This window comes from Camelus dromedarius, chromosome 3 (genome assembly GCF_036321535.1).
Source record: "Camelus dromedarius isolate mCamDro1 chromosome 3, mCamDro1.pat, whole genome shotgun sequence".
Taxonomy (NCBI): Eukaryota; Metazoa; Chordata; class Mammalia; order Artiodactyla; family Camelidae; genus Camelus; species Camelus dromedarius.
This window is the reverse complement of record NC_087438.1, coordinates 4,522,474-4,666,652: the sequence shown is the minus strand read 5'-3', so window position 1 is coordinate 4,666,652 and position 144,179 is coordinate 4,522,474. Positions and strand designations below refer to the sequence as shown.

Below are 144,179 nucleotides of genomic sequence, written 5' to 3'. Positions count from 1 at the left end.
TGATTGCTGTGGACCTCAGGTTTGTGTCCCCAGAACTCACATGTTGAGGCCTAACCCCCAGGGGATGGGGTTTGAAGGTGGGGCCTTTGGGGGGTGATTAGGTCACAAGGGTGGAGCCCCCATGAGTGGGATTAGTGCCCTTCTAAGAACACACAGAGATGACCTCTTCTCTCCCTCGCTCCCTGCCAGGGTAAGGCACAAGGAGAAGTCAGCCGTCTGCACACCTGCAAGGACCCCTCACTAGACACCAGCCCTGTCAGAGCCTGGATCTTAGACTTTGCAGCCTCCAGAATCATTAAGAAACAAATGTGTGCTATTTAAGCCCCCAGCCTGTGGCATCGTCACAGCAGCCCCAACGGACAAAGACAGAAACGGTCAGTCCCAGGGAGCGGGGGACACAGGCAACACGCTGTTAGACGTGCAGACGAGCCCAGACAGTGCCTGAGGACATTGTTGGACGTTAAAGGCTTTAGTCCTACCTGCTGCCTTGGTCTGGAGCAAGGAAGACAGGATGCCATTTCCGAGAGGAGACACCTTGTCACGGGCACCCCCATCGGCGGTTGGCTGGTTGTTGCAAAACGCCAGCAGCTGAAGTGGGATGGACAGACGGACCGTTAGTGGTGGCCCTGTGATACAGCTTCACAGACGGCCCCAGGAGCAGTGACACTGGGAAACCAAGGCCAAGGCCTCGCAGTGTCACAGCCCCACGCCCTCCCCACGCCTTCGCTGCCTTTGTTGTCGCCACGCCCTGCGCTAACTGCAGCTGTGACAACTAGGGGACAGTTTGTACGGGGCGTTTCCACCGCAGAGCACAGAATCCTCTCAACCTAGTCTATTAGCTCCTTGAAGCTGCCATATGTATCACCAGCAAGGGGTTTAAAGCAACAGAAATTTATTCTCTCACAGTTTCAGGGACCGGAAGTCCAGAATCACGGTACCCACAGGACCGCACTCCTTCCAGACTCTAGAGGGAGATCCTCTCTGCCTCTTACAGCTTCCGGTTGCCCTGGCTTCCTTGGCTTGTGGCTGCATGGCCCCATCTCTGCCTTCGCCTTCACACGGCCTCCTCCCCTGTGCCTGTCTCCTCTTCTTCTTATGAGGACGTTCTCATCGGATTAAGAGTCCACCCAGACAACCCAGGATGACCTCATCTCAAAGTCCTCGACTTCGTTAGGTCTGGACCTCTGTTCCCAATAGTCACACTGGCGGTTTTCCATGGACAGATTTTTTCAGAGGGGGGAGGGGGTACCCACTATGCTTCTTGGGCAAAAAGGGAATTTTTATGTTATTAAATGCTCGCAGAATTCCTAGGGAAAGTAGCAAATCAGATTTCAGGATGACCTTCCAGGAAAAATTCCCGAAGGCACAGGGAACCTGGTGACCAGATGGGCTCAGCCCTGCCGAGACGAGGACGCTGCAAGCGGGGAATTGGCCTGCTTATTCCAGAAGCTTCCACGGCACCTGCACCACCTGTGCCAGCGAAGTGGAGGCCCCACCCTGACGCTCCCCGACACGATAGATTCCGAGCTCAAAGGCCGACGCGCCAGGACCTAAGTCACACGCAGATCCCAGACGCGAGGGGCTGAGGCAACAAGGGGAGCCTTCCCGCCGCAGCGCCCGGGAAGGGCCGGGGAGCAGGGGAGGGCAGCACCCCAGGACCGCGGCACGTCCGTCTGCACCTGACTCCCGTGCCAGAGAGGCAGAGCACGGGGCGACCGGGAGAGCGCCGGTGACGAGCAGCACCCGGGGAGGGGCTGCGACACTCGAAAGCCCGCCAACCCCCCACCCCCACCCCGCGCTGGCGCGCTGCGCGTGGGAGCGACGGTCTGGCAGGCGAAGGGGCGCGGCCGCGGAACCGGGGGGGGGGGGAGAGTCCCCAAAGCCCCAGGGACTCCCGCCTGTGGCCTCCCCACTCCTCCCTCCACCCCAGCTCCCTGCGCCCCTGAACGACGCCCTCCCCCTGTCACTGCCGTGCGGGGAGAGGGCGACCAGCACAGGGACGCGGGGCAGCTGCGCCCGAGGACGCAGGACGCCCGCCAGCCCCGCCCGGCCCTGCGGAAGGAGACACCCCGCTCCGTCCTGCCGGGCTGCGCGGCGTTCAAGGCGGCCAGCAGCAGGAGGGGCGCGTCGCCGCCCCCGCTGCAGGGTTTCAGCGCCTGATTAAGACGGCGACAAACGAGCAGCAGCCCCCTCTGTCACTCACGTTCTTGACTTTAAAATATTTTTAAAGTACACGTTACATATATACTATTTACATATTTTAAATATAGTATATATTTATATGTTTTGCATATTATTATTTTTATGTATTTTAATGTTATATATTATTTTATATATTATATATTTACATATTTAAAATATAGTGTATATTTTATATTTTATTTTTATATATTTAATATTTTGTATATATTTTACGTTATATATATTTTATATATTATATATTTAAAATATAGTATATATTTTATATCATGTATTTAATGCATTATTTTTATATATTTAATTTTTTGTATATTTTACATTATATATTATTTTGATATATTATATATTATTTATATATTTAAAATATAGTATATATTTTATATATTATTTTATATATTTAATATTATTTTTTATGTATTTTATATATTATGTATTTAAATTTTAGTATATATTTTATATATTATTATTTTTATATATTTTAATATTTTGTATATATTTACATTATATATTTTTATATATTTATGTATTGTTTATATTTAAATTTTAGTATATATTTTATATAATTATATAATTTCTGTACTTTTTATATTTTAATGTAATTTTTATATTATATATTATTTATATAACTCAAAATGTATTTTAACATACACATTTTATTTCCAAGCCAGGCCCCAGCTGCTAAGAAGTATGTGTGGATGAGACAAAAGTATGCTCTTAAATTCTCAATGCACCACTGAAGTCCCTCAGAATAGAAGAGACAGTCCCTTCTCGATGGCTCTGCTGTCCCTCTGAGGCCTTGGGGCCACAGACCTCAGCAGAGGGATCTCTTGTTGGGGGGACCCCGACCTTCTTCTCACCTTGTCTTCACCGGAGGCAGGGAGAGTAAGGAGGAGGGAAAGAGAGTGTGAGGGCCTGGGAACTCGCACTTGACCCTGGCAGGCCCTCTGAAGGCGGGGACATCCAGGCTGAGAGAGAAGAGTTACATAAGATATGCACAGCCCAGAGAAAGAACTATTTTTAGGCCCCAAATGGACATTATGACACTCAATGGAAATAAAGGATATTTCCCTTCTTAAGTGAACTAATTTATTCCAAAATATGTAAATATAGGGCTCGTGGACTATTTTAAACCAGCAGTGAGATTCTTTGTAACAAACATTCAGAGATCTGTTTCGCAGCGTCTGGATTTTAATTTCTGAAGCACGTGCGATTGTAAAAACGGAAGTATCCGTGTGTTCACGTGCTGCGCCAGGAAATCCCAAATAAGTGGGCTTATTATTAAAAGATAATCTTGCCTCTCATTTTCCCATCAATAAAAATTCAAATCTTCTTTATTCATCACTTGGATTTCCTAGAATTGTCATTTCCATTAAAGCACTGGGGGAAAATTGAGTAAGATTGTTGGGTATGTTACTCCTGAAATAGCTTGGCATTTTCGCTCCGAGAATGAGTCTCCTTGCTGGCTCCACTCTTCCTGTGTGAATTGGCGCCCTGGGGCTGCTGTGACAGCGCGCCCCGCACCGCGGCGTTTGTCACGGAACCTGATACTCCCACAGTCTGGAGGCCAGGGGTCTGAGATGAAGGTGCCGGCAGGGCCGGTTCCTCCTGAGACTTGAGGCTGAAGCTGTTCCAGGCCTCTCCCCGCCTCCTGGCAGCGTCAGGATCTTCATCTGCTCGGGCGGCCGTGGGAAAATATCGCAGGCCGGGCACGTTAAGCTAGCGACGCTCCTTCTCGCACAGCTGCGGAGGCTAGAAGCCCACGATCAAGGCGTCAGCGAGCGCGGCTTCTGGGGAGGGCTCCCTTCTGGCTCTCAGACCCCCACCGTCTCTCTGTGTCTTAACGGGGCTCTGGGGTCCCTTCCTGTTCTCATAAGGACAGCAGCCCCACACCCTAGGACCTCCTGATTGACCCCACCTCCAAATGCTGTCACATTGGCGGGGCAGGGCTTCAACACGTGCGTCTGAGGGAGACACAACTCGGTGGGAAACAAACGGCAATCTTTGGCCTCCTTTGCCTTGTGTAAGTGCGCCCTGCTCTCTGGCCCCACGTCCCGGCGGCGTTCTCCCTCCATGTCTGTGCCCAAACCTCCCTCCTTTTGTAAGGACACCAGCCACAGTGGCCAAAGGCCCATCCTAGTGACCTCATTGTAACACGATCATCTGCAAAGACCTAATTTCCATATAAGGTCACATTTCAAGGTACTGGGGATGAGGACTTCAGCACACGAATGTGGGGACACAATTCAACCCATGACACCACGACCTTGAGGCTGGCCCTGAGTCCCTCTCCCGTCCTCACACCCTTAGGCCTCCTGTTGCCTAACTGCTTAAAATTCCACTTTGCACATGTGATTCTTAATCAGAAACCTTGAGTGGTTCTTAGAACGCTGAGAATGAGCCAACCCCCTCAGCCCTGGCATCCGAAGTTCCCTCCCGGGCCCCTTGCTGCTGCTCCAGGAGGACTGGGTTTTGAGGGACACCACAGGCTTGGCTGTCCCACCATCCTGGCTTCTTCTCAGCATGTGCAGCTCAGCTTGGGTGCAGAGCACCTTCTCCAGCTGCCAGGGGTTCACGGAGGAGGTGGTGTTGGGGCTCACACTGGGAAAACGGACAGCAAGGTGGTCCTGGGGTCAGGGGATAGATGTTCACGCACGGCGCCACTGACTTCTGGTTGTGACCTCAGCATGGTGGTGGCGCCTCTCTAAGCCTCAGTCTCCTGATCTGTAAACCATCCCTGCTCCCACCTTAGGGGGTTGTGCATAAATGCACAGGGAGCTCTTAAGACAGTGCTGGGTGCACAGTGAACCGCTCTTGCCTCCCAGACACGCCGCATGCACTCCTGTCCCCACAACCGTCACCCCTGGAGAACTCCTGGCTGCCTGACCCCTTCTCACCATCAGGGTCTACGCCTCAGAGAGTCCGTCTTGGTCGACCCAGCTGACTACCCGCCTCCCCCATCACTCCTTACCCCCCTACACTGTTCTATTTTCTTAGCATCTGAAATCACATTGTTTACTCTTGACGTGTTTATGGTCTGTCTCCCCAGTAAAGCTTCAAGTTTCATGAGATTTGGCTCTTTTCCTGTGCCCCTCACCGCTGCACTCAGCACCCAGCAGAGCTCATGGCAGAATAAGTGAAAGAATGTCCCCAGGAGAACACCTGCTCCAAGACCCTCGTGGCCTTGACTCTTCCATGACACAGCTCTGCTATGACCCCACACCAGCTACCCCTCCTTCCTCTGAAGCTCTGGGACATTCAAGCCTGACGCTTTGCATGTGGCTCTCTTTCCAACCAGACTGCAGGTCACGAGTTGACCAGGCGTTCTGTCTCTCTGAGTCGCTACTGCTCAGCTCAGTGCCTCCAGCCCCGTGAAGTCAGGTGAGAGCTGCTGGGGAAGGATGCTGGCACCCCGCATCTCTGTTCCCGGGATCCCCGAGCTGTGCCCGCCCTGACTGTAGAGATGAGTGGACATGGTGCACACTGCTCTCGGAGTCCCCCACCCTCACTGGAGGGGCGCCTGTCCAGAAGGCTGAGCGTGGAAACTGCAGTGGGGACCCCAGGACCCCATGATCGCTCTTGGCAATGAAAAGAGAGGGAGACCCCGACCCCACCCACAGTCATGTCAGCTCTGCCTGCCGCCCCTCCCCCAGGGCCCACTGCCTCCCTCACCTATTGCTCTACGCTGTCCTCACCATCACCATCCTTGACACCTGGTGGCCCCCAGTCACCCCCATGCTGCCATCCTCATGGGCCTCTTCCCTCGAAGTCTGACTTCAGACCCATCTTCTACAAGAATCTGACACACACACTGCCTTTCTGTGACGGGGGAGGGGGACAGCCAGCTGGGTCATCCAAGACAGCCCCTCTGAGGAACAGACCCTGATGTGAGAAGGGGTCAGGCACCCGATAGAGTTCTCCAGGGACGGCAGGGCCTCAGCATCCTCATCCCCACCACGGACCGATGACCTACTGACTAATGTCTGCATGTTTCCTCTCCCAGCAGGGCTGCAAACCCCTGAGACCTGTGCCCTCCTCCCCAGGCTACGAGGACACACCAAGGATGCCAAGCACGCAGCCAGCTGGCTTCCTGCTCCGTGCATGGGTTTCCTGGGTAATTGCATTGCTTGCCTGAGAGGTGAAGATCACGCACGTCCTCCCATCACTTTGGTCTGCCGAGTAATTCTCCCCAGCCGTGAGTCACTTCCCAGCGAGCCGCAGCTCCAGCGCCGTGATGAATATGGAAAAGGCTCAGCCTCAGGCCTAATGAGCAGTGAGACAGAGAGCCTCTCAGGGGCACCTTTGAGAAGTGAATTAGCACTTAAAGGCGAGTGACCAGCCCTCCACTAATGCATCCGCCGTTCTGCTCTGACCCCGCAGTTACGTCAGGGGGTCTATAATTTATGTTCCGCGGCCACCTGCAGACCTTGTCCTGACCTTCACGTAAATCAGAGAACCACAAAACTCCCTTCAGAGAATAAAGGGAAATGCAATTGAAACCTTTTGCAGGAAGTCCTGAAAAATGGGAAGCTCCTGAAATAACCTTAATGGAGATATGGTTCAGCCCTCCATCCCCCACGCACACGGGAACCAAATCTCTCCCCCAGAAAAACCAAGATGCTGGTATGATTTGAGGAAAACCACTTCCTAATTGGCTTTGACCAAAAATAGAGAGAGAGGACCCTGCAAGCACACTTGTGTTTCTTTGACTTCAAGACAGTGTCACCTTGGAAGCCGCCCACACCACACCTGGATGGATTTGCCTGGATCCAGCCACCTTCTCACTGCGAGTATCTCATGTAACAGAGGCCTTTTCTCTTTTCTTGATGATTCAAGATCATGGGGCAAGATATGGCTCAGTGGTAGAGTGCGTACCTAGCATACGTGAGGGCCTGGGTTCAATCCCCAGTACCTCCATTAATAAAATAAGTAAATAAATAAATCAAATTACCCCCCCAAGAAAAACAACAAAAAAGAAAACCAAAAACATAATTGTTTGTTCCTTTCTTCTCTTTTTCTCTGTCTTCCTCCTCTGCCAAGTTCTAGAAAATACATTATCTTCTGTCTTAAGCATTCAGTCTCTCTCACCTCCACTACCATCTGCCCCTGTTCCCCCGTCCTCCTTCCTGCGTATCATTTCCTCTGTATCCCTTCCCACCACTCCTGTAGCCAGGACCAGCCACATGATTTTTAGATCCCAGAGCAAAATGGAATTGTGCAGCCCCTTATTCAAAATGTATGAAGTTCAGCAGCAGCAGCAGAGAATCCCCCGAGCGTGGGGCCGTCTGTGCACGGAGCCCTGTGCGACTGCACTGGCCACAGGCCCTGGGGTCCAGCCCCACTGTAGCTCCTCCATCCGTCATCCGTGTCTCCATCACAAGACTTCTGCTCCTTCACTCACGCTCCCTGCTGCTGCCCAAGTCCTGGCAGGATTAGAAAAACAAATGTAGCTCACCAGCAGGCCACGAGTCCCCTCTCCCTCCTAGACAGGTCTTCGAGGGCCCAGGAGCAGCATCGTTGCTTCTCAGAGGAGAAAACGTTTTTCCCCACGACACCTTCTTAAGGACAAAAAGAGTTCACGTCCGTATTACTGTGTCTGCGGCTCATTGTGCTTTTAAACCTACGTCAGCTTTTCAACATCCAAATCAATCATATCTCAATAAAAACGAACCATTTGCTGAACAGCAAGTGAGAAGTAGGTCCCATGAGTCTAGATATTTTTGCCAAAACCTGCGCTTGGAGCTGTGCCCATGCCTCTGTTTCTCGTGCTCCGTCTTAGGGCGGGTTGAGTCTCACGTCCCCGACGAGCCCCCATGCCAGCCAATCCTGAGATCCAAAAGCCATGTTTTAAAGAAGACTTTCTCTGTCCAGGGCCTTTTAAAGTTCACTGCTAACACTGCCTTGAAGATAAATGTCTTTAGACTCTGTTCTTGGCAAATTGAACTTTAAAATTCCCGAGATTGGTATTTCCCTTAAAATCATTTCATGTCACTATTGCCAGAGATAGAAAGAACCCAAGCCCCAGGTGAGGCCGCCCTCCCCCACCCTCAGCTGGGCAGCTCTGGCCTCTCTGCCATCAGTCAGGCTCTCGGGGAGCAGGACTTAAGGAAGGGTGCAAGACAGAGAGGACCGCAGAGGGACAGGGGTGGGACAGGAACCGTTCAAAGCGAGAGGGTGGCCCCATTTGAACATTCAGGCAGTGCTGACTCAGAAAGAGAATAAAGGAAGCCCTGAATCTAAAGTCAGAAGCTCCCCTTTCTGATCCTACATCAGAGGGGACAACAAACACAGGAACTCAGGGAGGGACTGCAAATCCTCAAGGTGGCCGCCCCTTGGGGCTTATACCCCTTCAAAATGAAAGATCTGGTCATTTCCTCTGTATCAAAATTATCCAGCACCGTATGCCATCTCCCCAGTGGAGCCGGGTTTAATTGCCTCTTTTATAGAATCGTATTAAATGTGTGCCCTCTCCCCCTCTCCTCACTAGCTTCCCAGTAACAAAACCTCCCTGCAAAGCCTAAGACAATGCAGCTGAATTGCCACCAGCATGCTGGGTGGTCTATTTGCACGAGAACAACAGATAGTGCTATTCTCCTTGAATAAGCAGTGAAGAAGCAAATGTCTTTCTCTATCATAAACATTTGCTGAAAACAGCCCCTGGGTGATTGCACCAAGGATGCAGAACAGCTATTTTTAACTAACAAATGAGAACAGCAGCATCTAATTTTGGACCACTGCTCAGCCTCGGTGATGGGAGCTGACTCTCTGTGAATGGAAGGAAAATGCAGACAGGAGTTTCTTTCCGGCTTGGCCCCACCAGTGACTGGCACACACAGCTAGTTTTGAGGCATGGAGCCGTGGTCACTTTTCCCCTTGTTCCACGATGAGGCCACCAGGGGAGGTGGCAGTCCTATTGAAGGACCCTCCCCTGCATTCATCCCCAGGTGACCTGGAAAAGGGAGGGACACCGTGTAGAGACACCCAGGGCATCAACAGAAGGGACCCTGAGGGGACAAGGGGAAGGGCTTGGAAATAAGATTTCCTGAAAGGAAACTGACAACAAACCCAATATGATAAGAAATGAGGGCTTTAAAATGCTTTAAAATCATGATCTGACATTACTTTCAAAATATAAATAGATGGCATTGCAAGTGCTGAAAATAATGAAACCCGTTAGCCCCCAGGGCCACCCCCAGGTCAGCGGCTGTCCAGAAATCACCATTAATCTGCACTTCATAGCGCCAGACAAATGCCTGGCTTCCTCCTTCTGGCTGAGTGAAGCCTCTCTCCAGTGTGGGGGGAGCTTCGAGGCTTGACCATGTAGCATCTTCACTGCAGCAAGACGGACAAGATGGAGAACAGGAGGAACTAAGATCCAGGGGGAAAAGAAACATTTTCCAGCCTGCCCTTGCTAAGTCATTCTCTTAAAATATTTAGAGCCGTTGAATGGCAGACGCCGGGTGATCTGCTAACTGGAGAGGTGAAGACTGTTCTCTGAGCAGTATGCTTCTGGAATGTGGCAGGACGGCTCTCCACGGGCCTCTGGCATTTCTGCAAGTGCTGACCACCTTTCTGGGTCAGCTGTCTGTTCCAGAGAGGAATGGCCTTGGAGCATAGAGCATCTCCCACCAGAGAAAGGGGAAGGCATGCTTACTTCCCACTGTTAAAAGATTCGGGTTCCGGAAGCGCAGGGCCGCTCCCCCATAACACAATCAGCTGTGTGTGCAGGGGTCACCTGGTCCTCTTTGCATCGCCTTGTGGGAATTGGGACTTAGGCGGGTGCAAAAGTGTTGATACTTGGACCATTGCTACCACCATGAGGAATAAATCCTTTTTTTCTGCTCCAGGAGTTTTATGTCTTCTATCAGCATCCATGATGTTGTTACCAACATTTTAGCTTGCAAGTGGGGCAAAATCTTGGCCCACACATAGTTCTTGCCCCTGAATTTAGATAATTGTGGCTGACAGTTTTCAAGACTTGCTCTCAGGTATGTAAAGGTTACTGTGAGGTACACGGTACTTCAGACAGAAGCTACTGGTGGCCCTTTGTAAAATCTATCTTCTTGTTTCTATAGAAATAGAAACAGACATGTAGCTTTCCAGAATAAAAGCTACATTTTCCAGCTCCCTTGTAGTTAGGTATAAGCATGTGATGAATTTCTGTTCACTAGGACGGAAGCCAAGGACTGAGAGACGCACCTGAGGAGAGCTGGCACCACATCGCACTTTCTCCATCCTTCCGCCTAGAATACGGGGATGCTGTAGCTGACGCGACATCCTGGCCCGTGAGGATGAGGGTCGTGCTTGGTGGCACAAAAAGACAGGTGTCCAGGTCCCTGATATGATGGAGAATCATACCTGGCCTGGACTTATGGAATAGAAATAAATCTCGGTCCAGCCACAGTCACTTTGAGTTTGTGGTTATTAGCAGCTGAACAGACCATAAGTGATGCAGCCCAGTGTGGAGTGCTCCAAGGGAAGGACCCCAAACGTGGCTCCAAATGGGGCCAAACAGAGAGACACATGTGTCTCCAGGAGTCATGACAGTGGTATCATCTTCCGCCCGGTCCTCGTCTGCCCTCACCTCCTTCCACACCGACCACCGCCTGTGCTCCCATGCTGCCCTTTGCAGGGTTTGCCCACCTCTGCCACTGCCAGCCCTGCTCCAGGCTCACTACACTTTCAGGTCTTTCTCTGCAGAGACAGCCTCATCCCCATCACTTTGGAAAAGAGCAGCTCCCAGGCTCCCACTGCTGCTTTGGAAGGACCTAAAACTAAACCAATCTAGAAGCACAGTAGCATAGGTGTTTGGGTTGCGTCGTGCCCCTACACGGGGGGCATCAGGGAGCAGTCATCCTTGGGGGGGGAGAAATGAGGTAGAGTAGAAGCCCCTCCCCCTAGTGCTCTCAGAACCACCCCGGGGGCATCTGAAAGGCGGCCCCTGGCCAACGCCAGCCATGCCGGCCAAGGCCTGATTGGCCACCTCCCGCCAGCACAGCAACCCTCCCCATGGGAAGTCAGGGAAGGAAAATGTGGATGAATAGCCCAAAGGGAAACTACGGGGCCTAGGAGTGAGCTGTATTCAGGTGACAATAGCGGTGACATCACAGTGGTGCTCACTTGCCCTCATCACACACTGAACACAATGCCATGTTTATTCACTTGTTCACTTAACACACTCTTACTGAGCGCCTACGCTATGCTGGGCCCTGCTACCCATGGGGGATGGAAAGATGTATTTTGCAGGATGTGGGGAGCCTCGCGCTCTCCCAGGGCAGAAACTCTAACGGGACCATTTGAAGATAGTCATTTAGATGGAACAAGAGGAGAAGGAGATGAGAGGACACCCATGTGAATTCAGGGGAGAGGTTTCTAACAGTTCCCGTCTGGAAAACTTCTGTTCTAGGGTGTACATATCACACATCCTCTGTTCTGTGACAACCATCGAAACAAGTCCATTTCTGTGCTCTGCTGGTCAGACAGGAACTCCCATCAAATACTTTAAAAAAGTAAACGTTCCAAGTGTCTGTCTCCTGACAAGCCAACCAGAATGTCAAAAATGGTGTCTCTGTATGTCTATATATTCACAGTTTCAGAATGAATCAGTTATGAACACTTAGGCTGCAAATTAGAGAGAAATTCAATCAGCCATGATGTTTAAAAATAGAAACTTACGGTTAAATCCGAATTAGGCTGTAGTCGAGCTCACACCGCTCGGCCAGGGTCAGTTTCCCGACCTTGACCGTGTGCTGTGGGTATGTAAGACCACGCAGATGAGGGTGGGGGTTCCTGTGCTGTCTTTGCCGCTTCCTGTGAGTCTTAAACTATTTCAAAATAAAGAGTACTTTTTTTAAAAAACCCAGAAGTGTATTCGTAATCACAGTTAGAATCCAGAGGTTGCCAGTCACTGATTTGGGCTTAGGTGCTCCAGGATGCCTTGGATGACCCGAGCTTTTTCCAGCTCCTTCTTCCCCACCCTCTCCTTATTGGCCATTTATCCTCTTCCCTGAGGTCTCACGGATGCTGCAGAGTGGCTGCGGCTCCAGGCTTCATGTCAGCTCTGTAGCCAAGGAGGAGGCTGGAGGAGAAAAGCCAAACCCATATGCTACCTCTGTCAGGAAAGCAAAGCCTTGAAATTTTGCACATAAATTATCTGACACTCTCCCTTCAAAACGTGGAGCCTCATTCCCCTCCCTGAATGTGGGCCAGACTTAGTGGCTGACTTTACGTGAATAGAGTCTGGCATCGCAGAAGGGACGGTGGAGACAGACTCCACGATCGCCCCTCCTGACAGCCGCACCTGCATGCAGTCCTCTCCCCCAACTGGCTTCCAACCAGCAGAAAGGGCAGAGGCGGTGGGCTGTCACTTCTATGGCTGTGCTATGTAGGGCTTTAACTTCCGTCTCGCTGGGAGGCTCTCACTGACACTCTCCTGGCATGGCTTTGATAAGGTGACCTCATTAAAGAGGACCACAGGGTAAGGAACGGGGCGCAGCCTCCCGCCAACAGGCAGCAAGGAGCTGAATCATGTTGACAACCATGTGAACTTGGAAGACAATCTTTCCCCATCGAGACTGAGATGGAATCCAGCCCTGGCCGACACCTTGACTGCAGCCTCCTGAGAAACCCTGAATCAGAGGAATCAGCTAAGACGCCGGACCCAAAGGCGCTGTGAGATGATAAATGTGTGTTTTCTTAAGCTGCTAAGTGAGGGTAATTTGTTACAGAGCAGTATGTAACTAGTGCAGGGATGCTGTCGGACCACAAAGTAAGGTCATAAAATGGATAACTTCTCCTTGCCGCTCTCGGCCCCCCTCTCAGTTTTCTTGCTCTGGGGGAAGCCAGCTGTCACACCCTAAACACACTGCAGAAAGTCGCAGTGGGAAGGACCTGGAGCCTCCAGCCAGCAGCCAGCACCAGCTCGCCAGCCGTGAGAATTAGCTACCTGGGAAGTGAGCCCAGCATCTCCAGTCAGGTCTTCAGAGGACACGGCCCTGGCCGACATCTTGACTGAAACCTCAGACGAGCTTCCCAGGCCAGAATCACCCGACTGAGCCACTCTCAGACCCTCACACGTAGACGCTGCAAGAACAACAGACACGCACATCCCTCAAGCCGCCATGCTTTAGAGTGATTTATTATGCCACGTTAGTTAACTAAAGTGAGCCCATGGGCCAGAATTAGGTCACACGCCCACTGGCCAAGAGGAATGGGGTTGCCTTGGCTGGCCTAGGCTGACCGTGGTCCTTCTCCTTGGGATCAGCTTCCTCTGCGATCAGAATCTTCGCATGTTACAGATTGGGGTTTTACTGGAAAAGAAGTAGCAGAGGAGACGGAGGAATGGCTTTTGACAGGAAAAAAACTGCATCCAACACACACAGATGCTTACTTGAGGTTAAAGATACAGGTTTAGCTACAATTTCACCCAATAAGCATCAAAAAAAAAAAAAAACCAGAAAAGCAAATAAATTCAGGAGGAAGATAAACTTAAAAAAAAAAACAAATCTGTGAGCTTCTGAACTAGGATTTTAAGTAGAACCGCACTCTCTTCCCTAGCTGTCACCCAACCCAGTGCACCATGAAAATACATTCTCTTAAATAAAGTTAACGACATAATTCTGGAATCTTATCCAGCTTACGAAAACTCGATCCCATCCTAACAAAATGTCTTGGTTGTTAGAGGCAAAGATACCTGTGTTTTCACCGTGACTGATGTTGGGAACCCAAACAAAACAGAGTGAAAGAAAAGTGAATCTCTGCAGAGCGGCACCACGGCGCTGGGCGTAGCTGGTCTCGCCCACTCTGCTGAAGCCATTATGTGGGATGCATAAAGCAAACACAAGTACCATCATTTACAAGGATTCCTTGAGAAATCATAGCACCTGGATTTCAACGAAAACACACCAGGAACTGGCAAAACAGATTCTGATAGCACAATCTTGGTGAGCAAGGCTATAAATAGTGTGGAAAGAGGATGGGGGAGAGTTTGTCTTTCTGAAGCCTGGGTGATGGGGTACAAGAGTGATGGGAAGGAGCGGAAGTGAGACCCAAACTTTTAGCGCAATCACACTAGAAGGATGCATCCTTGGGAACCATCCAGACAGAAGTGTCAGTGCATCAGTGATCAAGAGCCCAAGGTCAGAGCCAGTGTCAGTGAAGAACGCACTTCCAGGCACATGTATTCAAGTGCATCGCCGCCTCTACTCACTCGCTGCCTTCACCCACGTCCCCGTGGATATGACAATGCTCTGAAGTCCTTTGCCAGCCACCAGCTCCGCCGATCTTCCCCGGCTTTAAGAACACACACCAAACGCAGGCTATACGAATGCTTACTTGAGGGTTGAAGACTTAGTGACAAATTCATCCAATAAGCGTAGCTTGGATTCATAAGCATGTTTATCAAAATTTCTCTATGAAAAAAAAGTCTAATTTCAAAAACCCCATCAGGCAAGTTATTTGATAATGAAAATTATTTTTCAGAAGCTGATAGTACGGTGTGATGTTTTGTTTAAAAGGCATTTATTTAAAGGAGAGGAAAATAAAAATCAGCCAGCAGAAAAAAGATGTAACAGTGAAAGTATCTGAGAATTGTGGGCCTGTGTTCACTGTTAATCCTGACCCTGTATTCCCGTGAGAGATGAACATTTGGAGATAAATTTTCAGAAAAGCCTCTCTGAATAGCAGTTTTGCAGGCATGTTTGTGTTCGTTTTAAGCCAGTGACAGTCATTCAACGACCACCCCCCTAGGAGACCTTTCAGGGTGAAAGTGTGGCTCACTGGGGGGCCAGCAAGCCTGCCCTTAATCATTCCATTTGCAGCCACGCTAAACCTATTAAGACTAGTAGTTTTGGGGCACAAATGTCAGGCTGTGAAAATCTCCAGCTCCCAGAACACGGGGATTAAATATTTCTTTAATGCTTTTATCAGCTTTAATTAATAGCAGTTCTTGGCTTCAGTGATTTAGAGTCTTCATACGCGATGAACCTTCCTTAGGCAAGAGAGTCAAATGCTTCTCTCTCAACCCACCCGCCGCCCCAGCCTGACTCTCCACCAAGCTGAATGGAGCCATAACCAGAGGGAGACTCAGCCTCCTGCGGAGAGGCCCCTGCCCCGCGGGAGCATGTTTCACCCCCTGGCCGCCAGCGCCAGTGACCGCCTGCACTCCTAGGGCTGAGCCAATGCTGATGGTCCTTCCGGTGGGTCCCAGAGGCCCTCCCGCGAAGAAAATCTCCTAACGCAGGAGGGACCGAATCATCACCAGACGACCGAAACAAGGTGAGTAAAATCACTGGGTCTCCTGGGAGGCCAGAGGAGGCAGGTACTCGAGACCCTATGTTTGAGTTGAAGGCACTTGGAAGACTCACGTGTGCACGCTCGCACGTCTGCCTGCACACAGTCATGGACACAGCCATCACATGCACACACTCACACGCACGTGCACATATGCTCTCCCTGCCTGCTGCCTATCAGACCTCAGCTCTCCTGTGTTCACTACACACCAGTCACACTGCCTTATTTTCCATCAACCATCAAAACTCCAGGTGTGTGCCCACCTCAGGGCCTTTGCACACACGTCTCCCCACCTCTGTCCAATGTTTGTTTCACTGAGTCTGTCCCTGATCCCATGGGGATCTACGTGGAAACTCCCTGCACACACACTCCCAACCCCTCCTCTGCCTGTATTTCTCTCTGTGTTCCACTGTTTTGTCGTGTTGACACTCTGTCTCCTTTGCTGAGAATGCAAGTCCCCTTGAGGGCCAGGCTTTTGGTCTCTTTTACTCTGTGCTGTCTCCAGCACCCAGACCAGCTGTGGCATTGGTTAATACACAGCCGGATCATCCCTAATCCACCCTTCCATGCCTGCTTGTGATACAGATCTGGACCCTGTAAACATTCCTCCTCCACCAGCAGATACCGCGTTAAGCTTGTCACACTGACAAGACGGTGGGAAGGACCCCAGTCCCGCCACCTCACAGTACTCCTCAGCTGAGCCCATCACAGAGCCCTGCTGTGGGCCACGTTGTCCCCGACTTACTCTAGACACAGTACACATCATACCTGCCCGCTCCTCCCGTGAATCACTTTCCTTTCCCTCTCCATTGTCTGTTCCCTGCAACTCCCGCCTGGGAAGCACTGAGACCTCCAACATGTGGCTTCCCTTCTCCAGGTGTTCATTTTGTCATCTGGGAATAGGCAACGGTTCTAAAACTCGTCCCCAAAACCATTTCCAGCTCGAAGACTGCTACGATTCCATGTGGAGCTAAGGAGTTAATGGTTCAAGTATCCAGACGTCTCCCTCGTAGGCAGTCAGGGCAAAGGGCCACCCAGCGAACAGGGTGGAACGTACCTGTGATGCCAAAAAGGCTTTCAGTTATTTAGAGACAAGACACAGGGTGCAGTCAAGAGCAACAGGGGTACCATGGACACTGTCAAGTGGTCATGGCCAGATTACAAACAGATGTAACCATACAAAGTGCTTGGAAAGCTAGGGGGCACCTAACCACAGCGTTTTAAAATTCTTCAGTAACAGCGTGCTGGACAGTAGCCCTTCGCAGACGGGGTAACTCGGGGCTTTTGCTTTGTCCACATGACGTCGTGCTCGGCCAATCCTCTTCAATCCATCATACAAGAATTGCTCACGGCCAGAAGCGTCTTAGGCCTCACCTAATGGCACCTGTGTCATCACGCTCCTGCGCCTGAGGACCAGGAAATTGAATTTTAGACCTAGTGTACATTCCAAGTAAAATGTTAGCTCCAGATGGGAGTGCTTGGAGAAAACAGTGCCTCTGGGGCTTTAGCAATTCGTAAACAAGATTTTGCAACATCCCTTTGAAGCGAATTTTCTAGCACGGGAACAGCCCAGGGACCAGTTACGGAGAAAAGTGCCAGGTGAGAAGTTCAGAGCGTTCCAGGAGCTCCAGGTACACGCGCAAGGCCACAGCCCGCAGCAGCCTACACACACGGCGATGTGCAGGCACCAGCGTTGTCTCAAGGGATCTTGAAATAGATTAGAATCAGCCAGTCAGAAGAAAGCCTCAGAAGGCCATCTTTTGTACAAATTTGGGAAATCAGATATAAACAGAAATAACCTGCTATAAGTGACTTACGTCAGGCCTTTGATTACAAAGACCCAAAGGCAAGCGAATATCACCTGCACTCAGTGCCCAACAGATGCAACCAGTGCAAAAACCAAGACGTACTGATTAAACACGCCCCACCCCCCCAATAAAACGAAGGAAGTCAAGTGACATTGACAAACAAACTTGACTCATTGAAACAGAGGAGCAGCCAATCAGGAAAACAACTAACAGGTCACTTTTTCTCTCCTCAATGCTTGAAGCTACTTTTGTTTAGAATTGGCTTCCTCTCGTCCTGGCCCTTGGCTCCCCACCTTGACCACAGTCAACGGTAGGAAGAGTCACAAAGTCCATGAATATCAGCAAGTGGCAAGTGACAGAAGCCCCACATCAACTTGCCAGAGCCACAGAGGGGCGTATCCGCTCACCTAAGTAGGAAACCTATGGTGCGTTTCCAATGAGGCTAAATCTAGAGAATTGAACAATGTTGTCAGGACACCCTCTCCATCCTTTCTGCCTCACAGCTCTGTTGCCTCTGTTCAGCTCTGTGTGTTAATCTCATTGACTTTCACTGAAATCAAACCGTGTCCCTGTGGGTGGGAAGATTGCTTCTGACAGCCCCGCCTACGTGCTTGTAGGTCAATTTCTAGACTATGAGCTACCCCTGCCCATCCAATTCCAGAGAGAAGTTTAAAAACAAAAATCTTTGATACAAAATGCTTCCCTTCTTGGCCCTCTTCCCACACCCTATTTCTCTATTTCCATTGAAAATAAATTGTGGGTCCCAAGTGAACCCCTTAAAATGGGGACATGAGTTTATTTGCCACATGCACCAACATGGCTCTGAGAAAGGAAAGGTTCCTACTCTGCTCTCTTGGCCGGGATCATCATCATCAAAAACCAAACCAAAACTCACCCTGGTCTTACATGGTAAATGAAACAGCCAAGACTCTTCTCAAATCCGGGAGATTCTAGATGATAAGGAGCAAACACTGTCTAGACGCAGCATTCCTTACCTCAGCCAGGTGTAACGGCCCGGCCGCATCCAAAGGCGATGAACCTTGACACCAACCCTCGAGGTAGCTTTGATCCCCATCCTGGCCCCTCCTGCCTCAGTCTCCCCATCTACGTCATAAAAACAAGAAGACAAACGTTTCCTCCAATTTCTTGCGAGGATCAGTGTCAGCAGTGACCAAGCCCTCAGTACACAGGAAGTGTCTTATGTCACAGCGTACAAAGTCGGTGAACGAAAGCCGTCTCACAGAGAAGGAGCACCGTAGCTGAGACGGACCTTCCTGCTTTCGGCCGCTCTTCAGATCAAGGAGCCTGGTGTTTTGCAGAGGCTGCCTGTTGCTTCTGCTATTACAGCCGAGTGCCTTTGGAAGTCCTTCTGCACCACTGAAAATAAAACCCATGCAGGACCCAGAAGGACCACTGCCAAATCACTGGAGCCAAGCTCAGGGTTTTTTAAAAGAATGACTGTACAATCATCTATAAGTAGAAAGGCTTTCCTGTTATGTTTAATGACTGCATTTTCATGAAAACGCGCTCCACTCACAAGGACTGGGGGAGCCTGCAGGGCTCCCGGCCCTAAAGCCGCAGAAGAGCACAGGGCCCACCCTTCCGAAGGGAAGGCTGGCTCCAGCCGCAGGGGTCCTGGGGGAGGTGAGGGGCGTCCCGGGAGCGGGGAGGTCTCAGGGTGGGCACTTTCGCAGTTTCTCATTCTAAGTCAGTGATTCCAAAGCCACCTTTGGAGACTTTCCAGGGCATTTCAAATCCTTTAAAGCACGTGCGTATTTCTAGAAAACCAGTGAGGACTTAATTTGCTCGTATTTAAGGTGGGCGTGGACCCCAAAGCTTCTCTGAGCTGGAGGAGGGAACACTGCTGACGGCCACGATGGGTGTCACAGCTCCAGGGTCTGTTGGCAGACGGGCTTCTGAGAGGAGGTGAGCAGAACCGGCCCTGGAAGCTGGGGTGGGGAGTCTCGTCCTCCACCCCGCAGAGGGCTCTCCCCTGGCGCTGGCCCTGTGAGGGCAGGGCTCACCCCCTGAGGACTGTGACGGTGGCCCCCACCTCCACCCACACCTGGGTGGGATGCTGAGGCCAGGGCTAGTCCTGCCTGCTGGCCTCACGTGCTGAGGGAAATCAGCCCCACCTTGGATGGGAGGCGGAGTCCGCCCTGCTCTTTGTATTTAAGACCTCAGCACCCAAGTCCACGCCCCAGTGACTCCAGCTCCTAATGAGGGGCAGGGGATGCTCAGAGCCACGTCCAGCCAAGCCGAGTGGCTGCAGATGCACAGAGCTCCATCCGTGGCCCCCATGTCCTGTCTGGACACCCTGAGACACCAGGCAGTGCTCGTCCAGCAGCAGAAGGATGTTGCTCTGCCGGCTCAGCTGGAGGCGCTGAGCTGTGTCCTTCAATCCCGCTGCCCTCAGTCTCCTTGTCTATAAGATGAGGATGGAACCACACTTACTCAACGGCTTCCGTGAGGACTGAGTCATTTATGTAAGGAGCCTAGAATAGATCCAGGCACCTCAGTAAGCCCTGTATAAGCACTTAGCTCAGACGGTCATTCAGCATAGAAATTAAAATAACGGTGAACGTCATGGATCCATAGGATTGACTGACCTAAATCAACATTATGGTTCTGCTCTAATCAGTAATGTGTACCTTCGTGTTCGTTGCATCATTAATTACAACAGCTAAGATACAGAAGCAATGTAAGTGTCCATTGATGGATGGGCGGATACAGAAGATGTAGTTTGTATACACAATGGCTATTATTCAGCTGTAAAAAGAAGGAAATCTTGCCATTGGTGACATGGATGGACCAGAAGGCATTATGCTAAGTGAAATAACTCAGAATGAGAAAGACAAATACTGTATGATCTCCGTTACATATGGAAGCCAAAAAAAACAAATTAACAAACCAAAAAACTGGACCTCACAGATGCAGAGCACAGATTGGTGATTGCCACGGGTAGGGGTGGGAGTTGGGGGAAGTGGATGAAGACAGTTAAAAGATACTAATTTCTGGCTACAAGATAAGTAAGTCCTGAGAACCCAGAGCACACCATGGTGAGTGTAGTTAGTAATGCCGCACTGCGTACTTGAGCACTGCTGAGGGAATCGATCTTAAAAGCTCTCACCACAAGGGAAACATAAACTGTAACTGTGTGTGGTGACAGAGGTTAACTAGTGTTATTGTGGTGGTGACTTCACAATATATACATATATATGTATATATCAAATCATTATGTGATACACCTGAAACTAACATGTTGTATGTAGCACAATTATAAATAAGTAAATAAATAAACAAATAAACAAGCAGACAACCAAACAAAGTCCCGTCTGAGAAGAGAGGCGAGGACAGAGCCTCCACTAACTGTGAAGGTGCAGATTTGTGCGTTCTCGCTCAGGCCGTAAAAGGCAAATAACCTCCAAGCATCGTGACCCACTTCACTTGTTCCCGGGATGCGATGTTGACCATCTCCAGCCTCTGTCTCACAAGAAGCAGACAGCGGAGGGGCTCATTGGTACGTGTCACAAAACGTACTTATCAGAGCAAGACGTAGCGATGAACCATGAATGTTTCTGCTCTCATGCTTTGGGCCACGTGGCTTAATGGAGAGAACTCACCCTGGTTCTCTCCCATATGGGGCTACCCTGACCATGGGCACCTCAGCTCAAAATGGGGATTTTGACTGGATTAACTCTACATCCCCACAGTGACTTCCAAAGTTTATATTGTGGAGAAAACACTGATGGAAGGAAGGAAGGAAGGGAGGGAGGGAGGGAGGGAGGGAGGGAGGAAGGAAGGGAGGGAGGGAGGGAGGGAGGGAGGAAGGAAGGGAGGGAGGGAGGGAGGGAGGAAGGAAGGGAGGGAGGGAGGGAGGGAGGAAGGGAGGAAGGAAGGAAGGGAAAAGAGAGAAAAAGAGTCACCAGTCCATGACATCTATGTCCAGGGGACACAAAAATGGAATTCTGAGGAAAAAAGACCTATCTGATTAGCAAGTAAAATTTCTTAAACATCATGGACTGGCTGCTCCTCCAAGCTTTGTTTGTTGTGTGCTTAGAAAAGAAGGAAAACACTATCCAGTTCCATTTGGAGTGTTGGCCAATCATTTTATAAAATGCAAAATTCTACCCCAGATCAATCGTGGGTTACTGCTTGGTGGAGCAGCTGCATACCAGTGCCCTCCTTGGATTTTCATCTCATTATGCTCCTTTGCCAGCTTTTGAAGGTGAGTGTCCTCCTCTGTAAAGTGGGGGGGTGGGCACAGCCTGGGGCCAGCCCCCCTGAGCAGGCGGCAGGTGCCACCACTTGGCCTGAGTGGCCCTGAGCAGGTCAGTGAGTCTCTCATCTCCACACTGACAATGTTGGGGCCTTTTTCATGGGTTTGTTGTGACTGGACTGATGCCGGAAAGTACTCCAGATGGTCCTGGGAACACAGTGCGTTCTGCTTCACCATTACCTGCTCTCATCATGGTCACCGCCAAAACATGCCGTCTGACCCTCGGGTACACGGTCCTTGCTTGCCTGGCTGCCTGGTCTGAGCCAAGAGCCTGGGTTGTCTCGATGAAGTCCTTGGCATCTTTAGCTGAGACAGAGGTCAGTGATTGAAAGTAAGTGTTCAATAAAACAGGTGAACTTACTTCCCGTTTTTGAGTATTTGCGTGTGTTTGCTAGAACGTTAAAGGTAAACTGGGACAAGGGTATGACCTCTTACCACTTCTGTGATTAGGTTATAACAGACCTGACTTGCTTTCTCAATAGACTCCTCTATCCCTTCTCAGCCTGTACACCTTAATGAAGCAGGCTGCCTTAGAAAGGAGGCCCACATAGCAAGGAACTGACAACAGGCTCCAGCCAACAGCTGGCAAGGAGCTGAGGCCCTCAGTCCAACACCACATGAGGATCTGAAGGCCGCAGCCACCTCTGAGTGAGCATGGGAGCCAGTCGCTCTCCAGCTCAGCCTTCAGGTGAGATCACGACCCTGGGTTGGTGCTGTGCAAGACAGCAGGAAGCAGAGCACCCAACCACACTCTGCCCTGATGCCTGAGCCACACACACTGTGAGGTAACGGAGGTGCCACATTTGGGGTGATTTGTTACACAGCAGGAGATGACTAAGACACTAGTTCAGCTATTGGATTTCAAGAATAAAGCATGAAATCTTCAGGAAAAAGTGAATCGACATTAAGGTTTTTTTAAAAAAAATCAGACTAACTGTATTCTCTGTAGCAATATTTGATACTAAAAAACAATGGAGTAAGTGTTTGCAAAGTAATGAGGAAAGTGAAGTGCAAACCAAGAACACTATACCCAGTTAGATGTTGTTCCAGTAAAGAGCTGAAAAATAAATAAACAAATGTGTTTGTTGACACTTTAAAGGTAAGCTAGGTCAAGGGTATGATTTTGTAGAGAAGGCGGCAATGACCCGCAGTCCTGACTGAGCCCATCACCTGTTTTAATGCGGCTCATAAGCTGAGCATAGTTCTTACATTTTAAAGTGATTTTTTAAATCAAACAGTGATTAATATTTTCTGATGTGAAAATTATGTGAAATTGAAACTTCGGTACCCATAAATAAAAGTTTTACTGGAACACAGCCACATCTATTCATTCACCTCTTGTCTTTGGTGGTTTTTTAAAACTTTTTAATTGACAAGTAAAATTGTAAGATATTTAAAGTGCACAAATGATGGTTTCATATATGGATGCTCTGTGAAAAATTTACCCCCACCACCTAAAGTGACAACAGCAAAGTTTAGCAGCAAAAAAGGCTGTCTGCTCACAGAACAGAATTACTTCCTGGCCCTTGACATAAAAGTTTGCTGACCCCTGATTTGTTCCTTTTTCACTTAATTCTTATTTTTCCTTTATTCGTCTTTGCCAACAGACACAATTTCACAGGCTAAGGAAATGAGCGGTAAACTCAAGAGACCCTGGTTTGAGGCAGTGACACTGCAAAGAGCTAGCTTCCAAAAAAGACATTCAGGCAAACGCATGGTTCTCACTCGTTTAATTTCTAAAGGAAACTGATTTCCGGTGGAAACCAGAAAGGGAAATGTTAAACTATTTCTAAAAAAATAAAAAACAAAAACATGGAAAGAAAGTGCCTTCTTTCCTACATCCTCATCTATTCTACAAGTATTTCAGGTTTTTAATCTCTGTCATCTATGTATATATTCAGGAAACCTCTGGAAGAAATGTGATCCATTGTCAAATTTCAAAAACACATAAAAATGTTCCTTGGATTTGTTACCTTTTTTTCAAGCTCAATATCTAGAGGGTTGTTTTAATTTTTCTTTTCAATTTTATGTGTAGACATCATGCATCCCCCCAAAAACCTGATCTTTTGCTTTTCTTATTTCAAAACATCCCCTGGAAGAACCACATTTAATCAAAACACGCTCTGTATCCTCTGCTGATTTCTATAGAAATATACAACACGCATGTGCTTTTACACACTATTTTCTACGGAGTGTGTTGTTTTTATCACTGGAAACTTCCAGTGCTCTGAAAAGATGAAAAAGGAACAATTCCTACGATAATCTTCCAAGAGTTAGCACTCACTTCGCTTTATCCTGCCAGTGAGGGAGCAGGGACTGGATGCACCATGGGTGCAAGTAGAGAAAAGCTCCCACATGCACAGAAGTGAAAGCTGACTCAGCAGATCCAGTCTCACATTTCCCGCTGACACCAGGAAAATCAGACGGAGTCAGAACTTCAGGAGTGATAATGTTGTGATATGTCCTCCTGTGGAGGAGAATTTGAGGTAGCCCCACAAATACTCTATTAAATGCAATTACGTCTGATTGTTTTAAGGCTTTGGTATGACATAGACCCAACTGTGGACAATTCTTTCACCAAAAGTACCTGCAAAAGGGGTGTATGTACAGCCAGCAATTCATCATCCTCCTAATGGCCTTTTGCAATGAAACTCAAAAACAGCCAAGCCTCCTCTTTGGTGTGTCCTGGGGCCCCGCCTCCTCCCAGACCACCCATTCTCTTTGGGTGCTGTCCCTTCTCAATGGCCTGCCCGCTTCAACGGTTTCTGGTTATTTTCAGAGCCTATCACTGAAATCCCTCACAAGGGAGTCACTGGAAGAGGTAACCTTCTGTTACATGCAGAATTCAATTAAGCCAACTCTCTCACTGCATGAAAGAGGCTTCGCCGTGTGCCCAGATTCCATCAGTGCCAATGTATGACTTTGTATCATTCATCTGAGAAAAACCGATTTGAGCCGAAGTGTTCGTGGGAGGGAACAGCTTCACCCGTCTCTCTCCTTCTCCGTGAATTTCTCCCGTTTAACTAAAGTTCAGCATCCTAACGATTACCAGCCCAGAGGGGACAGAGGCACAGAAGCCCACACCTTGTTCAAGGCCGGTGGGGAAGCTGAACCCAAGGAGCAGCTGACCCCAGGGGGCCAGTCAGGCCCTCTAAAGAGACGCCTTCCCCTGAGGGAAGGCAGGAACCACAACCAGTGTGCCCTCGCCGGCCACGCTGAGCCCGTTCCCCAAGGACAGGGGCAGCGCCCGCGTGAGTCGGGGCTGGGGGAACGGGTGCGGCAGGAGCCGGGCACACGCCGGGGGGGGTCAGGACCGCATCCACCCGGGAGGCAGGGCCATGGCCAAGCCCCCAGGGGAAAAAGCCGGCAAACGCTAAGTGGGCCGGGGTCGGTCTCAAGCGCTCTCTCACCGCGGAACTGGGTTGGGAAGCAAAGGAAATGAGAACGAACTAGTTCTTGCAGCCGGAGCAACACCACTCGTGAGGGGCTGGCACAGGAGCAGGAACAGAACGCTTACACCTCCAGTCTCCCTGGGTGGCCCAGTCAAGCCGGGTCACCAGGCGCCAAGGGCGCGGCGTCCGGGCGATTATTCCAGGCTCACAGCTGGTGAGCAGGTGGCACTGCTGACGTGCTTCCTGTCTGATAAGTGACGTCCGAGGACTCAAAAGCTCGTGGGGCCAGAGGCACACAGCTTTTTTCTGAGCATCACACTTCAAACATGGTAAAAACCAGTTCACAAGGAAGTACCAGATGGCAGGTGACAGGCTGACAAGGTACCAACTCTCTCCCCTTGCCCTTGGATCAAATTCCTAGAAATGACAAAGGAAAAACACATTTAAGAATAGAACAAATCTATCAGTCCTATGACAGGAGAAAGAAACACATCTTCAACCACAAAGCCACTCAGCTTTTTAGACTGTTTGTAACATTGGCTCACTTTGCCTTAAGACAAAACTGGGTAACTTAAAAGTGGAATCATTATATTTAAAAAATAAAAATGAAGCCTAAAACATACAGCACTATTTTAGTAGTTGGATGGCAAGACGCAAGAAAACTGATATTTAAGACTGGAAAAACAGATCAACATTATCCTGCGCAAGATATTTGGTAAACCTCTTAGCTTTTACTCTTTGGGAGGCGGGTCACACGCCTGTGGATCTCGTAGTTCTGGAGAAGATGAACAGAGAATGTTGATGGACTGTACTGTCTGTAGCTTCACTTGGAAAGCAACTACCGGGAAGAGATGAGTTCAGAGAAGGAGGAGCTACTGGACACGCAGTAATCAGAGGGAAGAGAGTCCAGAAGTTCCCAGCCCTGCGCGATTGGAATGGAAGGACTTGGCATGCTAGCTAAATCACTGCTGAGACGCAGGAGACCCACCTTGCATCAAATTGTTCATTAGCAAGAATAAAACTTCCTGGGGTTAAATCACTGAGATGTTGCAGTGTTTATTATAGCAGCTGGCGTGAATCGCCCTAAGGTGATTTTCTATGTACTTGTCACAAGCAATTAGAAAGTGTAACAACAATAGGAAAAAAACTCTAAATATGCAAGTAGCAAGAAATGTGCAAGAACTGTATGGAGATACCTGTAAAAGTTGCAGAACAGCTAAAAAAATACCTGTAAAATATTTTTACAGAATATTTTAAAAACTGAGTAAATTGACGTAACACTCACCTGGATAGACACTGAGATAATGTCAGTTCTCCCAAAGCTGGCCTACCCAATGCAGTCTTGATTAAAATTGCAACAGCATGGTTTTTTAGAACCTGACATGCTGATTCTCACTTTCATTTGGCAGAGTAAATGAATGTTCCAGAATAACTAATAAAATCTAATTTAAAACATACAAAAATGGGGAAGAGTCAGGCCAGAAATCAAAACATACTGTCTTGTTATAGGAATTAAAATAATATATTTGTGGAGGAATGGAAAGTAAATCATTGGAGCCAAACAGAAAATCTAGAAACATCATTAATGTGCCCTTTCAGATCAGTGCTCTCTTCAACAGAATTAAACTGATTGGCCCTCATTTTGGAGGAAAATAAAATTAGATACTTATACCATGACCAAAAAAATAATTCTGAAATGATTTTGAAAGGATAGAAAGAAAATATCAGGATATTATTATCTCTGGATGGAGAAGGATTTTCTATGATAATCACAAAATTCAGAAGTCACAAAGGAAACGCTGACAGATTGACTCCAGGAAACGTTAAAACACACAAGTGACCAAAACCAAAACCAAAACAAAAAGCAAACCAAAATAAATACCCGAAACAAGGAAAAATTGGACAAATGAGAGAAAATATCTGAAACATATACAACAGGCTGGAGATGAATGTCCAGATTTTATGCTGAAAATTCACTCGCCACTCAAGATGGACAAAGGAGCAAAGCAATGAACCAGTGGGAAAGACCGAATTCTAGAAATACGTTCTGATGCGAAAAGGGGCCAAAGATATACTCTCAGAAAAAATAATCAAGGGCCCCAGAGTGACGGGGAAAGCCCTGTGTACGTGTTCTGATGAGATGTGTGCTTGCATATGTCTGCGAAGGCATAGAAGGGATCTAGAAATATGCAGATGGAATTTTTTTGGCTTTTATGCTTTTTTAATTTTTTAAATTGAAGTCGTCAGTTTACAATATTGCGTTAGTTTCTGGTGTACAGCACAGTGATTCAGTTATACATATACATATTCCTCTTAATGTTTCTTTTTCATTATAGGCTGTTACAAGATACTGAATGTAGTTCCCTGTGCTCTACAGTAGGGCCTTGTTGTTTTTCTACCTTATGGGTAGTAGTTTAGTATCTGCGAATCCTGAACTCCCACTTTATCTCTCCCCCTTCCCCCCCAGTGACCATAAGTTTGTTTTCTATGTCTGTGAATCTGTTTCTGATTTGTAAATAAGTTCATTTGTGTCATTCTTTTTCTACATTCCACACATAAGTGGTATCATATGGTATTTTTCTTTCTCTTTCTGGCTTATTTCATTTAGTATGACAACCTCCAAATCCATCCCTGTTGCTGCAAATGGCATTATTTTATTCTTTTTCACGAGTTACAATAGACAAGACATGGAGGCAATCAAAATGTCCATCAATAGATGACTGGATAAAGAAGTTGTGGTGTACGATAAATGCCGGAGAGGCTGTGGAGGAAAGAGAACCCTCCTACACCGTTGGTGGGAATGCAGGTCGGTGGAGCCACTGTGGAAAACAGTATGGAGAGTCCTCAAAAGACTAAAAATAGACTTACCCTATGACCCAAGAATCCCACTCCTGGGCATATATCCAGAAGGAATCCTACTTCAAAGTGATACCTGCACCCCAATGTTCATAGCAGCACTATTTACAGTAGCTAAGACATGGAAACAACCTAAGTGTCCATCGATAGATAACTGGATAAAGAAGAGGTGGTATATTTATACAATGGAATACTACTCAGCCATAAAAAATAATAAAATAATGCCATTTGCAGCAACATGGATGGATCTGGAGAATGTCATTCTAAGTCAAGTAAGCCAGAAATAAAAAGAAAAATACCATATGATATCACTCATATGTGGAATCTTAGGGAAAAAAAGACAAATGGACTTATTTACCAAACAGAAACAGACTCACAGACATAGAAGACAAACTTACGATTACCAGGTGGGAAGGCGGTGGGAAGAGGTAAATTGGGAGTTCAAGATTTGGAGATACTGACTGATAAATATAAAACAGATAAACAAGTTTACACTGTATAGCACAGGGAAATATATTTGATATCTTATAGTAGCTTATGGTAAAAAATAATATGAAAATGAATATATGTATATTCATATATGACTGAAGCACTGTGCTGTACACCAGAAATTGACACAAAATTGTAAACTGATCATACTTCAACTAAAAAAATTAAAACCAAAAAAAAAAAAAAAAAAGTTGTGGTGTATATGTATAATGGGATACTACTCAGACATAAAAAAATTTAAAATAATGCCATTTGCAGACAGGAATGTTAATAATGACTCCTAGGGGAAAAAACTCTCAAGTGTTATTTAAAGGAGAAAACAGCAGTATCTCTGCTGTGTGTAAAGCCTCTGTGTTAACTCTTAATTATACAGAGAATTGTTATATTTACACATTTTAATAGGCTTCATATTTTAAGACAGCAAGACGAGTGGAGAGTGTACTAAGTGTCTAAATCCCCTCGCGCCCACACATGCGCAGTCCCCCCCACTCCCAACATCCCCACCAGGTGGTCCATTCGTTCCAGTTGATGGAACATTGACACGTCATCACCCACGATCCATAGTTTATTTTAGGGTTCTCTCTTGGTGTTGTACATTCTATAGGATTAGACACATTACAGTGTCATACAGAGCAGTGTCACTGCCCTAAAAATCCTCCGGGCTCTGCCTGCTCACCCCTCCCTCCCCAGCCCCTGGCCACCACTGACATGTTCGCTGTCTCTATCACTTTACATTTTCCAGAATGTCCTATGGGATAGCATCACAGACTACATATCCCATGTGCATATTTTAAAGTCTTCAAAAACACAGAAATACCCCTGGAATTGTCTGAGCTCAGAAGCATGCTGTTTGAAGGGCAGTGGAAACAGCTGAGGTTGGAGAATCTCGGGTGAACTCCATGAAATAAGAGATGAAAAGGGAGCTGATGAGACCAGAGAACAAGAAGAAAAGGAATCTGTCCACACTGGGAAGAAGTTACAGAGCCAAGGACAGCCACACAAATGTGAACCCGCATCACACACAAGGTATGAAAAATATACATGAATAATCAGGTAAAGTGTAGTTAACACTGGGGAGGAAACAGAATTGATGCCTTCTATGACAAGTTTCGTGAAACCACTCAGAATGTAGGGAGGATGTCCTACAAGATGAAAGAAAGGTTAGGTTTAGAAGACGGAATAAATGAAGGATGTCCAATAAATGGAAACTTTATTGTTCCTGCAAAAAGAAAGCAGAATAAATGCAGATTAAATGTATTTGGCCAACACCAACTTATATCCAGGTTTATTTCTTAAACTTTAATGATAAAACCCATAGTTTTTATCCTGTACTGGATAGAGGGGTTCGTAACCTAGAGGCAGCCTTCAGATCATAAACCCAGGTGTAAAAATGAATTAATTTTAAAAGAACATAATTAAGCACTAAGGAATGTCAGAGGAACATTTTGATTATGTGAAGCAAACTGTCAGATCATTTGTAACAAGACAGAGGAAGAGGATTGTCTAGCACTCAGGCTGCACTGCTCACTCGCAGGGACAGGGATGCTCAGGACTGGATTCCTCAGAGGGATGAAAGCCACTGGGAGGTTTATGTGTCAGGATCGCATACCTCTGTGAGACAGAGGAGTATTAGTGGGGAGTAAATGGGGGGAAGAAAATGAAAGAGTTCATGGGGGCAACTGTGTGTGTGAAGATCCAGGCAGCACAGTTTCTTAATAACAAGAAAGAAAGGGAACTCAACATGGGGCATTGGCTACGCACCATGGAGATGCTGAGACGCCACTCAGGGCTGTGAAACAACCCAGAGATAAGCCACAAAAGAGAGCCACCGTCATCCCTGGCTAGAGAGACAGACGCAAGAGGTCCATGGGGTAGCCCCATAGGACGGAAAACTGGAACCACAGCAGGTGCATCTGATGGAGGCGAAGGTCACAGAGGTGGTGCAGCTGGAGACGCTGCCCGCGCAGAGGCGGGGAGAGACGCCGGGCTTTTCCTTCCCGTCTCTCCTCTGCACGCCCTGTTGGTCTAGCCCAGCAGGAGCCAGCTGGCCGGGAGCCTTGGACCTGGAGCAGGGGCAGCACAGGCAAAGGGCCTGCCCCCCAGAGACAGCGGGGCAGCGGAAGGATGTACTGATTGCGGAGACTCAGTGGGCTCCCATGGACCTCTGAGAAACCCAAACAAAGATCCAGATAAGTTTGGTTTGATCGGATTTCCTAAGGAGGGCAGCCACGGTTTCATGGTTGGGGGTGGGGTGGAGGAAAAAGAAACTAGTTTGCAGGTACATCTTCAGTGGTGACTGAGAAAGTCACCCGCCCAGGGAACGACCCACCCAGGGAGCGGGCCTGGGGACTGAGCTACTTTGACCTAAAATCCCAAGGACACTGATGCCCCAAGCCAAGAACACCTGCGTTATGTATGGTCTAGAAAGGGATCCTCTAAAAACATGGGTCAAGGCTATTATTGAGCAATTACAAAAGGAAAAGTGTCTGAAATACTGTAGTTGCATTTTCATCTTACTTGGTAAATACTGACAGCTTTTTCTTTCCCAGACGCCAAGCTAGGGTGATGAGTCCTATAAGGAGGGTGGATTGTCCAACCTCAGTTATTTTTCAAACTTTTTCTAGTCACAAGCCCTCTGAAATATTAGCACCCTTTGGTACCACACCTGCAAGTGTTAAGGCACTTTTCTCATCACCACACCACGCACTGGGTCCTCTTTTGCTCTGTGCTGCCAGCTGAGGCACCTGTTTAGGGTCTGGACTCCACGTTTTCATACCACCAAGAGGCCAAGTCAGCACAGGTTTCAGTGAGTGCAGGTCCTTCTTCTATGCTGAGCAGGCATTTTTTCAGACCCCTTACCTCTTCACGTGTCAGGCTGACTCCATCGCCCAGGCCCTTAGTTCAGGTCCCAAGAAAAAGACATATTCGTGACGGTCGCATCCTTCTCTGTAGCATCATCTGTGTGGCAATGCAGCCAATCCCAAGACCTCTCTCCAGAGAGCCTCCGGAGGCTGGCCTCGTGGCAATTTCACACCCAGCAGGGCCGTCTGTGTTCCCTGCAGAAGCAAGCCCAGAGGTGCAGTCAACGTACAGGCTTGACATGGAGGCAGAGGGGGAGGATCTAGCTCACATTCCATCTCCAAACCCCTTTATGCCTGATGTGATTTAAATCTTTCCAACACATCCTGCTCCGTGTTTTCCTCAGGGCACAAAGCAGTCCAAATCCTAACAAGATGCCCTAAGGAAATGAAAACAGGCAGCTGAGTGATAATCTGGTACCTCAAGAGACCAGGTGAATAACATAAACGCTTCATCTCTGTAGACCTCAGGCTACAAAAACCTTCCTAACGGAGTATCCTTGCCCCAGAAGCATAGTTTTAGTGTTTCCTGCTGTTTGAAAGATGCAAGCTGGCTTTGAAATGAACACACATGCACACATACGTCATGCCTACGTGTGGGTAAACTATTTAATCTCACGACTTTTTTTGAAGGAAATTTTGAAAAACAAAAAATTTTGCAGCTTATGAATGTTCAGCAACCTTTACCTGGAAAGTATTCAACACCTACTATGCTTTCATAATGAGCAAGAAATTTTTCCAAAGTTGCACTGAAACACAATGTGCCTCTGGGAAGGCACTCAAGGATTAGTTTGTGTTATATTATGACTCTGGATAGTCACGGAGTTCAGGAAATTCAATTTCAAGGTAAATCAGATTTGTGCTATGATCATACACTTTACCTTATTAAATAAATCTGCTTCTAAAATGTTGATATGAAGGAATTATTATAACTTTATTAAATGAAGTAGGAAGGTTACCACTTAAAGAAATTCTTATGTGAATTATTTTACAAATTACACAGTCACTCTCTGATTTGTGTTTTGTTTCATATGTTCTTTTGCAAACATCTTGGGTTTTATTAGGAAAATAAATATTTAAATGTAGAGGAGAATTTCAGTTGCATTCTGTAACTTTAATTTTTCAAACTGCTACATGGAAAAGTTATTTCCAGAATGTAAAAACAGCAACCTAAGATTCTTAAATTCTTTCTACTCAAACAACCACTCCTGCACCCAAGCTCACCCAACAACCAAGCTGTACTAGGATGGTGGCGCCCTCTAGAGGCTAGTCAAGGGAACTGTCTAACTTCAAGTGCCTTCAGTATCTCCAGGCTCTTAGAAGAATCATGATTAGAATAATGAATAGACAGTGATTTTCCTTTCTTTTCTGTTACTGCTCACACCCAAGGTATTTCCACCTAAGGCAATCATTTTCTCACACTTTCATGGAAAATGCCTCCCTTTTCCTATTTTGCTATTTTTGTCTAAGGAGAATAAATTTTCCTTTCATCTCTATCTATGAATAAAAATATTTAAATGGCTCTAATTATGCTTGGGACCTCTGTCAAGGTAACAAAAATGGAAACATTGGAAATGAAATCAAGCAACATCACTAACCTTATTCTCCCTAAAAAGGCCCTTCCCAGAAATGTCACAAATTCTCTTTCCTAAGCATCGGGTTTCAACTGTGTAAACGGCTATTCATCACCGAGTACCTTTTTGTTTACACACTAGTTCACTTATTAGTTGCTGCAGACGTCGTATTTTCCAGCATTTGAATGCCTCATGTATTAGCCAGAATAGGGTAGATTATCTTGCAGAAATAAACTAATCTGGAAATCTCAGGGGCTTTATCTGTAAAGTTCATTTGTCTCCCTCGCAAAGTCTTCTGTGATTTCAACCACTTTCTAGGAACACTTACTTCTGAACAGTGACTCAAAGACCCAGGCAAATTGCTTCCCACAGCTACACCATCTGGGTCCCATGGTTTCCAGCCCGGTGCGTCAGTGGAAGAGAGAACTGCAGGGGCATGCATGCTCTCTTAAGCATTCTAAAAGTCCAGGACTGACGCTTAGGATTCTGGCCCACCGTGCAGAACTTGTCACACGGCCCTGTCTAGCCCCAGGGGGCTGGCAAATGTAGGCATTATATGGATATTCACTGAGCAGTAAATGTCTCTACCACACAACATATTTCAAAATATTTTTTGAGGGATAAGAGGATCTAATCCAGAATTTCAACCCACTTACACCACTCTCCATGAGACAATGTAACTTAATCAGTTGTGAACTGCTGTATTACTTTAATAAACGTAAAAAGGGAAAGGAAAAAGCAGCATCCTTCAAGATAAAGTCCTAGAGGAATAACACTAGCCAGGTACCACTTCTCAGATAAAGAGTTGGCTTGGACATCTGAAGCAAGGTGTAACTAAGAAGAAAGTAACAGTAATAATCTACTGGGCAAGAGTTGCAACGATTCCTCATGAGCTAGAAACAATGTAACACACTTGTGAACAAAGAGGAATAAAAGCCAAGAGTCTGCCTGCTCAGCCACTTTTAGCCTCAGTGGAGGAATAGCACCTCCCAGTGATGCTTCCTTATATAACTCGCAGTTCCCTCACAGACCCAGGGGTTCTAACCTTGGTTTATTGCAATGCTTGAATGCTAATATATTTCTGGATGTTTTAAATTGCTTCCAGAAGAACTGGTGAACCGTGGTCTTACGTAACTGTCCATCACAAATGACCTTCCAAGTAACTATCGGAGATAATCAGCGCCACTAAAAAAAAAGATGTGGTGAAACCACAGAATAGTCCAGGCTGTCAAGATATGCCACACGGGAGCCCATAAAGTAGGGCAGAAGAGGGAAGGTAGGTGATGAGCGAATAAAGAAAACAAAATTTGTGAGGATGGCTCAGAAGAAAATTGTTTGTGTCCAGAGCTGACTGGCATAAAACAGTGATCAAATGTAAGTGTACTGGAGTGTGATAGGAAGTTTTGGTAGTTTACATGAGACTTGAAAAGAGTTCTAATTTCATTCCTTCTTGCAGCTTCTGTAGACATGCATGTACACACACACACATACACACATCTCAAGAGGATGGGCATGTATTTGGAAATAAACACGAATTCCCACTTCTTGTCTGGTGGTTCCGAGTGCAGGATGAACAAATGCATCCAGCCAGGGCAGGGAAGGACGGCCAGGAGGAGAGAAGAGGCAGCAGGAGGGGACAGATAGAAAACATGAGTGAGGCTAAATTTAGCTCAACAAGAAACCTGTCTCCAGCACATCATGAGGAGTGCACATCAGAGAGCTAGAAAAAAATGAGTCAGGTTTCTAAGGCCCCCTCCCCGACAGAGGCGGCAAAATGAGATATCACCTATCAGGTCCTATCACCATCGGCTGCTTTCTGCTGGACAGGCTGCTGTGTCCCCTCAGGCTCACTCAAGCCAGGGAGCTGTGGGGAACCACCTGGTTTCCCAACAAAGAGGACCAGCCCTGGTGCTGCTGGAGCCAAAAAAGCAACAAAGACAAAGCCAGTGCCGGTGCCATGTGAGGTCAGGATGAGCAGGAGTCAGCTAGGAGCCCCACAGTGACCACAGCCCCATCTGTTCATCGATGATGCTCAGACTCTCCCTTGAGTTGACCCCACTCTCATCCTGTCCCTATGGCAACAGACACATTCAAGCTTTGTGGATGTAAAAGAGAGAGGGGACAGGAATCCTTCCATGGAGGACGTCACTGGGAGAGGGAACTTTGAGGAGCAACTGGATTTAACCCAAAGTGTGCCCAGAAAAGGATGATCACCATGACTAGACTACCTGGAACTCAGTAACAACAAATAGCTACAAATGCAACAGAGAAATAAAAATGGCACACTAAACGTGTTTGCTTAGCACAAAAGAAGGCAGCAAAGGATGCTTAGAGGAGGAAAAATGAGATGAGACAGAAAAAAAAAATAGCAAAATGCTAAACATAATTGCAACTAATTCAATGGATTAAACCCTCCAACCAAAGAGATTATCAGAATGGCGAGCTGGAACCATCCCTATACTGTCCACAAGAGATACAAGGTAGGTTTAAAGATGCAAAACAAAAGTAAAAGGATAAACAAATACACACCATGAAAACAGCAGTCCTCAGACAGCTGGAGCGGCTGGAGCGATGGCAACCTGATGGGAGAAGAAGAATCTACGAAGTGTGCAGTTAACACGGTACCTGGTGATTCAAGGCTGAGCGCTTCCCCCTTCCACCCCAGAACGAGGCAAGGGTGCCCCCACCACTTGCCACCAATTGTGTGCAGATCCTGGCCCATCTAGCGAGGCAAGAAAAGGAAATTAAACACGGACATTTGTGAAGAGTCCTTGTGTGGACGGGTGTTTCCATGTCTTGGGTAGATACGTAATGTAGAATGTCTGGGCTGTGTGACAGGCGTAAGTTTAACTTTTAAAGAAACTGCCAAACTGCTTTCCAAAGTAGCGTTTTACGTTCTCCTGGGCAAGGGATGAGGGTTCCAAGTCCTCCACACCCTTGTCTACATGAGGAAGCTTTAGTCCTTTTGAATCACTGTTCACAGCAGCAACATCTGTAACAGCCCCAAACTGGAAACCATCAAAATGCCTGTCTGTCAGCAAATCAGCAAAACGTGGTGTGTCTGTGCGATGGAGTTCTTCTCGGCAGCTGGTGGAAACAGTGCTGATCCGTGCAGGGCGTCATGGCAAGTGAAAGAAGACAAACCACAAAGAGTACTGTTTGCATGATTCCATTTATGTGAAAATGTCTAGAAATGTCAAAAAAAAAAAAAAAAAACCTAGAAAGAAAGATCAGTAGTTGCCTGTGGCAGAAGTGGAAGCAGGATTCACTTTAAATGGGCAGGAGGGAACTTTTGGATGTGATGGGAAGTTTCTGAAACTGGATTGCTTTGATGTTTGCACAACTGTACATTACAAAAGAATGACTGAACTGTACAATTTCAGCGGGTGAAATTGTGTGTGGTCAATGATAATTCAGTAAAATGGTAACAGAAGGTAAAACTCTGCAAACAATAGTTATGCAGTCAAGGCTGCGCTGTAAAAATGCTTTTAAAACTCGTCAGAAGGTTCTTTCTTAAACAGACTAACTGTCGCTTGCATTACTACCCTCTGGTGTCATAGGAAAGCAGACGTGCCCATGTCCCTGCAGGTGAATTCATTCCTAGAAGTGCCCGCGTCCTCGATGCGAGCCCCTGGAGGAGGCATCCGTCTCACTTCTCAGCCAGCATGGGCAGGCACCAGCAGCTCGACCCCAGAATGAGACGGGGAGCTACATTTTGCAGCTCCTGTGATGTTCAAAGGAGCATCTGGGGTGATCAGTGAGCCTTGTTTGCAAAGCCCTTTTCCTCTCAGGTACTAAAGAATAATTGCTTTGACATTGTCATTCAGGCACTAAAAAGGAGCTGGGGAACACAGATAAGGCGTATTTATGTGTTCCAAACCTCTCAGGGCTGGCGTGATGGTTCTGGGGCTGCGGACAGAGAACCGCCTATGACAGCATCCTCTCTGACCCTCAGACAAGGGCTCCTGCGTGTTAGAATGGCGCCTTCCCCTGAGGTGCTCCCAATGGCCCTTCATGATCACGACTACTTTCCTCAAAGATGCTTCGAGGTTTTATAGATGTAGGTTATAACCTCCATGCTGAAATTGGGTTCTTCCAAATACTGGATGCTGGAAGCAGTGGCGTGCTGGTACATGTTTAACAGTGGGCTCTCCTGGAGGGAAAAGGGAGCTGATCTGTAGCATTTGCTGATTGCCATGGTGTAAATACTGCTACTGTGGCCGATTTCAAGCTACTGACTTGATATCACTGAACATAGAGCTGGGGCTCTGGTGACCCAGTGGGAGATGGCCCCAGCACACCTGTGCCTGGGGGCAGGGACACACAAATGATATTTTTTTTTAATTGTTATTGAAGCGTAGTTGATTTACAATGTTGGTTTCAGGTGTACAGAAAAGTGATTCAATTATACATGTGCATACAAATATTCTTTTTCTTTCAGATTCTTTTCTATAATATGTTATTACAAGGAATTTAATATAGTTCCCTGCACTATAGAGTAGGTCCTTGTTATTTATCTATTTTATATATAGTAGTGTGTATCTGTTAATCCTCAACCCCTAATTTATCCCTCCCCCACCTTCCCATTTGGTTAACTATAGTTTGTTTTCTATGTCCATGAGTCTGTTTTTGGTTTGTAAATGGAATTTGTATTGTTTTTCTTAGATTCTACACATAAGTGATATCATATGTTTGGTCTTTCTTTGTCTGACTTGCTTCACTCAGTATGATAATCTCTAGGTCCATCCATGTTGCTGAAAATTGCATTATTTCATTCATCTTTATATTCGAATAATATTCCATTTCCTATATATACACCAAATTACAACTTTTGATCAAGACTTTAATCGAGACCTAGAATTTCAGAGTAAAACCATATAACATTTTTTTAACTTAAACAGTTGAAATAAAGTTAAAAGCAGTTCAGATTTAATAAATTGCTAGTTAGTATTTATAGTTTCTCTGTATTTGAGTGTTCTATCTGCAAATTTTAAACAGTCATTTACGTAGACATGAATGATATATACATACACACACACAGATCACATATATACGTATGTAGTGTGTACCTGTATCCACACCTGTACACCTGAATGAGCCCAGTGCTTGTCTCAAATTCCTGAGGCCTAACCAAAGGTTCTTGCAGGTCCTGGTTCCTGTCAGTCCAAGGTTCTTCAGTTGGCGTTTCTATTAGACAGAAACTCTGTCATTAAGGTTCACACTCAGTTATAATCGACCCACTAGCCAAGGAGTCAGTCATCGGTTTTCCAAAGGTGGTGCCGAGTTCCAGGTCCTCGAGAGGGACCAGCTGAAGATGGCTCAGAAGGACTTCTCATCTCCTTGAGCTACAGACACATGGGAAGGGCTTGGCCTGCAGCCAAGAGCAGGAGTAAACAGGGTGGGATTAAATATAGACGTTGCTATAACGTGGAGTCAGCGATTCACATGCCACAAACCTGCTTCTTGGTGAGGGAAGGCTTCTGTTCTCCAAGACATGGAGAACTGGCAAGTCCAGAAGTCGAGACAGTGCCTTCCACAGGGCTGAGTCATGCAAGATGCTCATCTCCACTTCCCCAGGTCAGTGCTGGCTCCCACTCACCTTGGGGCTCCCACCTGGGAATCTGTTGAGCCTACGCACACAAATGATGGTAGGTCCAGGCATCAGACAGGTGTGCACCATCAGTATGCTTGCCATTAGGTTCTGAGGATTGGTCCATGGCACGCAATGGGAGAGACCATCATTGCAGAAATGACAGACAGACAAAAGCTTCAAATTACAGAGAATGGGGACATCTGATAATCTTGTAGCTTTGGCTTAGATGTGGGAGGAAAAAAAATAGCCATTTTATCCTGTAACAACATTCTTCAAATGCAAAAGACATTTGGAAGCTAAATTTTTTTATTTTGGGCTTTCCCTAAATCATATGAAGAAAAGCTCCCATCTTTAAACTACCATTGCCGGAGAGAGTTCACCATGGGGGGCGGACAGTGGCGATTAATAATTTAGCACTTATGTAACATCTGGTATCTGCAAAGTGCTTCCCAATGGGCATTCCTTGTGACTGCTCACAGTCACTGCAGCCCCGGGTCAGCAAGGATCTTTCCTATTTTCTCAGAGCAACATGTAAAACAGTAACTTGACGATCCTTAGAGAAAGATCATGTAACAGCAAATGAAGCTAGAAATAAGTGACAACTCTTTCCTTCTATTCCGAATGCCACTTTTGAAAGTTGCTAATGGAAGTATATTCTGTCAGCTGTGTTAACAGGAGGGTGATGGTGTTTTTCTTCGTACCAAATAAGAGCCAGATCATCAAAATTCACATCTAAAAATGACCTTCAAAAGAGCTACTGCCCTAATTAGCACTTTGGGACATTGTTTTCATTTGTTTAAAAACAGAGAAATACAAAGTCACGTGTCCATGTTGAAGAGACAGACTTTAAGACCATAAACCATAGTAAACACTAAATATGTTTTAACCATTCCAAGATCCAGAGGAAGTGCATGATCAACCAGCAGATGAATTTTCTCGTCTTTTGCACTAATGTAAACTGGAGAGGCTACCCTGCAGGAAGGGAGACTCATCTTTGCCGTATTAACTGAGACCCTGTTTGGCACCATGCACATACCTAGGTGGCAAGCCAGCTCTGCTCCCTGCCTGCAGTGGAGGAAAGGGCATCGATCAACGACCCTATTCACATCTTTACCAGACCTGTGATAAGTGACGTGGTGGTGGGCAACAGAGGAACAAACTTAGTCTGATGGGTCTGAAGAGGCATCCAAAGAAAGTGACATTGAGCTGAAACCTCAAGGGTATGTAGTGTGAACCAGGAACAAAGAGAAGAGGGAACAGCACGTTCAAAGGCCCTGAGGTGGAGGCTGGATGATTCACTGGAGGTAGGCTGGGGAGCCCAGGAGGCCCCCAGAGCCTGGGCTCAGCCGCTTGGGCCCTGGAGCTGAGCCCAATAGCCTGTTGGGGCAGCTGCCACTGACACGTCCCAGGGGACCTCCGTGCCTCCATTTCTTCACTTGTGACCTTGTGTCGACCTTACAAAGTTGTTGTGAACACTCAGCGCTCTGTAACATATGAAGCACGTTATATTCTGCTTGGTAAGTTTCATCTAAAGCCTGAACTGTCCCCCTCCTGACACCTTCTTCCCCTCAGGACATTTCTTAGCCTAGATTCCATGAGGGACCACCCTGTGACGTACTCCAAGAAAAGGAACTCAGATTCAGTGAGTTTGGGGATCACTGCACACTGGCAGTCTAAGGAATCTGCAAGTCCCACAGCTTTTTTTAATTAACTTTTACAACCAAACACGCACAAAAATTGACTACCGCCCCCTTCTTGCAGGAGGTGATGTTGTCACCTGCTGATAGTCAGGTCCCTAAGTTCCCAAGAGTTCCCTGGAAAGAATGCTGACTGGCTCCAGCCAAAGCTGATTTTAGACTCAGGCCTGTACATTTGCGAAGCTGCAATGGAGCACTTTCAACATCGTTATTTAGAAAATCAATTATTTCAGATGTCCCATTCAGAGCACATTCCCAAGGCGTGCTCATGCCTCAGAACATTTTCCTGACCCAAGTCTGTAAATTTCAATTTATTCAGTAGGTGGCTTTCAGGGAACAGATTTGTGTTCCTGGAATAATACACCCTTCACAGCATCATTTTATTTCCGAGGCTCAGTTTCCTCACTGGGAAACCACAGTGTGAGACTAAGTGACCCAAAAGCCCTTCAGACACTACGATTACACCACTTCATGTCAAGGTCTTCCGAAGGTACCTGATCTGTATTTGTCAAGTGAAAGAAAAATACATGCACAACCTAAAAGTTGAGAGTTATGTTTTATTCGATGGACTTTCTAAGAATTCAAACCCAGGAGGCAGCCTCCCAGATCATTCTAAAAAACCGTTTTGCCCAGGCAAGGGAGGAGCCAGGATATATAGGAGTTTTTGCAACAAAGACCAGGTAGTCAGAACATTAAAATATTACTGTTAATTAAAGAAAGCCAGATATCTCAAAGTTAAAAAAAGCAGAGCTTTTCTATGTATGGGAAGGTGTAAAGGCCTGGGCTTATAGGAATCACTCCTTTGATGAGCACCCAGCTGTCTAGGGCCAGTGTCCTGTGCTTTTCCATCCTGAGTCCCCTCAGGGGGCACAGTTGGGGGTGCAGCAGAGGCCCGGCTGCCTGCTGGTCTCCATCCCGAGTCCCCTCTGCTCACTGTCGGGGGTAGCAGTAGTGGCTGATGACTTGAGGGCCACAGCATCCTTTGTTTACTGATACAGCTGGCAATACCTTTCATTCACATGTTCTTAGGTGATTATGCAAAGTCCAGTCTCTACACATCCATCCACAAAGGGACAGACCCCCAGATCTTTGCCTCCTCATCCTCCTATTACTTGTCTGTCTTTGCAGGGCTGAAGACTATCCACCAAATCATGATCATGGTTACCTGTGAAATTTTCTATGTGATCATTTTTTAATGCATTAGTATGCATATTTTATATATAATATAAAAGTGCCCCGGTGTGAACAACTGTTAAATCATGGATGTCTGTGTCATCATAATTTGTTTTTAAATCTTCAAAGGTAAAAATTATGATCTTAAGTAAGTGACAAATGTTTTGAACGGCCATCTCACCAAAGTCTCTGAAGTCATACGGAGAGGAAGCAAGATGGTGGAGTAGAAGGATGCTTGTAGTGCACCCTCTCCCACAAATACACCAAAACTCACATCTACAGACCTACTCAGCCAACCAGAGCACCTGCAGAACTCCGACAGAACATCGCTCTCTTCGAAACACAAAGATGCCAAAAATCTGGTGGGAGAAAAGGAAAAAAGCAAGAAGAAAAAGCAAAACAGTGCGGGACCGATCCTGTGGGGAGGGAGCAGCAAAGGAGGACTGGTGCTCGTTTGCTGGGTCTCCCCTCTCCAATGGAGAGGCCAGCGGGACAGAGGGGGAGTTTCTGAGGCTCAGATCTGCCCCGAGCACCCCTTGACCAACAGAACTGAGTTAAATGGGCACAAAGGGTCCCTGCGACACCCAGCCAGAGACGCGGGGCGACAGCTGGGGCCGGGCCAGGCCGACCAAGCCGGGCGAAGGACGGGGGCGGCTGCACTGAGGCAGCCACGGGGGACTGCAGGGGGCTGCGCACCGTGGCTGGGAGGGGATATAGAGCAGAACAACCTCGGTCCCACATAAATTGCGAAAAAAGCAAAGCAACAAGGCTGGTGTGCCCTGGGGGGAGGGGCTCCATAGCCTTTGTCTCCTCAGACCTGCACCGCCATTACTGGCACTTCTAGTGAGAAGAGAGGCGGGGCACAGACACAGCCGCCATCTCCTCCTGTGCGAGCGCCCGGGCGGGGGCGGGGCTGAGCCCTGAACCCGCACCCCGGGGCTCCACAACCTCTTGGGCAGGACTGAGACTTGTTCACAGCCCGAGGCAGATAGGATCTTTCTGGCACGTCAGAGAACTCACACCATCAAGACAAACAAAGAGCTGAGATTTGGCACGGAGCAGGGGCAGGGCCGTTCTGTGGTCCTCCCCGAGCCCGCCTACGGAGAGGAGCGCCGACCCGAGGCAGAGTGGGCAGCTGCACAGAGCAGTAGAGCGACCAGCACCGGGAAAGGGCAGGCAGCCCGCCCCCTTCCTGGCAGGAACGCAGCACCTGACCACAGTGCTGGGCTGATGCTGCGGCATCGGGATGGGGAGTGACCTGCCCACCCACCGGGTAAGAGCTCAGCTCCTGACCCAGTGTTGAGAGGGGGCGCGATCTGCTAACTGACAGCCACTGGGAGCAGCACAGTCGAGGGCACCAACAGAGGGCCTCTGGAAACAGTAAGCTGAGTTCATGAAACGGGACGAAGACACAAAGACATCTCCATAAAATCATTAAGAGCACACTGTCTCCAGGAGAACTAGGTAACTGATACTCCTTAAGCCACAGTGCCAGAGAGATATGGGCAATATGAAGAAGCAGAGGAACCACTCCCAATTAAAAGATCAAGAGAAATCCCCTGAAAGCACGATCAAGGAAATAGACATTGATGGCCTGCTAGATTAAGATTTCAAAAAAGGAGTGATCAAATTACTGAACGAACTAAAAGAAATAGTGTTTAGAGATATAAAATATGTCAAAAATGAAATAGAAGCTATAAAGAAGAACCAAATAGAATTAGTAAACTCATTTGCTGAGATGAGAGCTGACCTAAAGGCTGTACAAAACAGGCTAGATAATACAGAGGAACGAATGAGTGACCTAGAAGACAGGACAACAGAAAGCACCCAGTCAGAACAGCTGAGAGAAAAACAAATAAAAAACAATGAAAACAATATAAGGAACCTATGGGATAATATAAAGCGTGCCAATCTACGCATAATAGGGGTTCCAGAAGGGGAAGAAAGAACAAAGGGGATTGAAAAGGTATTGGAAGAAATCATGACTGAAAACTTCCCAAACCTAAAGGAATCAGATATCCAAGTACAGGAGGCTCAGAGGGTCCCAAACAGGAAGAACCCAAACAGACCCACACCAAGACATATCATAATCAAGATGGCCAGAGTCAAGGATACAGAAATGATCCTAAAGGCAGCAAGAGAAAAACAAAGAGTGAGTTACAAGGGAACCCCCATAAGGCTCTCAGCTGATTTCTCTGCATAAACACTATAGGCCAGAAGGGAGTGGCAAGATATATTCAAAGTCCTGAATGAAAAAAAGATGCAGCCTAGGATACTCTATCCAGCAAGGCTATCCTTTAGAATAGAAGGAGAGATAAAGAACTTCACAGACAAGCAAAAACTAAAGGAGTTTAGCAACACCAAACCCATGCTAAAAGAAATATTGACAGATCTACTCTAAATAGAAAAGAAGCAGGATGCTACAAAAATGAGAAACTCATAACTGGAAAGGAGATAACTACCATGAATTACAAAAAGAATAAACACGAAATTGTAAAAGAAGACATCTAAATAATTAAGAGTGGGAGAGGGAAGCAAGGAAAGCCACTGTGGAAAACAGTATGGAGATTCCTCAAAAGACCAGGAATAGACTTACCATATGATCCAGGAATCCCGCTCCTGGGCATATATCCAGCAGGAGCCCTACTTCAGGATGACACCTGCACCCCAGTGTTCATAGCAGCACTATTTACAATAGCCAAGACATGGAAGCAGCCTAGATGTCCATCAACAGACGACTGAATAAAGAAGATATGGTATATTTATACGATGGAATATTATTCAGCCACAAAAACTGACAACATAACGCCATTTGCAGCAACATGGATGTTCCTAGAGAATGTCATTCTAAGTGAAGTAAGCCAAAAAGAGAAAGAAAAATACCATATGAGATCGCTTATATGAGGAATCTAAAACAAAACAAACAAAACATAAATACAAAACAGAAACAGACTCATAGACATAGAATACAAACTTGTGGTTGCCAAGGGGGCGGGGGGGTTGGGAAGGGACAGACTGGGATTTAAAATGCAGAATAGATAAACAAGGTTATACTGTACAGCACAGAGAAATATATACAAGATCTTGTGGTAGCTCACAGAAAAAAAAAGATGTGACAATGAATATATATATCTTCATGTATGATTGAAAAATTGTGCTCTACACTAGAATTCGACACTACATTGTAGAATGACTATTACTCAATAAAAAAATGTAAATTTTTTTAAAGAAAGTAAAAATAAATAAATAAATAAATAAAGTCTCTGAAGTCATATGTATTCTTCTTCATCTCCTTGAATTAATCATCTCCAGGCTTAAGTTTAGAACGAGAAATGCAATCTTGCTTCCTGCCCTGAAAAGTTCACGTTTGGGTAGTTCTTTCATAGATACAAAAGTATTTGCTTGAGACCAAAATTAAGCTTTAACTAATGGCAACCAGGAACTAAAGTCACACCCAAGTTATCTAATTGCATTTCAAAGTTCCATAAGCTTAACTGTTTAAGTTCTAGTGAGAGACATTTTCCCATTAACTTTATCTGAAATGAAGACCTATTTCACTCTATTCCATATAAATCACCTTGAGAATAACCATAGCCAACATGCCATTTAGTTTTTGTTAAAAACAAGCATTCAAAGATGTAGAATATTGTAAAACATCTCCTATTGTCTGCTCAAATTATTAGACTAACAAATATTTGAAAAGATATATTAGCCGTATGATATAAGAAGAGAAAATTATAGAAAACAAACAGAAATGTTTGGTGTGAAAAATATGATCGTGGAAATAGACAACGGAATGAATAGGATAAATAATAGATATCATAAACAGATAATAACAGATAAATAATAGACACGATAAATATGCAGCTGAGGAATGTCACAGCCGCCTGTGACACCAATTCCAGGAGGAAGACAGAAATGGCGAAGAGTTAGAAAATGCAGGGAAGAGAGGGCATAGCTCAGTGGCAGAGCACGTGCCCAGCAGGCACAAGGTCCTGAGTTCAAACCCCAGCACCTCCATTACAGTAAATAAATAAAAATATCTGGAGGAAATGCTGTTCACACCAGCTTCCCAGGGACCGTCTGCACATTAGACCCATCCACTCACTAGGTGAAGAAAGAGAGGGAGCGCTGTGCACAACTGAGGAGGGATTTCAATGTTCTCTAAAGACATCAAAGGACTCCAATGTTACCAAACTGCTCCAGAACACAGAAAAAAATCTGTGGAAAACTCCTCAATTCATTTTATGAGACCAACATGACATGAAACCTGATAAAGCAGGTTCTGAAAGAGAAAACTAAACACAGAGGAATCTCATTATAAATACGGCAGCTCAGGGTCAGCAGAACCACGCTCCCTGGGAGGCCACGTGGGGCCACTGGGGGCTGCTCCCTGGGGCTCTCAGGGAACTCGACCTGAGGGAGTCCAACAGAACTTAAATCAACACAATCTGAAGATCTAAATCTCAATGAAAGGGAAGGATGGTTGATTACTGCATCCCTATGAGAGGAATGTGTGTCCGCTCTGCATCTAATGAGGTTTCCACACACTCCTGTGTTGAGTAAGTGGCTGAGGATTCAAGGTCTCTCCACTTTTCCCAGTGCAGCCATAAGCTCAGGAAAATTCTAGAAAATACAGTCATTAGCTTTAACTCTATGACTCTCAAAAAATCATCTGTAAACACTCATGTTATTTTTCCAAAAGGCAAGATTTCGTGGGTGGGAAATACAGTCAGAGTGTGTGGGGCTGCCCTTGAGCACTGGGGGACACGCATCCCTAATCCACATGAGCTGCAGCACTGAAATCTACCTCCTGCTTCCGCCCCATCTTACATGTCACTTCCGGCTCCATCTCATTCATCTCCCAGGGCAGGAGGACTGCAAACGAGCCATGGCAACACCACAGTTACTCCCTGCTCACTGCAAACTCCAGGTGTCCACTTTGTAGGTAATACAACAGTGGCCAAGTGTGTCTTTAAAACCAAGCAGCTCAGTTAAATCCGAGTGCAATGACTGTGCTTCATTCTGCACTTTGCATCAAAAACAAACAGATTTCTTGTGGGCTCATTTCTTGTGCAGTCTCCCCTCAAAATGTCCAGACCAGCTTTTCAAGGCCTGAGAAAACAAATCCAAGTTAATGCTATTTGCTAAAAATTAGAGACAAATACAAGAATGTTCCCAGCAGTTTAAAATAGCCCCAATATGGAAACTACCCAAATCAAGAGAAAGGCTAAATCTAGTCTGGGATATTCAGACCACAAAGTATGACATAATATCTTTGTCATTCAGGCTGATAACAGGACACCACAAAACGATGGGCTTAAAAAACAAACATTTGTTTCTCCCCTTTCCGGAGGCTGCAAGTCCAAGATCAAGATGCCAGCAGGTCCAGTGTCTGGGCCCCCCCCCCCCCCCCCGTTTTGCAGGTGACTGGACTTCTCACTGTGTCCTAAGTGAGCTCTGGTCTCTTCATCTCCTTATGAGAGCACTAACCCCATTCATGAGGGCACCACCCTTATGACCTAACTACCTCCCAGAGGCTACCACCTCCTCATACCTCACACTGGGAATTTAGGCTTCAGTGTGAGTTTGGGGCCTCGTACTGGGGGGCGGGGGGGGGGAGGGTACTCAATCAGCCGGTAGCACACAGTGATGAAAGAGAATGACGACTGATCGATGCAGCAGCGTGGATGAATTTTGAAGACATGTTAAGTGAACGAAGCCCAACAGAAAAGAGATGTTACTGCAGTGCGGCCTAAGTCAAGGTCAAGAGCAGGCAGAGCCGGCCTGCGTGACCACAGTCGGGACAGACGTCACTTGTGGGGGCTGATGGAAATAAGGAACAACACATAAGTGAGCTCACCGGGAAACCCCCGTAGGCATACTGGTTGGATGCAGGTGAAACAGGCAAAATGATAATGCCACTTAGGGACGATTTTGTTAGGATTCCCACAGCATCCGAACACCAGGATCCTAAACCATTGGGACGAGCAGATCCGGGAGGTCACATGAGCCACGCTCCTCGGTTTGCAGGTTCGGAGGCTGAGGCTCCGAGGCGTCTGCGGGTGGACAAAGGGTATCTGGTTGACGGGAACACCTTCGGCGCGTGGGCTCAGCCCTGGCTGCACGGCAAACGTGCTTTGAAACATTGACATCCAGGCTCAACCCCAGCAGAGTGCAGTCCTGATCTCTGGGAATGAGGCCGCCCAGCGGGATTGTCACAAGCTCCCTAGGTGAGCATAATGAGCAGCCTGGGTTGGAAAGTAACGCATGGCTTCTTCCCGGGCTCACGCCTGAACCTGGGCTCCTTCCAGATCCATCCGCCGGCCCCTCGCAGAGCCCCAGGCCCTGGGCCCGGGAGGGGCACGCGTCAGCGCTGTGGGGTCTGCGCTGTGGGGAGGAAGAGCCCCAGCTGGGCCCCTGCCTCCTGCGCCTGCCGCGCCTCGCCGGCTGCCCCCGAGCAGGAGGAGCGCCTTTGTTCCGTGTGCGGGAGCGTGTCACTTCCTCCCGTCTCACATCCAGTGTGATGCTGGTTGCGTAACCCAAGGAGCTGTTTTCTTAAAGTTCAGAGTCGAAATGGATCTGGCACTGCAGGAAATTCAGGGTAAATTTAGTCATGATTGCAGCTGTCACCGCAGAGACACGGCTCCGTCTCCTCTGGGCTGTGCATCTCAGCACGCAGAATTCCCGTGCAGGAGACTCCCACCCAAATATCCCGCTTCAGCCAAAATCCAGCAGTCAGGCAGCCTCTGGGCCACTTCCACCGCTCCTGGGAGGGACCGGCTGGTGGCATCACTGCGCACCATCTCGGGGTTTCCTCCGCCTGCAGCGGTTCCCGGCCGGGGCGGCTTCCCTGGGAAGGGCCAGGGGGCTGGACCAGGTCGTCTCTCCTGGCTCAGGGTCCTCACCCGGGATGGTGTCAGGGACTCTGCCGTGAGACCCCTGCGGAGTCTGGTCTCTGGGCTGGTCTGGAGACCTCGTGGGAACCCTGCAGAGCCTCCCTGCTCCTGGGGTCCTAAGAGCATCCCCTCCAGCAGCTCCTGGCAGGTGGCCCTGCTTCCACACAAGTCTCTTCTCTGAAGCCATTGCTCCCTGCCAGGTAATTGTTTTCACTATATAAAGCTTAAGCAAATCGTTTAAAATAGTGGACATCTTTACTAAATTAAATTAATGAATTAAAATTCCAAAACTGCTCACGAAGCCAATGCCCGCGACCCCAGCAGTGTGGTTCTCCCTCCTCTGTGTGGCCGCCTCCCACCGCCCAGGGGTGCGAGCCCCTGGGCACCAGGGTGATCAGCTGTCCCAACTTGCCTGATAGACTGGGAACACATCAGGGCCAACACTGTGTCTCAAAGGAGGCTGAGAACTAGTGAGTTGGGCTGACGCTCTGGAGCCCGTCAACCACTCTCAGTGTCCCTGCGCTTTCCGAATTGAATGCTGACCAACGTGTCACTTCCACGCCCGGCTCTGTGACTGAGGGTGTCTCGGTCATCGCCCTGGATCAGGGCTCCTCATCCTGGGCACCGCTGGGACTCTCTGTGTGAAGGTCTGTCCCGCACACTGTGGGGTGTGCACAGCATCGCCGGCTTCCACCCACGAGATGCCGGGAGCAGCCCCCCCGTGGTGACAACCAAAAACATCTCCAGACATCGCCAAATGTCCCTGGGAGGGAAAGTCATCCCCGGTGAAAGCGACTGGTGCGTGTTGATCAGACCCACTGGGAGGAGACGAAAGCGCTCGTGTCTAGTGAGGGCTGGCTCGTATTCAGGCAATCACCTTTCTTTAGGCAATGCCTGTTCCACCACCAGCAGGGGTCCCTCCGGGAGAGGCCGGGAGAGCCTGACTCATGGGCTTCCTTGGGAGAGCCTCCGCTGGTAAATGGCTGCGTGTCACGTTGTGACGGTGGTTCAAGATTCACCTGTGAGGGTGATGCACGGACTTGCCATCCGTCCACCAGGGACTGAACTCACATCGCCAGGGCTGGTGATGGACTATCTTAACCATCTCATTTTCTCACCTGCAACCCACTGAGTCACCGGCTTTTCTAAGATTCCTCATGATAACCCCAGAACAAACATGGTCAGTTGTAAGCCTGGGGCCAACTCTCATCTGCTAACCTGCTTTGTTTGGCTGGCCAAGGGGCCACAAATGTTTTAATTACAGGCAGACCTCAGAGACATTGCATGCTCCATTCCAGACCCCTGAGATAAAGTGAATTTGGCAATAAGGTGAGTCGCAGGATTTTTTTTGTTTCCCAGTGAATATATAAGTTACGGTTATACCATACTGTAGTCTACTAATTGTGCAATAGTACTACGTCTTTAAAAAAGTACATACCTTACCTGAAAATAATGCTATTAACATGATAACCGAGGTGATAGATGTGTTAATTAGCTTGATTGTGGTGATCATTTCGCCATGTGTGCACATATCCAAAGATCAAGTTGTAAATCTTAAATACATACAATTTTTATTTGTCAATTATACCTCAGTGAAGCTGAAAAAACTTTTAAAAAGTGCCATTGGAAAAATGGCACCAATAGGCTTGCTCAATGCAGGGTTGCCACAAACCTTCAGTTCATAAAAAAATCCATAAAGTTTCTACACATAAAGTGAATCGAAGTATGCCTCTAGTTGCTAGTATGTAAACATCAGAAAATGTCACATTAAGTTCCAGATTTCAGGCTGTCCTTAAAAAATGGAAAGTCTGGTCATTCTTGCCTTGCATTCAACCATGAGGTAGAGATGGGTGGCCGCTGCCCCTGGACCCCAGCATGCATCCCACTCCCCCTTGGTCACAGTCCCTACTCTTCCCTGTAGCCTCCCAGCAAGGTGCCTGCTTCCCTATGTGCATTAGCAGCCTGAGGGCATTGAGTCTGCGCTCTTGTCTGGGGATTCATTTCACGATTTTTTACATTGTGACACCATTTCTTTCAGTAAAATGAAGAAATAAGTGTATATATATAAAGGAACACTACTCAGCTCTAAAAAGGAACAAAATAATGCCATTTGCAGCAACATGGGTGGACCTGGAGACGATCACACCAAGTGAAGTAAGTCAGAGAAAGACAAATATCATATGATGTCACTTACATGTGGAATCTAAAAGAATGATGCAACTCAACTTATTCACAAAACAGAAAGAGCCTCAGAGACATAGAAAACACGCTTATGGCTACGGGGGTCAGGAGAGGGAGGGCTAAACTGGAACTTTGGGATTGGCTGATACAAACTACTATGTACAGAATAAATAAACAACAAGTTTACTGCATACACAGGGAAATATATTCAATGACTTGTAGTAACCTATAATGAAAAAGAATAGGAAAAACAATATATATCTATGTATAGATATAATATATAACTGAATCACTATGCTGTGCACCAGAAACTAATACAACATTATAAATCAAAAATTTTTTTAAAAAAAGGAAATAAGTAAACTTTGTCCAATGAAATTCAAGTAGCAAAAGAAATTTAGGGGAAAAAAAGAATTTGTGATGAGAATGTAAAATTACTTTACCCAACTGTCTTACTCTTAAGTAGCCCAACCAGTAAAATCCAGGGTGCTGGTCCAGCGCCCGCTGATGGGCCCACTGGGGACAGGAGAGCAGGGCGGCCAGAGGTGTGCCCCAAGGCAGGTATTTCATCGGAGCCTTAGTTTCCTTCTCTATAAAAGGAAGGGCTGGAAAATAGGAGCTCCATGTTTGTTTTTAGATTTTCAAAAAATCCAGTGACTCTCTAAATCAGGAGTTAGCAAACTTTTTCTATAAAGAGTCAGATAATAAACATTTGAGGCTTTGCAAGCCCTGTGGCCTCTGTCACAACTGCTCAATTCTGCCATCATACGCAAAAGCATCCAAGGACAACACACAAACAAAAAAACGTGGTTGTGCTCTAGTTAGACCTTATTTACAAAAATCAGAAGCTGTCTGGGTCTAACCCTCAGGCCATACTCAGCAGACCCCTAGTCACATAAAAATGTGTACAAATTTACAAGTCATGAAACAGTATGAAGTTCTGTATATATAAAGTTTTATGTATTTTTTTACCAATGTCAGTTTCCTGATTTTGACACTGAACTACGACTATGTAAAATGTAACCTTGGTGGGTGGGGAGGGCATGCTTAGCAAACACGAGGTCCTGGGTTCAATCCCTGGTACCTCTGTTACAAAAAAAAAAGCAAAAAAGAAAACGTGACCATTGGGGAAACAGAGTAAAAGTGTAGGGGACTCTTCTGTATTATTTCTGCAACTTCCTGTGACCTTATAATTATTTCAAAATAAAAAGGCTTTCAAAAATGGTTTCTACTGGGAAACTAAGTTAATCACATTTTAATCATAATCATAATCTATTGTAGCAAATAATGGTTACTGAAAAGTTACATGTTTAAACTCAGCCTTACCCCAAACACGCTGAGAAAATACATTGTAAGGACCTCCCATCCTCCGAGACGTCTCCAAAGGGATGTTCCTCTGAGGTGATGCTCTTGGGACGTGGAGGCTGTGGGGTACCGCCCACTCATGGCGGCAACTGTCAAAATCTCCACCCAGGATGCCTGGTCCCCATCACCCTCAGACCACCAACACAGCCACTCAGTCACAGCCCTTTTGAAAACTAAGCCCTGCATCTTCGGTTGAGTAAGGGTTGGGGTGTTGGGTCGGGGGTCTGATTGCAGCAGGAGATTGTAGCAGGTGGGGCCCCGGGCAGAAGGAAGAGACACCTTCAGCAGCAGGTGTCCCGTCTCCAGCCCAGGTGAGCACATGGGATGGGATGCACCCGGGGCTGTGGGGGGCGGAGGGAGGCAGGACTGTTTGACCCAGAGGGGACCTTCGCCCTCGCCACTACTTATCACTCCAGGGCAGCCGGCGGCTGCCACGATTACTTACTTTCCAGATTGTTCCAAAGCATCTGTCTCATTACTCAGCCTCTCCTTTTCAGAGTTTTATAGGCGCTATTTTCCATTCAGAAGCAGAAATTTGAATAATCATCCATAATTTATGCTGCACATGGAATGTTTTTGTAACTCTCTTTGATTTTTTTAAGACCGGAAGCAACTGGCATGTAGCCAAGGTGAGAACAGCCACCGAGTGTCTCTAGACAAGCCTGGCTGACATTGTTAACATGATCCACAGGCCCCCGTGTTACAGGAACGTGGGGCGAGAGGACGGCTGTGCCCCAGGTCTCGGTCGAATCCCTGGGACCCGCCCCACCACGTGAGGGCCCCTGGCTTCCAGCAGGAAAGAACTCAAGAGCAAGCCACGCTTCTCAGCGGCTGCACTACTGTGGTTTGGGGCCGAGGGTTCTGTGTTGGGGGGCTGTCCTGTGCACTGCAAGACATTGGCTGCATCCCTGGTCTCCATCCTCCAGTTGAGATGGCAGCAGTGGGGTTGCCCTGTTCTTGACAAGCAAAAAAACTCTCTCCCGTCACTGCCAACTAACCCCTGAAACTGACCCAACTGAGGGCCACGGGTCTAGAGGTCACAGTGCCTTTGCAGCTGCCCCTTCTGGACGCCTTAGAATTTCTTTTTGCCCCTTTATTTGTGGGCAGATGGAGGGGGTAATTAGGTTTATTTATTTATGTTTTCAATGGAGGCACTGGGCCTCCTGAGCACAGTCCGCCCGCGAGATCACATACAGAGAAAGGCTTCCCGTCCCAACCCAAGTCGAGGCCAGCTCACACTGCACCCTGCCCTGGGGTCTCTGTCGCCGACAGCTTCAGGGAGGTGTTTGTGCCAGCCTTCCCCTGGTCCCTGGTCCCACCCCACCAAGAGCCAGTGTTTCCTATGCGTGTCCTCCACTCACCACTCTAGTCTGTGAAAAGCTTTACCTCTCAAGTCATAAAGGAGCTCTCCTGAAACCGTTTCGCAAAGCACGTTGCCTTTACAGACCCAGTACAGGGGCCTGATCGAAGCCGCCTGTCAAAGTGACATGTCAGCCTCCTTTTCCCAAAAGTCCTCATTCCTGGCCAACCACCACCACTTTCCTAGGTCTAGCACTGCTACTGGCTTTCTGTCAGCAGCTCTTTCTCGCAAAGAAACCCAATTCCCGTGGCTTCCAGGTCTTGATCCTTTTGTGGGACTTGCAGAAAGGACCCGCTGGGTGGAGGCGATGTGGGCAGGGGCCAGCCTCTTACACCAGCCAATTCCTCCTGCCCTCCTGAGCCCAAAATATGCAAGAGAGTCTCACTTCAAGAAACCTCCCCGTCGCTGTCACGGGGGTTACATCTGCAGGTGAGAAGGACCCGCCGTCCACATCACGACCTGGTGAGGGGAGGCCGCAGGAATGAGTAAACAAAAGGTGCAGAGAGAGCTTCCAGGGCTCTGCGATGATGTGGCATGGGAGCTGGGTCCCAAAGGAGAAACAGGATGCTTTTTCGCAGAGATGAACTTTTTTGTCTTAAAGTGCACAATTCAGTGGTTTTCAGTATCCTTGCGATGTTCCACCACCACCGCTAATTCCAGAACGATCCCCTCTTCCCCTCTCCCCTCCCCACCGCTAATCTGCTTTACATCCCCATGGATTTGCCTGTTAGAAAAGCGCAAATCAAAACCATAAGTTACCACTTCACGCCCTCTACGATGGCTAGTATCAAAAAGTCCAATAATAACCAGTGTTGTGAGGATGCGGGGAAATCAGACCACTCACGTGGCCAGCGGGGGTGTGAAATGGTGAGGCCACTTGGGAAAACAGCTTGGCAGTTTCTCAAAAAGTTGTACATGGAATTACCACCCGACCCAGAGATTCCACTCCTAGGTGTAGACTCAAGAGAGATGGAAACATGTCAACATGAACACTTACACATGAATATTCACAGCACCATTATTCAAAATGACTAAAAAGTAGAAACAAACCCCAAATCCATCAGCCGATGAAGGGATAAATGAAATGTGTGTACAGCCCAGTGTTGTTTGGCCATGAAGGCTTGCGGCACTGACCCCGTGTGCCCGGTGAGGTCAGCCAGTGCAGAGGTGACGGGCCACGAGACTGCACCCCACGACCAGCACATTAGCAGGTGGAGAGCGTGCGAGAATAACGGGGAAGTAACACCAACCAAAACAGCTGCACTGACAACTTCCTCTGAACGGGAATTGCCCCTTCGTCCTCCCACAACTCTGTGAGGTGGAGACCATTTACCCCCGTTGTACAGATGCAAAAGGTAAGGCCCCAGGCCAGGACCCCACCTCGAGGAGATGATGGGGTGACCCCTACCAGGCTGGCCAGGTCCAGAACTCCAGCCTTCCCCAAACACACCCCCGTCCACATGCCCCGGGGGAGGGTGAAGGGGACCCACTCACACTAGCCCCGAATGTCTGCGCTCGCCCCCCAGTCTCCACGGAGGCCACCGCGGGGGCTGCATCCTACACCCGCCGTGAGCTCTCTCTCAGAGGACGGGAAGGCTGGAAGCCCACGGGAGCGGGGTCAGTCCCTGAGCTTGATTCATGCCCCAAAGACTTAGACCCATGGCCCAGTGCCCGATGAGGCTGGCCACACACCACACACCTGGCATCACAGATCACAGATGCTCAGGGGAACTGAGGCGGTGGCCCCTCCTACCCCTGGCTACACGGCAGGCCTCCTGTCCTCCCCTCCATCAGCCCCCATCACTGACCCATCCCTCCTTCCCCATCGGGAGGAGGCAATGTCTGCAGAAGCTGGCACCACGGCCACACCTGCTAACGAACCTCGCTGACCTCCTCTGAAGGACTGATGAGGGAGTGAGCATTATGAACTGCGTGTCTGGGACCCCGCAGTTCAGATGTGGAAGCCCCAACCCCCAGAGCAATGGCGTTGGGAGGCAGGGCCTCTGGGACACGGTTAGGGCTGGAGGATAGTGGAGCCCTCGTGATGGGGTCGGTGCTCTGACAAGAAGAGGAAGACCGAGATCTATCTCTCTCAATGTGCAGGCACCAAGAAAAGGCCACATGAGGACACGGTGACAGGGCAGGAGCAGAGGCCTCACCAGGAACCACGTCTGCTGGCATCCTGAACTTGGGCGTCTGGCCTCCAGGACTGTGAGGAATAAACGTGTGCTGTGCAAGCCCCGGAGAGGAAGCTGACGTGTTCTGTGAGGGCAGCCAGGCTGACGAGGGCAGGAGTGAGGGAGGAACTGGCTGGCGCACTGGGCTCAACAGTGTCCTCCAAAAGTCCACGTCCGCCAGGAACCCCAGAATAGGCCGTTCATTGGAAATAGGGTCTTTGCAGATGTAATTAGGTAAATTAAACTACTCCAAAACGGGTGTCCTCATGAGAGGAGAGAAACTTGGACACAGATTCAGAGGGAAGATGGCCATGTGGAGCCGACGTGATGCTTCCACAAGCCAGGGAATTGCCAGCCACCATGAGGAGCCGGAAGAGGCCGGAACCTGGAGGGAGAGCGAGGGCAGACCCACAGCTTGAGGTCCGGCTTCTGGAGTCCAGAATGTGACGAATTCATTTCTGTGTCTTAGCTTCCCAGCTGGTGGTGCTCTGCCAGGGCAGCCCTCGGACCGCAGCACGGCCCCTGGTGGGTTACTGGCCCCTGACAGCCCTGTCTCCCCGAGCCGTTCACACGCCTCCCACCTGACAGAGCACCAGGCTGGCCGCAGCATCCGTCACCCTGGAGCTGCTGGGCTGCAGGGGCCACAGAGCCGGAGCCCAGGCCGGCCCACTGCCAGCGGGGGCCGTGGGGGGCTCATGCACACGTCCTGTCTCCTCTCGTCCCCAACAAACTGCTGGCGACACCAGTGCCATCTCCTAGGATCGGGCTGAGCGTTCGATAGATCAACAGTCCCCAGTGCGTGGAGCGGTACCCGGAGGCGGAGGGGCCCCAGAAGAGGCTGGTCCACCTGCTTCACGGGCCGAGAGCAGGGCTGTGCTTTTGGCTGAACTGCCTCTTTTTGGAAGGCTGAGACCCCAGATGCAGAGCACCTTCTCTCGGCTTCCGAGGGGAGTGTCACATCCTGCTCCTGCTCCCCGGTGGTGCCTCTGGGGTCGCCTTAAATCTATTAGGTCGAGAGCCCTAATTTCTACATTAATGTCAAGAAGGGAAAGGTCAAGTCAGGATGAAAAGGTTAAGTTGGAGAGATTAAAACTGCTCCTGTCATTTTCTAGGTCAGGTGCGTTTCACTTGCTACCTTGTCAAACAGAAACGTAACTGGAAATTGTTTCCGGGGGGCGGGGATGTAATTATAAGATGAAACCAGCAGAGCCCAGCACAGGCCCCCGGGGGGATGGGCAGCTTCTGCATTATGTCTAAGCATGTCTTTTCCTGGCTGTGTGCAGGTGAACACACACGGGCGTGCACACAGGCACCCACACATACACACGTATACACGTACAAACATACACACGTACACACACACACACGCCTCCATGAATTCCATCAGTCGCGCCTCTCCCAGGTGGAGTCACCACAGCGCACGCTGCCCCACGAAGGGGAAAGGGGTGGGCGTGTCTTCTCTAAGTCATTCATTCCGCCTGCGAGAGTCACGCTGGGGCCGGGTCCCTTCACGGAGGAGGTGATGTCGGGTGGGTCTTGGAGATTCAACAGCGCTTTGCAGACAGACAAGAAAATCTCCAGTCCCAGAGGAAGACTGTGGGCCTGGCGGCGGGGCCCACAGGAGCTCTCCCGCAGCCCCGCCCGGGCCAGCGCGTGCGCCAGTCAGTCTCATCCTCAGTTCGCAGGGCCGCGGCCAGCAGCCCAGGCTCGATCTCTCACCTCTGGGAGTCCCTCCCGTCACCACGGTCGGCAGCATCGGAGCCAGAGGCCCGCCTCCCTGGGGCTGGCAGGGCTGAGGGAGAGCTCCGTGAGCCCCTCCCCTTTGCACCCCCAGTGCTGTGACTGCACCAGCCCAGGAACCAGGCCACCGTTTACACACACCGCCCTGGCCGTGCCCGGCTCCCCCCACCGCAGCCCTGCGAGTCCGCACCGGGCCTCTGTGAGAATTAGGAGTCTGTGCCGCTTCCTCCAGGCAGACACAGCCCCTGCAGGTGCCCCTTGGCCGGGCTCCTCAGCAGAGAACATTCTGTGCAGCCCAGAATGCCCCGAGGGGCCCATCAAACTCACAGGCGAGGGGTCAGACCACACTCACTCCCCTGACTTCTGGGCTCAATGACTTAGAATTTCGAGTTTCTCTGAAACCCAGTATTCAGGAAAGCCCACTCCTCTGTCCAAACAGAACCTCCTTGTGCCGACCTGGGCCCTCCTGCTTGTCCCCTCCCTGCTTCCACCTGGGTCACCCTCCCGGCTCAGCCTCCCAACTGCCATGTGCCCGCGGGGGCTTGGGCGCTGCCCCCAACCTGGTCCTGCAGTGGGGAGGGAGGAATGAGGCCGGCAGGGTGTCGGGGTACAGGGTGTCCCCCTGATGTGTGGCTTTGATAACGTCACCATGAGCAAGGAGAAGCTGGACGTCTGGGATGTGGAAGAGCTTGTATGGTTGCTTGGTTCAAACTGTCAGATACACAAAAAGCTGGATTCTGGGATGAGCTGGGCTTCTGAGGATAAAAGCAGGGCTTTCCAGAATCTCTCTGGTGGACTTGGGGGGGCCGTGTCTGCCAGGGAGGGGACGCCCGTCCTCATCACTGAGAGGAGGGCAGCTGCGAGGCTTCAACCCAGTGGAGGTGCCAAGCCTGTGGGAAGAGGGCTCTCAGGACCTCAACAGGCAGAGGAAGGCCACGCTCCTGGAAGGAAAAGAGAATAAAATATTTCTTCCACCAGCTCAGGCTCTGAGACTCTGTTTGTAGGGTGTTCTCACCAAAGTTGCTGTTCTCAGCTGTGGTGGTAAAGGGGGGGTCAGAACGTAAAAACCAACCCACTCACCAGCCCCCAGCATCCTTGTCTGGCAGCGTGGGGGCCACAACCAGCCCCTCCAATGGAGGTGGTGACCTCATGCACCTGCTCTGCCTGCCAGCTCCCTGGGGACTTACCACCCTGCACGGGCTCAAGTCCTGTCCCCTGTCCCCCGACTCCCACCCCCGCCCTGTCCCCCGGGGAAGACGTTTCTCCCTCAAGGAGATGCTAGCTCCCCGACTCCTGTGGGTTGAGTCTTGTTTCCACGACAGACCCTTCCCTGAGGCCCACACCACCCCCAGCTGCTGTTCTGCAGCTCCCACCCCCGCCCCCCATCCCCCCCAGCACACTGGGGTACCTAATGACAGTAGGGCCACCAACCCCCTGCCCAGATCAGACAGGACCACAGGTCTGCACAGAGGATGAAAGTCTGGTTTCAACAATTCAGGAGGGCCTCCCTGTCAGGTCTGATGGGCACCCCCTGGGGCGGCAGGAGTGGCCCCAGACCCGCCATGCAGACCCCTAGCTTCACCCTCACTGTCACGGCCAGGATGTTACAGATCTTTCTTTTTTTTTTCAGTAGAAGAAAAACACTGCAGCCTTATTTCCTTGTCCTTTTTAAAAATCTGGGCACATGGTTTCTTTTCAAACATTGAATTCACAGCCCACCTCGTGGGGCCACCCTCCCCGATAAACGGACCCTCCTGCTGGGCGGGGGCGCGCAGTGCAGGTGGGAGGGAGGGACCAGCCGGAGTGCAGGGCTGGGACGTCTGCTGTGAGGCAACAGCGCCCCCTCTCGTCTCCGGGGGGCGAGGCGCCCGCAGCCCGCACTTGCAAAGGGCGGGCAAAGAAGGGCCAGCGGGCAGCGGGGAGGGGCCCTCAGAGGAGAGAATCCAGGTGGGATGGACTGCGATGCCCATCCCAGGCCCCGGGTCATTGTGCCAAGGTCCCCTCACTGGGCAAGCGGCAGCGGGATGGCAGGAAGGCCTGGAGCACCTGCTGGGGAGACAGATTCCCAGGAGACACAGCACCCAGGAACTTGGAGATGGGCTGGGATCGGGGTGGGAAGGGATAAAACAAAAATGAAGCAAAGCAACAAAACAAAAGCTTGGCAGTTATCTGGCTTCACTGTGGCTCCAGCCTCTCCTCCTCCTGTGCTGTGAGCTAGAAACAAAAAAGAACCAAACAAGACCCTCCAGGACGGACAACACTGCAGTGAGATGCATTACAGCTGAAAGAAGAACTTGACATTCTTTTAAATTCAAGTGTCTCTCTAGATTCCAGTTTTCCTATAACACGAACCTGGAGTCTTACTATTTCCTGCACTTTCTTCGGTGGGTGATGACAGAAGCAGGAAGCAGGTGCACCTACCCAGAAACTGGTGAGATTTCAGCAAGCAGTTTCAGGGTGTCCTGTGTGGCGTTGAGCCTGTAGGAAGAGGGGTGCATGAACACAACACACACACATACACACACACACCCCATATACCTTAGAAAGCTCACAATCTACTGAATAAATAAAATAAATTTGAAAAAAAGTTAAATAACACAAAGGAAATACCATTTTCTTACCATGATAAAGTTGGGTGTCAAAAAAGTGGCTGACCGATGATGATTCCAGGACTCACACAAGCCTTCTGACCCTCCAGGAGGCTCCGAGAGGAGGAGGGACCCACTGGACGCGGGTGAAGAAGCCGGCCCCGGAATGGGCAGACGGAGTAAAGGAGGACCGGGTCGCCCCCAGCAACAGCCAACGCTCCCCCTGTGCCCTGAGAGGTACTCCCGATGCACAGGTGGAGGCCCCAGGTCTTGGGACCCAGGCAGGACCCCTCCCAGCACCAGGGCTTCTACAGCTTGGCAGCGAGCTGGGAATTCGGGACACGAGGAGGGAGGTAGGCCCAGAAACCTCCCAGCCCCCTCTGTTCCGCACCCAGAGCAGAATTCAGCAGCATTCAGCATTCAGGCTGTGACCCCGCAGTGTCACCTCCGGCCAGTGAGATGCTTCTCAAAGAGCCCAGCCCCTCGGGCCCCACCCAGCCAGTTTCTTTGAAAGCAGCACCAAGGATGCTGGCCTGGCTCGGGGACCCCAGGAAGGAGCTGCACTCTGGCCGGCTTGTCACCCTCCTTGTCCAGGGCAGCTCTGGCCCTCAGTGAGGGACCAGATGGGGTCCTCAAACCCCAGCCGCAGCCACCTGGTGGGGGGGTGCAAATACTGACGGGAGCATTTAGAGACCCCTGAACACCCAACAGCATAGCTTCTGTCTGTCAGATCCAATAACTAACCACCTGAGCTTTTAATTTGTGGGTTTATTCCCAGGGTTTTTGCTTTTTCCCTTTCATTTTCCTCGTAATTCACCTTTATTGTATTTTACATGACGACTGGTACATGACCAATGGGAAATTAACAAACGAACATGCACAAGTCCCTCAGCACAGACCGTCGGCGAGGCTCGCCACCAGGGAGCATCGGCACGTCCGCCCTCTTCGGAAGGAATGGCCCGCCCGCCTGCAGGGGAGCGGGGCCAGTCCCGCCACGCAGCTGCACCTGGCCAGGGCCCCAAGGCTCGGGCCGGCACCAAGCTAACCCCACAGGGTCTGCGCCCAGGCTGGCCAGCGTCCCCTAACCGGGAGGAAGGACAGCTTCTCTCTGCACCGGGGGCAGGGCCCCCCAGGGCCGCTCCCGAGGCCGGCCCAGGACCCGGTGCTTCGGTCAGCTCGGGAGCATTTGTACGCTCTGCGGAGGGGTCAGCCCCAGGCCACTGAAGAAGGGTTATCTTTTCCTTCCTAAACAAGAGCTGGGTAAAATAAATCGAGGTAGGTAATAATTCAGGCAGTAAGGAGAGAAAACTCGGGGTCGGGGATAATAATACAGTGCCTGACGTTGGGAAAGGCCACTCTGAGGCCCCCAGAGAGACACCCTGGGATTTCGGGAGCAGAGATGGGGTTGAGGGTGTTTTTTTTTTAATTCTATTTTTTCTCTTTTTTCTTAGGGGAGGTAATTAGATTGACTGATTGACTGTGCTGGGGACTGAGCCCAGGGCCTTATGCAGGCTGAGCAGGCTGCCACTGAGCTGTAGCCTCCCCCATCACCACCCAGGTTGTTTTTGAAAACCAGTGAAGCAGCTCCGTGGAGGGAGGGGTGAGGACCAGGCTGACATTGAGCCCAGGTGGCCAGGGTGAGGGGGAACAGATGGGTCTAGTTCCTGAGGAGGTGCATGTAGCAGATTTAGGGGCCGATGGAGGTCCATTGGCCAAGGCAGGATGGTGGAGGAAGGCTGACAGGGCTGCCCCAGGAGCAGGTGAGGACCCAGGTGGAGGGGAGGGGCCAGTGCACTCCGGGGCCTGGCAGATGCTTGTGGGAAATCCAGTGGGCACAGGTAGAGCTGGGAAATGCAGAGAAAATTGTGTGGAGGCTGTGGACGGCGGGTGTCCTGTGCCCTACCCAAGAGAAGCAGGGCTGAGGTTGGCCCCGAGGTTTCATGGCATCGTGGGGGTCCTGCCTTGAGGGGCCTGGCCTCGAGGGGCACACAGAAAGACCACTTGGATGTGGCTCAGTAGGAGGTGGGAGGGTGGAGACAGCCCCTGCGGCAGCTGGTTCAAGAAGAGGAGGCAAGTAGGCTGCCAGAGGGAGACGAGGAGACCTGGAAGGTTTGGAGGCTGGGGGGACCGGACGGAGGGCTCGGAGGACAAGGATAAGCGGGCCCCTGCAAGGCGGTCTCTGGCCAGGTTGGGCAGCGCTCCCTAGGTGTTTATTCACGGTGTCGGGCAGTGCCCTGGGGTGGGGCTTTCTTTCTGACACTGGGAGGCAAGGCCACATCTGAGAGGGAAGTGAGGGAGCAGGGAGGCGAGGCTGTGAACTTAAACTAGAGGGGGTTTGAGTGGCTGGAAAGGGGGAAGGAGCACCTGAGCGCAGAGGGCACGGGGAGCTGTGTGCCACCCTGCTGAATGACCTTGGCTGAGCTTCTTAACCTTGGTGCCTCCACTTACTCACCTGGGGATGGGACCACAGCGCTGGTGGCCCGCCAGGCCCCTGAGTTCACAGGAATAACCCAGGCCACTAAGTGCTCAGAACGTCATCCTCACCTGTACGGGGCCCTGCCTGGTATTGGCTGACCCCACAATATCCCTGACCCTGCACGTGTCAGGGGGTCAGCAGGGGCATGAATCCCGGGTGGGGGTCTTGCAAGAACACAATTGAGAGACAGTGCAGAGGGACTGGACAAGGGCCACGTAGCTGGATGGGCAAGGAGGCACGGGGCAGAGGAAGAAGACGGGACAGGAGAGGCCCCAGTGTTCAGCAGGGTAAGTGGAGAGAGCTAAAAAGACCAGAAGCTGGGACCAGAGCGACTGCTTAAACCGTCACCACACACTTTTCCAGGGTCTGTCTTTATGAAGGCCAGCATCTTATGATACAAACATTGGCCACAAAAAACAATTTCAGCTGTTTTTATTGTAACTGTTTAAACACATCTACCAGGGTGGCCCCGGGTGCACCCTCAACACTCAGGTTCAGCCTGAGCTCAGCGGTTTCTCTGGGGATGTCGGAGACCTAGCGGGGCTCTGGGCTGTGTGCAAAGCAGCCCGTGGCCAGTGCACATGATCGTGTCACCGAGCTGGGCCGTGACCACCATCCCTGGCCTTGAGTGTCCCCGTCTGAACCACACTGCTCCAGCTGCTCTCTGAGCAGATGTGGACTGGGCCCCCGCTGCCGACACCCCTTCACCATGGACATGCGCTCAGGACTCCGCCAACACGGGCTCAGGAACCAGCGCCTGCCTCGAGTCACAGACGTCTCACCAAAAGTGGCCACGACATACCATTCTGGGAACTTCAGGACCGTCAGTGCCTCCAGCACTCGGGTTCTGAGGTTCTGGAAGGAATGCAGCATTGGGGAGAGCTTGGTCACCCCGCACCTCGGCCACGTGGCGTCACTGAAGGCAGAGCTCAGCCTCCAGACAAGTAGCCCCCTCACTGGTGTCAGGCTGTTTACAAGCTTCTTATAAATTCTGATCAAGAGTCACATTTTAAGCCACATCATGGCTGTTTGGTGGTTTAAAATGTGTTATTTTGAAGTGACATAATAATGCTGCCCTAAGAGATGCAGAAGAAATGAACGCTGTGTTGGGAGGTCACATGGGTGTGTCAGAAGCTGCAAGGAAGGAGTATCAGTGAAGTGACTGATGCCCCGCCAGCAAAGCTGCGACAGCACGCGCCCTGCTTCGGCTCTGACTCCCCCGTACCCAGCCTGCAGCCTCAACCAGGTTCTGAATTCACTGAACCAAAGGTGGAGCTGCCCTAACTTAGAGAAGTCAAGAATGAAAACTGCAGGAACCTCCTTTCCCCTTGAAAGAAACGACCCACTCAAGCACAAGCACCACCTGGTTTCCAAAGTTTATTAAAAATCAAAGAATAGAAAAACTTTACATAAAAATATGTCAATTTTAGCTTCCACATTGTTGTCCACACACAAAAAAAATCGAAACATGATACCTTGTTCAGCCTGCAGCGCGTGGCCACAGGGCGGCCGGGCCAATTCATCCGTTCACCGAGGCGGGACTGGAGCTTGGCGCCCGCGTCTGGGACCGGGAATCGCGGAGGGCCCCCACAGGCACTCGCCTCCGTCCCCGCAGCGTTTCCTTAATGGAGGGCTACAGTCAATATTGCTAATGTGTAGAGATTAGTACAGGCCTACATATCAGTTTTTATAAATATTTATCAATAGGTTCACAATTTAAATATCTTTAAATATTTTTGATAACCTTCGATCATCAAGAACCGCAGACGGAGTGTGCCACTCTGCTCCGGGCGCCTCCTAGAACCGGCAGGCGCGGCGGCAGCTCTCAGCGCGTGTGGGCCGGGCCTGCTTCCCTCGGGCAGCCCGCCGGCAGGGCAAGCGCTGGTCCTCGCTGGGTGTCCGTCGCGCTTGGACCCCCAGCACTCCCCACTCCGCTCGTCAATCAGGGCTCGTGTAGCAAGCTTCCCATCCCAGCCGCCTCCACTGGTGGACTTCAAAGACCAGCCCACCTGCAGTGCTCAGCAGGGCCAGAACCCCGGTGTCAAGCCTAGGAGGCAGGTCACCTAACTCCCAGGACAACTGTAGTGCTCAGAAAACTCAGGGTGAGGCGGGATGGACAGATATATGTTCAGAAGTGGGAACAGACAGTGGCTGTCATGGCAGAATACACTTGCACAGCACACCCGTGTGCGGCTCACGTCGGGCGCGGCCGCTCCGGCCCGACCCGGGCTGGGCTCTCCTGCGACACGTTAACCCCCACAGCGCACTGAGCAGCTCAAGCTCTTCTCATGTATTTGCTCTTAACAGAACGAATGCTACTGCTACAGATTCCACAATGGAATCAACATAATTCCTTTCTCCACATTCCTAAAACTGGGTACCACTGTCCATACTGATACTCACCAGACCCAACATTACAGGCTCTGTTACTAAAACTGACAAAGTTCACATTTTTTTTTTTAAGATTTTATAATGTGACAATCTTTCCTCTCCTTAGAAAGTTATACTCTGGCACTTTAAATGCTGGATCTGTTGTCTAGTTTAAAAGAAACAAAATCCAAAACGTTAAAACCCCGTGGTCACAGCGAGACACAGGCCGGACGGCAGAGCCGGCGGGCAGCTGGTCAGAGGCGCTGGAGCCGCAACCCTCTGGACACCCGCGGGGAGACACGGCTCCTTCACCACAAGCTGAGAGGCCTCACGTCTGACCAAAAGAAGGAACAGAAAATAAGCCCCAAGCCCCTCACTCGTGGTGTTAGCAACGATGCTCATCAGACAACCAGCCGACATGATGAACCCAACTTAGAAAATGCAACTCGGGAAAGGATCTCAGCATGTTTAAAAAAATTCCCTCCTCCCTTAAATATAACTTATGTGAAAATATGAAATTAAATAAAAAATATCTGAGTTATTGCACAAATCATAAGTTTTCAATATTTACATAGAAAAACAGTCCTGAAATCTGAAACAAAATGTGCGGGCAGTAAAACAATGAGGACCTCCCAAGGGGGATGGGGTCTGATCTCCGTTGCTCTGATGTGAAATCAAAGTACCCGATGCAAAGGACAAGACACAGTACCGAGAAGTGCCAAGGCCCATAGCCCGTCCCCGCAGTTCCTGGCCCAGCCCCGCTCCGGCACTGAAGGGAGAATCCTGGGAAGGCAGAAAACAGCGTCCACGTCTAATAAGGCTTCACAGATGAGCACAAGGAGCTGTTCTTTTAAGATGGACGTGACCACCACACAAGGAACATGCAGAGTGATCAGCAGCGGGCGTGAGGGCCCGGGCTGGCGGGCTGGATGCTGGTCTCAGGTCCCAGCCGGGCGCGAGGCCACCCGGCTGCGGTCTGCGGAGGGTGGGGCCAGGCGGCGGTGCCCGGAGCTATTATCTGCTGAGACTGACGGGCAGGCTGTCCCTCGTGTGTGTGTGTTTTTTCCTCCTCCAGCCAGTGCGGTTATACTGGTGGTGTCCCCGGTTGCCCACGGGAGGCCGCACACCTCCACTGCCCACAGAGCTGTAGCTGCCACCTTGGCTGTGGTTGTGGGAGCCCTTCATGGACAGCTTCATGCCACTGTGCTGCTGCAAAGACACAGACGGACAGCAGGGTTGGTGGCCGGACTGGACAGACACCCCCCAACCCTGGTGGAAACCCGCCCCACCGGCTCCTGCCGGGCTCAGAGCAGGAGCCGCGTCCATGGTGCGGGCGGTGGAAACCTCGGGGGGAGTGCGTTCAGCGCAGCACACGGGCCACGCGGTCTCGTCAGCACCGTGTTACACGTGCGCACACGCCAGGCAACACGGAGACGCCGACAGAAAGCCGACCTCTGACACCTCAGTGACTCCGTCAACGTGAGGACTGTGGGCCCCTTTCAAACTCCACGCATTAACGTCCAAATGCACCTAGAACCTCACTTCCGCCTGGTTCTCCTTGTCCACAGAAATAAAAGGGCCCCTCTCCTAATCTTCTCCCGACTTTGACTGTGACATTCTAGAAACACAAGAGGGGTCCCATGTCAGCGGGACCCCGTTCTCCACATCCTGCCAAGCCCCACGCAGAGCAGATGGGAAGACGCAGCTGGTTTGGGGAAGGCTTCAGAGCAAAACCAGAGCACCGTCAGGGAGAGCGCTTTCGCTCTCTGCGAAGTCTTACTCTCATCCTGAGCACTTCGAAAGGTCAGCCTCACACTTAGGCTGTGACGGGATGGACAAAGCCAAGAAGGAACGTTCTATTATGAAACCCCAAGTAAGAAAGTTATCAGGACTTAATGTCCTAAGTCCAAGGAGCCAACCCTCAGGGACCGAAAACTTACTGGCAACGTATAATCAGACAAGCAACGGGGGCACCAGCCGGAGTCACACGGTGGCCTAGCGCCATCAGAGCCCGGGGAAGGCACTGGGCCTTCAGACAGCACACCTGGACTCCCACACGCCAGGACGCCACTCACAGTTCTTCCAAATACCCTGGCGCTTGGAGAGCCCAGTGCCTTGATAATGACCCATTTACCTGATACACAAGTTTCTAACATGTGGGATCTGGACTTAGAGAAGCCACAGGGCGATGGATAAACGTGTTCACAGAGACCTCTGGGCCTCAAATCTGCCTGGGGGCCCCCCCCAGCCGTATGGAGGGAGTGACGCTGTGGGGACAAGAGGGAGTGACTCGGGGGGACAGGAGGGAGTGATGCTGGGGGGACAGGAGAGAGTGACTCGGGGGGGACAGGAGGGAGTGATGCCAGGGGGACAGGAGGGAGTGGCGCTGGGGGGACAGCACTCCACACGGCCACCATTCTGGTTTCACTGGTTGCTTCTTGAAAACCAAAGTTTTTAGCGTGTAAATTAACAGTTAAGTGGGAAGTCAAAATATTCTTCACTTCCAATTTAACTTCTATGCTAACGAGTGCAACAGAAGAATTAAGAGAGATGTTTACAGAAATGAATTGAACAACACTAAATTTTAAAATAATTTCCTAACACTTGTAAAGTTTTGTTTCTTACAAGGGAAAGCAAACAGGAAGTTGAATGACCAGAAAACAAATTCCCTTTGAAAAATCTCTCTGTGGAATTCCCTCTCTGGTGGAGAAGCGTTAAGCACCGGCCTACCACGAGCCCGCCTGGTCGGAGCGCAGGGCCTGGGTGGACCAGACGTACCTTATGATACAGGTGGGGGCTGGAGAGCGGGTTGGGAGATGCAGACGGGATGGCCGGGGAAGACACGTGGTGGACGGCTTTCAGCGCCGGAGTCCCTTCGATGCCAGCTTGTCTACAGGGGACGGCGGCCACCCCAAGCGTTGGTGGAGGTATAGTGAACCTGGTCTGGGAGCAGAAGGACCGTGGCATCCATGAGGCACCACCCGACACAGCACACCACCCCGTCCTCGCCACGAGCAAACAGGCTCGTTAGCGTGGGCCCACTCTCACCTCACAACCTGTGTTCTGACTCAGAAACATGCTATACTCACAACAGCAGGGACAGTGCCAAGGGTGTCCAGTCACCCAGGTCATAAGGCTTAACAGTCTCTGAAGACCAAACAATTAAAAAAAATGACAGTCGCCAGAGTAACCACTGGGCCTCAGATCTCCAGGAAGAGCCACCACCGCCCACGCAGGGCCAGAGCCCCGAGCCCAGGCCTGCGGCCAGGATGACTGCCTCCAGCTCCCAACTCCCCTCCTGCATTGCAGCTCCGTCACGCGCGGAGGTGCGGGCGCGAGCCCTCTCCTCAGACCTTCGAGAACCTCACTGCTCACGTCTCAGACATATGCCTTTACCCCAAAAACCTCTGCAGAGCGGCTGTGCCTCCCAGGGCCACGGGCGCAGCAGGAGCTGGGCCTCGGGGCACACTTGGCACCCTGTCCTCACCCTTCCCCACATCCCCGGGGCCCCAGGACCCCCCAGCCACTCCCGGGCTCTCTGACAGCTTCGTGCCCCCCAGCTCTAAGCCCCCTCTTTCATCCTGAGCAGGTGACCTCACTGCTTCGCGAGCCCCATGGGGCACTGCGCCCCTACGGTTTTCGGGTGGGATTTCACACACTCACTTGACTAGAAGTAATGTTTGAAGTTTGGAAATAGAATGAGAAAGTGGGCTTTGAGCCTTGTTTTAGAGCTTGGATGATCTTAGCTTTCGCCTCACTGGCTGTTAGCGCAGCTGACTGATGGGACCACAGCCCAGCACGTGGCCCCGGACTGTGCCCGACACCCGCGCGGGAGCAGCCGCACGCGGTGCTCCAACAAGTTGAGCCTGAGGAAGCCCAGAGCCAGGGCCTCCCTGCGGCAAAACTCAGCTCACAGCACGGGCAGCCGCCTCCACCTTTCACGCTCACGCAGTGTCTGGTGGGGCTGTGCTAGCCGCCACTACGTGTCCCCGGCAGCTACACTCGGGCCCGCCACAACCTGGGGTGTGTCCCGAGACTGGCCTCCCAGGACAGAGGGCTGATGTTGCACACGGATTTTCATTACTAAGCCCACGTTATAACTCACGCTGCAGAGACTGGCTCCACCTTAAAAGCAAATTAATACGATGGCTTTATATATTTGCAAGTGATACACATTTGGGACGTAGATACAAAATTTTAAATGTTTAGAATTACATTTTAGACTCAAATTTTGTCTATATTTTTAAAAAGAGGACATATTCTAATAGAAAGAGCCCTATAAATACCGCCTAACGAATAACATGGAAAAGTCAAAGTTTGTATCAAAACTGAGGAAGAGTGCAAACAGATTCTCAGTGGGAAGCAAGGACAGGTGTCCGTTTCTGCCCAGGGACAGCATCGGAGCCCCTCTCTCCCACACAATCCCAGGACAGAGGTCTCACGCTGGGCAACATGTAATTTCCAGAAAGACAATTTGGACCTTGTCAAAAGCCATTTCGGTGCCCAGGAACCAACATGATGAACCTCCACAACACGGATTTTCATAGAACGAGAGGAATCACATTCCAATAAACCACCACACAAGAGCCCTTCCCACAGAAAGAAACGCACCCTCCAAAGAGTTTTGAAGTTCTTTTTCTAACTCAAAAGGATCAGCCCGTCCTACAGTACATGCAGGAGCTTGGACGGGGTCCCGGGGCCGTCACCTGGGAGGGCACAGGCCAGCTGCGTACCTGAGTGTTAGTTGTCACGACCAGCGTTCTGGACGTAGCGGGCTGAGGTTTGCTGCCCGGCACAGGCAAGGCGGCGGGCAGGCTGGCCAGCAGAGGGGTCGGCGCCTGGAGGCTGAACTGGTACACGCTGGGCGTCGTGCAGGGTGGCGTGTCTGAATCCTGTGAGGGGCAGGAGGAGGGCTGCACTGAGGCCAGGGCCCCACAGAGCCATAGGCAGCGGTGCACACAGCCAGTGACAGCAGGTTACAAGGATACAGGCAGCCCCAACCCACACAAGTCTCCTTCGCGTCACATCAAGACTGAAGAACATCATAGAGGAAACGCAGAAGAGACACCCAGACCACAGCTTTCATCTCCAAAGAAGTTTTCAAAAAAAACGATTCAGGGAAGTCCACGGCAGCCCCCGTGCATGGCGCCGCTGCTCGAGGGGCCCACGCCCGTGAGACTGGCGCCCACTGTCACCGGAAGCTCACGGCAGAGTGGGGACGGCTGGGTACAGCCTGGGGGTGGCCGTAGGCACACAGGAAAGTGAGAACGAGGGGAGCCGCTTAAACTCACTGCTACGGGAGGTTTCCACACCCACCACCCCCAGCGGACACACTCACGATGTCACTTCCAGAAAGCGAAGACACGGAGGAGGCGGACGAGCCCGAGGACAGAAGCTGGGGGCTGGGCAGAGACAGGGTCAGGCGCGGGCCGTAGGGCGACGCGGGGTCCCGGCGCTGGGGCTGCTCTGCGTCGCCCTCGCGCTCTTTTGTCTTCATCCTGTCGTCTGCGGAGGGAGCGCAGCCTCAGTCACCCCTGCAGGCCCCGCCGAGCCCTAAACCTGCCCTTGAGGCCGACAAACTGAACTTCTCACTTCACTTTTCTTTTCAATTAACTTTTAAAATTACATTCCAGTTACTGGAAAACACTTAAACATGCTTGGAACAGCACAGATATAGTTTTCAACTGTAAATTTTATGAAATCTAAATACAGATCAAGTGTTTCTGTTAAAAATTAGGACCCTGATCATGATAAATACACACTGGATTTCAAAGGTGCAGTACCAAAAAATCTCAGTAACTTTTTATACCAATTACTTGTTCAAATGTTAGTATTTTGAATTAAGTTGAGTAACATGTATTATTAAAATTAATTTCACCTGTTTCTTTTCACCCTTGCAATGCCGCTACGAGAAACTTTGAAATTCCATGTGCAGCATACGTGTATTCCTACTGGACAGCACTAGCCTACACCTTACAGTTTTCAAGTAAACTGACAGAAAACGGGCTGTTTTCTTAGTGTGACTGGTTTCCCACTGAGGGACAGGGCAAGGGCACCTCCCGCGCAGACGCCTCTCACCCAGGCCCGGCGCGGCGTGGACCCTGCCGCCCCACTTCTCCTTGATCCACCTCCGGTAGTCGATCACCTCCTGGGTCACCTTGATGATTCTCCCCAGCGTGCTGCAAGAGGACACGGGGGGTCACCAGGGGCCACTTCACACAGCACAGCACTGTGCTAGTGAACGATGGCGAAGAAGCTAAGACAACTTTACAAAAGCCGTACGACTGCTGACGTCTGAGTCCAAACACACCTTGAGATCACAGCACAAAGTTGGGCCCTGACGCAGAAGCCCATGAACCTAAGTCTACAGAACACTGTTTAAGTCTTCAGTGATCCCAGAGGTCCCCTGTGCCCACTTCTCACTGCATGGGCAAAAGCGGAGACACCAAGCACCCACCCCGGGCCCCAAGCTCTGCTGGAAACACGGTGCGTGGCTGGAGGCCCTGGGAGCCCGTGTCCCTCACGGGTGCCAGGCTCAGAACCCGCCGCCTGCACGGCCTACCAGAAGCGCCACTACCCCCCTGCTTCAACCTCCCCAAAGCAAACACCCTAAAGAAAAGTCAACTCCCCAAATAAGAAATTTTCAGCTCCTGACCGTGGATGACCATCCTGAACTCCAGAAAGGTCTTCCTTTACCAGTAACTTCAAGTTCTACTAAAACATGACAACACGTCCCTCACCAAGCCTCACAGAAGCAAAGGGCAGAGGTAAGGGAGCCAGTGCCGCGGGGCCGGGGCGCGGTTACCTCTCGGAGTCCCTGTTGGGGTAGGACCTAGCGAGGGGTGACACGGCGTGGCTGAGGACGATGTAGGCGTAGTCAAACACCTGCTTCACCTGCATGGCCCCGTAGGAGCTGCGGCCAACGTCGTTTCCTGGAACAGAAAGGCAGCTGTAAAACGCCTCACATCTGAGCCTGAGCCATTCCCAGATGTGGGCAAGCCTCTCTCCTGGGCCACAGGGAAGCCCTCACCCCAGCAGCACAGCCGGCCAGATCAGCACCAGCAAACACGCTGCCCACAGCCCGTGGGCAGCCCACGGCGTTCCCGGGCTGAGAGCCTATCTCACCGTCATCAGACCAGTCAGTGTCCCCCTCTGTGAATGAACAGAGATGTCATTCACAGAGACAAAGTGACGGTTCACGAAACAGTCAGGTCACCCCTCCTCCAGGTGGCAAAAATCTCAGTGAAGCCAAAGTACAATCTAAATCAGACAGTCACAGCCTGCCCAAGGGGCCAGTTAGCCTGGGGCCCCTGACTTCGCTCAGCACTGGGCAGACCCGGGAGGGCAACGCCTCTAGGACAGAACGTGCCAGGCTGAACTTCAGGGTGCTGAGGACCAGGTGGACAGCAAATAAAACGAAGCTGTCACTGAAGTCACCAAGCGGGCCACAGTCCAGGAGCTGACTTCTGTTAAGAACAGCAGTTTCCAATTGTAATTTACACATAACTCGTGCCTCACAGTTCAGGTAGGTGAGGGCTTTTTTAAGGAGACATTCTAAGAACTTCTCTCTTTTCCAGATTTAATGCTATAAACCCAGTGACTATGTGGGTTTTCATTTTCAAGTGTGTTTCAGCAAACACTGAAGGACTTGACGGCCGTTTAACTGATCCAACACAGACAAGTCAGCGATGAGAAGCTGTCCTGCTGGGCTGCCGGGAAAGCACTGCTGAGAAAGCAACCGCTTGGACCATGTCGTTTACAAACAGAAGAGAACAGTCAGTATGTTTTCTTTCAAAATATTTTTAAGAAATAAATTTCATACCCCAGAAGCCATAAAACAAAAAAATCATTAAATTTGAGGATATTGAAAATATATATATGTATGAGCTAAACAATAGGGAAAAAAAACAAATACAGATGCAAGACAAAAGTGCAGCATGATGACAAAGAAAGGCTTCCCGGACACACAGGGGCCTCCTGAGGTCAGTGAGAGCTGCACAGACGGACGGACAAAGCACATGAACTCACACAGAAGGAAACACAGCCAGCAGTGCACCTGCAGCCAACATTCCCCACCAGCTTTCTGTCCCTGTCACAGTGTCACTGACTTTACCACCAACAGGACGAATAGTGTCACCTCAGTGACACTCAACAACCATTTGTGGGACTGATAAGGAGCCCTGCGTTCAACCTCACTTGTCAGTAAAGAAATGTAAACTGAATGAAAATGTACACTGCGTGGTCTCATCAGACAGGCAAAGATTTAAAAGGCTGTCACCAAACTTGTGGGGGTAAATATGCTGAAAGGAATAAAACCAGGAACACGGCCCCGGGCTCAAGGCGGCAGCCCCTGCAACGGAACGTGCCCCGGACACGCAGGACACTGGGTTCAGGGATACTGTCCGGTAAAATCACAAGCTGCAAATCTGCCTGTATTACGTGACGCTACCTAGATAATGAGGAGGCAGTGAGAACTGTCAATACCCACGGAGGAAACACTGGAGAAAACCACATCAGAAGGGACTAAGTAAGGCATGCTTGGCTTTTCCACGTGACAAACCGCTGGGAAGCAGATGGCTTATGATGGGTATGGAATACTTTTCTAGTCAGAAAAAATTCTTTTTTTCTTAATTCTCACTTTCTACATTTACTTCCACAGTAAGTTAATAAGAAGCATCAATAGGGAATTCTGAATGCACAGCCATTAAGCCTGTTAGTACGGGAACCTGCATCAGAACAGACCAAAAGACGCCCTGGGCTCTCGGGCCGGCAGGTGCGCGCGGTGCCCAGGGCTGGGGCCGGGGTGGCGGGGCGTCCTTACCAGGCAGCAGGGGGTCCTCGATGCACAGCATCGACGGTCTGTACCCGCTGGTCATGGCTTTCATGATCTCCTCTTTGGCAATATAGGCACCTCCTTCTTTTATTCTAATACCAGTTTTCAAGTAATTAAAATTTCTTCCGTAGAGTTCAAAAAATTCTACAAGAAGCATTCCAAGGTTTTCATCAGCTCTCCGGGCATCAATTCTTGGATGCAACTGTGAAAACAACACACCTGCAGTTTGTATGGATCCCAGTCGCTTCCTGCAGATGCCCGCGTGTGGCGGAGCCCACTACCTCGTGGCCTCTGCAAGGGCGGCCAGGGTGGCCCTCGGGTGCTCAGCAGCTCTGGCGCTGCCAGGAGGTGCTAACAGAGCCAGGTGCTAACAGGCGCTAACAGAGCTCTTGATTGACATATCCTGTGTCAATCAAGAGCATTCAAAAGGAACGAACCTTTCTGGATTTATAAATTATACTTCAATTCTTTGACGTTCTTAATCCACAGAGCAACTGTCTACAAACACAGACATCTGGTTCATCATAAATTCCCAAATACCATAAATAAGTGGATGATATTCTGCACAATTTAGTCACCTAGATGGTGGAGGTAATTTTAAAAATTCAGATCTTAATTCCATTACTCTGACATACAACCAACAGGGGGCAGTATGAGACTGACCAGTATCACACTGTGAATAAAACCACATGAAAGGATTAATTTTAACCATGCAAGGTAATCAGCGCTGTGTCATATTTACAGCAAAACTTACATCCCTGCCTTGCATGCAGATTAGCATTGACCTCGGTTCCACACTGCGCTTTCCTGAAGCCCCCATCTACTGACCTCTCCAAGTGTCATGGATCCGAGAGGCCCACGACTTTGAGCAGCGCAGACCTGCACTGCCCACTGTGATGGCCACGAGCCATGTGTGGCTATTTACACTTAAATGAATGAAAGCACATTAAACGTTCACTTCGCTGGCCTTGGCAGCCACGTGGCCAGCGCTCAGCAGGTGCACGTGGCTCGCGGCGGTCCTGCTGGAAGGAGTGGACCGGGAGCCCTGGCAGCCGCACAGGAAGGTACACTGCACGGCGCCGCCCTGGGCAAGGCGGTCAGGTCCATGCGAACAACAAGCCCAGCAGAAGGACCGTGTCTGGAAGCACTCCTAACGCAGAGCTCCGTGAGGAGGTATGGCCTCTGAAGCCTGCAGGTATTTTCAGGGTTCAGAAGACGTTCCCAAGGCTCAGGGTAGCATTCCTACTTTTTCCTGACCCCTTCCCTGCCTTCTAGTCAAAATCAACTGCCTGAGAGCCCACCCAGCACAAGCGTGGGCCTTCTGACCCTAATCAGCCATGAAAGGAACATGCCACATGGTCACAGCTGTGAGGCAGAGGACGAGGCACCAAGGGACATGAGGTGCCAGTGGTGACCCACCCAGCCTGGTGTGGCCTCCGCAGGTCGCTTGGCCCAGAGCTCAGCAAAGTGCACGTGAAAGGAGGCACGATTACAAGGCTACTGGGATAGTTCAAATCAGGACAACGGGAGGAAATAAATTTAAAAAACATAAGGTTGTGTTTAGTTCAAAATAACGTCCAAACACTGGGGAAGACCAGGAGGGCAGCGTCTTGGAGGTGAGAAGAGAGGACGAGGCAGCGGGACTGAGGCTGTGAGGAAGCAGACGAGGAGCTCTGCTGCCCGTGCTCAGAGCCGCTGTGCAAGGATGTGCCGGGGAATCAGGCAGGGAGGGGTTGGCCAGAGTTCCACTGGCCGTCAGAGGTATTAGTGATGCTGAGAAAAACGACCCAATTCTGGACATAAAACCCTAAGCACAACCACAAAGACAAAACTAATGATAAACACTGAGGAACAGAGCTGTGCAGCTAAAACACAGGCCAGATTCTGTAAAGAACAGAGACTCCTTCATACAGGTAAATATAAACGGGATAATTAACGTTGCAATTAACTTAGAGATTATTTTATAAGTGAAAATAGTGTAAGTATAGCTTAATACAGCATTTAATACTCAGGTAGGTTTTCTACTGACAGTTTTTCCGTGGCACTCAACAAAGTAAGGGCAATATAATTATAGACAAAATACTGGTTTTTTTAATCACTGAGAAAAAAGGGTCTCTTCAGTACTTTTTTTTTTTTTTACCATATATGGCACCCAATTTTTTTTCTGAGACAAATTTTTCAATATAAATCACAGTCAAGAACCAAGAAAAAGTTTTTCAGTGTCTATCAAGACATGAAATTTTTCTACACGTAAAGAGTTTCTTTAAGATTAGATCAATATTCTATTAAATGATAGAACCAGTTAAATCAGATACAAAAAAAAGCTATAAATGAGCAAAAGGAAAAAAATATTGCTCAAAACAGAGTTTTACCATGAAAATTAAAAGTCAATTTCTACTACACCAAAACAGAACCGTGTAGAGACAGCAAGGAACTGAATTCATGAAGAGACTGATCAGAACCTCAGGAAGAAATACTCCTGCACGAGTCTCATTATCAATGGTTCTCAAGAGGAAGCACACTCACCTGCAGGAAGCTAATGGCCATTAAAATGAGGCTGTACGAGCTAATTCCACCTGTAAAAACTTCATTCAGGTCCCTCTGCAGGAGGAACTGTTTCAACACTAAAATCAAGTAAGGCAGCAACGAGTATTTCTGTAAATTGCAAAAGAAAAACATCATCCTGTTAGTTGACGCAGCTCTGAAGACTTCTGACACAGCAGACTGCATGTGCAGACAGGAAACGGACTTTGCGCCCCTCCCAAGGCTCTAGGCCGATCATCCTCAAACTGTAGGAGCCTGAGAATGAATTACTTGAGGGGCTCATTAAGGTCTGGTTGGGGAGCCCCTCTCCAGGTTACAGTTCAGCAGGGATGAGGAGGGGAAGCCACATGGAGACCCCAGGCCAACAGGGGCTGGGCCTGAACGAGGGCCCGCCTCAGGGAGCTCCCTGCTCGCTACAGCCACGCGTAAGCTTTGTGGGCGGGGGCGCAGTGGGCAAGGGAAGGTCCTAGAACCAGTGTGCAAACAGCCACTGCTCAGAGGCACCCGGGAGAGGAGTAGACAGGTGGAGGGGGGACAGCCCGTGAGACGGGAAGGCAGCAGAACATGGCATCACCAAATGCAGGACAAGGTGGAGGCGGCGGGGTGGGAACAAGGAAACGCCAAGGGGCCGGAGAAGGGGGTGGTGGGGCGTGGAAGCTTCAAGTGTTTCTCCTGTTCTGCTGGGGCAGAGATGATCCTTCAGACAAGCCTGATGGTGCAGAGGAAAGGAGAAAACTGGAGAGCAAGGCCCTGAAACTGTGGGAAGGGGCCGGATACAGTGACGGTGCAGGGTTGTCCCATCACTTCCATTGTAACAGGAGGGAAGGACTCTCTGTTTAACTGGACGCACCTGGTCAGAGTCCGAAATCCATCAACAAACAAGTCCATTATCCTGTCCTCAGACACCGAGACCATCCACAGTTAAGCAAATCTAACGCCACTATGATGCATTCAACTTGCAGTGAACTAAACTTGTAAATCGGCACACTGAGCTACAGGGATGGCCACTGCGTAACAACTAAAAAGACTATTTCAACAAAGCTCTCTAAAATAATGCTCAAGTGTATGAAACGATTAGCCAAGGAAAGCAAATCTGCAAGACAGCTATGTAATTTCAAAGCATCGCTAGAACTAACATCCTATAATAAATTCAACTGTTACAGTCTCTCTCACTAAAGACTATCAGTACTTTAAATTTTTTAACATCTAAAAGAAAAATGATACCCACATAACAAGCCCCTTATTTTTACTGTGTTAACTTGCAGATGACAGCACCTTCATATAATTCTTGATGAACTCTGCTGCCCGGACCCCAGTCTCCATGTTAAAGCTGATGTCGACTTTAACTTCCGTCTCCTGGTCTGTAAGTTTTATTATTGGTACCTGCAAAGATTTAATTTAGAAAATCATGCTTTAATAGGTAATATTTTCCATGGTCAGGCATCAGAATGTTCCCAGGTTGTACAGAGGGTTCTTCCCCTTATTCACCCAAGAAGCTTAGAGATCATGAACTCCAGACGGTAAGGATGAGGAGACAAGGGACTTGGCCAGCGTTAACCCCATGAGTCCCCAAGGCCACCTCCCAGTCCTGACAACAGCTCGTGCTCACCTCTGCCCAGCCCTGCTGGCCCGACGAGCGCCTCACTGGGGACCAAGCATCAAACACCCACTCTGCACAAGCCCTGGGCTCACAGCCTGCCCGCCACGAGAGGAAGCTGGCTAAGGCCCCATCCCACCGCGAGTGCCCAGTGATGGGAAGAGCTTGTCTAGCAACCACCTTTGCTAGGATTTCTGAAAGCCATTCAAAGTAACTTCAAAGCCATTTTTAAAAATTTTTTGTACTGATGTTTCTCTGAGAACAACTCTACTTTGGGTTTTCACTCTTAAAGACAATTTAACTTAAAAAAATTTTCCCTGAAAATCAGAATGAAAGGCTATTTTGGAAATACTCTCATTGACAAGAATTATCACCAAAAGGCACTCAAAACCAGCCTCATAAAAGCTGCCCATTCAGACCACTCCCCCACACAGAGATGTGTTCTTTCAGAAGAAAAGCTGCCTCCAAGGAATAAAAAGGGACATTCCCTTCACCAAACAATCAGGTCTAATGAAAGGTTTAAAATGTGAAGTCAACGCGGGAACACGCTCTTCAGTGCACACCCCATCTGGGCTCTAAACTTACACCAGGGGCATGCCGCCAAGGACACGCCCAGACCAGCAGGCAGGGGGCGCTATGGCCAGCGTGGACCAAGACTTGGGCAGAGAAAACAAGTTTCTTTCCCACAGAACACAGCTCAAGCGCCCACCCTCCAGGATGTGGCCGGTTCCGCACGGAGGAACCCCACTGCCACCATCCCAGCCACGACACCCCGCCTTCTCTGTAGTGGTGGGCTTTCCCCCCAAAACACACACACACACACTCACAGGCTGAACTCCCACATTCTGGAGATCAGAAGTAATACTACAACACTGATTTTTTGGTGGTGGTTCAAAATAGACAAGCTTTCTCCTCAAACACAGCCCATGACCCATGACCAGCGGAGGGCCGCCCGGCGACAGCTTGCGCCATGGGCAGGAGCAGTGGTGGACACTGCTCCCCAACCACACGGGACCTATGGCAGCAGCAGGGGTGTGCCAGCAGTGAAGCCACGTGACCACGCAGCTCCTGTAACACCCACTCTGCACAGTCCGGCCTCCGGAAAGCTCTGGGCCCCCGGGCGATCCAGCTGGGCCTCCTCAGCTCCTCTACAAGGGTACCTGGTCAGAGACCACCACCCACTGTACTGTCCCCGAGAGGCCAACACGCTGGAGCAAACGGCAGAGCCACAGACGGCATGGCTGAGGTCTGATCACCATCACACAGCAGGCCAGGAGCACAGTCTGAGCTGTCTGTCACCCAGACTTGGATACACTCGACACACACATCAAAAGCGGCTTCATCCTCCAATTTCTCCCCAAGAGAAGTACGGTTTTCACACGTGTACATTTTTTAACAGTGAAAGGGGACAGGTTTTTCTTTCTGAAGTAGCAAACGGTAATCTCCATCTGTATAGTAAGTGCCACAGCTCACATCATTCAGCCACGTGCTGAAAGGGCAGCGTCTGAACGTGCCTCGTTTCTAATATTAACATCCCCTCCCGACACACCCTCACAGAAGGTGACCCGATCACATAGGTCAGTGCTCTCACAACTCGTACTGCACACTCTTAACACATCCTCAGGTGGTGATCCTACTATAAAAAATACAAACACACTTACACTAGAAGTAGGGAAGTCTTCAGAAACATGACCAGTAACTTCCGTTAAAAACTACCAGCCAACCCCACAGGGCCACGGGCCACCGCGGGTGAGAGGGCCGCGCGGCCGGGCGGGGCCCGCACGCACGTACCGTGGCCTTGTCCAGGACCTTGATGGAGCACGGCTCAGCCACATTGTGCTTCCGCAGGGCCTGCTCCAACAGCTGCAGAGGCGGGCGCTCCCACTTTCCAAAGACCACCAAGTCGATGTCGCTGAAAGGCAAAAAAGCGAGTGTGACCCCCTGCTCGCCTCCCCACATGGAAACACGCATGTCTGGGGTGACCAGCATCACGCACAGGCCTGCAGCTCCTCCGATGGCGTATCTTATCCCATCCAGCATCTCCTCTCAGCAAGAGAACACGTGGGTCCTGCACTATTGCAACAAAGATGGAAAGGGAACAGCTGAGTCTCCCATATCACACAGTAACGGGGGACTGGGGTGAAGGCACCTGCCCTCTGAGGTCGCCTGGTCCTCATGTCTGTGCTGTAACCACTTGGTCACTCTTGTTGACCCCAGATCCCAGACATGTAGAATCTGCTCAATTTGCCACTTGCCCAGCCAATGCCAACCCAAATCCTGAGATTATGGTCTCGTTAGTCTCCAAGTGTTAACAGTGGGGTAGAGAAAAATAAGCTTTTAATAAACAGTGCATGTAAAATTAACTAGAGATTAGAGAGTTCTTGATGGAGAAACCCTGGAGAACGGCTTTCGTATGCACACTAGTTTGATGGTTTCCTATCCAGTAAAAATCCTCACAAAATACTAAACAGAATTTTCTTGAATCTTCATTAAAACATAAAATCAATTTTTCAAAAATATATCCAAGAACCTCAGAATGTTTTCTATTGCATCTGCCTCCCACGGCCTGCTCACTCATCTTCTCTGCACTCCTGGTAGCCAGCATCCTTGCACCCCGTCAAATTAAGTGCAAGAGGAAAAATGCAAAGCAATCAATTATCACAACAGTAAGTTAAACTTTTATTTCCTGTGATTCTCCCTCTGCGCTCCATGCTCTTTCCTCTAGCTCACATTTTTAGCCTTAGATTTGAATACAAGTAACCTACTCTCAGCCTTTAACACATGTACAGACCCCACCACCCCAGCTAAGTAACACACACACACACCTGTGCAGGGCCATCTGGTGCTCACCTGGTTGGAAGATAGAGGCCTGTACTAAAGCTGCCAAATATCTGCACCTGAAAGAAAGAGTGAGCATCTTCAGATCCGTCTTCAGCCTTCCCTCCACCACTTCTCACCCGATTCTCGGGGGAGGGGGCCCAAAGCCAATCACACAAAATCCTCTCAATCTTTTAAGTTAAAGACCTGCCCCAAAAGGAATTTTTAAAAACTCAAAATTAAGAGACATAACAGTTACTGGTCTCACCACAATTGCTCAAAGCCGGGGATGGTTAGAACGGTTTCAAGCCCACAGGAGGTGGAGGGCAGGGCTCTGTCCCAGGGCACCGAAGTGCAAAGCAAAACTGTCGTGTGTCATTTTAAAGGAGGAGGGGAGCTGCGCTGCCGCCTCACCCACTGCCCATCACCAGCCTGGGCCAGAGGACTGTCTCCTGTGGCCCTCACACGCACTCCAAGTGCCCTGGGCAGCCTCTCAACAAACACGTGTTCACCCCCTGGAAAGGCGGTGTGTGACAAAATACTTTCAGGTTTACAGCCCTGAACGCATGCTATCATGTGTGATTCAGGGAAGAGGTAAAACTTCTCATCTTAAGGTAAACTTAAAACAAGAAAAATAATCACATTATTCCAGGAAAAAAATTCCTTTAGGCCAACATCCTCACACTTGAAGGCGTCAGAGCCTCCCCGTCGTGGTCCCGCCCCCACCCAGGGCCTGGGGTCCAGCAGGGACGGGGTGGGGCATCTCTAACAGGCTCCCGGGGGAGGACGCTGCCCATCCCAGGACCACAGCGGCAGACCACTGCCTCGGGCCAAGGACAGCGGGTCGGGGCTCCCAAAGACTGACTCACAAGGACACAAAAGCAAGAAAATGGTACCCACATCAGCCGTCGGCCAGAGATCTTTAACCACGGTTTCGATCCTTTTCACCACTTCTCTTCTCATGGCTGCTTCTTCAGGACAAGGGGACATGAAGTTATAAAAGTCAATTATTTCCTCATGAAGTCTAGCGGACAAAAGAGAAACACATTGGAGTTACAATTAAACCTGACCACACTTTCTCATTCTGTTATTAGATCAACATGACACTGAAATATATTTCTGACCATTTAAAATACAGTTCCTTTTTTCCTCTGAAAGTATGTAATGAAATGAAAACTAATTACACAGTATGGTTTAGCATCACAGATTAACACGAGTGAATTTTGTTGATATAAATATCAAAACTTTCCACTGGCATTTCAAAAGAAACATTTCAGTGACTTTACAGAAGAGAAACTGAGAGCTCCGCCCATGAAAAATGAAGGGTGATTCCAGCCGCCGCAGCGCGGGAAAACCAGTCACCCCGTGCCACTGTGCTCGGGCCCCAAGGGCACCTTTTGGCGCCTCTCGCTAAAGGGTGCAGGTGGGTCTGAGACAGGTGAAGCAGGAAGACACGTGTCCTGGATCCTGGCTGGCAGCCCTGAGTCTCAGCACCAGGGTCTGCCCAACCCACTCGCTGACAGGCCTTGAATCCAGCACCGAGCGCCTCGTGACGCATCAGAGAGACATTCCATCCAGCACTCAAGTGTGCCCCCCTCCAGACTCCGACGGGAGGGCACCACCAGCGCATGGGGGTGGGACTAAGTACGGCCCCCCCCTTTACTACAAAGAGCTGAAAAGCAGTGTTTTCAGGGGAGAAGAAGGAGCTCTGAAAGCCACCTCACACCCCTGCTCAAAAGCCACTCCTCTGTCAGCCCCGTGGATGACAAGCCAGCCCCCTGGCCATGGCAATAAGGAGTCAAGTTTCAGCCAAGGATCTGGGCCACAGACTCCTTTTACAGGAAGGAAAGACAGGTCATCCTCAGTTACTTTTAGGGATTAAAGATGGGGAAGCAAATAATCCAACCCTAGGAATTACATCAAGTCAAATCCACCTGCCTCCAATCTAAGTTTGATTATCAGTAAGGAAGAGAAGATAAAATAAAATTAGTTCAATAATGATATCATGTCAGCTCAATAGCAAGCAAAACAGTCCACCTGACAGCAGGCAATGCTTCTCAACAGGACCCATTACTGTCGAGCTACAAGGTAAGGCCCCAACATCTAGTATCTTATCTTCACCGACTCTGGCTTAAGGCCAGTCTCAACTCTCACCTGCGGGATCGCCTCCCCCAACCCCACAATTCATTTGCAGCGACCACTCCTAACACTAAAAGCTACTCGAAGTCACTGAAAGCACACAGGGGACTCCAGCAGGAAATAAATACTCAACACCCTTGTTCAAGGTGCAGCCACAGTACCAGTTGCGCCACCACCGAGTGGGAACCTGACTTATCCTGTTTAAGTTTTTTTTAAAAATCAAACAAATCTTCACCCCAAATATGCTGCTGATTCAGCCATGAGTCCAGTTTTTAGTAAATCTCAAACGTAAGAAGTCATGCAACATTAAAATGCAGTCATTTTTCCAAAATATCTATCAATTTAGGGGCTAAAGCTTCTATCATCTCAACAACCACCGAGCACCAACTACATCCTAAGCATCTGACGCACCTCTTCCAGCAGCTCTGCAGGCGCGTCAGGACAGAGGTGTCCCCTACAATTCCCACCACTCGGCAATGCTGCCAGCAGGTGAACGCCCGCACTGGGGAAGAGCCAGGGGACCCTTCCCCGGTTACAAGGGCATCTGGCAGGTCTCCTGTGTCAGTCACTGTCACTGCGCAGAACTGTCAGGAAGGCGGCACTGGGCTCCTCAGGAGAAGAGCTCGTGCGTGGGGCCAGCCGCCAGCTTGGGGGAGAACATAGTCCACCGGAAGCACTAAGAGCACACGCTCTCCTCCAACTCAGAACAGTGCCGGTAACAGGCATGTACACATAGAGAGACACAAAAACAGGGATATGGGCCCAGAATAAGCAACTGGCCCAGCACCATGGAAGAATACCAAAGCCAGTGTGCTGAGAGTCTATCCTCATCCCACAAATGTAACACATTAAAGCATCGAGGACACAGGACATTCCAATTTGCCAAAATGTCACAGCCAGTCTGCACTTGCAGAGTGGAATAAACTGTCACGTATGGAAGAATACAAAAAGTGGCTCCAAGGCTTCCCAGGACCCCTGCCCCCAGGGCCCGGGATGCACCAGGAAAGGAGAGAGCAGCGCACAGACCCTGCCAGTTTGTCAGAGGCCTGCTGCCCCGCCTGGCAGGGAGGAGGCGGCTCGGCACACCGCCCTCCGTGTCTCAGAAGAGATTAATGGTGAGGAGGAGGTGTGCCCATAGTCCCAAAGCCAAGCAGTACCAAGCAGGACGCACGCCTCCTGACATCAGCGTGGTGCCCCACCAAGAAGACGCTAACGACATGCCTATCTGACATACGTATTGAAAGTTAGCAACTGCTGTAACAAATACTAGAAGAGTATTTTTGCTTTGCTTTCTGGGAACAGAAGGGATACTGCTGGTGGCCGGCTGCGGCCCAGCCCCTGCTGGTCTCCGAGGCATGCAGGGACTGGCGGCTCTGCAGTGTGACAGCACCGTCGGGCCAGAAAGACTCAGAAGGGTCTAACAACCATCATAACGTTGGGGTAGATTCTAAAGGCCCTGCAGCGCCTCCCTGGCCCGGGTGTCCGGGGAACCCTGTGAGGAGGGAGGAAACACCGAGGGCTGGGATGGGGTGGGGCGGAGGTCAGGCAGTGGAAGTGTGGATCAGAGCAAATCCACAGAGCCCACAGGATGGAGAACCAGCGCCCTCCCTCCCTACCCCCTCATCCTTCAGGCGTGTGGTGATGGCCTGGAGCCTGTCTCCGCCCCAGGAAGGTGACCTCCAGGAGGAAAGGGGCTCACCTGCTCACAGCCTGACCTCCGGCACCGGAACAGGCTCGTTCACTGTGAGCATTCGATCAATATGCGTGGAATGAATCAGGTTTTGATAAATTACATTATCTTTGCTTACCACCTCGTCATTTAAGATCTGTATTCCCTACACAATGTCATCAAAAATTGGCATTTCAAGAAATATTTTACCCCTGTACTGGATAACTTGATTTGTCAGCAGAAGTCATTTAAATGACCAACTATCCTTTTTTAAAATGTAAACAGTGCTAAATAAAAGAGCTGGGATTACTTTATTCGATACTGCATTACAAGGAGTTTTCATCACTTTAAGAACCCACATACAACAGTGAGAATGATACGCTCACAATTAAGTGCCATCAGCCATGTTTCCAGCCGCCAACCCCAGACACAGGCAGGGGTTCTGTGAGTCGATCACTTCCAATACTGGACATACACACACTCAGTTCTCCAGTGTTTCCTTCATGAAGAACTATGTCCATGAAAAGTTTTGATCTTTTCTACTCAAAAATGAAATGAAGACATTTACTCTTCTCACATATCAAAACCACAAAGTGCTCCACGGCTGACCAGACGTCCACATAAAAGCCACGCTGAAGTCTCCTTGTCTGCAGCAAGTTAATCACCGCACCTCTTGGCGCACGTGTCAGCCCACCAGCATTCAGCCTCCACATCTCCAAGGGAACGTCTACGCTGTGACCACCATGGACACATCTCCTCTATGATGGATCAGAGACGTGGTCTCTCAAAGCTAGCAGCCCACCAATTTCTGAGGGCCCGAGGCCGCTGCCTCACGCAGCAGGCTGCTGGCTGCCCACTCAGGGTGCCCGGAGCCAACGAGCACCCTCTCCTGCGGCTCCAGGCACCAGCGAGCCCTGGCGGAAGCCCCGGGGAGGCCTCCTCAGAGGGATTCTCACGGCCCTCCGCCCTCCCGCCCGCAGCCCTGCAGCGCTGACCTACGAGACAGGCGGCCGTGTGGCACGGGAGCGGGGCTGCACCCCTTGGGGTCGGGGCGTCATCACCCCGGTACTTTCCCTCTTTGTGGCCAAACCCAATGCTGACACAGTAACCAAAAAACCATGAGGTTAGATTCCTGCCTTGTTCTACATTTGAAGACATAATACAGACGCAGAGCTAAAACTTTAAATGAAAAAGTCAAACAGAAGAAGAAAAAAAGAGCAAGGGGCACCATCAGCCATCCCGGACTCGATGGGAGCCTTTCCAGACTCCAACACAAAAACATTACAACGCAAAGACTGAGAGTCAAACAATTACAAAGAAATTCTATCAAAAAAACACACGGAGTGTAAACAAATAAAAATGTCAAGTGCACAGGCAGAAACAACGGGATTTGTTCAGAAAGACCAGGCCTCTCGCGGCCTCACACTCTGGGGTGAGCTGCCCGCGTATCTCAAGGCTGAAGGAAGGTGTCCCTCCCTGAGCCCGCACCCCGCACCCGGACGGCCGGGCTCTGAGCCGCTGACACACACCGGGGACCGCCAGGTGGGTTCGCTGCAGGGCCAGGTCAGAAGGAGACGCTGTCTGTCCACGGAGGAGACCGAGGGTGGTGGGGGTGTGGACGAGGGATGGCCTCGCCCCACTTCTGCACGATCGTAGCCACAGGTGCACAAAACTCACGAGAGGGTCTGAAGGCCACGTGCCAGGGCCCGCAGGCCGCCTGCACGGGGCGGCGGTGGGCGACGCGCCGCCTCTGGCTCTCCAGCCCGGCGTGCTGCCGGAATTCGCGTTTTACAGGAACGTACTCATCGTGTGTACAGGTTAAAAAGTGAAAAGGGGAAAGCGTGGTACAGTTAAGGAGGTACACTTGACAATGTTCATTACACCACTGATTATATTTAACATCTGGAAACAACAAAACATTAAACAAAAAAAGTCAACTGTATTTCTAGGCAACAAGATTATTTGTGATCTTTACATTCTTTTTGTTTGTGTTCATTATCTAGTTTTAACAGTGAATTATCGATTCTTTAATTTAAAAAAAAAAAAAAAAAGAACATCAAGCCAGTCAGGCTTCTAAAGCCCTGATACCACATTCTACTCCGCTGCTAAAAAGCAGTGAGGTCACCAAGTCCAGTCAGTTTCCCTGGTGCCAGGCCCTAAGGTCGCACCCAGGTAGGGACACAGGTTAAGATGCTGCTGTGGGGAAGCAGGGAGGGGACCCCCATGCTCCCAGCACAGCCCCGCTGACAGAACCCCTGTGACGATGGGAGGTTCTAGAAGTGGCTACTGAGCACCTGAAATGTGGCTGATGCAACCAAGGATGAGTGGTAGTTTTACTTAATTCAATCTAAACAGCCACGTGAGGCTGGTGACTGCTGTCTCAGCAAAGTTCCGGCTGCAGCTTCCTTTCCTCCACCCCAGACAGCCGAGCAACGTTAAACTCAACAGAGTGGGTGCAGGCAGCCTCCTCTCCTGCACCCTCACTCCTCCCATCCTTGGAGACACCAGAGTCTAGGAAATGAGGGGCGGCTTCCCCAGAGGTCAGAGGCCTCCTCACCTGGGGGCCTGGAGAGAGGGCACACCTTCTCCATCACACACCTTCCAACAGGAGACCGAGTGATAAAAACACTCCTTGCTCCTGGGGCTCTCCAGTGTTCTCTAAAATAAACATTTAGAACCTTAGGGCTAAATGTGGACAAATAAGAGCCACGTCTATCAAAACTAAGCATTACAGTTCTTACTATAATTTAAACACAGACTCACTGCTACATTTACAAAACTAGGATATGATAGCTTAACAAGATGTTAGTAACAATGGTGCCTGATTAGAGCATTTTCCAAAGCAACGTGAATGTAACTGTGGAACCGAGCAAAGACTATTCTTCCATCTTCACTAAAATACACTGTTTCCCTTAATGTTTCAACATGTCTAAAATTGGGATGCATCTTTCAATCGATGGCTGAGCACGAAACCAATTCAAAATTAAACATTTTTCTTCCTTCCTGGTACATTGCATAACAGTGTGTCCCCTTAGTTCAACTGATCTATAGGACCCTGTCTATGTGAAGTTTGTATTTCTGACCCACAACAAAGACAATTTCAGATGGGTTGAGTTTTTGCACGTAATGGCACCTCAGATTCAAAAAATATGGGAATTAGAAGTTGACCACAAGGCACCTTGAGGAGAGCAAGAGTGACAAGGAGCACCCACTGGGGTGGGAGGCCTGCACTGTCACTTTGCAGCCATGAGGCCGAAAATGAACTCCAGAAACCTCTGAACAGCACAGACCTCCTCCTAAGCTGAGGCCCTGTGTCCATGCCGGGTGGGGCCTCAAGGGATGATGTTTGCAGGGAGCAGAGCTCTGGCCTTGTGGATGGCTTTGTGTGGTGGCGGCTTTAGCCTCTTCTTAAGGAGTGTCACCCACTGGGGCGTGGTGGGAAAGCCAGTTTGGTTTGCTGCCATGTGTACAAAAGGAACCCTGCAGGCAGCGGGAGGTAGGACACAGTACACCTGATGGCCTGTCTCCGAGGAGTGGAATTCTGAGACACTAGCCGTGGCTGCTGGTCCATATGGGCAACTCGGATATTTAATTTGGAAGAATCTCAAACTGACACAACACAATGGAGAGAGCCCTGCATTGACGCACTTTTGGTTATTTTAAGAGAGAGAGAAATGGTAAGACTAGAATTTTCAGTGAATTTTAGTTTTAATCATGAAACTTCTGAAGAACAAACGTCTGAAGCATGATTAAGTAGTGCACTTTTAATCTAAGTATGAAAAATAAAGTTCACGAAAAATGAGAAGAGACATTTCTCATTTACGATCGCTCTCTTTTAAGAGTCCAAACCCACTTAAAAGGTAATGACCGACTTCTCAATTGTCAGCACTTTTCCCAAGTTAGCGTCTGCTTTTAGTACCAAGTATCAAGATCAGCCATGCTCAGTGTCTGTCTTGGTATCTGGTATGTGGTGGCTGTAAATACTTAAGAAATCCAACTCAGCTTTTTTAAAGAGCGAAAGACAGATTATTAAATTAGAGAACCAAACTCTGCAACTTCATAGCTAATAAAGCTATTCATGAAAACAGATGACCCATTTCAGGAGGATGGCTTTTGTCTTTAGAAGCTGAGCTGGCAGGGTGGCATGGTTCCCAACTCTGTCAGAATCTGAACCGAAGCCAGGCAGGGCTGGCTGGTTCTGAAGGGGGTGCCCCGGGGAAGCAGCCCTGCCTCCATTACCCTGCCTCCTGGACCTGGGATCCTCAGTGTCCAGCCCCAGGCAAAGCCGGCTCCTTCTTCCATTCCCAGCCCAGCACAATTTCCAAGTTGTCCAATGGTGACATCTTTGTACTCAAACGAGGAAGACAGGCAGATGCGCTGCAGGAGGTAATAGACACAAAAAAAAAAAAGGGACCAGAAGCGAGGACAATGAGATGTATTTAAAATAAAACCATGTGGACAGAAAAGGGGCAAAGGGAACAGGCCGAGCAGTTATTGATGCTGGTCTCCGAGGGGGAAGCAGAGGGATGCCTGTTCCCCTACATTTAAAATCCCCATAGCTTTTTCTAAGGAGGGAGCCATGGTCAGAGGGCAGATTTCATTCCTTTTTCTTAAGGGAAAAGAAAAACCAGATGAATGAGCACAACCTCCTCCAATTCGGTTACAAGAAGCATCAGCACCCAAACCCATAAATAAGCGCTGTGCTCTGCAGTGTTAACACATCCGACTTTCCCAACCACTGTCCCCACGGTCCCTGACCCCAGGGTCCTACCCTTCTGCTGACCAGGGGCCACCTTTACCTTTCACACTTGCATGCCCTTGGTCAACTCCAAATGCTTGTGCAAACACACCAGAAACTGTCTTCAACTATTAATTTATTCTTACTCTCTCCCTCTCCCCCTCCCTCCAACTCTTCATAAAACCTTCAAAAGCCTTAAAAAAAGTCAGTGGTTTCTCAGAAACTGGAGCTCCCTGCCCTCAGCCCACAATGTTCACTGTCCGCATTTTTGCCAAAAACAATGGCTTGGTGAAAGTATTCGGAGTTAACTCCTAGAGTCCTAGAGCTGATTTTCATGCACGCTTTGATGCCCCACAGCGAGATGGTGGAGACGGTGGATTCAGACCCCACTCTGCCACACAGACTGGGTCCAAGTTGGCATCTGCATCCCCACCGCCACAAGAACGGGCTGCTGAGTGCTGACCCATGCAGAAAGCCGAGGAAACGATTGAATCGCTTGTTTTGGGGGTGTTTTTAAAACAGCTGTTTACTGACACAGTTAATGAGCTAATTATAAGTCATTTTTATTTATTTTTATTACAAGCCAATTAATATCTGTATCAACTCTTTAGAAAACCCTGAATCAAATCTTCAAAGGTTAATTGCTTTCAATCTAAGTTCAAAAGCATAAGGAAACTAATTGAAACTGCACAGTAGAAAGCCTGTGGTTTCCAAGGTGTCCCCTCTTGTTGCTGATGCTCCCATCTGCCCCCCTTCAGGCCCTGCACCTCAGCCTCTGTCCCTTCCTGCAGACCTACCTGTGCACCTGTCCTTTCTCTAGAGCGGCTCTGAAGAAAGCTGCATGGGGCTCTGAAACGTTCATGGAAGCATGAGGCCCTGGGAGAAGCTGCTGCAAAGGGAAGAGCCTGAGAGCTGAGTGACAGGAAGCATGGGAGCTGGGCGGGGCTTGTGATCACATGACTTGGATCATCCTGGGGCAGACCCCCCTGCTCCGGGGACAGGCCAAGACCAGCCCAGGGTTAAAAGAACTCAGACCAACAAAAGAGCCAGGACAGAGGGCTCTGCAGCTGAAGAATCTTCAACATGGTAACTCTGACCCACGCAAATTCAGCTCCCAGCAAAAGCAAGCTTTCTCTCCCCTCCAGTCCTAGACCCTTCCTTGGATCAGTCACACAGTGCAGGCAGATGTCCAAGAGCCTAAACTGATGGCATGCAGAGGTGCCCCTGTGTGTCAGGGGAAATGACACTCTTCCACCCTGGCAGAACAAACCCAAGCCCACTACCAAAGCTAAGCAAAGGCCCTGGGGCCACATGGAGGCCTGAGAACCACAACAATCTTCTCTTTCAGGAAAGAAAGCAAGTGGTCAGATACCAGAAGCTTACAATTAAGCCATGGCAAAGATATTTAATTTAATGCATTTCTTCTAAATCCACTGCTGAAGACAGGGCATGCTGATATGGTTTCTCTAGAGAAAACTCCGGTGAAGCAGCTGGGAGCTTCCCGCAGGTTAGGATGAAGCCAACCCCAGCATTTCACAAACTGACTGAACAGGTATTCAGGTGGTTAGAACTACGCAGAACTATTCCAATGCCATTTTGCATTACAGTCCTGAGAACCACCCCATGCCACATGTACCAGCTAAAGCAACCTAGCAGGAGGCGCCCCACTCCCTTAGCAAGGTCTCAACCCATCACCGGGCAAAAATGCCAGTGGGCCTCAGTCTTCTAACACTGGTGTCCTAAGGAACCCAAAACACAATGTGGGACCCCACACCCTGGAGAAGCTGACAGTCGGGAGGGCTGCTGGGGCAAGAAGTGGCCGGAGGCACCCAGCCCAAGCCAGGTGGACTGCCTCGGGCCACCCGGCCTCGTGGGGCAGCGACAGCACAGACCAGGGTGCTCAGAGGGACCTGTGTGGCCAAGTCTGAAAGCAGGGTCCCCAGGCTCTGCTCTCCAGCCCCAGGAGCTGGATCATTTTGAGATGAAAACAGCTGTATCTTCGCTACCTCTTCAGAGGCCCCTACACTCGATGTGAAGGTGAGCTGGATAACCTTCCGGGAAGCAGTCATGGTGAGAGTCTGGACGACGAGCCCCGGGAAGCTCCACGACACCCACATTCCAGCCTGTTCGTCAGTCTCCCGACTAGTCTCTGCAGCAAGTCCGCTGCCTCCACTTGACAGACAGCTCCTCACGAGACAGGCGGTAGATGGCCCCAGGTTACGCCACCGGGGCTCAATCCAGAGCTGCCGCAGCTCTCAGAGTTGCCGTTCAGTCACAGAACTGAGAAGTCACACCCAGGAAGTGACCCAACACGTGTGCAGAAATCTTTATAAAAACTGAAAAGCTGTGAATCTCTCTCTAGTTATTCAGGAAATAAAATACATCAATACCATCTTTAAAAACTGTTTAAAAGAGTTTTTTAAGGCAGGGAGAATCACTTATCTGGAGTTAGATTTAAGCAAATAAAAATGACACATGTGACGTCTTTAAAGCTGCATTAAAAACACAGACAGCGGGGACGCAGCAGAGGGAAGACCCTGTGAAGGGCAGCACGAGGGTGGCCGTCTGCGCACTGAGGAGGGGCCTCGGAAGAAAGCAGCCCTGCAGACAAGCGCGTGGGCTTCCAGCCTCCAGAACCGTGAGAAAATAAACACCTGTCACTTAAAAAAAAATAACAGATAGAAACATGCTTAAGTGTTAACAACAGGAAGATTATGGGTAGTTTCTTTTCTGTTATTTTCCAAGTTTTTTCAGTAAGTACACTGTTGCTCTTATAATCATGTCCCAAAAAAGTGGCCTCATTTCAGCTTTACTGGCACTGACTTTACTCCCAAGGTCAAAGGGCAGATATCGCTGTGCTTAAGTTTTAAGACTCTGGTCACCTTAGGTCTTTACATTCAGGCCAAACTCAAGTGAGCTTTCCCTTCTGGCTTGGCCCGTGCCTGGCATCCTGGGGTCCAGGGAACTACTCCTGTGACTCTGCTCAGTTCCAAGGTCGAGCAAGGCTTAAAGGCCCCTCCAGCTCCAAATTTCTGGTTCTACTGCCACCCCAAGTCACTGGCTTAGCATATATCCTCCCCAAAAGACAGGGCTCCTAAAAAAGCTACCACGCAATTCCAGGAGAACCTCCACAGATGTGGATGACTGAACCTAGGGGTGACCTGCGAGGAACGGGGTGTTCAAGTACCCCCACCCTCTCCAGCCGGACCACACTAGGTCCAGCTAACAGGCCTTCTCCACTGTCCCAGCTCCCACCAAAGCCACTGCTGCCAGAGGGCTGTGTTGAGGAGTCTGAGATTATGCTCAGACTTAAAAAGAAACTGTTAACATTTATTACTGACACTGTCATATCACCATTCTCATTATGACAGTAAGGAGCTGACGTGTACCACTGCCGGCCCTGCCCAGCCACTGCACGACGCGCTTCCCTGAGTACGATCCTGGTAACCACCATCACCTCCCTGTTCCACAGATGCCTGGGAGGTTACACAGCCAGCTAGAGCCTCCCGTCTGGCATGAAACTTCCTGGCATGGACCACTACAGTGTCTCTGCTCACACTCAAAGCACTCCCGGGAGCCTCGACTTCCCATCCCTGCCCCTCTCCGTTTGCTGACTGCTGAACTCTGGGACCTCAGCGCCACCTCCACCGCCTTAGCTGCTCCTTGCCTGGCCCTGGCCACTCAGTAGCAACATTAGACACGCACAGCTTCTCCCCAGAGATGCTGTCCTGGTGGGACAAGTTGTCCTAGAGACCCTCAGAGCAGGAAAGCCCACGTAATGCACCTGACTGAGGACGTGCCAATCACCTTCCACGTCACCAAATGGGAAAAGCACTCAGTGACCCTGTGTCCAGTTCCGTGGGCACGTGACCACAGCGGGTACTCATCACCCACCAGGTACCAGTGTGCTGTGGCCACCTGAGAGCCAGGTCTACCTCACACGCCAGGGCGTCAGCCTATGTGGGTGGGGAGTCTACTGTAACCAAAGCACTTAACTTCCTTGTAGCCAATATGCACACATCTATCAAAGCAAAGTTTGATTTGTAACATCTGAAGAATAAAAACCAATGTAACTTTTAATTATCAAATGTTTACTTCTCATTCAATCAGCAGGAATGTCTCTGTCCAGCTTAAAGGAAAAAATAACTCAGTTGTATGGATGTTGCTCGGCATGAACCAGACACGTCCAGCTCCTCCAGTCTCAGGAGGGAGAGGGGCTCCGGGTTCTGGCTCCAGGAGGTAGGAACCTCCCAGGGCCCCACCAAGGTGACCAAAAAAAAAAACCTAAGATAATGGAAAATACAACAGTGCTGGAAAAGTACCAAAAATACACAGGGAGGGAAGGAGGAAGGGCAACGCATAGAATTTAATGGACCCAAAGATTTAAGTCTATATTGAAGCGGAGAAAGCAGATTCGAGTCATCATTCTGCAGTGACTCACCGCCAACCAACGGTGCAGCAGGTAAGGCTCTGGCCTGGGCTAGACTGAGCAAGACGAAGTAAGTCAGCCCCTCTTGCTGGCTGAGTTGGGCTGGGGGGCATGGAGAAGGCAGTAAAGTGAAACACAAGACTAAACCCAATGCAGAGCACACTCTGCAGAGATTCCAAATGGTGGCCAAGACCATCTTCATGGTGACTTTGTGTTGGGTGGTTGGGAATGGCCTCCCAAGAGCTGGTACTAGAGCCAAGACAGAGGGGCAAGAAGGAACCAGATGTGCAAAGATCGGGAGACGACCCTGGAGACTGGAGGAACTGAGAGCAAGTCAGCATGGCCTGGAGAACAGGGGGAGCTCGAGTCTGTGACATCAGCAGCGAGGGTCGTCTGTCCTCTGCTGGGCCGACTTTAGAGCAAATGACCACCAGGCTTTTGAGGAAACCCAATGGCATTAAAGGACTGGATCAGAAGAGCTGGGCCTTGAGCAGGCTGAACTAGCTCCAGGCCCCCTCAAAAGGCCCACTGACTCACCCTAAGAGTCTCTCCACCCGGAGGACCAGTAGGTCCCAGAAGGGTCAGCCAAAGACACAACCTGCCCTCTCAACCTGCAGCCTGGGCTGAAAGGGAGAGCTCCCAGGAGGTGGCTCAGTCAGAGCACCAATAGCAACAGCAGAGACGGCCGGGAGGTCTGCCGGGCAGGGATGGCCACCCTGGGAACAAGTCACAGCAGAAAAAAGAGGCGAGCCCAGTTCACAATGAAGACAACCACCCCAGTACAGGAGAGACACAGGCTGGGATGAGGAAAACCCACTACAGTGTCCTGTGCCACAGAAAACCCTGGGAAGAACATGCCAGTAAACACGGGGCTAGGAGAGGGTGGGGAGCAGCAGGTGGGGACAGGGAAGCCTGAGACAGGCCCTTTACAGAAGATGGACAGAGAGGAAAAAGAGAGTGAGTCAAGCCATCCAAGTGGAGAAGGTGGAAGACTCCCACCAGCAGGAAGATGAATCAGGGACAACTCAAAGAACCGACAGAAGACCAGCCCCAAAGACAAGGCAGAGCCCGGTCTGCGGGCCGAAAGGGGGCTGCGGTCCAGGAAGACCCGACGCAGGGCTGACACAGACGTGGCAGGAAGGACCTGGTGAGGACGAGAGGCATCTGAATAAACCAGATTCACTGAAGGGGGATCAGTGTGGCCTCAGATTTCTGACTACATCCAAAGGCAGACGACGGGGAGCACACCGAGGCTCTGCAGCGGACACCTGCAAGTTCGGCGCAAGGCAGGCTTCGGGGACCCGGCCCCAGCCAGCGCTCCTTTAAGGACCTGACCGCTCAGCACGCGCAGCCGAGAGACGGGCGCAGCTCGGCCGTGCAGGCCTGCTGGGTGCTAGAAGTCCAAGATCAGGGTTCCGGCATGACTGGGTCGCAGCCAGACCCTCTTCCTGGCTTGCAGTTAGTCTCCTGTGAATCTTTGAGAGGGACACAAACTCCTCAGACAGATTCATCACCCGCTTTTTTCCATGAGATAACTTACAACAATACTTGAGAATTTCTTTGCACTTCATGAGCCATTCAACATATCCTCTTTTCTAGTTCAGCCATCATTTCAGAGATACACTTCAATTTTGCCTAAATTCAGAAAAGATGCCAGTAATAAAATACTCATGACTGCGCTGCACTAAGGTTCCATCTCCGCCAGCTCACCAAGTTCTTGTTTCTGGCTCTTAATTCAGGTGCACCAACTCCCTTCCCAGGGAGGCAGTGGGGAAGCACATGGGCTTTCTGACAAGTAGGCAGGTGTTGAGGCTCCAGTCCTTCTAGTTTCCAGTTGCACTGGCGGCAAAATGCTTCATCTACTGACTGAATTCACTTCTCCTGAAACTGAGTTACTGTCAAGAAGCACCGGGAGAATGCAGATCTGCACCCAAGGCACCGCCTGCCACTAAGGAGACTGCCAGTGGACTTGCTAGTCCTGCTTTCTGGTCTTTCAATTGTCTTCCAGAAACTCAGTCAACAGTTCATCAAATGCTCCACTTTTCATAAACTGTGATTTCTAAGAATTATCCAGATGCTAGGAGTCCTGCTGCCTCCACCACGACCTCCCCCCAGGCCGTCTGGAGTGTCTGGGGAAAGTGTGAACTTGGTCCCGATCCTCCCCAGTGCTCCCTCCCCCACCTCGTATGTCATCGGTCACAAGGCTGTCAAGTCAAAGTCCTCAGGGGAGGACCTAGGCCCCTCCTCCCCCAGTCTTCAAGAAAGCAAAACAGCAAAAAGCCCTCAAAGAGACACCAAACCAGGTCAGGCCTGTGTCCTGGGGACGTCTTCTTCATTTACCTCTGTCTGCAACTCCCCAATGTCAGAGCTAGTCTGACATTTCCAAGTGCAGCATCTTTGGCCAGATCACATTAGCCTGTCCAGGCTTTGGTTTTGTCTGCAGGCCAGGCGTACTATTACCCATTTCACGGCCCTGCTCTGAGAACTGGGGAAGGAAACTTGGGCAGGGAGCCGAGGCCCACATTGTGGGCCCGAATGGCTGCTGCTAACCAAGGGGACTGCCAGCGGGAAAAGACTGGATTATGTCACCAGCCCCATGTGCAGACTGCCTGCTGGACCCGATGCCCCAGCCGTCAAGACTGTTCCACGGCGTTCTCTGCTAGGAACCCATTTCACACTTTATGTGTTCCTGAAACAGCAGCCCTTGGAAAAGGAGTTTACACTGGAAACTCAAAAACATAATTTCTAGAGCTTTCCAGGGGTAACTTGCTGAGTAACACAGCTTCTGCTGTTGTTTGATTTTGGATAAATGTGGGCAGCAGTTACTGAATCAAACACTATGTTTCGAAAGTTACTGCTGTTCAGAGCTGACCAAACACAAGAACATTTGAATCTGAACTAAAATTAAACACAACTGAAATCAAGGTCCTCAGTCGCATCAGTCTCATGGTAAGTGCTCAGGAGCCATGCGTGGCTGGCGGCTACTGTGCAGGACAGCACAGAGCCAGAATCCCTCCATCCTCACGCACGTGCACCAGACGGCACTGCTCTAGGCCTGACGTCCCCAGGCCCTGGCCTTCCATTTTCTGCACTGTGTACAGAACGTGTGCTAGAAGCTGCAAAGAGCAGAGAGTTAACATGACACCCACTCCCCCGAACCTGTGCACAGAGCAAAACCAGAACCCCAAAGAGCTTGAAGCAAGTTACACAGGGCAGAGCCCGCACCCCTGATAAAATACAGCAGGAGAACCCTGAGAGCTGTGTGAAGACAAAAATGTTGCTTAAAACCTAGAGAACACACGACTCAGGCATTGTTTAAGCCTTAAAAAGTAGAAAAGTATGTCTTGGCTCAAAGGGAGAAAGAATTTCCAGAGCATCAGGTGTGTTTCCAGCCGTGCCCGTCGCTTCTCTGAATTAGTCTCCAGCAGTCTCTCCAAGAGAAAAGTTTTGGCCTGAGAAAGTCGTCTGTGTCCAGTTGGCAATGAGAACTATTTAATTTTTGGTTTCGATTTCGTCAGAGGAGAGAAAAGGAAAGGAGCAGCCTTTCTAACCCCACACATGACAACTCATACAGGGTCCACATCTCCTCTGTACCCCCTGGGGGTGGACACAGGCCCACTTCACAGGTCGGGAAACTGAGGCTCACAAGTCAGAATCCACAATGAAATCAGCCAAATCCAGAGCTGGGAACTAACCAAGCAAGCTCAAGGCCACGCACATGCCTCTAGATGCCAGGAAGCGGATTCAAGCAGTAAAAAGCAAAAAAACACAAATAATTTGACTCTTTATTTCCCTTTAACTCCTGCATCCCAGCCATTCCTTCACTTTTCCAGGATTCTGGAAATGTGAGGATCACCTGAAGTCTCTTCAGACATGGAAAGATATAAACCACCTACATCCCCATGTTGTTATCCACTTAGGAAATTAATTCTGATCTTAAACCACAGAGAGCGCCTAAATGCTAAATGTGTAAAACAGTTGATCTGGGAATTAAAAAGAGTACAAACCCACAATAAAAAGGCATGTTGCTGATAACCAAAGCCACTCCCTGCCAAAGGGAACCTCAGAGCTGCGAGGATGTGGAGAAGGAAAAACTTCTTCCCGGAGGCGCCCAGGCCAGGGCGGGGTCCAGCCTCTGCCCCCTCCTCGTGGCCAGCAAAGGGAACACAGGCCTCCAAAGGCCAGGACAGGCGTGACCAGCTCACAGGACACTCACCAAGTACCAAGTTTTCTAACTTTTCACATTAGGTATTAATTTTTTTTTTTAAAAAGGCCAGTTAAAACTATATGGAGATGCCTTTCAAACACTGTCTAGAATTTTTCTGAACGTCTTCTGCTTTTACATTCTGTATTATACAAAACCGATTTAACCACACTCTTCAGGAAGGCAGGCAGATACACTGCAGTAGATTTTACTTTATTCTACATTTGAAAAACTTCAGAGTTGGCAATCAAATCTTTAGAAATTCTAAGACAAACAGCAAAAGGTATTTTTAGCATTTGGTTTATTTGAACGCTGTAGACTCGCCACACCTCCCCTGCTCCTCAAAGCTGGCAGATCCATCCTCTCTCTCTCTCTCTCTCTCAGACATTTACTCTCGCCCGCCAGTCCTGGCTTGGCACTGGGAACACAGGCTAGGACGTGGCCCCGCCTTCCCCGAACAGACACCAGAGAGCAGTGATCCGTTCTTAAGAGCAGCAGTTTAACTGCACAGGCAGGGATGGGGCTCTGAAGCGGGGTTCTGGGCAAGACGCCACTCCCATCAACCTGGGCTGAGGACAGTGGGGTGGGGCCTTCTGCAAAGCCAGGATGAACTGTCGTGTGCCCACATGTTTGGACTCCAGAAGCAACCTGGGTGAGTCACCAACCAGCCTCCCACAGCACAGAAACGGCACCTTCCCTAAGCAGGCCAAGGCAAGACACCTCACGAACAGGACTATTAGACCGCCGTAATCTTCATACACTTGCTCACGTGCCTTTCATGGGAACTTTTCTCACATGACATGTTTTAAGAACAGCTCACGTGAGAGAGGCACAGAAAGGCACTCACGGCCATGATCACTCTGGTCGCCCTGAGTTCAATGGCAATGACCCAGCCGGGGGACAGACAGAACCAGCTATCTGCAAGAGACATCGTGATGGGCTGGAGTCCAGTCAAAAGAGAGAAGTGTTGGGGGAGAAAACCCACAACCTCCTCAGTACCTGCTTCCCACAGCAGAGAAGTCTACCTACAGGAGGACACCTGCATGTGCGGCCAGCAGCCTCCAGAAGATTCCATACCCTGATCCCCAGAATCTGTGGCCACAATGAAATCATTGCCATTCCTGAGGATCGTGCTGTATCACTACACGCCCTTAACGCAGCCAACCAGGTGCGCCTGACCCAACTACTCGAGCCCTTAAGGCAGGCTTCCTCCAGCTGGCAGAGACAGAGAGGTTCAAAGTGCTGTTGCCGCTTTGAGGATGGAAGGTTCTCGAGCCAAGGGATGCAGGTGGCTTTAAGGAGCTGAGAGAGGCCCCAGCCGGCTGCCAACAAGAAATCAGGGACCTCAATCCTAAAACCACGAGGAGCTGCATTATGCCAGTAACAAGAGCGTCCTTACAAGAGGACCCTGAGCTCCAGCAGAAAACACAGCGGCCAACGCCTGACTTTAGCCTGGTGGGTGCCTGAGCAGAGACCCCTGCCCCCATCCCCGACCTCCGACCCACAGAAACTGTGAGACAATCCATCAGTGCTGTCCTAAAGTCACTGAGTCTGTAGACACTGGTGGCACAGCACAGGCAAACCAGTGCAGCCGGGAGGCCTTACAGTGAGACATTTAACTCGAAGTGCAAATCCCAAGCTGTCCGGGAGACGCCCCCAACCCCCTCGCTGGGAGGCCCACTCGCGGTACAGGCATCTGCCCCGAGCACAAAACCAGCTGTCTGCCTGGCCTCAGGGGCCGCACTCACTCAGCCGCCTTCCAAGAGGGACCCTGACAAGCTGACCAGAGTCTTCCAGACGGGCCTCTCCACAGCCACTGGCCAGGGGCCGCTTCTGCCTGACACTGTGGCAATTTCCAGGTGGCAATCTCCCACGAACCTAGGTAGTATGACCCAGTCACTCCTCTTCCGTTAGCCTACGTTCTGGCTGTGTCATCAAAGTCAAGATCACAGGTTTCTGTTTGTTCTCTACAACCCTCTTTTACTCCACAATCAAAAAATCAAATCCTAAACCGTGATGACCTCACCAAGGCACAAAGTCTCAGTTTCAAAACCGTTATCTCCCTTCCGTTTACATGAGTGCATTTAAAATGGAACCAAAATTTCACATTAAATAGTGACCAAAAGAAGGCCTGAGATTTTACCTTGAAAAACAAATCTTAAAATTATGAAAAATTTTACTTTAAAACATTCCGTTAAAAATTGCTCTTAAAAGTATTAAATCACAACCCCATGTTACTCCTAAGCAGCAGCAAACGGCACGGCCTTGGCACTGCTTTCCAGTCGTGAGCTCACAGCGGCAGAGGGCCTGCTTTTACCCAGCCCTGACCTCCACACCAGAAGCATTAAGGAGGCCATTTTTTGCAAAAATCATTTGAGGGGCCCATTCTTTCAAAGCCCCCAGCATCTGCCAGCCTACTGAAAACTCTGACCCTCCACTTCCAGAGTCTGTCTTGTCCTCTGTTCCCCCTCCTCCTCCACGGCAGCCTCGTCCCCAAGTGTTGTCCTAACGTTTCCCGTCCTCCTTTTACTGGTGACCAGGCATCACTTATCCCAACTTTGTCACAGCCAGCATCTTGCACTAGATTTTCAATTTCACCTTGCAGAGAGAGTGGCCGTGGTGCGACAGGCGGGAACTGCGATGCTGCTATTAAGCGGGAGGAGTGGGAGTGGGAGCTGGTCACGGTCAGCGCAGCAGCACATCCATGCACAGTGCAATCAGCTGTGTTTCCCTCTACGAACACACACCCCCGGGGTCTCTGAGGGTGCGCACTCGGGAAAGCAGGCCCGTGTGAGACCAGCGCCTTCCAAGACAGATCTCACAATAACCTCTCCCAGACATCCCAGGATGTCACAGGGCGAGACTGGAACAAGACAAAGGCTACGAGAGTCATGACAGCCATGGCCTTCACCTGGGCCCCCAAGGACATGCCAGGAGGTCATTTGTGCTAAGTCAGTTTGGAGCTGAGAGGGAGAGGAAGGAGCCTGAATCTTCTCCAGGCACTGACTCTCAGGAGAAAGGAGGGAAGCGGAACACATGTGGAGTCAGAAAGAACCCTGTGGGCGTGGCTGACCATTCCTACAAATGACATCTGTCCATTTCTCACAGATTTCAGACCAAGTGAATTTTGTTTGGAGAAACAGATGTTAAAAAATGGAATGTTGTCAAGGGATCTGCAGAGAGGACACTGCATGTCACTCTGTACAGGCGGGCAGGCCTGAGAGGACAAAGCCCAAACTGAAGCCTGGACAAGCCTGGTTCGCAGGCGTCCACCAGGCACTGGGTTCTTCCTCATTTGAGTACATTCTTCCAGGGACCTACCTGATCTACTACAGCACCAGAAAGGACGCAGCGCAGTATCTGAGGCCCACGCCCCTACCCTCACGTACGCAGGACTGTTCTTCGCCTTTAAACTGAGTAGAGTCCCAAAGGTGTTAGACTGACCAGGGCAGGGCGACAAGGGCCAGGAGGTGAGGGTAGGTCAAAGTGGCAGCAGCCAGAGGCTGGGAGGCACAGGCCCCCAGAGCCTGTCCAGCCCCCTCCCCACATCTCCAGGTCAGAAGCCTGGGCAGAGAGGACATCTCACACTGCCCACACCGCTCCCAAAATAAAAGTCTGAGAGTTCACCCCAAAAGTGGACTAAGAACTAGAGCCAATGGCAGCTCCCAAAGTAGCATGCGACCTTCTCCACTCCGAAGGTTCTTGCTCTAGTCTCAGTCCGCTTTCACCTGTTTTTCCTTCATCCTTCTCAAGGATGAAAACAGGTTGGCCACCTCTCAAGGCAGCCACCAGGCAAAGTTTCCAAAGGCAGAAACCTCCCCAAGAAAGAAGAGCCAGGTGCCACCCAGGCTAGCAATCAAAGGCTCAGCTGCGTTCAGCTGATGCCACTCAAACTCCTGTCACATTGGCAACCGCTTACCCCTCCTTGAGGGCTGAGACGCTGTCTCTCCAGAAACGCCTGTCCTGAGGCTGCATGGGCTGAGCCACTGCTCATCAACAAGATCTGTTTCCGCAGGTTGCACTAGGGGCTCTCGCACCTCAGTTCCCTCATCCTAAGCCACATGTGGAGGACTTCCTGGTGGCCTTCCTCATCACTCTGGGTAACCTGCGCCCAGGAGCAAGCTCCAGGCAGAGCCAATTCTCCATACCAAAAGGTTAGTTCCCATAAGCCCAGCGGATGGACTCCCTCTAAACTATCATTAGGCTCGCCTCCCTCCTCCAACCGTAGACAAGCTCACTGGCTTGACCACTGCTCGGGTTCAGTTTCTCCCCTCTGCCCTTCCAAGTTGGCAGTCTGCTAGGATTCAGAGCAGTGAACCAAGCGGAAGGCACCTGCCCTTCCAGGCACATGGCAGCCAATCCCAGCAGACTCCTTCTCTAGGCAGAGATAGCAGAAAATGGACAGCCCCAGGGATGTACTGGGGATGCGGTACACGCCACCCACAGAGGCAAGCCCGCAAAGAGACAGAAAGAGCAGTAACGTGAGTGTTAGTTACTGCAGTGGCCCCTACTTAGGTGGGCTGAAACACAGAACTGCTGGCTGCTTCAGAGTCCGCTTCTTGGCCCTACATCACAGGGCCTCGGAGCTGACTTCTAACAGGCTGGCAGGGAGTGGAGCAGTGAGACCCCAACAGAGAGGGAGAGCAGGCCCCCAGACGGGGCCCAAGTGGCAGCGCCCTGGAGAAACACTGAGTGTCAAGCTTTGGCCTCTAAACTAAGGGGGATGAATGAGGTGCCATCCCAGAGTCCCAAGGGTGTGGGAACTGACCAAACCTGCTGGCACAGGTGATCACCCCACTGGCAGGGCTGGGAAAGGTCCAAAGTGGGACAAGAGTATGTGAAAGATGACCATCTTCGGGTTATGTGAGCAACCTCACTAGAGATGCCGACAGTCCCCGTGAGGGTGAGGAGGATGAGGTCCAGAAAGACTGAACAGGATCTGATGAAAAACTGGACACAGAAGCCAGAAGAGGGTGAGGGGAGTGAGACCCGCACACCTGGACAGTCAGTGCTCCTGTGTGCAGGGCCGGGGCATTCCCTGACCAGGGACAGGTTTCCCACTCAGGGTCCTAAGGCTGCACGTCTCCCATGCCAACCCCTCCCCCAGATCCCAGCCCAGCACCTGGCTTGTAGTGGGCTCATTTATTAAGAAAAGCCACAGCCACATACATACAGAGTGCACTGAGATTTACGAGAAACTTATGGGCAAGGAAAGTTTCCAGACCCTGCGCAATTCACACCAGAGCACCATGCTACCACTGGCATGAGCGCCTAAAAGGAAGAAGTGGGAGTCCGGACGGTCCGGGCCCCAGGATGCTCTGCAAATGAGGACCACGTGTCCTCCTAGTTTCCTGGTGCTGAGACCCAAAGTGGATTCCAGTTACATGACAGCCTGGAAACCTACAGGCTGTCATGTAACTGGAATGATGCCAGACATCAAGACACTGCACCCCACCATCTCTCCTCGGAAAGTTCTACACGTAAGACCGAAGGGAGAGAGGGAAGGGGAAGCTGGGTTCCTATTTAGGGCTGAAGTGCATACTCAGGCTTCCGAAAATTTAAGAAAGTAACACTTCCAGCCCACACCAGGTGAAACATGTTGCAGAACACGCAATATTACTGTGTATCATATACATTTTAAAGCAGTATCAATTTAAGTGTTTTACAGCATATTTCAAATGAGAATAAACAGACCCATCAGAGAAAAAGTTACTTTAAGAAATAATCCCAACACCTAGCAACTGTAGGATTTATAAGGCTCTAACGTTTTACAACCCTAACACCCTGGAAAATCCTTAGATGCCCTTTAAGTCAGCATGCAATTGTGCAAGAAAACTTTAAAGTTCTAAAATACTGACATAAAACCTAGGTACCTATACCTTGTTTCCAGGTGCTCAGAAAAGCACAGGAAAGCAAAAAGGCTGGGTAAATAGCACTTACACCAGAGCAGCCTCACCTGGGGCTGCTCCAACCCCCACATATCAATCTTTTTTTTTTTTTTAAACCAGTCCTTGCCGCCAGTAATTGCACTAACCCTAAACAGACTTTCTAACTCCCTCTAGGCTAATATGGAAATACTTTTAGACACTTCCTAGAGAATATGTGCTACAAACGTTTTTATTTTCTTCGAATGCTATTAGAGTGTTTAAAAAAAAAAAAAGGGAGCCTGAAGATCATTCTATGTTGATTTCAGCACAAAATTAAATCACAAGCAAGCTCTCTCTTGAAAAAGTCACTTCTAAATTAGCTGTCGGTTAAATTGTATCGCTACCAAAATCCTACTCATCTTTTAAACGGATTACCTGGGAGGGAAAAAAATTACATTTAACCAGTATTTTACCTTCAACTTGATTCACGTTCCTAGCAATACTAAAACCCTCGGCATAACATAAAAGTTTTTAACATAAAACTCCACACCTATCTCCACCCAACTTTAACAAAAGGCCCCTAACCTGTCGAGGAAGAGAGGATTGAGAGAAAGTATCTGATCTCCTTTCCAGTTTCAAGGGAAGATAAGAAAAACATCTGCACAAGTCGGATTCAGCAGCCCCTTTCTCAAACTGTTAGTTCTAGAATCTGGACACATTACTCGTTTATAAAAGAAGCTTAAAATTCAAACAAATAGAAGTAAATTAAAAGCCTCATGGCACAGTCGGACTTTGGCCTCCAACACCCAAACTCGAAAAAAAACGGGAGCCCGGATGGGGACTCCAAGCGCCCGCGGCGCCCCGCGGCCAATCGCGCGCCCCGCCGGGCCCAGGTCCCCACGCAGCACGAGGGGCTTGGGGCCCCTGGCCGCCCCCTCCCCTCCCCAGATCCCCGCGCCGGGCCGCGCGCACTCACCCCTGGATGCCCGGGCTGTACGCGCGGCTCTTCCACGGCGTGCCGGGCCGCGGCGCCTGGGGCCCGGGGCCACCCCCTCCGCTCAGCGCGGCCGCGCGGCTGCCGGACAGCAGGTAGTTGAGGCCGTAGGTGCTGGCCTTGTTCTCGCGTTTCCGGCGGCCGGGGTGGAACTGGTGCTGAGGCGGGGAGCCGGCGGGCGCGGGGCCCCGCGGCCCAGGGTGCCCGTTGACCGCGCCGGGGGCGCTTGGAGGGCCGTCTGCGAAATGGAAGAAGGCGCCGCCGCGGCCGCCGCCCGCCCGGCCCAGCGAGGCGCTGCTCGAGGACGACGAGGAGCAGCCCGGGCTCTCGGTGCCCGACTCGGCGTTGGACGAGGACGACGACGACGACGACAGCGAGGGCGACTTGTGCAGGCGCCGGGCGCCCTCGGCCGCGGGCCCGAGCGCCGTCAGCAGCGCGGGGGGCAGCGCGGCAGGGCCGGGCGCGGGCGGTGGAGGCGACGCGGCGGGCAGCGCGGGCCCCGCCAGGCCGCCGCCACCCAGCCCGGCCGCCCCCGCCGCGGCCGCCGTGTCCAGCGCGGGCGAGTTGAGGCAGAAGTAGGACGCGAAGCCCGAGCCACCGCGGCCCACGCCCTGCGAGGTCTCCCAGATCTGCATCCACAGGGCATTGGCCGGCCCCTTCTGCTCGGGCTGGATCCAGGCCACGCGCGGATCCATCCACGCGCCGCCCCGCGGGCCCGCGCGCCCGCCCGCCCCGCCGCGGCCCCGCCCCCGCCGCGCCCCGAGCCCCGGCCGCGCCGCGCACGGACGGACGGACGGACGGGCCGCTGGCGGAAGGGCGGGCGGGCCTGCGCCGCGGCGCGGGCCGGCTCGCGGCGGCGGCTCCCGTCGGGGTCCCGGGTCGCGGCGGCCTGGCGGGGCCCGGGCAGGCCGCGGCGGGCTGCTCGGGCCTGTCGGGCTCCCTTCACGCGGCGCGGGGTGGGCGCGGGGGCCGCGGCGGCGGCGGCGTTCCACACGGGCCGGCGGGAGAGGCCATCGGAGGGGGCGGGCGGCCGGGCCGAGGGGGCGGGCCCAGGCGCCGCGCGGCCCGGGACCCGCGGGAGGGCCGCCGCCGTGCACCGGGCCCTCAGTCACGCTCGCGCCGCTCGCTCCGTGCTCCTGCGGCGGCGGCGGCGGCGGCGAAAAGACACTCTCGGCGGCGACAGGGCGAGGGGGAAGGAGGGGGCGCCGCCGCCTCCGCTCCAATGAGGGGCGGGGAGGGAGCGGGGCGGGGGCGGGGGCGGGTGGGGAGGAAGTGCGGCCTCCCGTGCCGGGGCCGGGACGCCAGTGCGCACGCGCGGCCGATTTCAAATCCTCACTAGACACCGCCGCCTTGGTTACCGCGGCTGCGTACTGGGGTTCTCGGCGAGGGAGGGGACACCGCGTCGGAAGGATACGCGACTGGGAGGGGCTGGAGCGGGACACCGGTGGCGGCGTGGGACTTTCTTGACCAGACCCGGCTGCGGTGGGATAGGGAGAAGCCACAAGACGCCGCGCCGCCCTGGGTCCGGCTGCGTCCACCAGCCACACCTCCCACCGCGGCGCGCAGTAGAGGCGTGGAGACATGCGCGCTGGGGCCGGGTTGGGGGGAGGTACACCCGCCGCGCTTGCGCATGCGCAGGGGCGCGAGGCCGGCGCCGCCGGTGGAAGTTTCCGTGAAAGTCGGCGGGGGCGCGCCCTCTGTCCGCAGACCGGCCAGCCCTATGTCAGTGCCGGGCCAGCCCCGCCGCGGCCCCGTCGCTGCTCCAGGGAAAGGACAAAAATGCCCCAAGCTCCCTCTGGTCCGTCCGGATCCTGCGAGCAGTCGGGTCACGCTGTGGCTGCTGGTGTCCGTGCCTGCCCACGTGCTCGCCGGCGTCCTGGGGGAGCAGGCCGCCTGGAGTTGGGGCCCTGGGGGGGGGGGGGGGGGTTGGCCTGGCAGAACCCTTTTCTGCCTGTCTCCTCACAGGCTTTTATGTGTTCTTTAAAAAATGATTTTCTATGCAGAAAATGAAGTTGAAGCTTACAGCTTAGCTTACTGGTGTGATTTCCCCAGGCACGCTTGGCAGTGCTCCCCATCAGAGAAACAGCCCGTGTGCTTGGGTGTGGGGCCGCGTGGCCTGGATTATTCAAGCTGGCACAGGGTCCGCAGGATTCATTAGTGAATTGCTCTGCTGTCTGCTCTCTGAGGTCCCTGTGTCCAGAGAATGCTCTGAGCAGGGTTTGTCAGTGGCACTGTTTGGAATGCAATGTTAACCACACATTCTGTGAAGTCCAAAGCAAATCTGTCTGTGCCATGGGAGCCTAGACTGCGTGCCGGACACTGCTGCCCCACCCGTCCTGGTCCAAGCCCCTGGAATGCTTCCCCGGGCCAGGCAAGAAGCCGAGCCAGGGACCTGCTCCCACAGCGCCTGGGCGCCTTTCCATTTAAACATCGTAAAGGGGTGTGTTTTAAATGGTCTCTTCCTCATCTGTATCACAGATGAGGAGACATTGCTAAGTGCTTGGCATATCAAACATGGTACCGACATGAAGTCAGTGTATTCCATACTAAGGTTTTTGGCTAAATGGTGTTACTTGGTAAAAGTGAATATTTCAATTTAGGCGTTTTTCAGTACCTGTATGTTGCACATGTGGAAATTCTGATCTAGGATTAGAACACGTCTAGCTAAATAAACTACAGAAAATCACACACAAACAAGTCAAAAAGTCATTACTCCAGACCTCCTTTCTTCCAGTGACTCAGGCCAAAATTCCAGGAGTAATCCCAGGTTGCTCTCTCTCCATAACCAATGCATCCTCTTGGCTTCCACCTGCCAGAAACAGCCAAAACCCTATAGCCACCCCGTTATTAACCACACCCCCCACTGACGCCCCCTTCAAGCCACCAACATTTTTGGCCTATTTTAAACAGTGCCTTCTAGCTGATCCCCACATTCCATTCTTTCCACCTTTGACATTGTCTCCCCACAGCCACTTGAGTGATCCTTCAAAAAAGAAAGTGTAGCTTTTTTTTTTTTTTTTTAATCAGATCATGCCACTCTTCTGCTCAAAACCCTCTGGTGGCTTGCTTTCTCTTTCAACCTTAGTATGACCTGCAAGTCCCTACATGGTCTGATCCCCTAACCTAGCCTGCTCCAGTCACTAGCACAGCAGGCACACCCCTACCTCAGGGCCTTCGTACTTGCTGTGCCAGCTGCCTGGGATGCTCTTCCCTGAGATGTCCCTCCTCACTCTCAGGTCTCAGGACTTCGAGCCGGCTCTGTTTAAACTACAAACCCAACCCTCAACACTCCCTACTTTATTTTGCTTAGCATTTATCTCCATCACTTTCCTAGGGACACATAACAAAATTCCACAAACAAGGTGGCTTAAAACAACAGAAATTCATTCTCTCGAGGTCCTGGAGGCTTAGCGTCTGAAATCAAGGTGTTGCCCGGGCCATGTTTTCTCTAAAGGCTCTAGGAGGGAGCCTTACTCTTCTGGGGTTGCCATCGATTCCTGGTGTGCCTCGGCTTTTAGGTGCATCACTCCAATCTCCATCTGCATCACTGCTTAGAGTTCTCCCTGTGTCTGTCTCTTCTTCTAAGGACACCAATTCTATTGGTTGAGGGCTCATGCTGTTGATCTCTTAACTGCATCTTAGGAGACCCTATTCCCAAGTAAGGTTACAATGTACTGGTACCCAGGGTTAGGACTTGGACATATCTTTTGGGGGGACACAATTCAACCCACTATACTATCTAATGTAAATTTTATTTACCTTGTTTTTTCATCTGTGTCCCCTCACCCCATTAGAATGTAAGCGCCACAAGGAGAGGAATTTTTATCTGTCCTGTTCCCTCCTGTGGGCCAGCTCAAGGACCATGTTTGGCACATGATAGGTCCTCAGTGAACATCGGTGGGATGACCAGTGGGGGACTCACCGACCCACTGGGAATGAAAGCAGGCAGTCTCCTTACCTGGCTTCCAGGATCTGCTACACAGGTTGTCATTGTTTACTTGTTTTAACGTTTTAAGTCATCCCTCCCAGCCCCTTACCATGGCCTCCTGCTCCATCTTTGCTGTTGCCTCTGGTTCATCCCCCTTAGTTTGATTCATCAGTCATCACTCAACTTCTTGTAATTATATCTGAATTGTATTATGTATGGATTTGATCATAAATCTTTTTATGTAAATTAGAAGAGATGTATTTCTGTATGTAAATCAAGAAACAATACAGCCTCTGAGATTCTGGGCAGGGGAGGTCTTTCTCTTTGCTCATCAATTTTCACAGATAAGCCAAGCATTTTCCCTTTTTGGCCAAAAGTTACTTTTTTCTCTCTCCTGATATTAGAGGAGAGATAATAGTAGAGATTACATTATGATTGTAGTGATTTGTTCTCATGAACAAATGGTGTCCAAAGTGAGTTTCATGGACTACCAGTGCCAGAATCTGATATGCTGGTTAAAATGCAGGTATCTGGGGCTCATGCAAACTACTGAAACCTTCTTGAAGTGAAGCCCAGGAATCAATGTATCACATAAAGTCCCTGGACAATTCTTAAGCACAGTAAAGTTTGGAAACTTCTGCCTAATCCAAACTTCTCAAACTCAGTTGCTCATAGGAGCTGAACAGGTGATATAAGTAACTGACAAAAGTCAGGGGTGTGTGTGTGTGTATTAGTCAGCTGCTGACAAGTAACAAATCACCCCCAAACTCAGTGGCTTAAAATAAGTGTTGTATTGCTCAAAAGTCTATGGATCAACTGAGTGGTTCTGCTGATTTGGGTCAGACACAGCTGAAATTGGCTTACAGATCACTTAGACGCTCCAGTCAACTAGAAGGTGCGCTGAAGCCTGGCTGGTCTAGGGTGGCCACATTCATATGACTGGCAGTTGGCTGGCTGGCAACTAGGACAGCAGAGTTAACTGGCCCATGTGTTTCTCATTATCCACCAAGCTGGCCCCAGCTCATTCTCAGGGTGGCTGAACAGACTTTCAAGAAAGCAAGCAGCTGGGGGAAAATGGGGTGGGGGTGGAGAGATAAATTGGGAGTTTGGGATTTGCAAATACACACTACTATATATAAAATAGACAACAAGGTCCTACTGAATAGCCCAGGGAACTATATTCAATATCTTGTAATAACCTATAATGAAAAAGAATATGGAAAGGATTATATCTATGTATAACTGAGTCAGTATGCTGTAAATGAGAAATTAACATTGTAAATCCTCTGTGCTTCAATTTTAAAAAAGAAGAAAAGAAAGCAATCAGGCATGTACTTCCTCCCAGTTTTGTGAGCCCAAGCGAGTGACCAGGTCTTGGCAAGATTTAAGGGGTGGGGAAACAGCCTCCCCTCTTGATAGAAGGGCTGAGGTCACGTTGCAAGGGGCATTGGATGCTGGGAGAGGAATAACTGGGCCCCCAGTGTGACATGAATGAGGAGTGGTGGGGACCATGGGGTCCTACTGTAAAGGGCCACGGCTGCCATGTCCAGCCAGCAGAAGGGCAAGACCCAGCCAAGGTACCAGAGATGGTCTTTCTCATGACAAAACTGGAGATGCAGGCGTGAGCCTGAAATCTCCCATTTTGACATGCCAACCTGTTGGCAGGTGCTGCTGGTCGTCCACTCGAGTCCTTTTGGCCCTGCTGCCCCCCTCTGTTTTAGCAGACAGAACCCCCATTCTGTCCAGGTGTCAGCCTAGCCAGGTACACAGGGCCAGAGGCTGAACCATGATGCATCTACATCCCTCCTGTGATGTAAACACAGCACACAGCTCTGTCCTAGAGGACAGGACCTTCAGGAAAGTCTGCCAGAACATTCCTGGGGAAGCCTTCCAGGTGAGCATAAAAGAGGCATCCAAGAGGAAGCTCCCCTCCTCACCACTGGACACAGTTACATAGGATGTCTGGCTCTGCTGCAGCCGTCTTGAGGCTGGAGAAGAGGGTGACCAGCGCTCTGGGGGCCGAATGGAATGATGTAAAGAAGATGCCCTCGGTTACCTCACTGAGCAGTAGAGTCAGCCACACCACAGTCTCCCTCTCCAGACCCCTTGGCATCCAAGGTGACAACCTCCCTTACTAGTTGAGGCATTTTCTGGACGGGTCATGCTCTGCTGTGGAAAGCACCTTGATACCGCAAGTAATTCAGAAAATGCTACCATACAGTGAGAGCCGACTAGAGTAGTCAGTGGGTTACAACAGCTTGTGGGTAATCTCTGGTCCCCAGGAAGCAAATAATATGATGAGGGAAAGGGGGTGGGGGAGAGAGGGAGGGAGAGAGAGAGAGAGAGAGCCACCTGCACTGTGTGCTAGTGATTCTGTGTTCACCAAGAGAGGTTTTCTTCAAAGAGCTATATTCCTTAACCATATGTTTATCATAGTTTAACCAACCTTGTATCAGTGTAGCTTCAGTTCATTTCAGTCACATGCTATTAAAAGCAATGCTACAATGGGTATTTTTGTACATCTATCTTCACTTACTTGAGAATGCATAGGATAAACTCCTATTAGTGTGAAGTGGCAGGGTTATTTTGAATTTTAATACGTATCGTCAGATTGTTCTGTATTCTCATTAACCAAGGAAAGTTTGTAATGTGACATGGAACAAAACTTTGAAATGTTTACCGAGGACTCTGTGATAAATGGTTATCATTTTAATTTACCTTCATTTTTAAGTGAAATTCAGCACATTTTCATGTGTTTTAAAGCCATCTTTAAAATTTCTGTGAATTACTTGATATTTTTGTCATTCTGGGGAGAGTGTATTGATTTATAAAAGCTCTCTATGCAAACATAAATTAGCTATTTTTCATGCATTTTTCATGTAAAAGAGCTATGTTCCTGCAAAGGTGGGTGCTAAACGTTTTGAAAGTTTCAAGCACTCAGTCCACTCATTAAAGGAAGTCTTGGGAGTGAGTTTTTCTGTCAAATGAATTATTTTCCTCTTTAATTATGGAAATTTTCAAATTTATACAACAGTAGACAATATATTTAATGAACTTCTATGTACTCATTACCCAGATTCAGTAATTGTCAACTCGTGGTCAAATCTGTTCACTAATATCCTCACCCACTTTCTCCCCTCCCAGTCATGTTAAAGCAAATCCCATGTAACATTTTATCCATAAAAGTTATTTCTAAGTTACAAGCATTCTTGTTTTAACACATAACTATGATATCATCACATTAAGATATTAATAATAATGTCTTAATATCATCAAATGTCTGATCTGTAGTATCTTTGATAGTCTTATAAAATTTTTAGTTGCTCGTTTTTTTCCAAAAAGATCTATGTATTAACAATTGGTTGATTCGTATCTTCCAAAGTTTTTAATCTATGATTTCTCTCTCATCATTTTTGCTTTTTTTGTGAGGGGCAGGGGGCAATCTGTGGTTGAAGAATATGGTTCCTACAGTCTGGATTTTGCAGATCTGTCTCCCTGTGTTGTCCCTTAACGTGTTCCCTGTGGGCTCTATTTTCTGTAAATTGGTCAATTGGATCTAGAGTCTTGATAGAATTCAGATTTGTCTTTTTTGGCAAGATGACTGCAGAGGTAGAGCTGTGTCCAGCCTGGAGTCTCACGGCGTCTGGCGCTCCCTCTGTGGTGTCCTGAGCATCTTTGATAAGCAATGCCTAAGACCCTAGACCCATTGTCCCATTGGGGGGGGGTCATCACATTTCAACCGCACAGCCATCCCAAGACTACCCCTTCCCACCTCACCTGAGAAGCAGGTGTTGCTCTGCAGATCATCAGGTCTAGCACCTCACAATCCCAGATGAGGATTCCAAGGTTGCCTGAATCCACGGTCCAATCGGGAAACTGGAGTCGGGGGCTCAGCAGAACAAATCCCAAAAATCAATTCCATTATGTCACACAAATATGACATCATGGAATATGCAAGGAATATTCCCATGGAAGGAATATGTAACAGAATTTGGGAAATGGTCTGTAGGGAGTCTATAATCAGGGACCCCTCAAATTATGCTTTGAGTCCTTCTTGTCCAAGGATGCATGCCCTGACCCCGGTGGGCACACGTGCTCCTTCACCAGAAGCTGAGCTTTAAGGGGGACAGGGAGGCTTTCCAAAAGGCTCCACCTAAAAAAAATGAGATTAACTATGTGAAGAGATGGACATGCTCATTAGCTTACTGTAGCGATCATTCCACTATGGATAGGTGGAGTCCATCACTGTGTTGTACACCTTGAATATACAGAATTTTCATTACAAGTGAAATAAATAAATGAGGTTGAATTTTTAAAAGTTCATACGTTAAGCTCAAGGTTATTGAAAAAAATCTTGGTTTTGAGAAAACATAAAATACGTATTTCAAAATGCTTCAAAATTAATATTGAGTACATACAGAATGGAAAATATTAGAAGTTTGAAAACATAAAAAACTGTTAAGAGTCGGTTTTCTGCAGTGTGGTTTGTGTGGAGAGCCTTACTTGCTCACAATGTAGGAGAAACAAAGGGTTCTGGCTGTCACGCTCCTCCATTTTCTGTGGCTCCATGATGAATGATAAAAAAATTAATTAGCGGTAAATATTTGGAACCACTTTTTTTTTAAAGGCTCCACCTAGACGTGGAAGACACCAGCTTCCTTTCCCTCAGAGCAACCTTCCAGCTCACCTGCCCCCCTTCCTCTCTTGTCCTCAAAGGAGGGCCCCTGAAATAAAACCCCATGTGGTTTCTAAATTGGTTCTCCATTCACGTCTTAGTGTATCCATTAAGAATAGTTTCATCTAAAGCAACAGAAAACTTCACTGACAGTGGCTGTATTTGTTTCCTGGGTCTGCTTCTAACAAATGATCACAAACCTGGGGGTTTAAAACAACAGAAATCCACTCACTCTCAGCTGAGGAGGCCAGAAGCACAAAACTGGGGACTGGGCAGGGCTGCGCTCCCTTTGAAGGTTCTAGGGGAGGGTCCTCCCTGCCTCCTCCAGCTCCTGGTGGCTCCTGGTGTCCCTTGGCTTGTGGCCACATTATTTCAATCTCTACTTCTGTCTTCACGTAACCTGCTCCCTGTGAGTCTCCCTTCTTAGAAGGATGCCAGTCGTTGGATTTAGAGCCCACCCTAAATTGAGCATAATTTCATCTCAAGATCCTTAACTAATTTCATCTGTAAAGATCCTAGTTCCAAATAAGGTCGTGTGCTGGGATTCTAGGTGGACATTAACTTGGGAAGCGGGTAGGGGGAAGACACTGTTCAACCCGCTACAGGGGCGTCACAAAAGCAAAGAGTTATTATTCTCCCATAATTAGAAGTCAGGAGTGGCGTGGTGGTACAGCACCCCAGAATGTCTGCGCTGACCTGCCTGTGACTCCCCGGCCTTGGCTCCACAGCTGCCCTGGCCCCAGTCATCATGACCACAGTCAAGGCCGGAGGAGGTGGGGGAGGGAGGTGTCTGCTGCTTGTGGCCCTTTTAATCCGAAAAGCAAACATTTCTAAAAACAAAACAAAATAAAACAACCCTCACACTAGATTTCCCCTTAAATCTCGTGACTAGAACCGGTTGTAAGGCCGCCTCTAACTGTCAGAAAGCTGGGGTGTTGAGAACGGAGTGACGAAGAAAGATCTAGACCAGCCGTGAGGCATTGCTTGTGCTGGGCACATGGCTTTGTTGAAAAAGACTGGAGTCTGTTAGGAAAGCAGAAGCAGGCGGGGGTATACTGGGTGAGCCCAGGGCCCGTCACCCCCATCTCCTCTGAATCTGGTCCCTGCAAGTCTGCTTCTGAGAGCCTGCTGTAATAAAATCCAGGTTCAGGTCAACACTGACTGGGCTGACCCCACCCACCAAGACAACATGCCCTCTGGTTTCTTGCCAGGATTAGCACATGGTTCCTTCTCCCACGTGACTCCAGAGCAAGTGGGGCTGATATGTCTCTGGGTGTCATTTGCCAATGTCTGGAGACTTTTTTTTAAATTCATTCATTTATTTATTTATTTTTATTGAAGAATAGTTGATTTACAATGTTGTGTTAGTTTCAGGTGCACAGCATAGTGATTCAGTTAGACGTATATATATTCTTCTTCATATTCTTTTATATCATGGTTTATTCCGGCATGTTGAGTGTAGTTCCCTGAGCTATGCAGTAGGTGCTTGTGGTTTATTTCTTTTACATATAGCCGTGTATATATGTTAATCCCAGACTACTGATTTATCCCTACCCCCACTCTTTCCCCTCTGGTAACCATAGCTCGTTTTCTATGCCTGTGAGTCTATTTCTGTGTTGTAAGTAAGTTCATGTGTGTCCTTTTTTTTTAGATTCCACATGTAAGTGATATCATATGATATTTGTCTTTCTGTCCAACTTATTCCACCTAGTATAGTAATCTCTAGGCCCATCCATGTTGCTACAAATGGCATTATTTCATTCTTTGTTTATGGCTGAGTAGTATTCACTGTGTATATAGACCACCTCTTCTTTACCCAGCCGTCTGTTGGTGGCACTCAGGCGGCTTCCATGTCCTGGCTCTTGTTAACAGTGCTGCTGTAAACATTGGGGTGCAGGTATCTTTTAGAATCAGAGTTTTCATCTTTTCCAGATGTATGCTCAGGAATGGGATTGCTGGGTCACATGGTAGTTCTATTGTCAGGTTTTTTATGGAACCTCCATACTGCCCTCCGTGGTGGCCGCACCAATTTGCGTTCCCACCAACAGCATAGGAGGGTTCCTTCTGGGAGACATTTGTGGTTGTTGGGCCGGGGTTAGCTGTTGAGCCCCTGCTGTGTGTCAGGTGCACAACACAACCAACACAGTCGCCGAACCAAGTGTTCTTGGGGTAGAAAACAGTGATGTGTGTGGCAGCATGCAGGCTCCTGGGGGGACACAGGAGAAGGGAGCCTGGAGGAGGTGCTGCCAAAGCCAATGCAGAGAAGTAAGCCAACAGGGAGGTAGGGGGCAGGCAGACGGAAGGGCTGGTGGGAGAAATAGCCCTGAGGACAGAATCGCCAGGCTCGCTGTGTCCAGCCCAGTGGGGTCCGCGGGAAGCTAACGTGAGGCTGGTGCTGTCGACCAGGCCAGGCCTGGGGAGACCATGTCCCCACCGCAGCACTTTGGAGGCAATCAGAGGCCCCATGAAAAGATTCACGCGGAGGAGTGAGAGGGTCTGCGCTGTGCTTGCCAAGAGGCTCACTCTGCCTTAGGAGATGGCGTTGTGATGGACAAGGTTGAAGGTAGGGGCAGAAGCTGGGAGGCCATGCCTGTCGAGAGAAGTAGAAAGTCAGCGACGGGCACAGGTTTAGGTTTGGGAAGGAAGACTTAGGAGAAGATAAACAAGTCAGGGTAGGTAGCTGTGGCTGCGGTTGGTGGCAGATCCCCGTGGCAGGACGTGGCGAGTTTCTCTTGTTCACACCCCAGGCCGGCGTGGGCCCTGCTGGGGCCGGGGTGTGGGGAGGGAGGGGCCTTCACACGGTCCTCCGGGAAGCAGGCTCTCTCCCCCAGGAGTCCTGCCCCTCCCTGTTCCCTCGGGTCTGGGTCTGGCGGGTCTGGCGGGGCGGGCGCTGCTGGTTCTCTGCAGAGGGCCGGCAGGAGAGGGAAGGAGCAGGCTGGAGGGTCCTGCAGGGGGTCAGGGGACCAAGCCCAGAGCGGCCGACACACCCTGGGCCCACAGGCTGGTGGCCCCACCTAATACAAAGGATTCTAGAAAGTGCAGTGGAGCTGAGAGCCCAGAATAGAAAGGAAATGGGTCTGGCAAAGCCACAGCACTGTCTGCCACAGAATGTTTCAGAGGTAAAATCATCGGGGCCCCATAACTGATTCCACGTGGAGGAAGGGAAGAGGGCAGATCCAGAGAACTTCCAGGTTCCCACCGAGGAGCCCAGGGCAGGATGCCACAGCGGAGGACACAAGAGCCTCGCCTTCGCAGGGACGACGAGGGGCCTGTTTTAAAGGCACCCCAGAACACTGCACATGTACTGCCTGACCTCCTGTGGGCCCTGCGTCAGTTCCAGGAGAAACACGCACATACGTACGTGTGTAAATCTTTGATGTAAAAAAATAACCTGAACATGAAACAGGAAAATTCTCGTTTCTCAGTATTTCATTCTTACCTAGTAGAGACCCCTTTGCTTCGCTATTTCTCTTGCTCCCTGGAGGAGTCTTTACAGCAGGAAGCACTTAACAAGTATTTACGTTACACACCAGATTCTCAGACGCTCCCTGGAGCTGAAGTCGCCTGGGGCTCTGTCCCCGTCTCCGACTGAGGTCATTGGCAGCCCAGTCCAAACCTCACTGCCACAGCCCGAGGATTTCATCAGCTATGACTCTGTACAGGGAGGCAGACAGCCCGTCCACGGAGTTTGCTGACATTTCTTTCTGCTTTAGGACTTCAGTCGGGACATCCAGACTGCTCTCAAACTCAGATCTGTTTCTTTGGTTAAAAACACAGACTGTGGAGACGGGTCACCATTTCCTGACTGGGAGGCCTAGAGGGCCTCAGTTTCCTCATCTGCGGAATGGGCACAATAGTTGTACCTTATGCGTCGGGTTGTGTGAAGATGAAAAGAATGAACAGATGGGAAGGGCTCACCAGGGTGACTGGCACATGGCACTCATCCTGTGTGTGTTCATGGTGTTATTTCTCGGAGGTTCTTACAGAAGCTCGAGTTTTCCTTGCATTTTTAGTTTCCCACTTATTCCTCCTCTGACTGAGGGGAAGATGCAGTCGAGGGCACTGCCCCTGCTTCCTGCTCTTGGTCAGGCTCCAACTTCCCCGATGATGGAAGGGAATGGTTTAGGGTCTGCAGGGCTGATGAACTACTAATTTTTGTATTTATCTAACTGGTCTTTATTTCCAGACAAACCCTCTGGGTGTCCGTTTCGTTCTGTTGTGTGAACCAGGACTTGGGCGGGTAGGCGGGGAGCAACTCTATTTACAATCATTGCTAAAATGTCGCTTGAGTCATGAAATGTGCGTGACATTTAACAAGCAGAGACCAGAGGGGCCTAAAGACCCACAGACACACAGGGCCCTCCTCACAGGCTGGGACGAGAGGTGAAGAACCACAGGATTCGGAGCTGAGCGGTGGAGACAGAGTCAGCACCCCTTGCAGGTGGCCCCGCATGCTCTGTGAGGGGTAACCGGTGTGGGGAGGATGGAGGTGGGAAACAAGTCTGGGGCCATGGCAGTTCCGCGGGAAGAGACAGGGCCTTGGTTCCAGGGTGGTGGGGCGTGAGGGCGACCAGTGGGCAGATTTGGCGTAGTTTGAAGGCAGAGTCGTTGGACGATAGGGGAGGGGGCAGAGGGAGGAGTAAAGGGTCCACCCCGGGTTGGTGGGCAGAGCAGTTGAGAGTCTTCCTTCCCCCAGACAGAGACCCTGGGGGAGCAGGAGGCATCCCGGAAACCCCGGGGAGGCACTCGGGTGGCAGCTGGATGTGTCAAGTCCTGAGTCTGGAAGAGCGGCTCGTCTGGAGGGGCGCGTCTGGAGCGATCCCTTCGCTGCTGGCCTGCGGTGCGGGTGGGTGAGCTCACCGGGCTGGGTGTGGGTGACGAGAGCAGACGGGCAGGGATGGGCCCCCCCAGCCCCTCCCTGGTGACCCAGGCGAGGAGGCCCATCGTCTGTCCCTGTGAATTAGTTGCATGACATTTCAAACCTGTTTAGATTTCTGAGTAGATTTAAGATGTGTGCTGTCATTTTTCAAGACCCTACTCAATAAAATATTTGGGTGATTGCTGCACTCGGGAAACTGGCTTAGGTCCACCAAGGCCTAAAAATAGCAAGTTTACAGACCTGTGGGTTCTTTTCTCACGGCAGTGGGGGCCTCGCAGGCCCAGCCAAGCAACCCGGGAGGTGCAGGCCCCCCTTTAGAGTCCCAGGCAGAGCTGGACACGGAGACTTGCTGGCAGAGACGTTTCCAGTGAATTCCATGCCGCCAGAAAGACAGATGTAGGCAGTAACTGGGCTCTCCCCCTCCACCAACCTGCTATTTGCTGAGCAAAATTCCCATCGTAATGTCTCCTTTCTTCTGAGTTTGAGCCGGGGCGGGGCGATGGCTGGGCGCCCCCGTCAGGAAGGGCGGCCACAGCAGAAACGAAATGGTACCCGGGAGAAACGCAGGCACACTCTGTGAAACACAGGGCGGTGCCCCTGAAAACGAGTCAGTGATCAAGGGAATCCATCTCTGAAGTTCCAGACCAGCGCAGGATGCCCTGGTACCTCCGTAACAGACCACTAGTTGGGGAAAAGGCGTGAGTTTCACCGCCAGCAAAGAGATGACAAGTACCAAGTTTGGAAATACAGGAGAGGACGCTGTTCACCTCTGCTGTCCGTGAATTTATTTTCCTGAATTGGAGGAGTGTTTAATTTGAGCTCTAAAGTGCCTTAGTGCAGCTCAGAGAACGCGGTCATTCCTCGGGAAGTGGCAAGGACCTGACTCCCGTTCTGGACTTAGAATCACATTTCAAGAGGCTGGTGTTCGAAGGAGGTGTGGATCCCCTACAGGAAGGGTCTGGAAGGAGCTGCTCCAGCCTGGGCGGCTCTGCACGCAGCACTTGCCGATCCCCGCACAGACACTTGGGGGGACGACCGTAACCTAAGGCAGAGATGGAAGTGTTGTCAGAGATTAGGGTCTTGCCTCGCACAGGAGAGAATTCAAGAACAAGGCATAGTAAAGTGAAAGCAAGTTTATTTAGAGACACACACACTCCCTAGACAGTGTGGTCCACCTCAGTCAGAAGGGAGAGCGGCTTAGGAGACACACACAGAGCAGACAGCAGCGTGCGGGCCGTCTCAGAAGGCAGGAGAGAGTGACCAGGAGGTGCAGGGTTCTTAGTTTTTATGGGCTCGGTAATTTCATATGCTAACAAGTAGGAGGATTATTCCAACTATTTTGGGGAAGGGGCGGGGATTTCCAGGAATCAGGCCCCCACCCACTTTTTGGCCTTTTACATCAGCCTGGGACCTGTCATGAAGCCTGTGGGTGCGCCATGAGACTCAGGGTGTACTGGAAGTCAAATCTCCCGCCGTCTTGGTTCTAACCAGTCTGTCCTGTCCTCGATGCTGTGTCCTTTCTTCCATGGTTGTGCCCTGCCCCCTTCCCTCCTGTCTCAGAAGGAGCCCACCCAGCGCCGCTGGAGGGGACATCGGCCTCCCTGGAGGGGAGGGGGTGAGCGTCACACTAGAAAGAACACGCTGGCCCAGCGCAGGCTTCCCTTGGCTGTGTGTTTAACGTCTTACAATATAAATCGCTTTATTGGCTTTGCTCATTTGTCCCGCAGTAACCACCCACTTCCTCATCTCGGTGGCTTAGAGGAATGACACGGCCCACATGGGCAGCCCCTCTCCCTGGCCCTGTTCCACATTGCACCTTTTTTATTCGGGGACCCCGGCCCAAGAAGCAGCCCCATCTGAGTCACACGGGGAGGGAAAAGGGAGACGCAGCCCAGCCATGCCGTGGCTCTCAAGATGCTGCTGGGACACGGTGACATTGCATCCAATCACATCTCGCCGGCTGAAGCCGTGCTTGAAGGAGAGAGAGGATGGGAGGGGGATCCTCTGGCAGAGAGGACAGAGAGCCATTGGGATAAGGAAGCTCTGATATCATCTCCTCGGGTACCTCTGGACAAAGGGTGCAGCGTTGTGTGCGTGCGCCACATCTCACCACTGGTCCTCCCCACTCAGAGTCGGTGCTTCTGTAGTCCAAGCTGGTGCTGGAGTTTGCAGGCCTTGGGCTGTTAAACGGAGGGCTGTTTATATCCTCAGTCTGGCTAAGTTTAAAAGCAGCCATTAACAAATAATTTCTTTTTATCATAAAAATATTTAAAACTAGTGGATGCTCTGACCTCAAAATGTCTAGGGTAAAAGAAAAATGTCAAAATCATCAAAGCTTTGCTTTGTCTTTGTGGCTGTGCTTTCTTGGTTCTTCTGTAGAAAAATTCATCCACTCGTGCATTCATTGTGAACAAATCTACATGAATTCCTTCTTCCCACGTGATGGGAGCAGGATGGAGAGCAGGGAACACTGCAGGGACCCAGCCGTGTGGCTTCTCCCATCAGGAAGTCAGAATGAGGACTCAGGTCATGCTGATGGGAATTAGACACCTACCTTGGTCCTGGGGACGGTCCCACCCTTGTGAGCATAAGCCACGTCGGGGGTGGGGAGCAGGTGCTAAATGTTCTGGGTAGGAAATCTCAGTGTGACCAACAGCGTGTGCAGCGGATGGGACGTGAGCCATCTCAGAGGGAGTTGACCTTGGGGCTGCCCCGTCTGCTGCCCCAGCTGGGGACTGGGAGAGTGCCACCCGCCCACCCTTTGGCAGAGCTCAGCAGGGTGTCCTGGACACAGTTGTCAACTGAATAAAAGAACTGATATTCAACGTCCTCCCAACAGGACCTCAGTCTCCAGACCAGCCTCACTTCCAACTACCCCCCCACCTGCTGAAGCCCAGCGTCTCAGAGTTCTTGGCTCACAGCCCCCGAGCAGAGCAAGCCACAGGCTTTCTTGTCTCTGACCTGCCATTCAGGGTGCACCAATTTTCTGGAAGGTTCTCTCACTCTTGTCTTTGCCTCTCCCAATGCAACCCAAACCTCCCAGACCCAGATCCAACCAAGATCTTGATAAGGCTTTCCCGGCCCCATCAACCTGAAGTGATGGAATTGGGAGGTGGAGATTCACCGTCACGGTGAAATTACTGCAGTGATGTTGAAAATGAGTGATGGGCTTCTCTCACTGCCTGGAGTTAGGTTCCTCTCGACTCCTTGATTTTTCATTTACTAGGTGTTTCAAGTGGCCTGGAGGCTTCATCCCCAGCAGGAAACTTACCTCCTGAGAACCCAAGCCCTTTGCTGGCCCTGGCACTGTCGCCGGCCGGCAGGGGGCGCTCAGTCCACACGGGTGTGACTGGTTTCCACTTCTGGGCTCCTTTGTCATTCACGGGGCAGGCGTGGATCCTTCTGAGACTGCCAGGGACAACCCAGCATCACAAGGGAGGAAGCACCCCTAGCCGTCTTTTGGGGCAGATCTTTTAAAAGAACTACAAAAGGAGACAGACACTGTTCACCCCCAGGTGCTCCAGGCAGCCAAGGGGGATCTGAGGACTGAATTCTTCAATCTGTAAGTATTTAAGGAGTAACCATTCCATGCCAAGGGTGCCAGGCTCTGAGCTGGCTGCTGTCCAGACGACTTCAACTTAGGGGAAAAGAGGGTAGTTTTTCCACACTGGCTTAAAAACGTAAGCCCTCATTAAGTGAAAATGGGAAGATTGACATGGGTCTCTTAACTGGCGCACTGGTGTTCAGTGAGCTCAGCTCAGTTGCTGACATGGATTATCTGCGTGCTAAACCTTTCAAAGAAATGTCACTTAGAGTAAAAGGAGATATTCAATTTATTTTGTCTTCATCTTTGATTCAATCAAGTAATATTTCTGTTTTGAGATATTGTTTATTTAAAAAATTTTTTATTGAAGTATAGCCAGTTTACAATGTTTTGTTAGTTTCTGGTGTACAGCATAGTGATTCAGTTATACATACATATTTTTTCCTTTTCATATTCTTTTTCATTATAGGCTATTATAAGGTATTGGATATACAAGATATTGTGCTATACAGCGGGACCCTGCTGTTTATCTATTTTATATACAGTAATTAGAATCTGCAAATTGTGAACTCCCAATTTATCCCTCCTCACCCCCTTTCCCCCCTGGCAACCATGAGTTTTCTATGGCTGTGAGTCTATTTCTGTTTTGTAAATAAGTTCATTTCTGCCATTTTTTAAGATTCCACTTATATGTGGTATCATATGGTGTTTTTCTTTCTTTTTCTGGCTTTAAGTAATATTTCTAAAATTCACTCCCCTTCCTTTTGAAATGGGCTTACGTGCATTGTAATGAAATACTACATTTTATTATAAAATTATCAAGTGATCTTGGCTGAGTTTTTTCTTTTTTTTCCCCAGAGAAGCTGACTCTTCTTAGGACAATGCACTCAGCATGTTTTAGACACAGATCATAACACATGTTTTCCACAGGACACACAGCCATGGGAGGGAGATGGGAGAAATTTTCACCTTATTTTCTTGTCACTAATTTCTGAGACTGAATTTGTGAAATTTGGAGTGTCATAGGAAATGATGAATCCATTTCACATTAAACAATAAAATGACAAACGATTTTTTTTCCCCAGGGGAGTTAGAAAGTTTTGTTCCAAAAACATCTTGTTTGCAAAATACCTAAAGCAAAACAGACATGCTGTGGAGGCAAAGGCATTTCCAGAATTCAGAAATTTTAAATAGCTGTGAACAATTATTACCAGCAGTGGCACATTGTTTATAGTCTGCTAGTTAAAGTTTTTGAAAGCTAAACACATTTAAACCCGAATCCCCACCCCTTAGGACCCAGCCTCCTGATGTCTAAACTGTGATGTGTAATTTCATGGGAGAAAAATGTTAATGGTAAAGTGAAGATCAATACTGGAAAACATCTTCTACGTTTGTGAATGTTTTATAAGTGAGTAATTTGAGATAAGATATGTATACTGTTTTCAACTGGTGGAGCTTGAAAAAACAAAACCACGATTCAATGAGTTGGTGTGATTCTTTTGAGAATAATGATCAACCACAGTGAAGGATGAACTGTTCATAGAATACTTCTCCTGATTGTGAGTCATGCTGAACATTTCCTCACTCAAATACATGCACGTATCCATACCACTTGTGTTTGTATCTCACACTTCAAACTTCAATGCATTTTGAATTGATTTCTGTGTAAAATGTGAGATAGGAAATCTAATTCAGTTTCTCCAAATAATTAGTCATTCAGACAAGTGTTTCTCTGACTACTGTGATTGTGACATGCCACAATTTTACAAACACTTGAGTATGTTTCTAAAGTTTCTTCCTGTTCTGTTAAGTAGTCTGTTCATTCTTCAACCAGAAGAATCCCATTTTAATTATTAGGGTGTAAACTGGTATGTTTAATGTCTGGTAAGGGAGGGGTTCCTCTCCAAAACTGAATGTTATTTTACAAGAAATAAATTATCTTGCATATTCTGGTAAAAGTATTATTTCAGGTAAATCTAAGAATAATTTTTCAAGGTCAGAAAAAAACCAGTACAGTTCTATAAATTTAATAGTATTAAATTATATTACATTTTTAGATCCTATAAATGAATTCTATTAAATTGTAGTAAATATATATAAGAATTAATGTAAGTCTTCCTACCCAGAAGAATGTTATGTCTCACCACTTATTCAAGAATTTTATGTCTTGGGGGGAGGGTATAGCTCAGTGGTAGAGCATGTGTCTAGCATCCACGGGGTCCTGGGTTCAATCCCCAGTACTGCCATTAAAAATAAGTAAATAAATAAAAACCCAGTTACCTCTCCCCCCAAAATAATATAATAAATTAAAAAAAAAAGAATTTTATGTCTTGAATTAAAGCACCAGTAGACACTCCACAGTGACTCTGCACATTCTTTTAAAGGTCATTGCTAGTAATTTTTAATTGAAAATATGTAGATGATTTTTTAACGTTACAGGTTATTGCTGCTATGTCAGAAAGATATTGCTCTAACGACCTTCAGGTTCCCTTTCCCATCTGATCTGAACCCTGGTCTCGGCAGTCGTAAGAGGAGGGACGGTCGAGCTGGAGCTGCCCTCACAGTGCGTGTAGTCTGCTAGACAGCATGCAGGTTAGTTTCACACGAGGTTAAAAAAAAAAAGATACTGATCCCTGTGTATCGGATTGCTAACCAGCCACTCAACCTGAGCTTGTTCCCCATTAGTTTTAATAAGTTGATTCTCTTGGGCTCTTCAGGCAATCAAACTGCCTATAAAAACAGACAAAATTGTCTCCTACTTTGCAGAGTGCAGTTTTGTGTTTTTCTCGTCTTATTCCGCTGGCTAAAATGTTCAAATCGGTGATGAACCTTGTCAGTCACTGTAGGCATTTTTCTTGTTCTCGATTTTAATGGGAGTGCCCATATTTTTTCACTGCTGAATATACTTTAATTGCTGATTTCCAATTGGTTGTTAGATTTTTAAGAACATGGCATTCTATTTCTAGTTATAGAAGCTTTTTTAAATTTACAAATGAATATTATCCACCACCTTTTTTAATATATATCAACAATCATGTAGTCTTTCTACTTTGACCTATTTACTCGTTCAAGAATTATAGGCTAGCTTCATTTATGTTAAGTCACCCTTACATTCCAGCAATAAAACATACTCAGACATGGAGGATTATTACTGGAATAGACTACCAGACAATAGACATTAATATTTTATTAAAGTTTGGCATCTGTGAGACTCACGTAGTTTGAATAGTGACGTTTGTTTCTTAAAGATTTCATGATAACGATTTGTAAATTATCTCGCTACAGCAACATTATTGAAGACAGATTTTTGATAACTTTTAAAATTTCAAGAGTCCTTTCCTGGTTTCCTATTTCTTATCAAATCCGTTTGAGTTATTTGCCTCTTTCTAGCAAAGCATGAGTGTTTTCACACGTTTCTATAGCATGAAGTTATTTTTCTATCAATTTCTTTTTTTGTATTTCTAGTTACTGCCTTTTGTTTTTAAGCTGTTGTTTGGCAACTGAAGCGTCATTAAAGTTACATATTCATTCTGAGCCATACAATCTAACAGTAACGAATGACTTCCTCCTGTGCTCTGCTAAACCCTCTTCTTGCTGGTGAGTCAGCACTCCATCAGAAAAACAGAGACACTGAGAGCATTCTGAGAACAAGGAGCTCATTTTAGGAACTAGGGCTGATAGGTGTGGGAGGGGCTCAGGGAGTGAAGATCTGCGAAAGGGGACAGAGGATTGAGAAGCAGTCACTCACCAGCCCACTGGATGCACCAGGGCTGGGAGCTGGTGGCCATATGGGAACTCGCATGTCCAGCCTCCAAAGGGAGACCATGGAGGAGAACCCCTAGCAAGGTCCAGGGAGACTTCGGCCTCAAGGGAGGTGCTGCCTCTGAATACAGCCACAAGTGCAGGGCCACCACCAAGTGCCTGCTGGTGACGTCCGGGCACGATCAGTGGGGCCAGCAGGCAGGACGATGAGTGGGACTCAGAGCCAGAATTTAGCAACATGTAAACATGACAATATGTCAGCTCAAATTTGAGTTGATTACAATAAAAGATGTAACATTTGAAATCAATCTACCTGATTTGCCACGTTAAGATAAAAAAGAAAAATCATATGATCGTCTAGATTCAGAAAAAAACAGTTTATGAGATTTAACACCTATTCATGATTTAAAAAAAAAACAAATCTTGAAAACCAGGAATAGAATAGGATATCCTATTTAATGTGATAAAAAGCGTTAGTAAAAAACTTGAAGTAAACCTCTTAATGATAAAATATTGAAACTTTTCCCACAAGATCAGGAAGGAGACAACGATGTTCCACAATTCACCATCATCCTGTAGGTATTACGTATGTGACAAACCAAGAAAAATAAAGGCAAAAGAATTATAAAGAAGTAAAAAAAAACACATTACTTTCTGGTGACATGATTGTATACATAGATAAGCCAAAGAAGTCTATAAAGTATTCAAATTAATAATCAAATGTAGCACAGTGACTGAATACAAAACCAATACAGCAATGAAACCAAGCTGTATTTCTCCACACCAGCAATAAACAAGTAGGACATAAAATCTGAAAAATGTCTCATTGACAATCGCATGAAAATAAGACACAGAGAAGTAGCTATGTCAAAATATATGCAAGAGTTTTACACTGAAAATGGTGAAACATTTTTGAGGGAAATCAAAACAGACCTGTGTGAGTGGAAGGGTAGGTCATTTGCATAGGCTGGGAAAGGAAAACCAGTATCGTAAGGGTCCAGGCCTCTAAACGTGACCTGCGGTTGAACCCAATCCTAGGTAAAATCCTAGCATGTTTATGGTCGCGACACTTGGCAAGCTGATTCCAAACGTATACGGAAATGCAAAATGCCACAGTGGCAAGAGAATCTCGGATGGGAACAAAACTGGAACCCTTCTGTGCCTAGAGTCTTCCTTCAACTCTCCACCTGTTGGTATCAGCTTTTTGTAGGCATGTCTCATCAATAGTACTTGCTTATATTTCGTTTTAAGGGATTTTCTGAAAGGTTCCTTTCTTACTCTGGGGTATCACTCTATTTATATTGTTTATTCTAGTTGAGAAATAATTGCTTGCTTCCATTTTCTTGTTCTTTGGATTTCTTCTATTTCTTTGTTCTTTCTTCTCTCCTTTTAATTTTTTTTTTCTTGCTGGTGTGGAGGAGCTTTATATTTTGAAGTTGGATATCCTGACTTTTAATTCTAGAAATTGTTGATTTTTAACATAAAATTCTGAGCTAGCCTTCCCTGATGCTCAGAGTGAAGATGTGAATGTTACTTTCGGAGTTCATCTATTGCCCCATCTCACCCAATTCCCCAAGTACACACAGGCACACACACGCACGTGCACACACACGCACCATTTGCACACAGATACACACACACAAACACACACCACACTGATTTTGCCCCAATCTCCTCCTGTCCACGTCTCCACATTTAATCTGGCACCCAATACCCACTCATTTAGCTTCACTGTTTTTCAGTTTCTAAATCTTACCTTTGGAGAATAAGTTCATGATTCACATTGAGCCCCATGCTCACGACCTTGTGTGCATGATTTTTCTCATCCTCGGGCTTGGGCTTTTGCTGTCTGCCCTTGCCAGCGGGAGCGCGTGTTCATACGACTCACTTCAATGCTCTGAGCCAAGAAAACCTGAGCGTTTACTACACACTGGCAAAGTGTACTGTGGGTTGTTTTGATCACCTCTGTTGGCTACAAATTAAAGTAGGATGAACTAAAAATGACACAAAATTACAGAATAAATGTATGGAAGCTTTTTTTTTTAAATTTTAAAGAAAAATAATTAAAAGGGACTTCTCCTTCCAGGTACGAAACAATATGGTAAAAGTGTTCCAAGCACCTTGTATCTCATAAATTCATAAGCGAAATAGAGACTGCCGAAACAGAGCCCGGAAGATGCGGAATCTAGTAAATGAAAAGAGGTGGTATTTCAAACACCCGAGGAAAAGATGAAATATTGGCCTTTCCCGGGAAAAAGAGACATTAGCATGGCCCTGAGGCAGAGGGTTCTCAAATTAGTTCCCAGATTAGTGGGGGCAGCTCTGCGTTTGGTCCCTATGAGGCAGGTGCATCTGGCACTCATCTGAGCCTGTTGTGGGTGTGCGTGCATGTTCAAGAGGGAGTGTGAGTGTGCTGGGCTCTGTGGTTCTTCCGTTTGTCCTTTCCCTACTGAAGGGGTCAAGGGGCCGGTCACGGAGCACTGGGCTTGAGAACTGCCCTCCTGATGTGTCTGCTCCTCCCCGACCACCGGGCTCTGTGGAAAGGAGCCGCAGGCTGCCGGGCCGGCAGGGGGTGAGGTGCAGTGTTTCACAACCACAGGTCTGCTTCGGGGGACATGCAGGACCAACCATGGGGACGATGTGCCAGTCAGAATGCCACCGAGGGGCATCCAACTTCACACACACACACTCACATGCACACTCACCCTCTTCTCTGTCGCAGACTTTTCCCGTCCTCCAGCGGCAGAAAGAGCCAGGGAGTTCTCAGGGGCCTCTTTTATAAAGACACTGACCCCACTTGTGAGGGCTCCGCCCTTGTGACCTGATCGCCACCCGAAGGTCCCACCTCCTACCAGGATCACTTTGGCATGGGGTTTTCACCACATGAATTTCGGGGGATGCAGAGGTTCAGTCTGCAGGAGCAAGGCTGTTACAGTTGAACTTGAGGCAGAGGTGATGGTGGCTGGGACTGAGGTGTCAGCAGCAGGGATGCTGGAAGGGGCTGGGTGCCGGGTGCCCAGGGAGGGAAGAGCTAGAGGTAAAACAGAAAGAGAGGAATAAAGGGTGACTCCAAGTTTTTTTGGTCCGAGCAACTGGAAAGATGGAGGTGCCATTGTTAGCACAGATGGGGCCTACCGGGTTGGGGGAGGATTCTCGGGAGGACCAGCAGCTCCAGATTTAAGCATCTTGGATCTGAAGTGTCTTCTCATAGCCAGTCCCCTTGGCTTCTCTTGACTCTGCCTAGAATCACTCTCAGAGAGTGACTTTATCCCCAGATCTACAGACCCCTCCCCAGTAACCATAGCAAGATATTACTTTTTCCCACGAAACTACATGATTCAATAATGAAAGTCAAGGCCACAATGTTCATATGCATAAGTGATAGAAAGTTAAATCATATATTAACATTATTGCATATCAAAAGCTTTTCCTAATTAAATTAGAAATATAGTCTGTGGCCAGGAAGTATCAGTTACTTGTTAGTGACTTGATTTTCACTAACATGAGAGTCAATTCTCTAATGAATTTTATTCGGTTGACAGAGAAAGTCAAATGGACGGTTCTATCAGAAAGTCTGTTCCTTGTACGGGTACACTTGTTTTGATATTTGCGTTATATTTTAAATATGTACCTGTATCAGTCAGGGTTTTTCAGAGAAATAGAATCAGTAGGGTGGATGGGTAGATAGACAAATGGATATAAAAAGATTTATTTTAAGCAGTGAGCTCATGCAATTTTAATTTTTATTTTAATTTTAACAGAACAGGAAGGACCTTTAGAAACATACTCAAGTGTTTGTAAAAATGTGGCATGTCACAATCACAGTAGTCAGAGAAACACTTGTCTGAATGACTAATTATTTGGAGAAACTGAATTAGATTTCCTATCTCACATTTTATACAGAAATCAATTCAAAATGCATTGAAGTTTGAAGTGTGAGATGCAAAATTTTAATTTGAGAGTAATTCATAACGAGAGTTTATAACAGTCCCAGGCAGGTGGGGCTTCAGGAATTGTGTAGCGGCTGAGCTAAGGGGTGTTGGAGGCAGGCCAGGGAGGCGAGCCTGCTTTAGCGGGAAGAGCAGGGGCCACCTGCTCCTCTTCCTTCACCCCACAGCCCCGGGGGGCTGCCATCAGTCACAGAGGCTTCCTTGGGTTCTGTCTGCTGCCATGTACTTGGGGTCGGACCAGAGGGGCGCTAACGTTTAGCATGGCAGATTCCTTCTCTCCAAACCCCCACGTGTGTCACTCTTCCTTTCCCGGTGGATTAATCCACCCTTCGTGTCCATTGAGTGCCTGCTGGGGCTGGCCCTGCAGTAGGGCCCGCAGATGTGAGGACCAGGAAGCCAGAACCCACAGTCAGATGGGGGAGGCGGCCAAGCAAACCACAACCACCTCCGGGGGTGGGGGGAAGTGACGGCAGAGATAGGTTAGCCTCAGGGTGCCATGGTTGCTCCAGAGTTGGGGAGGGGGGAGGAATGTTCCTACACCCCAGGAAGGTCAAGGAAGCCTTCTCGGAGGAAGTCTTGAGAATCCTGGGCAGTCATGAGAATCCTTCAGCCACTTTGTAAAGTTCAAAACACCAGTAACCTGAGCCTGTTTGTTACGGTTCAAAAGGATTGCAAGAAAGACCTAAGACATTTTCTATAACATAAATTATCCACAGACAGTCCAAGCTGAGTGTCACAATTTCCAAACCCAGCTGCTTAACTCTTCTCCCATTCCTGTGCTTTTTTTTTTTTTTTTTTTTTTTTGATTTGGGCTTAACAGAAATTACCTCTCGGACGATCATAAAAAGCTCTTGAGAACAATTTAACTCAACAGTAGTGTTATAAGGCTTCTTAAAATTGAGTACGTTGGGGGAAAGTGATTCAACATCGAGCAATGCTGCACTGAACATTTCCAAAAAGGATGAAAATCACCATCACGGATGTCAAGTAGGTTCAAAGCCACGTGAATAAGCTGAGTGCCTTCGAAAAATCAATCAAGATGCGATTAGGAATCAGGGAACTGAATAACCCACAGGGATATCTTTGTACGTTGGAGGTTTGGGCCTTCCTGCTCAGGGGAGAATGAGCGACGCATCACCACTTGGCTGTCGTCTCTCAGGGCCTTCTGGCTGAGTCAGCGGGGCGGCCCTGCCTCACGCGGAGGCCTTAGAGAGAAGCTCCTGAGTCAGTGCGCTCGCAGACAACGTGCGGTTGGGCCAGATGTCTGATTCAGGCAGGGATGGAGCTCTCGGGGCCTGGCGTTGGGGGTGGCACTGCCTTAGTCAGCTCTGGCTGCTGTCGCAGAACACCCCAGGCGGGGCGGCTCTGGCAGCAGCAATCCTGCCATCACAGCTCTGGAGGCTGGAGGTCTGAGATTGAAGTGTCTGAGGCTGGGCTTCTCCAGAGGCCTCGCTCCTGGGCCTGCAGGGGCCCCGCTCCTGCTCACCTGGCTTTGCCTTGGGGCATCCGTCCCTGGTGTCTCTCTGGGTCCCAATCTCCTCTTCTGAGGACACCGGTCACACTGGGTTAGGACCCACCCTCATGGCCTCATTTTAATGCATCACCTCTTCAAAGCCCTGTCTTCAAACACAGCCACATTCTGAAGTACTGGAGGTTTGGCTCAATGTATGAGTTGTTTTTTTTGGGGGGTACACAGTTCAGCCCCCAATACCCCCTCAGATGCAGGGGAGTTGGGTGGGCCTCTCCGAGAAGGTGCCGTTAAGGCAAAGGCAGGACAGGTGAGAAGGAGGCAGCCACGGAGAGGGGAGGGGAGAGCCTTCCAGGCCAACGAAGGTGGGTGGGGAGCAGGCGAAGTCGCTGATGTTGGTTTGGGTGTAAGGGAACCGGCCTCCACGCTAGCCTCCCCGTGGGAAGGGAGGGCGGCCAAGTCCCCATCTCCAGAGATTTCCGAGAGCCCTTCCATCCTGGGGCCGGGAGTCACCCCTGGAAGGATGCAGAAAGCCTTTGTGGAGCGTGCGGATGGAGGGTAGCCCCAGACCCAAGGTGGGCAGTCCGAGCTGTCACCACCCAAGCAGAAACCCATTGCACCACTGCCCTGTGTCCAAAAAGGTGGGAGGAAGGAAGAACTGAAGGAAAGAAGGAAGGAGGGAATGAATGAAGGAAGAAGGAGCTGGGGAGGGAGGAAGGAAAATAATTGCTCACCTCCCTGAAATAAAAATAGCTGTTTATTGCCAGTATCAAATATGAAACAGGCCGCTCTACTGTGTGTGATCAGGAAAACACAGGTGCATGGCACGGCCCTCACTGCCACTTATCTCTTAGGGAGAGAACACGAGAAACAATCATGGAAAAACCCATTGAATTCACACTGTATAAATGACAAGTGTTGTTACTTCAAAGGAGGCAAGTTGATGAGAGGTCAAGTTCACCGAAGAAGGCTTAATTAATACCAGGGGCAGACCCTGAGCTGAGCGAAGGGCCACCTTGCCAAGGGGTCCCTGTTTTGGTGATTCAGATACTGTCCCATTTAGTCAGAAGAACAACTCTGCAAGGGAACTAGTCTTGTTTCCGCTTTACAGATGAGGAAACCAAGGCTTAGAGCAGTAAGAGGTATGAACACCAGTCAGAATGGTCTTCATTAAAAATAAATAAATGCTGGAGAGGATATGGAGAAATGGGAACCCTCCTACACTATTGGTGGGAATGTAGTCTGGTGCAGCCATTATGGAAAACAGTATGGAAATTCCTCAAAAAACTAAAAATAGACTTACCATATGATCCAGCAATCCCACTCCTGGGCATATATTCAGAGGCAACTCTAATTCAAAAGATACATGCACCCCAGTGTTCATAGCAGCACTATATACAATAGCCAAGACATGGAAACAACCTGAATGTCCATCGACAGAGGACCGGATAAAGAAGTTGTGGTATATTTATACAATGGAATACTACTTAGCCATAAAAAGAATAAAATAATGCCATTTGCAGCAATGGGGATGGACCTGGAGATCATCATTCTATGTGAAGTAAACCAGAAAGAGAAAGAAAAATACCATATGATATCACTCATATGTGAAATAAAAAAAAAAAGACACGAATTTATTTACAAAACAGAAATAAACTCACAAACATAGAAAACAAACTTATGGTTACTGGGTTGCGGGGTGGGAAGGGATAAACTAAGAGTTCGAGATTTGCAGATACCAACTTCTATGTATAAAATAGGTAAGCAACAGGGTCCTACTGTATAGCATAGGGAATTATATTCAATATCTTGTAGTAACCTATAATGAAAAAGAATATGAAAACGAATATCTGTATATGTCTTACTGAAACATGATGCTGTACACCAGAAATTGGCACAACATTGTAAACAGGCTGTACTTCAATTAAAAAAAAAACCAGGAGTGTGAGGAGTCCCGTAGCTGGTGAGGGGTGGGGCCGGGAGCCTGTCCAGAACTCCTGACTCTTACTGCAACCGCCTGGGCCACTGCCAGGGATGGGCGAGATGCGAGAAAGGGACTCTAACCTGGCCTTGAGGAGGGGTGCCATGGTTGGGGCGCCCCTCCCCCGGGTGCCGGGTGTCCGGTGTGCTAGCTCACCACGTGGCCTGCCGCAGCGGCCAAGACCAGCTCCAGGACAGTGGCAGCTCTACACTGGAGGGAGGCAATGAGAGAACGCACCCAGATATACACACAAGCACACCCAGCGGCTCAAGTCTCAAAAAAGCCCTGCTACACACGTTTGTCTCTCCTTTCTCCGTTTTGAAACCAAGTAGCTATAATTTGCCAGGTTAAAAATGTTCCCCTACTCACTCACCACCTTGACTGGAAATTGTAGTCGCCGGATCCAGCCCAGTAAATTCAGGCAGGGATATAAATATTTAAAGAAATTCAAAAGCAATTTCCTTGAAAAGCAAAGAATTACTTATTCTTTGAGAACAATCACCACTTAATTTATTATGGGTGTCCACATATTAGATTATTTTCAATAAAATATGTCTTAAGAGTATTTTCAAGTCTTCTTAGAAATGAAGAGTACATTTAAGATTTCCTTTTCAATGCAGGTATGAAATAATTCATAGCAAATAGGTGCCTCAGACATAATAAAAACCTCGAAGTGGTTTTTAATATTCTCCGAAAGGTGATGGAGTCTTTTTGATGGCCAGTGACTCATCTTCTTCATCTTATTTATCATCCGAATCGTGGTCTGGCTCCCTTAGATAGGGGGTCAAGAATTATGGCCTGTGGGCCAGTTCCAGCCCACTTCCTGCCTTCATAAATAAAGCTGTACTGGGACCCAGCCATGTGGGTTTGGTCCATGTTGTCTCTGGCTGCTTTTGTGTTAGGACATCAGAGTTGAGCATTTGTGATTGGGACTCCCCTGATTGGGCTGGTGTCCACTTCAAGGGCTCCTCCACGTTGTGCAGAACCAACTATAAAGCAATTGAGGGTGTCTCCTTCCCAGTCAACTAGTTGCAACGAACTTCCCACAAGGAAAAGGAGGTGACTTAACAGGGACAGGGGTCAGAGTTGGAACCACATGCTAATGCAGCTTTCATATGTCTTCTGCACCAGCTGGATTCCAAGTGCACAGACACAACATCCACTTGGCAATGACGTGCTGATGCGCTCACCTGAACTTGGTAGGTGGGATAGCACCTAGTCCAGAACGGAGAGTTCAGGTCTCCCAGACACTGATCCAAAGTTCCATAGTTCCCAGGGCCTGGTACCAAGCCAGGTGCTTTTATTCAAAGAGGAGAATGTCGCTCTGCAGAAGAGAGGTCTTTGCTCCAGAGTCTGCAGTTCTGTCCTGTGATTCTTGTGTCGGGCTTGGCGGAGAGGCCACACCCTTGGAGCACCACTGGATCTGCCCTGTCCTGAGGCTCAGGTGGCAGTGCAGTTTGGATCATAACCTGTACCTGCTCCAGAACCTTCTCTTGGTCCGAAACCCCACTGAAAGCTGATGGCCTTTCAGGTTATTCTGTAGATGAGCTGGAATAACACACTCAAACGTGGTACATGTTGCCTCCAAAATCTGGAAGCCCCTCAGTATTGGACCTCTTTTTAGTTGTAGATAGAACAACATGCAGCAACTTCTCTTTATCCTTGAAAAGAACACCCTGCTGTGCTCTAGACCACTAGATGCCTCGGAGCTCTATTAAGACAATGGGCCCGTGAGTTTCCCTGGTATCTGTCTCTCACCCGTCTTAGCAGGACGTCTGTTATACACTGCATTGTGCCCTCCCCCTGATTCATTCCCTGAAGCCCTGACCCCCAATATGACTACACTTGAATATGAGGTCTTTAAAGAAGTAATTGAGGTTAAATGAGGTCATAAGGGTTGGCCCTAATCCTATAGGACTGGTGTCCTTTTAAGAAGAGGAAGAGACATTAGCACTCACCCTTTCCATACCTGAACAAAGGAAAGGCCAGGTGAGGAGACAGGGAGAAGGGAGCCATCTGCAAACGAGAAAAAAGGTCTTGCCAGAAAACAACCCTGCTGGCACCTTGATCTCGACCTTGTAGCTTGCAGAAATGAACAAATAAATTTCTGCTGTTTAAGATGTCTAGGAGTGGTATTTTGTTATGGCAGCCCGAGCTGGCTAAGATAGCACTGAAGGTATTGTTGTTTCCTGATCAAATCCAGTCTGCATAGTTCCAGGAACGTCCAGGGTCAGCATGATGTTCTGCAGGATATCAAAATAATCAGGTTCTCCATAGACTAGATTATGGCAAAGGAGAAAGGTGAATACAATGCTGAGGCAAGACTGCGAAGGTATATTGTTGGCCCTGCCAAGTAAAAGCAGACTTCTTCTGGTTCTTGCTAGTTGCAAACAAATAAATAAAAGCATTTGTCAGATCAATAGCTATGTATCAAATGCCAGGGGCTGTGCTGATACCTTCCAGTAAAGGTGTAACGTCTGAAGGATCAGCTCCTACTGGAGTTACCATGTAGTTAAGTTAATGGTGCTCCATAGTCCAGTCACCTTCCGAAAAGTCCAACAGGTAAGTATAAAGGGGATATAGTAGTCTCTCAGGTGGCTCAAAAAGAGTAACCTAGTCAAAACTTACTACAGAAATACTACCAGTATCACCATCCCTCCATCCTTCAAATCTTTGATGATCATACTAATCTCTGTCATTCACCCAGGGACATGGTGTTGCTTTTGGTTTATGGTCCTAGAAGGAAGGAATCGCTCAGGAGACTTACAGTAGTTGCTTCCTACAATACAAGCATCTGGGACCCAAGATGCATAATCTTCCAGTCACTGACTGTATATATTCAATTACTATTGCCAAGCACTGGAGAATAACAGCAAAGCGGGCCCATGGGCCAACTGCACCTACTATGGAACTTGGTCCAAACCCCATTTATTATTTGACCAACTTAAGCCTTCACTTTGGTAAAACACAGTGACATTATTATTCCCACAGATTAGCATCAATTCACAACCAGTGTCTAGTCTAGTGATCCACACAAGCTGAGAATTTCCCTTTCTCCACTGCCCTTTCATCCTACTAAACGGATGCTAGTCTTTGGAGAAATGCTTGGCAGGAAATTTACAGACTGTAATTGTAGCAGCATCACAGAGTCCTTAGTTGTGTAATTGCTTGTTTAATAACTGAACCCCATTGGACTTGAGACTCCATAAACACAGGAGCTATGTCTGTTTGGCTCACCCAGATACTCCCAGAACCCAGCACAATGCCTGGCACAGAGGGGGCACAGGAATACCTACTAAATCAGTGTAACAGGGGAGGGCTGTGAGAAGGGAACACACTCATTGCTGGCCCAGCTCACACACGGGTTTTGGACCAAAGACCATGAAGAGTGGTTATAAAAGGTACCGTGTACCCAAGTTCATGAAATCTGCCTTCTGGCTTGACAGGATCAGATCCTAAGTGTTCCGAATACTGAATCTTGTCCGTCACTCAACCTTTTTGGTGAAAGACAGACTCCTTCTCCTGACCTACATCAGTGCCTTCCACCTCCGTGGCTACCATGTCTCAGCTCCAGGGATAAATCTTGGCTAAGCCCCAAAAGGATTAAAGAATCACCAGCCCAATCTCTGAGACTGAATATCAAGTCACCCTTGGCATTCATGTGAGTCTGGGCTCATAACCCATACGTGTTCACGGGCATGTGGTACCCTAGACTCTGAGGTCTCAACTTAACAACCCATGGGATAGTTTGATGGCAAGGATTCCACCTGCCTCCCACCCTTGCCCACGGCCCTTTTGGCAGAACTCCCTGAAACCTGCATAGATGTTAAATCTGATACCATGCCCTGTGATGTATTTTTAAATTCTTTTATTTTGTAATAAATTTAGATGATCATTAAAAACTTGCAAAACAATAGAGAGTTCCCACATAGCTTTTGTGCAATTACCAAAACCAAGATATTAACACTGGTATGGCACTTCTGACTAAACTATGCATCTTGTTGAAATGTCACCAGGTTTTCTATGCAGGTTTAGGGTTTTTTTGTTTTGTTTTTTTTATTTTACGGTTCCAGGATGCAACCCAGGGCCCCAGGGCCCCACGTCTCATTTGGTTGTGTTGTCTCCTTGGTCCCCTCACATTTATGACAACTCCTCAGTCTTCCCTTGTCCTTCATGACCTCGACATATTTGAAGAATACTAGTTAGGCACTTCGGACAGTCTCTCAACTTGTGTCCTGTGAAGTATTTTAAAAGGTGATATTACAACATATTATTTCTGTTATTTAAAATTCCTGTTTCCATATCACTGACAGAAGAATATCTTAAACTGCCATCTGTACACATGGACTCTTTATCGCTTTTTCCTGCTGTCATTCCATCCTCTTTCTGCTGACCCAGTTCAGCATCCATCTAGAATTCCCTCTAGTGAACATGCTCGAGCATCTCTGTCCTCACTGCCCTGGGAATACTTTTTTCCTTCCTTCCTTATTTACCATGTGAACTCCTAACCATTATTCAAGACAATATTCAAGCAAATAATGCTAGAAACTACAACAAGCCCCAAGTCTTGGGGACTTAACACAGTAACTGGTCGTTTCTCACTCACTCAAGGTCTCCTGGGGATGTCCTTGGTTAGATGGCTCTCCTGGGAAGCTCCCCTCCAAGGGGTGAAAACATCTTGAGATACCGCCATTCTCAGCAAATAGCCTCTAAGATCACCACGGAAGGGAAGAAAAAGTATACATGGAAGGTTTTTGTTTTGGTTTTGTTTTTTTAAACAGCACAAGCCAATACAGGCGCCCATCACTTCTGCTCATATTGCATTGGTCAAAACTAACTGTATGATCACACCCATAGGCAAAAGAGTAAGGAAATGTGGTTTCCTGGACCCCAGGAGGAATATAAAACAACTCAATAAGGTGATAGTATTATCTCTGCTGCTGACCACCCTTTTGGTCACCAAATTGCTTTATTTTTCTTTTCACAGAATACAACTTGCTCACCTTCCCAAGAAAGAGAACTCAGACGCCCACCCGTCCAGTTACAGCATCCAATTCAGAGCCCAGGCTCTCTCAAGGGTGTGAGCCACTTCCTGAAGAGCAGGAGAAGCTCCTTTTGATGTGGCCCCCTGTGATCTGAGGGGTAAGTTATCTGCCATCCACCTCCCTGATTTCCAATCTACAGTGCTGGATCAGGACGGGAGAACTTGGAAAAAAGTAGGACAGGAGAAGTCATACCCGTCACTGAGCCATGGCTGTACTTTAGTCCCGCAGGACGGGCGTGGTGGTGCTTCCCCGCCCCGGATGCTGGGAAACTCTGCTCAGACCCTGCGTTTGCTCCCCAGGGCCCCATGGTTACCGTCCCAGGTTCCATCCACCCTCTGGCGCCCCTGCTTGGTCTTTCTCACCACGTCCACAGAAGAGTGGACTTTAGGTTGCGTGTTCTCCATTGGGAGCTCAATTCCTGTTTAGCAAAGACTGAGGGCTCAAAGTCTGTTTCCAAGTCCCCAAGTAATCAAAGAGCTCTTTGACCCAGACTCACGGTATTCTTGGCAGTGTAATCATCTCAAAAACTTAGTGACTGCTGATCTACTCGCCTCCAGTCAATTCCATGTACCTGTGACTGCATCAAAAGTCCTTTCCTAAACATCGTTCCATTGTTCTGGAGTCCCCTTTGTTTTCTGGCCTCCTCTCTTCTGTGACTCTCTCTCCCTCTCTCTCTCAATATAACAGCAGCCTCCTTGAGGCATCGGGCTTGAAGGGGACGTCCACACACTGACTTACACCTGTGCCCTGAGTCATGTTACTTCGCTCAGAAAGTTCACCTTCACTCTAGCAGCTCAAATTATTTTATTCCCATATTTTACTGTTTGGGGACTAGAAGAAGTCACCTTCCACAGCCCTGCAAGTTCTTGAATTTCTGGACTCTATATCACCTTTCATTTTCCGTTGACAAAACAACCAATTATTTACTGAACTCAGCTCTCTCTTGTATTGCCTTCCAGAACAGAGCCAATTCCAATTAAAACACATTTCTAACATTCCATTTTCCAATGACACCCCCCAGAGCCGACACTGATGGGGTTCTGACTTCCAAGTCTCTGCAGGTGACCATTTTGTCAAATGTCTTATTATTATGTAATGTACCCAGCATGCGGTTCCTTCACCGTCCCTTGCTTGACTGCTCAGAGAACAGCCACATCCTTTTTGCTGCGACAACAGCTCACTACAGAGCACCGATCTCCTTGGTGTTAACTGAGCCACGCTAGTTGTTGTAAGTGACCCCAAATTTCAGTGGCTCAACAAGGGAACAGTTTCTCCCTCACCTGATATCCAATATGTATTTTGTAGTCAGGACTCCTCCTAGAAGGGCACCTACCTGAAGGCAGTAACTCGGCCCTCCTGGCTCCTTCCATCTTGGGATGCTGCCGTGTCCAACACAGGGCTTCAAACTTGCCATCGAAGAAGAGGGGAGAGGATCGGGTGTGTGAGATATTTCACGGGCCAGCCTGGAAGTGTTATCCATCCCACGGGCTTACATTTCACCAGTAGGCATTAGTTTCGGGGTCCCACTTGGAGAAATGGGGCTGGTGATGCCATCCTCCTGGGTCCACAGGGAAAGAATTAAGTGGTTGATAATAAGCAGAATTTTTTCTCCCAAAGACCAATCTGAAAGGTCACCTGATGTCTTTGCAGAACCAAGCATCTCCCCCTCCCTTTACACGAGTCCAGAATATAATTTGTATCAGACACTTAACATGTTGTGTTAACAATTATTTTATTGACTCATCAGGTAATGAGTCCCTTAAGGTTGAGAAACCATCCTGTTTTCACCTCTGTGGCACCTGAGCCTGATGCTCTGCCCGGCTCCAGGCAAGGGCTGGATGAGGGCTGGCCAAGGGGATGTCGAAACCGAGGGAGACCCAGCTAAGAGCGGACGTTGAGTCTGTCCCTTCCACGTCTGAGAGAGTCTGAGAAAGACAGGGCTTCTCTACTAGAAAGAGAAGAACAGGGAGTTATTGCAGGATGTATTTCCTAATAAAAATGGAAGTAATATTGTGTTCCTTTTCATTTATTCAAGAGGGAAAGTTGTCCCCCACCCCCGCCATCCTGGGCGTGCACTCTGCAGTCTTGCACTTCCCAGTGCGTTATTCTCAACACGATGAACACTCTTAGTAGAGGCTATTATTTGTTTCTGTGAATAACATCTCTCACTCTGAATTAGATTATTACTTGTCATAGAAAGAAAAGCCTGTAAAATATGGGCATTGGGCATTCTCAGGACCCACGTCGCCACTCAGTATTGGGAAGGTGTTGGAAGTGAAATCTGTCCCTGAAGGTTCAAGACTGTGCCCCAAGGTTTCCAACTCAAGGAGCCCAAGATTGAAAACCTTCCTAGTCAGGCAGAACCGTGTCTCCAATTAACTGATGAAATACATAGAAATGCAGAATAATAACCCATTTGTTTGCTATTCACCTAAGAAACAAAGGGCTCTTGATGAGTCTGCAAGAAGGGATTCTGGACTCCTCGCCATGCCTCTCGGCCCCCAGGCGAGGGCTAGATAGCGTGGACAAGGAAGCTTCCCTGCGGACAGAGGAAGCCCTGCCCCCAGGAGGGATGTTCAGGAGCCGCGTCTGTGGTGCTGGTGGGGAGGGGAGGGCGCGACCTCTAGGGGGCGCCGTCAGACGGGGCGGACGCTGCAGGTTTGTATTTTCTGGACGGTTTTCCAGCAAAGGGAAGTGCCTTGTTCTAAAACAATCAGGACATGCTGACAGTTTTCCGACGAGTAGACGTGAAGTGTCCTGAGGGAGGGCGCCTTTTTACAACTGGCCCCATCCCGCCAGTCCAGGCCCCGGCTTGGAGAGGGGTTAACTGTGTGAAGCGGGGATGCCTGGTGGCTGTCAGTCTGAGATCCTCAGTGGGTCCTGCAATGATCAATGTGTGGGCACCATGGTTCCTAAAGGCCCCTGACTCACAGCTTGGTTTTTCCTCCATAAGCTTTGGGGAATAATGAGCCGTCAGTTCTCTGGAATGTCTAAGTCAGTGTTCCCGGGAATCCAGGCCAGACTTTCCTAAATGCACCCAAACTGGCGGAGCTTACTGTGAGCTTGCATCCTGTTGCATCCTGGCCAAGCTCTGACGGGCAGCACTCTGTGAAGCTAGACGGGAAGTAAAATGTCTTCAGCACCGCTGGGCTTTGTCTTTAGCCCAAGGACCCTTCATTTACCATGGTTTTCACTCAGCTCTGGATATTACATAAAACTTTCCAAATATGCCCTCCAAAACAGAGTGTTAACAATCTCATTCATTCTTTCTCAGCCGGCTCATTCATAAATATTGAGGAACCCATTCTTCCAGTGTAATCCGTAAAGCAGCTGGATTTCCAGCATCTTCCCAGAGGAAATGTAAAGTTAGGGAGGTACTCTGGCAAAGAACAGGTCTCCCCTTCAACAGGAGGGCTGCATATGCACAGTGTTCGAGAGATACCACCTCCCCGTTTCCATTTGGAGTAGCAAGGACACTCACCATGAGACCAGCTGCACAAATGGTGTAGACTCCGAGTCCTCAGCCTCATGCTGAGCCCTCCTGCCACCCCGTCAATGCTCCATGCTCCAGCCCTGTGAACCCATCTTGTTTCATTTCTGGTGGGATAGAGAGTCCCACCATCCATCCTGAATGCAGGTGAATAGTGTTTAAGCCTTCATATTCTGCCCCGTAGACAGACACCTGTCCGCTTGCCAGCAGATCTTTAGGTAGAGCGCTAAGTGCCGAGGGATGTTTATGCTGCTTCATTAGACATATATTCATTTATGTAAAAACTGAATGCTTTTGGAGACCCAGAAATTGAAGAAGTAACAACCTAATATTTCACTTGTATTGTATTTGACAGAGATGAGGTTTTTACAAATGAGGGGGAACATTGTCCATTGGTCAGCAGCAATAAAAATATGACTTTCCAGTTCCATTTTCTTCAGGGGAAAGTGGAGAATGTCATTTAAAAAAAAAAGAAAACCTGGGAAAGTGGTCTGCTTTCAACAGTTTTTAAACTGGTTCATAGTTGATTGATAGTGTAACTTAGATTCCATCATTCTGTGGACAAGGTCCTAGAAGTTCAGAAAACCATTTTACCAACTTAACAGTTCCATTTATTTTCTTGTGACGAGTTGAGCTTTGAAATGACTTAAAGAAGCAAGGACATTGCGACCAAACTTGATGTTAGACCAAATAGACACACAAAAGACACTCTTACAAAATGCTCTGGTTTCTATGAGGTTAAGAAGACACATGTATATTTGTCTTAGCTGCTCTGAAAAGTTGTCTATCTCCCAGTCACTTTCGACCTTCACAAAGAGCAGCTGTCATACTTCTATGATTTTACTAGACGTCTGCTGCTACATATCAATACTGCCACAAACTTAGAGGTGTAGAACTTCGCACTTACGATCTCAGAGTTTCTGAGGGTTGGGGCTCTGGGCACAGCTTACTGAGACCTTTGCACAGGGTCTCATCAGGCTGCAGTCGAGCTGTCAGGTGGGCGGGGGTCCCATCAGAGACTCCAGTGAGAAAGCATCTCCTTCTAAGCTCATGTGGTTGTTGACAGCAATCAGTTCCTGTAGTTGTCAGACTGAGGGCTTCAGCTTCTTGCTGTGAGTCAGCTGAAGGCCATTGTCAGCTCCATGCCATGTGATCCTCTCCAAGGGCCAGTTTCCATCATGGCAGCTGGCTTCTTCAAATTCATCAAGGGAGCATCTCACAAGATGGGTGTTAACTGTCTTACGTGTTATAATCACATACTCATTCATATACCTCCTATACCTTTGCCATTAGAGGTGTGGTAGTTAATTTTATATGTTAACTTGACTGGGATGTGGAGCACCCAGATGTTTAATTAACCATTATTCTGTGAGGGCATTTCCAGGTGAGATAGCATTTGAATCAGTAGACTGAGTAAAGCAGATTACCCTCCCCAGTTTGGGTGGGCCACATCTAATTAGTTGAAGGCCTGAATTGAACAAAAGCCTGAATAGGAAGGAATTTACCCCCACTACCTGACTGTTCTTGAGCTGATACATTGGTCTTCTCCTCCGTTGGACTAGAACTTACACTATCAGATCTCCTGGCTCTCAGGATTTCAGACTCAACCTGGAAATACCAGGTTTTCCTGAGTTTCCAGGTTGCCAATGGCAGGTTGTGGGACTTCTTAGCCTCCATAATTGTGTGACCCAATTCCTTATAATAAATTTATATATATGTGTGTGTGTGTGTATATATGTATACATATATATATATATATATATATATATATATTTCTATTGGATTCGTTGGTTCTGGTTCTCTGGAAGACTCTAATACAGGAAGGGATCACATGAGATTGTGAACACTAGGGGGTATGGATCATGAAGCCACTGTAGACCCAAGCTGTTACAATAATACATTTTATAAAATTATTAAAGCTTGTGCTTATATATAGAAAAATGTCACTTTAAAAACACAAGATAGTGAACCCACAAACTTTTGGTCAACTCATCTTTGGCAAAGGAGGCAAGAATATACAATGGAATAAAGACAGTCTCTTCAGCAAATGGTGTTGGGAAAACTGGACAGCAGCATGTAAAGCAATGAAGCTAGAGCACTCCCTTACACCCTACACAAAAATCAACTCAAGATGGATCAAAGACTTAAACATAAGACAATATACAATAAACCTCCTAGAAGAAAATATAGGCAAAACATTACCTGACATACATCTCAAAAATGTCCTCCTAGAAAAGTCTACTCAAGCAATAGAAATAAAAGCAAGAACAAACGAATGGCACCTAATGAAACTTACAAGCTTCTGCACAGAAAAGGAAACCATAAGTAAAACAAAAAGACAACCTATGGAAAGGGAGAAAATTTTTGCAAATGAAACCAACAAAGGTTTGCTCTCCAGAATATATAAGCAGCTCATACGACTTAATAAGGAACAAACAACCCAATCCAAAAATGGGCAAAAGACCTAAACAAGCAATTCTCCAAGGAAGACATACAAATGATCAATAGGCACATGAAAAAATGTTCAATGTCACTAATTATCAGAGAAATGCAAATCAAAACTACAATGAGGTATCACCTCACACCAGTCAGAATGGCCATCATTCAAAAATCCACAAATGACAAATGCTGGAGAGGCTGTGGAGAAAGGGGAACCCTCCTACACTGCTGGTGGGAATGCAGTTTGGTGAAGCCACTGTGGAAAACAGTATGGAGATTACTCAAAAGACTAGAAATAGACTTACCGTATGACCCAGGAATCCTGCTCCTGGGCATATATCCAGAAGGAACCCTACTTCAAAAAGACACCTGCACCCCAATGTTCACAGCAGCACTATTTACAATAGCCAAGAGATGGAGACAGCCTAAATGTCCATCAACAGATGACTGGATAAAGAAGAGGTGGTATATTTATACAATGGAATACTACTCAGCCATAAAAACCGACAACATAACACCATTTGCAGCAACATGGATGCTCCTGGAGAATGTCATTCTAAGTGAAGTAAGCCAGAAAGAGAAAGAAAAATACCATATGAGATCACTCATATGTGGAATCTAAAAAAAAAAAAAAAATAGAAAAAAAGAAAAACAAAAACAAAACATAAATATAAAACAAAAATAGACTCATAGACATAGAATACAAACTGTGGTTGCCAAAGGGGTGGGGGGTGGGAAGGGATAGACAGGATTTCAAAACTGTAGAATAGATAAACAAGATTATACTGTATAGCACAGGGGAATATACACAAGATCTTATGGTAGC

General features: G+C 49.1%; 1 protein-coding gene and 1 non-coding gene across 3 annotated transcripts; one reads left to right on the top strand and one right to left on the bottom strand.

Annotated features, from left to right (window-relative positions):
• Nucleotides 1-63,354: 63,354 nt before the first annotated feature.
• On the bottom strand, nucleotides 63,355-104,918 carry TENT4A (terminal nucleotidyltransferase 4A). Of its 2 annotated transcripts, none has more exons than XM_031443060.2 (13): nucleotides 104,175-104,918; nucleotides 81,053-81,176; nucleotides 80,186-80,232; nucleotides 79,127-79,247; nucleotides 77,014-77,121; nucleotides 75,721-75,849; nucleotides 73,183-73,396; nucleotides 71,167-71,293; nucleotides 70,440-70,540; nucleotides 69,700-69,866; nucleotides 69,095-69,253; nucleotides 67,140-67,304; nucleotides 63,355-65,570 (listed from the first exon to the last, which is right to left on the bottom strand). In XM_031443060.2, exons 1-13 carry the CDS (start codon nucleotides 104,885-104,887, stop codon nucleotides 65,376-65,378), a joined length of 2,370 nt encoding a protein of 789 aa, XP_031298920.2. In that variant the 5' UTR covers nucleotides 104,888-104,918; the 3' UTR covers nucleotides 63,355-65,375. The 2 variants fall into 2 exon arrangements, with proteins under 2 accessions (XP_031298920.2, XP_064335462.1); XM_064479392.1 differs by having other exon boundaries at nucleotides 63,355-65,567.
• Nucleotides 104,919-123,694: 18,776 nt separating this feature from the next.
• Nucleotides 123,695-123,827, top strand: LOC116152385 (small nucleolar RNA SNORA61). Its single transcript, XR_004136024.2, has one exon. It is a non-coding gene; the product is annotated as a small nucleolar RNA SNORA61 (small nucleolar RNA).
• The last annotated feature ends 20,352 nt before the right edge of the window (nucleotides 123,828-144,179 follow it).

Bases quoted from the DNA above. Each gene is read 5' to 3' on its own strand.
- TENT4A (XM_031443060.2), bottom strand. From the start codon at position 104,887: ATGGATCCGCGCGTGGCCTGGATCCAGCCCGAGCAGAAGGGGCCGGCC. The intron at 69,254-69,699 runs GTGAGTGTGTCC...TGCCCCTCACAG, and splicing joins CGCTTTCTGGAAGTGACATC to GATTCAGACACGCCACCCTG. The intron at 67,305-69,094 runs GTACGCAGCTGG...TTCTGCTCCCAG, and splicing joins TCGTGACAACTAACACTCAG to ACCAGGTTCACTATACCTCC.